Source organism: Balaenoptera borealis (genome assembly GCF_965194805.1).
Source record: "Balaenoptera borealis genome assembly, contig: HAP1_SCAFFOLD_754, whole genome shotgun sequence".
NCBI lineage: Eukaryota > Metazoa > Chordata > Mammalia > Artiodactyla > Balaenopteridae > Balaenoptera > Balaenoptera borealis.
This window is the reverse complement of record NW_028123447.1, coordinates 31,383-156,163: the sequence shown is the minus strand read 5'-3', so window position 1 is coordinate 156,163 and position 124,781 is coordinate 31,383. Positions and strand designations below refer to the sequence as shown.

The window sequence follows — 124,781 nt, the reverse complement described above, 5'->3', positions numbered from 1 at the left end:
TTTTGGGTGGGGGGGCGGTTAAAAATTGTTTTATATGGGAAAAGTGCGTCTTACAAAAGGGCTGCTGAAAAAGACAGAGACCCCTGCAAGAATTACTTGTTTTTGCTTAACGTGAAAGTATGAGTGGTATCCAAGGAATCAAAGCAGTAGATGGACAAATCAGGGGCATCTCCAAGTCACTTTCAGGAAATAGAGCAACAAAACGCAAATTTATATTTTCTGATCAAGGAATTCTTCTAACAATTTAACTTTAGCTTATCTCGTGGATTACCACCCCTCCGTCCCCTTTTAGTGGAAAAACATGACTTACTACTGCAAGCCAATTACTCCACTACAGGAAACACCTTAGAACATAGTTTTGAATCACACCTGTCTAGCTGCAAAGCTCAGGGATGGAATGAGGCAAATACCCACACAAACGGACCCAAGAACCCGACAACAAAACCCCTCAAATGAGGACAAAGGTTTGTCAAAAAGTGCCTGGACTAGAAAGTCTAGGAGATCATAAAACATTAAATACAACTGTGTAACTGAGACCCAGTTTGTGTTAATCCATGAGATAACCAGATAGTTGAACCTCTATGGCTAAGCCCATTTCCCTATTTATATAGACAGAGCTAGCCCTGCTCTATTAACAGCTACCAATATACTGCTTTGTCCTTTAAGATCTATTTGCCACACGAGGCTGAAACCAGTAAACTTGAGTTTTTCCACCAAGGCTACAGACACTGCATCTATGCAGGGAAGAGAAGCTTGTTACACACTCACACGTACCAAGTCTATCAGCCCTTGGGAGTCAACTTCCAACTCTGCATTTCTTTTATTCCGCTATATCTTTATATGTGTTCTTTCACCATTTTCCTATCAGGCTAAACACAGTAAAAATCTCAACACAGTCGCACCTGGTTCTGGTTACCCAGCAGTAGTACTTGTGTGCAATTAAACAAGAGACGAAAACCACAGAACGAGTGCACAGGGTGGGGATTCCAGGGCAGGGGACAGATATAGAAACACAGATGTGCAGAATTCACCAGAAACCTCAAGCATCCGCCTAAGTCTATAGCAGAAGGCTACACGCCACAGTTCAGATCCTTCACCTATCACCCCAATTCTTGGACCCAAAAGCAGGGCCAATGCTGTTACTTTTGAACCTGGGGTCCTCAAAAATGAGTACTGGAAATCCAGAAATGCTACCCTTGAACCGTGTGAATCTGGCTGAAAACAGATGACGCAGCAAACCTACACGCTGTCTGACCGTTAAATTCATGTTACAAGAAAACTAACTTTAAGATTCATTTTTGTAACTTTTTTAAACAGAGAAAACAACACACTCCTTGGGGAAAGGTGAGGGATTGAGAAGACAGGCCCTGGGTAAAAATTATTACGACAGCACCTGGAGTTGAGAGGCCTGCCTAGAAGAGAACCACGGGCACTGCTGCCACCAGTGGGGAGGGCTGCCGTCTGAGGCTCAGCAGACCAGTTCACACGCCCAGCAAAGCTGCTATAGATCCAAGTCATAAAAATCTTCCAGCTCATCGTGAAACAAGTCCCACTCGTCTTCAGAGTCTGTCAGGTCGTCGTCCCCACCTGCAGCCAAAAGCACAAGCAACATCTCGCCCAGCTTAAAGGTGACAACCTCTTCTTCGTCGTTGTCAAAGGGGTTGCCTTTCCCTCTCTCCTCAATGATCTCCCAGAAGTGGTTCGTTCGTTGGGCCCGGTATGTGCTTGATGTTCCCACTTTCTGTCTCTGTGGCTCCTCTCTATGGCATCAGGGTACGCATGCTTGTAAACGCAGTTCCCTCCAAATGGGCAGCTCCCACGTCCTTCGTCAAAATACCTGCACACCTTGTTGCTCATTGCCTCCTTGTATTTCTGAATGAGTTTCTGCTTCTCTTCTTTCTCCTCCACCCAGTACTCACTTGGAATGACAATGTTAGATGTGATCCGGCATTCTGGGCAGTACTTTATGATCTTGCTCTCAAATTGCTTAGCACTCCTCCACTTGCGAATACATTTGAGACAGTAGGTGTGGTTGCAGTTGGAGAGGATTCCGAAGCGGCGCTCGCGGGGGTTGGCTTTCTCATAGACCACCTCCATGCAGATCCCACACACCATGTCCTTGCGGTGCTGCACAGCAAACGAGAGCTCCATGTCCTTCTCATGGGCCTCGATGCAAGATTTGATGTGTTGTGATCTTTGGGCAGCATCCACTGGATGGAGGACCTGCAGCCCACACATATCACACGCGTCTCCATGGAGATACACACAGTTCTCCCCATATCGGCACTCTCCCACTGCAGCATAGGGGCAGATCTGCTTCTTTGTTTCCACTGCAATTTGCTCCTTCTCTGATTCTTCCTTGGTCACTGAGCCCTGCAGGGGTGCTTCAGTGGAGGAAGAGGCAGTACGGCCACAGTAGGGCTGCCCAGGAACAAACTCAATGGCGTTCACCCAGTCTTCTGAACCAGCTCCTACAGTTGAAAAGTTTGAATTTCTTGACTCAGCTTCGCCCATATGCATTTCACCAATCTGTCCAACTACTGATGAGAGACTTGAGGAAGCAGCAAGGGGTGACTTTGCAGTTAGAGCTGTAGCAGTTGCAATGGCTTGCTGTGTTCATATTTGCAGCGGTCTCCGTAAATACAGTACTCTCGCTGAAAATACTTGTACACTACACCATATGGACTCTCAGAGAGGTCACGTGAGTATCGACAGTTATCTCCTTCCTTACAAACCCCATGCATGAAATACCTGCAGGTGACCTGTTTGGTCCAGCCGCCGCCGCTGCCGTCGCTGCCAAATCCCGTGCCCGCAGGGACGGGGAGGTAACTGTGGGGATAGGGGTGGGGGAGGCCGCTGCCACCGCCGCCCCTGCCGCTCCTGCTCTTGATGTTTTGGCTGTTGTTCCCGGAGCTGCAGCCTCCGCCATTACTGTTTATCCCACACAGCAGTGGCGCCGGAACTTCCGGGATCACATAATTCCGGTCCGGCTGAGGGGGGAGAAGGCGGCGAGGCGAAGGGTGGGAAGGGGGAGGACACTGAGGCGCCCGCTCACTCCCCTCTGGCCCGCGTCGTGTCTCTGAGTGCTCTCGCCGCTCGAACTGTGGGCCGGAGCCCGAGCACCCCCTTCTCATTACTTCTTGTTCGTATTTTTAAGTAAATTTTTATTTTTTATCACAGCAAATTTGATTACAAGATTTTGTTTGCTCTAGGTGTGCAAGATGTGGTTCTTTCACACATATACATATATCTCTTCTTCTTCGTATCCTTTTCCCATGTAGGTTATGACACAATGTTGAGTAGTCTTCTCTTGGTATTCTGTAGGTCTTTGGTGATTCTGTATTTCACATGTGTTTGTATATCTCTGTTAACCCCAATATCGTAATGTATCCAATCCTCACACCTTTCCATTTAGTGAACCATCAGTTTGTTTAATGAATCTGTGATTGCCTTTCTCTGTGGAAATATCTTCATTGGTATCAATTTTTTGGTAACACCTACAAGTGATAGGATAGGATATGTGTCTTTCGTTTTCTCACTTACTACAAGTTGCGTGATTCCTTCTAGACGCATCTATGGTGCTGCAAATGGCATTGTTTCATTTTTTCGCTAGCTAATATTCCATCTCTACATGTAGCAGTTCTTCTTTGTCCCCCCATCTGTTGGTGGACTTTTTGGTTACTTCCATATCTTGGCTATTGTAATACTGTGCAGTGCAGTTTTGCCTGCCTGTGTCTTTCCAGTTCTGTCTTCGGAGGTTATAGGTCCAGGAAGGGGCCTGCTGGATCATATGGTAGCTCAATATTTCCCTTTTAAAGGCACCTCCATTCAGTTCTCATTAGTGGCTCTTTCCAAGTTACGTCCCTCTTAAAGTTGAGCGTATGCATTTCTCCACAACACCTTCAGCATTTATTGTTTATAGTTTTCTTGCTGATGGTTATTCTGACTGGTTTGAGATAATACCTCTTTGTGGTTGAATTTGCATGTGTCTCATAATCCGCTGAAATTGAGCTTTAAGGCACGTGCTTTTATTTTTCAATCTGTGATTACAGCTTAGTTCTTCAAAGTGTTTTCTTAAAGTATGTGTCACATTTTGAAATGCTTTGGCCATTTACCTCCCTCTAAACATTTTGAGGGCAGGTTTCATTTACAGCCCTGCCATACTTGTTCATATGAAGTGAGCATTAGCACAGGTTTTAAAGCTGCTTTTGCAGGTAACGGCCAGAGGATGGCAGCCTTTCTACGTTCCCCACTCTGGTAACTAGGGAAACAGCTCTCCCGGCCAGTGGTGTTCCTCGGTTATAAATTAGAGTGGAATGTGCCCGGATAAACCCACAAAAGCGGATGTCTCCTTACTTTTGTTTGTTTTTTAAATTTAATTTATAGTTTTTATTGGAGTAATATTCCATTGTGTACATAGACCACTTCTTCTTGGTGCATTCCTGTATTGATGGATATTTTCGTTGCTTCCAAGTGTTGGCTATGGTAAATATTGCTGGAGTGCAGGATTGCCAGCCTGTGACTTTTTGATTCTCATTTCTCAGGGGTTACGCCCAGCACTGGGTGTGAATGATTGACCTGTAGCTCAATGTTCAAAGCACCTCCATTGTGTTTTCATTAGTGGCTCTTACCACGTCCCCCATAGAAGAGAGGGTAAGCATCTCTCCACAATCACTTCAGCATTTATTGTTTGCAGCATTTTTGCTAATGGCCATTCTGACTGCTGTGAGCTGATCGGTTTTTGTAATTTGGGTTTGCATGTCTTTAAAAATTCCTGAAATTCATCATTTTTCCTCGCCTTTTTGTTTTCTGTTAAAAAAAATGTGAGTACAGTATACCTCTTGAAATTGTCATCTTGAAAGGTTGCCCTCTTTTGAAATTTTGGTCGATTTTCGACCCCAGGAACTTTTGGAGGGCAGGTGTCATTTAAATAAATGCAAGTTTGGTGAATATTTAGTGACCTTTAGCAATGTGTTTAAAGCTGCTGTTGTGGGAAATGGCCACAAGGAGGCATCATTTCTCCGTTCCCAAATCTGGGTACCAAGGCAGCAGAGCCTTCCAGGAAGTCGTGTTCCTAGGTTTTAAATTAGAATGGAATGTGCCAGGAGAAACCCCCATAAGTTTATGTCTCATTACTTCTTCTTGTTTTTTTTTTTTACTTTTTTTAATCGGGGTAAATTTTAGAATATTGTTTGTCCTAGGTGTACAGAATCTGGTTCATTTGTACATTATATATGTCTACACTTGTACAGATCCTCTTCCCATGTAAAATATTACAGCGTTTTCTGTAGACCTCCCTTGCTATATGGTCGGTCTTTTTGATAAATGTATATAATATGTATTTGTATACGTATAGTAACACTAATCTTAATTTATCCATTCCCCCCACCTTTCCTTTTACATGAGCATAGTTTGTTTTCTAATTCTGTGAGCGTCTTTCTCTGTGGAAATATGTTCATTTGTGTCAGTTATTAGCTAACCCCTGTAAGTGATATCATAGGATATAGGTCTTTTGCTTTCCGACTTACATCATGTTTGGTGATTATCCCCAGGTTCACCTGTGGTGCCTCAAAGAGCAGTGTTTCATTGTTTTCCATGGCTAATATTCCATTGTGTACATGGACCACTTCTTCTTTATCCATTCACCTGTTGAAGAACATTTTGGTTGCTTCACTGTCTTGGCTATTGTGAATAAGGCTGCAGTGCAGCTTTTGCAGCCTATGTCTTCTCGATTCTGGTCTTCTCAGGTGAGAGGCCCAGTGGCGTGCCTGCTGGATTAAATGGTACCTCAATTTTTACTTTTTAATGCAGCTCCTTTCTGTTCTCATTGTTGGCTGTTACGACTTTACGTCTCACCAGCAGGTAGAGGGTACACAGTTCTCTAAAGCCCCTTCAGCATTTATTGTTTGTAGACTTTTTGCTGATGGTCAGTCGACTGGTGTGCGTTGAAACCTTTTTGTAGATTAGATTGCATGAGTCTAATACTTCCTGAGGTTGAGCTTTTATCCATTTTCCTTTTTTTTTTAAAGAGAGGGAGTAAAACTTCACTCTTCATACTATCTTCTTGAAAAATTCCCTGTTTTGAATTGTTTTGTCCATTCCTTACCTCAGCACAATTTTTGAGGGCAGGTGTCCTTTACGGCCCCGAGTCCTTCTGAATGTTAATGACCATTAGCTGTGGGTGTAAAGCCGCTCTTGTGGGAAACGGCCACAAGGCGGCAGCATTTCTCCTTTACCAAATCTGGTTACTAATGCAACAGAGCCTTAATGGAAGTGGTGTTCTAGGTTGTAAACTAGAATGGAATGTGCCAGGAAAAAGCCCTTTAAGTTTATGTCTCATTACTTCTCTTTTTGGGTGGGGGGGCGGTTAAAAATTGTTTTATATGGGAAAAGTGCGTCTTACAAAAGGGCTGCTGAAAAAGACAGAGACCCCTGCAAGAATTACTTGTTTTTGCTTAACGTGAAAGTATGAGTGGTATCCAAGGAATCAAAGCAGTAGATGGACAAATCAGGGGCATCTCCAAGTCACTTTCAGGAAATAGAGCAACAAAACGCAAATTTATATTTTCTGATCAAGGAATTCTTCTAACAATTTAACTTTAGCTTATCTCGTGGATTACCACCCCTCCGTCCCCTTTTAGTGGAAAAACATGACTTACTACTGCAAGCCAATTACTCCACTACAGGAAACACCTTAGAACATAGTTTTGAATCACACCTGTCTAGCTGCAAAGCTCAGGGATGGAATGAGGCAAATACCCACACAAACGGACCCAAGAACCCGACAACAAAACCCCTCAAATGAGGACAAAGGTTTGTCAAAAAGTGCCTGGACTAGAAAGTCTAGGAGATCATAAAACATTAAATACAACTGTGTAACTGAGACCCAGTTTGTGTTAATCCATGAGATAACCAGATAGTTGAACCTCTATGGCTAAGCCCATTTCCCTATTTATATAGACAGAGCTAGCCCTGCTCTATTAACAGCTACCAATATACTGCTTTGTCCTTTAAGATCTATTTGCCACACGAGGCTGAAACCAGTAAACTTGAGTTTTTCCACCAAGGCTACAGACACTGCATCTATGCAGGGAAGAGAAGCTTGTTACACACTCACACGTACCAAGTCTATCAGCCCTTGGGAGTCAACTTCCAACTCTGCATTTCTTTTATTCCGCTATATCTTTATATGTGTTCTTTCACCATTTTCCTATCAGGCTAAACACAGTAAAAATCTCAACACAGTCGCACCTGGTTCTGGTTACCCAGCAGTAGTACTTGTGTGCAATTAAACAAGAGACGAAAACCACAGAACGAGTGCACAGGGTGGGGATTCCAGGGCAGGGGACAGATATAGAAACACAGATGTGCAGAATTCACCAGAAACCTCAAGCATCCGCCTAAGTCTATAGCAGAAGGCTACACGCCACAGTTCAGATCCTTCACCTATCACCCCAATTCTTGGACCCAAAAGCAGGGCCAATGCTGTTACTTTTGAACCTGGGGTCCTCAAAAATGAGTACTGGAAATCCAGAAATGCTACCCTTGAACCGTGTGAATCTGGCTGAAAACAGATGACGCAGCAAACCTACACGCTGTCTGACCGTTAAATTCATGTTACAAGAAAACTAACTTTAAGATTCATTTTTGTAACTTTTTTAAACAGAGAAAACAACACACTCCTTGGGGAAAGGTGAGGGATTGAGAAGACAGGCCCTGGGTAAAAATTATTACGACAGCACCTGGAGTTGAGAGGCCTGCCTAGAAGAGAACCACGGGCACTGCTGCCACCAGTGGGGAGGGCTGCCGTCTGAGGCTCAGCAGACCAGTTCACACGCCCAGCAAAGCTGCTATAGATCCAAGTCATAAAAATCTTCCAGCTCATCGTGAAACAAGTCCCACTCGTCTTCAGAGTCTGTCAGGTCGTCGTCCCCACCTGCAGCCAAAAGCACAAGCAACATCTCGCCCAGCTTAAAGGTGACAACCTCTTCTTCGTCGTTGTCAAAGGGGTTGCCTTTCCCTCTCTCCTCAATGATCTCCCAGAAGTGGTTCGTTCGTTGGGCCCGGTATGTGCTTGATGTTCCCACTTTCTGTCTCTGTGGCTCCTCTCTATGGCATCAGGGTACGCATGCTTGTAAACGCAGTTCCCTCCAAATGGGCAGCTCCCACGTCCTTCGTCAAAATACCTGCACACCTTGTTGCTCATTGCCTCCTTGTATTTCTGAATGAGTTTCTGCTTCTCTTCTTTCTCCTCCACCCAGTACTCACTTGGAATGACAATGTTAGATGTGATCCGGCATTCTGGGCAGTACTTTATGATCTTGCTCTCAAATTGCTTAGCACTCCTCCACTTGCGAATACATTTGAGACAGTAGGTGTGGTTGCAGTTGGAGAGGATTCTGAAGCGGCGCTCGCGGGGGTTGGCTTTCTCATAGACCACCTCCATGCAGATCCCACACACCATGTCCTTGCGGTGCTGCACAGCAAACGAGAGCTCCATGTCCTTCTCATGGGCCTCGATGCAAGATTTGATGTGTTGTGATCTTTGGGCAGCATCCACTGGATGGAGGACCTGCAGCCCACACATATCACACGCGTCTCCATGGAGATACACACAGTTCTCCCCATATCGGCACTCTCCCACTGCAGCATAGGGGCAGATCTGCTTCTTTGTTTCCACTGCAATTTGCTCCTTCTCTGATTCTTCCTTGGTCACTGAGCCCTGCAGGGGTGCTTCAGTGGAGGAAGAGGCAGTACGGCCACAGTAGGGCTGCCCAGGAACAAACTCAATGGCGTTCACCCAGTCTTCTGAACCAGCTCCTACAGTTGAAAAGTTTGAATTTCTTGACTCAGCTTCGCCCATATGCATTTCACCAATCTGTCCAACTACTGATGAGAGACTTGAGGAAGCAGCAAGGGGTGACTTTGCAGTTAGAGCTGTAGCAGTTGCAATGGCTTGCTGTGTTCATATTTGCAGCGGTCTCCGTAAATACAGTACTCTCGCTGAAAATACTTGTACACTACACCATATGGACTCTCAGAGAGGTCACGTGAGTATCGACAGTTATCTCCTTCCTTACAAACCCCATGCATGAAATACCTGCAGGTGACCTGTTTGGTCCAGCCGCCGCCGCTGCCGTCGCTGCCAAATCCCGTGCCCGCAGGGACGGGGAGGTAACTGTGGGGATAGGGGTGGGGGAGGCCGCTGCCACCGCCGCCCCTGCCGCTCCTGCTCTTGATGTTTTGGCTGTTGTTCCCGGAGCTGCAGCCTCCGCCATTACTGTTTATCCCACACAGCAGTGGCGCCGGAACTTCCGGGATCACATAATTCCGGTCCGGCTGAGGGGGGAGAAGGCGGCGAGGCGAAGGGTGGGAAGGGGGAGGACACTGAGGCGCCCGCTCACTCCCCTCTGGCCCGCGTCGTGTCTCTGAGTGCTCTCGCCGCTCGAACTGTGGGCCGGAGCCCGAGCACCCCCTTCTCATTACTTCTTGTTCGTATTTTTAAGTAAATTTTTATTTTTTATCACAGCAAATTTGATTACAAGATTTTGTTTGCTCTAGGTGTGCAAGATGTGGTTCTTTCACACATATACATATATCTCTTCTTCTTCGTATCCTTTTCCCATGTAGGTTATGACACAATGTTGAGTAGTCTTCTCTTGGTATTCTGTAGGTCTTTGGTGATTCTGTATTTCACATGTGTTTGTATATCTCTGTTAACCCCAATATCGTAATGTATCCAATCCTCACACCTTTCCATTTAGTGAACCATCAGTTTGTTTAATGAATCTGTGATTGCCTTTCTCTGTGGAAATATCTTCATTGGTATCAATTTTTTGGTAACACCTACAAGTGATAGGATAGGATATGTGTCTTTCGTTTTCTCACTTACTACAAGTTGCGTGATTCCTTCTAGACGCATCTATGGTGCTGCAAATGGCATTGTTTCATTTTTTCGCTAGCTAATATTCCATCTCTACATGTAGCAGTTCTTCTTTGTCCCCCCATCTGTTGGTGGACTTTTTGGTTACTTCCATATCTTGGCTATTGTAATACTGTGCAGTGCAGTTTTGCCTGCCTGTGTCTTTCCAGTTCTGTCTTCGGAGGTTATAGGTCCAGGAAGGGGCCTGCTGGATCATATGGTAGCTCAATATTTCCCTTTTAAAGGCACCTCCATTCAGTTCTCATTAGTGGCTCTTTCCAAGTTACGTCCCTCTTAAAGTTGAGCGTATGCATTTCTCCACAACACCTTCAGCATTTATTGTTTATAGTTTTCTTGCTGATGGTTATTCTGACTGGTTTGAGATAATACCTCTTTGTGGTTGAATTTGCATGTGTCTCATAATCCGCTGAAATTGAGCTTTAAGGCACGTGCTTTTATTTTTCAATCTGTGATTACAGCTTAGTTCTTCAAAGTGTTTTCTTAAAGTATGTGTCACATTTTGAAATGCTTTGGCCATTTACCTCCCTCTAAACATTTTGAGGGCAGGTTTCATTTACAGCCCTGCCATACTTGTTCATATGAAGTGAGCATTAGCACAGGTTTTAAAGCTGCTTTTGCAGGTAACGGCCAGAGGATGGCAGCCTTTCTACGTTCCCCACTCTGGTAACTAGGGAAACAGCTCTCCCGGCCAGTGGTGTTCCTCGGTTATAAATTAGAGTGGAATGTGCCCGGATAAACCCACAAAAGCGGATGTCTCCTTACTTTTGTTTGTTTTTTAAATTTAATTTATAGTTTTTATTGGAGTAATATTCCATTGTGTACATAGACCACTTCTTCTTGGTGCATTCCTGTATTGATGGATATTTTCGTTGCTTCCAAGTGTTGGCTATGGTAAATATTGCTGGAGTGCAGGATTGCCAGCCTGTGACTTTTTGATTCTCATTTCTCAGGGGTTACGCCCAGCACTGGGTGTGAATGATTGACCTGTAGCTCAATGTTCAAAGCACCTCCATTGTGTTTTCATTAGTGGCTCTTACCACGTCCCCCATAGAAGAGAGGGTAAGCATCTCTCCACAATCACTTCAGCATTTATTGTTTGCAGCATTTTTGCTAATGGCCATTCTGACTGCTGTGAGCTGATCGGTTTTTGTAATTTGGGTTTGCATGTCTTTAAAAATTCCTGAAATTCATCATTTTTCCTCGCCTTTTTGTTTTCTGTTAAAAAAAATGTGAGTACAGTATACCTCTTGAAATTGTCATCTTGAAAGGTTGCCCTCTTTTGAAATTTTGGTCGATTTTCGACCCCAGGAACTTTTGGAGGGCAGGTGTCATTTAAATAAATGCAAGTTTGGTGAATATTTAGTGACCTTTAGCAATGTGTTTAAAGCTGCTGTTGTGGGAAATGGCCACAAGGAGGCATCATTTCTCCGTTCCCAAATCTGGGTACCAAGGCAGCAGAGCCTTCCAGGAAGTCGTGTTCCTAGGTTTTAAATTAGAATGGAATGTGCCAGGAGAAACCCCCATAAGTTTATGTCTCATTACTTCTTCTTGTTTTTTTTTTTTACTTTTTTTAATCGGGGTAAATTTTAGAATATTGTTTGTCCTAGGTGTACAGAATCTGGTTCATTTGTACATTATATATGTCTACACTTGTACAGATCCTCTTCCCATGTAAAATATTACAGCGTTTTCTGTAGACCTCCCTTGCTATATGGTCGGTCTTTTTGATAAATGTATATAATATGTATTTGTATACGTATAGTAACACTAATCTTAATTTATCCATTCCCCCCACCTTTCCTTTTACATGAGCATAGTTTGTTTTCTAATTCTGTGAGCGTCTTTCTCTGTGGAAATATGTTCATTTGTGTCAGTTATTAGCTAACCCCTGTAAGTGATATCATAGGATATAGGTCTTTTGCTTTCCGACTTACATCATGTTTGGTGATTATCCCCAGGTTCACCTGTGGTGCCTCAAAGAGCAGTGTTTCATTGTTTTCCATGGCTAATATTCCATTGTGTACATGGACCACTTCTTCTTTATCCATTCACCTGTTGAAGAACATTTTGGTTGCTTCACTGTCTTGGCTATTGTGAATAAGGCTGCAGTGCAGCTTTTGCAGCCTATGTCTTCTCGATTCTGGTCTTCTCAGGTGAGAGGCCCAGTGGCGTGCCTGCTGGATTAAATGGTACCTCAATTTTTACTTTTTAATGCAGCTCCTTTCTGTTCTCATTGTTGGCTGTTACGACTTTACGTCTCACCAGCAGGTAGAGGGTACAGAGTTCTCTAAAGCCCCTTCAGCATTTATTGTTTGTAGACTTTTTGCTGATGGTCAGTCGACTGGTGTGCGTTGAAACCTTTTTGTAGATTAGATTGCATGAGTCTAATACTTCCTGAGGTTGAGCTTTTATCCATTTTCCTTTTTTTTTTTAAAGAGAGGGAGTAAAACTTCACTCTTCATACTATCTTCTTGAAAAATTGGCCTGTTTTGAATTGTTTTGTCCATTCCTTACCTCAGCACAATTTTTGAGGGCAGGTGTCCTTTACGGCCCCGAGTCCTTCTGAATGTTAATGACCATTAGCTGTGGGTGTAAAGCCGCTCTTGTGGGAAACGGCCACAAGGCGGCAGCATTTCTCCTTTACCAAATCTGGTTACTAATGCAACAGAGCCTTAATGGAAGTGGTGTTCTAGGTTGTAAACTAGAATGGAATGTGCCAGGAAAAAGCCCTTTAAGTTTATGTCTCATTACTTCTCTTTTTGGGTGGGGGGGCGGTTAAAAATTGTTTTATATGGGAAAAGTGCGTCTTACAAAAGGGCTGCTGAAAAAGACAGAGACCCCTGCAAGAATTACTTGTTTTTGCTTAACGTGAAAGTATGAGTGGTATCCAAGGAATCAAAGCAGTAGATGGACAAATCAGGGGCATCTCCAAGTCACTTTCAGGAAATAGAGCAACAAAACGCAAATTTATATTTTCTGATCAAGGAATTCTTCTAACAATTTAACTTTAGCTTATCTCGTGGATTACCACCCCTCCGTCCCCTTTTAGTGGAAAAACATGACTTACTACTGCAAGCCAATTACTCCACTACAGGAAACACCTTAGAACATAGTTTTGAATCACACCTGTCTAGCTGCAAAGCTCAGGGATGGAATGAGGCAAATACCCACACAAACGGACCCAAGAACCCGACAACAAAACCCCTCAAATGAGGACAAAGGTTTGTCAAAAAGTGCCTGGACTAGAAAGTCTAGGAGATCATAAAACATTAAATACAACTGTGTAACTGAGACCCAGTTTGTGTTAATCCATGAGATAACCAGATAGTTGAACCTCTATGGCTAAGCCCATTTCCCTATTTATATAGACAGAGCTAGCCCTGCTCTATTAACAGCTACCAATATACTGCTTTGTCCTTTAAGATCTATTTGCCACACGAGGCTGAAACCAGTAAACTTGAGTTTTTCCACCAAGGCTACAGACACTGCATCTATGCAGGGAAGAGAAGCTTGTTACACACTCACACGTACCAAGTCTATCAGCCCTTGGGAGTCAACTTCCAACTCTGCATTTCTTTTATTCCGCTATATCTTTATATGTGTTCTTTCACCATTTTCCTATCAGGCTAAACACAGTAAAAATCTCAACACAGTCGCACCTGGTTCTGGTTACCCAGCAGTAGTACTTGTGTGCAATTAAACAAGAGACGAAAACCACAGAACGAGTGCACAGGGTGGGGATTCCAGGGCAGGGGACAGATATAGAAACACAGATGTGCAGAATTCACCAGAAACCTCAAGCATCCGCCTAAGTCTATAGCAGAAGGCTACACGCCACAGTTCAGATCCTTCACCTATCACCCCAATTCTTGGACCCAAAAGCAGGGCCAATGCTGTTACTTTTGAACCTGGGGTCCTCAAAAATGAGTACTGGAAATCCAGAAATGCTACCCTTGAACCGTGTGAATCTGGCTGAAAACAGATGACGCAGCAAACCTACACGCTGTCTGACCGTTAAATTCATGTTACAAGAAAACTAACTTTAAGATTCATTTTTGTAACTTTTTTAAACAGAGAAAACAACACACTCCTTGGGGAAAGGTGAGGGATTGAGAAGACAGGCCCTGGGTAAAAATTATCACGACAGCACCTGGAGTTGAGAGGCCTGCCTAGAAGAGAACCACGGGCACTGCTGCCAGCAGTGGGGAGGGCTGCCGTCTGAGGCTCAGCAGACCAGTTCACACGCCCAGCAAAGCTGCTATAGATCCAAGTCATAAAAATCTTCCAGCTCATCGTGAAACAAGTCCCACTCGTCTTCAGAGTCTGTCAGGTCGTCGTCCCCACCTGCAGCCAAAAGCACAAGCAACATCTCGCCCAGCTTAAAGGTGACAACCTCTTCTTCGTCGTTGTCAAAGGGGTTGCCTTTCCCTCTCTCCTCAATGATCTCCCAGAAGTGGTTCGTTCGTTGGGCCCGGTATGTGCTTGATGTTCCCACTTTCTGTCTCTGTGGCTCCTCTCTATGGCATCAGGGTACGCATGCTTGTAAACGCAGTTCCCTCCAAATGGGCAGCTCCCACGTCCTTCGTCAAAATACCTGCACACCTTGTTGCTCATTGCCTCCTTGTATTTCTGAATGAGTTTCTGCTTCTCTTCTTTCTCCTCCACCCAGTACTCACTTGGAATGACAATGTTAGATGTGATCCGGCATTCTGGGCAGTACTTTATGATCTTGCTCTCAAATTGCTTAGCACTCCTCCACTTGCGAATACATTTGAGACAGTAGGTGTGGTTGCAGTTGGAGAGGATTCCGAAGCGGCGCTCGCGGGGGTTGGCTTTCTCATAGACCACCTCCATGCAGATCCCACACACCATGTCCTTGCGGTGCTGCACAGCAAACGAGAGCTCCATGTCCTTCTCATGGGCCTCGATGCAAGATTTGATGTGTTGTGATCTTTGGGCAGCATCCACTGGATGGAGGACCTGCAGCCCACACATATCACACGCGTCTCCATGGAGATACACACAGTTCTCCCCATATCGGCACTCTCCCACTGCAGCATAGGGGCAGATCTGCTTCTTTGTTTCCACTGCAATTTGCTCCTTCTCTGATTCTTCCTTGGTCACTGAGCCCTGCAGGGGTGCTTCAGTGGAGGAAGAGGCAGTACGGCCACAGTAGGGCTGCCCAGGAACAAACTCAATGGCGTTCACCCAGTCTTCTGAACCAGCTCCTACAGTTGAAAAGTTTGAATTTCTTGACTCAGCTTCGCCCATATGCATTTCACCAATCTGTCCAACTACTGATGAGAGACTTGAGGAAGCAGCAAGGGGTGACTTTGCAGTTAGAGCTGTAGCAGTTGCAATGGCTTGCTGTGTTCATATTTGCAGCGGTCTCCGTAAATACAGTACTCTCGCTGAAAATACTTGTACACTACACCATATGGACTCTCAGAGAGGTCACGTGAGTATCGACAGTTATCTCCTTCCTTACAAACCCCATGCATGAAATACCTGCAGGTGACCTGTTTGGTCCAGCCGCCGCCGCTGCCGTCGCTGCCAAATCCCGTGCCCGCAGGGACGGGGAGGTAACTGTGGGGATAGGGGTGGGGGAGGCCGCTGCCACCGCCGCCCCTGCCGCTCCTGCTCTTGATGTTTTGGCTGTTGTTCCCGGAGCTGCAGCCTCCGCCATTACTGTTTATCCCACACAGCAGTGGCGCCGGAACTTCCGGGATCACATAATTCCGGTCCGGCTGAGGGGGGAGAAGGCGGCGAGGCGAAGGGTGGGAAGGGGGAGGACACTGAGGCGCCCGCTCACTCCCCTCTGGCCCGCGTCGTGTCTCTGAGTGCTCTCGCCGCTCGAACTGTGGGCCGGAGCCCGAGCACCCCCTTCTCATTACTTCTTGTTCGTATTTTTAAGTAAATTTTTATTTTTTATCACAGCAAATTTGATTACAAGATTTTGTTTGCTCTAGGTGTGCAAGATGTGGTTCTTTCACACATATACATATATCTCTTCTTCTTCGTATCCTTTTCCCATGTAGGTTATGACACAATGTTGAGTAGTCTTCTCTTGGTATTCTGTAGGTCTTTGGTGATTCTGTATTTCACATGTGTTTGTATATCTCTGTTAACCCCAATATCGTAATGTATCCAATCCTCACACCTTTCCATTTAGTGAACCATCAGTTTGTTTAATGAATCTGTGATTGCCTTTCTCTGTGGAAATATCTTCATTGGTATCAATTTTTTGGTAACACCTACAAGTGATAGGATAGGATATGTGTCTTTCGTTTTCTCACTTACTACAAGTTGCGTGATTCCTTCTAGACTCATCTATGGTGCTGCAAATGGCATTGTTTCATTTTTTCGCTAGCTAATATTCCATCTCTACATGTAGCAGTTCTTCTTTGTCCCCCCATCTGTTGGTGGACTTTTTGGTTACTTCCATATCTTGGCTATTGTAATACTGTGCAGTGCAGTTTTGCCTGCCTGTGTCTTTCCAGTTCTGTCTTCGGAGGTTATAGGTCCAGGAAGGGGCCTGCTGGATCATATGGTAGCTCAATATTTCCCTTTTAAAGGCACCTCCATTCAGTTCTCATTAGTGGCTCTTTCCAAGTTACGTCCCTCTTAAAGTTGAGCGTATGCATTTCTCCACAACACCTTCAGCATTTATTGTTTATAGTTTTCTTGCTGATGGTTATTCTGACTGGTTTGAGATAATACCTCTTTGTGGTTGAATTTGCATGTGTCTCATAATCCGCTGAAATTGAGCTTTAAGGCACGTGCTTTTATTTTTCAATCTGTGATTACAGCTTAGTTCTTCAAAGTGTTTTCTTAAAGTATGTGTCACATTTTGAAATGCTTTGGCCATTTACCTCCCTCTAAACATTTTGAGGGCAGGTTTCATTTACAGCCCTGCCATACTTGTTCATATGAAGTGAGCATTAGCACAGGTTTTAAAGCTGCTTTTGCAGGTAACGGCCAGAGGATGGCAGCCTTTCTACGTTCCCCACTCTGGTAACTAGGGAAACAGCTCTCCCGGCCAGTGGTGTTCCTCGGTTATAAATTAGAGTGGAATGTGCCCGGATAAACCCACAAAAGCGGATGTCTCCTTACTTTTGTTTGTTTTTTAAATTTAATTTATAGTTTTTATTGGAGTAATATTCCATTGTGTACATAGACCACTTCTTCTTGGTGCATTCCTGTATTGATGGATATTTTCGTTGCTTCCAAGTGTTGGCTATGGTAAATATTGCTGGAGTGCAGGATTGCCAGCCTGTGACTTTTTGATTCTCATTTCTCAGGGGTTACGCCCAGCACTGGGTGTGAATGATTGACCTGTAGCTCAATGTTCAAAGCACCTCCATTGTGTTTTCATTAGTGGCTCTTACCACGTCCCCCATAGAAGAGAGGGTAAGCATCTCTCCACAATCACTTCAGCATTTATTGTTTGCAGCATTTTTGCTAATGGCCATTCTGACTGCTGTGAGCTGATCGGTTTTTGTAATTTGGGTTTGCATGTCTTTAAAAATTCCTGAAATTCATCATTTTTCCTCGCCTTTTTGTTTTCTGTTAAAAAAAATGTGAGTACAGTATACCTCTTGAAATTGTCATCTTGAAAGGTTGCCCTCTTTTGAAATTTTGGTCGATTTTCGACCCCAGGAACTTTTGGAGGGCAGGTGTCATTTAAATAAATGCAAGTTTGGTGAATATTTAGTGACCTTTAGCAATGTGTTTAAAGCTGCTGTTGTGGGAAATGGCCACAAGGAGGCATCATTTCTCCGTTCCCAAATCTGGGTACCAAGGCAGCAGAGCCTTCCAGGAAGTCGTGTTCCTAGGTTTTAAATTAGAATGGAATGTGCCAGGAGAAACCCCCATAAGTTTATGTCTCATTACTTCTTCTTGTTTTTTTTTTTTACTTTTTTTAATCGGGGTAAATTTTAGAATATTGTTTGTCCTAGGTGTACAGAATCTGGTTCATTTGTACATTATATATGTCTACACTTGTACAGATCCTCTTCCCATGTAAAATATTACAGCGTTTTCTGTAGACCTCCCTTGCTATATGGTCGGTCTTTTTGATAAATGTATATAATATGTATTTGTATACGTATAGTAACACTAATCTTAATTTATCCATTCCCCCCACCTTTCCTTTTACATGAGCATAGTTTGTTTTCTAATTCTGTGAGCGTCTTTCTCTGTGGAAATATGTTCATTTGTGTCAGTTATTAGCTAACCCCTGTAAGTGATATCATAGGATATAGGTCTTTTGCTTTCCGACTTACATCATGTTTGGTGATTATCCCCAGGTTCACCTGTGGTGCCTCAAAGAGCAGTGTTTCATTGTTTTCCATGGCTAATATTCCATTGTGTACATGGACCACTTCTTCTTTATCCATTCACCTGTTGAAGAACATTTTGGTTGCTTCACTGTCTTGGCTATTGTGAATAAGGCTGCAGTGCAGCTTTTGCAGCCTATGTCTTCTCGATTCTGGTCTTCTCAGGTGAGAGGCCCAGTGGCGTGCCTGCTGGATTAAATGGTACCTCAATTTTTACTTTTTAATGCAGCTCCTTTCTGTTCTCATTGTTGGCTGTTACGACTTTACGTCTCACCAGCAGGTAGAGGGTACAGAGTTCTCTAAAGCCCCTTCAGCATTTATTGTTTGTAGACTTTTTGCTGATGGTCAGTCGACTGGTGTGCGTTGAAACCTTTTTGTAGATTAGATTGCATGAGTCTAATACTTCCTGAGGTTGAGCTTTTATCCATTTTCCTTTTTTTTTTTAAAGAGAGGGAGTAAAACTTCACTCTTCATACTATCTTCTTGAAAAATTGGCCTGTTTTGAATTGTTTTGTCCATTCCTTACCTCAGCACAATTTTTGAGGGCAGGTGTCCTTTACGGCCCCGAGTCCTTCTGAATGTTAATGACCATTAGCTGTGGGTGTAAAGCCGCTCTTGTGGGAAACGGCCACAAGGCGGCAGCATTTCTCCTTTACCAAATCTGGTTACTAATGCAACAGAGCCTTAATGGAAGTGGTGTTCTAGGTTGTAAACTAGAATGGAATGTGCCAGGAAAAAGCCCTTTAAGTTTATGTCTCATTACTTCTCTTTTTGGGTGGGGGGGCGGTTAAAAATTGTTTTATATGGGAAAAGTGCGTCTTACAAAAGGGCTGCTGAAAAAGACAGAGACCCCTGCAAGAATTACTTGTTTTTGCTTAACGTGAAAGTATGAGTGGTATCCAAGGAATCAAAGCAGTAGATGGACAAATCAGGGGCATCTCCAAGTCACTTTCAGGAAATAGAGCAACAAAACGCAAATTTATATTTTCTGATCAAGGAATTCTTCTAACAATTTAACTTTAGCTTATCTCGTGGATTACCACCCCTCCGTCCCCTTTTAGTGGAAAAACATGACTTACTACTGCAAGCCAATTACTCCACTACAGGAAACACCTTAGAACATAGTTTTGAATCACACCTGTCTAGCTGCAAAGCTCAGGGATGGAATGAGGCAAATACCCACACAAACGGACCCAAGAACCCGACAACAAAACCCCTCAAATGAGGACAAAGGTTTGTCAAAAAGTGCCTGGACTAGAAAGTCTAGGAGATCATAAAACATTAAATACAACTGTGTAACTGAGACCCAGTTTGTGTTAATCCATGAGATAACCAGATAGTTGAATCTCTATGGCTAAGCCCATTTCCCTATTTATATAGACAGAGCTAGCCCTGCTCTATTAACAGCTACCAATATACTGCTTTGTCCTTTAAGATCTATTTGCCACACGAGGCTGAAACCAGTAAACTTGAGTTTTTCCACTAAGGCTACAGACACTGCATCTATGCAGGGAAGAGAAGCTTGTTACACACTCACACGTACCAAGTCTATCAGCCCTTGGGAGTCAACTTCCAACTCTGCATTTATTTTATTCCGCTATATCTTTATATGTGTTCTTTCACCATTTTCCTATCAGGCTAAACACAGTAAAAATCTCAACACAGTCGCACCTGGTTCTGGTTACCCAGCAGTAGTACTTGTGTGCAATTAAACAAGAGACGAAAACCACAGAACGAGTGCACAGGGTGGGGATTCCAGGGCAGGGGACAGATATAGAAACACAGATGTGCAGAATTCACCAGAAACCTCAAGCATCCGCCTAAGTCTATAGCAGAAGGCTACACGCCACAGTTCAGATCCTTCACCTATCACCCCAATTCTTGGACCCAAAAGCAGGGCCAATGCTGTTACTTTTGAACCTGGGGTCCTCAAAAATGAGTACTGGAAATCCAGAAATGCTACCCTTGAACCGTGTGAATCTGGCTGAAAACAGATGACGCAGCAAACCTACACGCTGTCTGACCGTTAAATTCATGTTACAAGAAAACTAACTTTAAGATTCATTTTTGTAACTTTTTTAAACAGAGAAAACAACACACTCCTTGGGGAAAGGTGAGGGATTGAGAAGACAGGCCCTGGGTAAAAATTATCACGACAGCACCTGGAGTTGAGAGGCCTGCCTAGAAGAGAACCACGGGCACTGCTGCCAGCAGTGGGGAGGGCTGCCGTCTGAGGCTCAGCAGACCAGTTCACACGCCCAGCAAAGCTGCTATAGATCCAAGTCATAAAAATCTTCCAGCTCATCGTGAAACAAGTCCCACTCGTCTTCAGAGTCTGTCAGGTCGTCGTCCCCACCTGCAGCCAAAAGCACAAGCAACATCTCGCCCAGCTTAAAGGTGACAACCTCTTCTTCGTCGTTGTCAAAGGGGTTGCCTTTCCCTCTCTCCTCAATGATCTCCCAGAAGTGGTTCGTTCGTTGGGCCCGGTATGTGCTTGATGTTCCCACTTTCTGTCTCTGTGGCTCCTCTCTATGGCATCAGGGTACGCATGCTTGTAAACGCAGTTCCCTCCAAATGGGCAGCTCCCACGTCCTTCGTCAAAATACCTGCACACCTTGTTGCTCATTGCCTCCTTGTATTTCTGAATGAGTTTCTGCTTCTCTTCTTTCTCCTCCACCCAGTACTCACTTGGAATGACAATGTTAGATGTGATCCGGCATTCTGGGCAGTACTTTATGATCTTGCTCTCAAATTGCTTAGCACTCCTCCACTTGCGAATACATTTGAGACAGTAGGTGTGGTTGCAGTTGGAGAGGATTCCGAAGCGGCGCTCGCGGGGGTTGGCTTTCTCATAGACCACCTCCATGCAGATCCCACACACCATGTCCTTGCGGTGCTGCACAGCAAACGAGAGCTCCATGTCCTTCTCATGGGCCTCGATGCAAGATTTGATGTGTTGTGATCTTTGGGCAGCATCCACTGGATGGAGGACCTGCAGCCCACACATATCACACGCGTCTCCATGGAGATACACACAGTTCTCCCCATATCGGCACTCTCCCACTGCAGCATAGGGGCAGATCTGCTTCTTTGTTTCCACTGCAATTTGCTCCTTCTCTGATTCTTCCTTGGTCACTGAGCCCTGCAGGGGTGCTTCAGTGGAGGAAGAGGCAGTACGGCCACAGTAGGGCTGCCCAGGAACAAACTCAATGGCGTTCACCCAGTCTTCTGAACCAGCTCCTACAGTTGAAAAGTTTGAATTTCTTGACTCAGCTTCGCCCATATGCATTTCACCAATCTGTCCAACTACTGATGAGAGACTTGAGGAAGCAGCAAGGGGTGACTTTGCAGTTAGAGCTGTAGCAGTTGCAATGGCTTGCTGTGTTCATATTTGCAGCGGTCTCCGTAAATACAGTACTCTCGCTGAAAATACTTGTACACTACACCATATGGACTCTCAGAGAGGTCACGTGAGTATCGACAGTTATCTCCTTCCTTACAAACCCCATGCATGAAATACCTGCAGGTGACCTGTTTGGTCCAGCCGCCGCCGCTGCCGTCGCTGCCAAATCCCGTGCCCGCAGGGACGGGGAGGTAACTGTGGGGATAGGGGTGGGGGAGGCCGCTGCCACCGCCGCCCCTGCCGCTCCTGCTCTTGATGTTTTGGCTGTTGTTCCCGGAGCTGCAGCCTCCGCCATTACTGTTTATCCCACACAGCAGTGGCGCCGGAACTTCCGGGATCACATAATTCCGGTCCGGCTGAGGGGGGAGAAGGCGGCGAGGCGAAGGGTGGGAAGGGGGAGGACACTGAGGCGCCCGCTCACTCCCCTCTGGCCCGCGTCGTGTCTCTGAGTGCTCTCGCCGCTCGAACTGTGGGCCGGAGCCCGAGCACCCCCTTCTCATTACTTCTTGTTCGTATTTTTAAGTAAATTTTTATTTTTTATCACAGCAAATTTGATTACAAGATTTTGTTTGCTCTAGGTGTGCAAGATGTGGTTCTTTCACACATATACATATATCTCTTCTTCTTCGTATCCTTTTCCCATGTAGGTTATGACACAATGTTGAGTAGTCTTCTCTTGGTATTCTGTAGGTCTTTGGTGATTCTGTATTTCACATGTGTTTGTATATCTCTGTTAACCCCAATATCGTAATGTATCCAATCCTCACACCTTTCCATTTAGTGAACCATCAGTTTGTTTAATGAATCTGTGATTGCCTTTCTCTGTGGAAATATCTTCATTGGTATCAATTTTTTGGTAACACCTACAAGTGATAGGATAGGATATGTGTCTTTCGTTTTCTCACTTACTACAAGTTGCGTGATTCCTTCTAGACTCATCTATGGTGCTGCAAATGGCATTGTTTCATTTTTTCGCTAGCTAATATTCCATCTCTACATGTAGCAGTTCTTCTTTGTCCCCCCATCTGTTGGTGGACTTTTTGGTTACTTCCATATCTTGGCTATTGTAATACTGTGCAGTGCAGTTTTGCCTGCCTGTGTCTTTCCAGTTCTGTCTTCGGAGGTTATAGGTCCAGGAAGGGGCCTGCTGGATCATATGGTAGCTCAATATTTCCCTTTTAAAGGCACCTCCATTCAGTTCTCATTAGTGGCTCTTTCCAAGTTACGTCCCTCTTAAAGTTGAGCGTATGCATTTCTCCACAACACCTTCAGCATTTATTGTTTATAGTTTTCTTGCTGATGGTTATTCTGACTGGTTTGAGATAATACCTCTTTGTGGTTGAATTTGCATGTGTCTCATAATCCGCTGAAATTGAGCTTTAAGGCACGTGCTTTTATTTTTCAATCTGTGATTACAGCTTAGTTCTTCAAAGTGTTTTCTTAAAGTATGTGTCACATTTTGAAATGCTTTGGCCATTTACCTCCCTCTAAACATTTTGAGGGCAGGTTTCATTTACAGCCCTGCCATACTTGTTCATATGAAGTGAGCATTAGCACAGGTTTTAAAGCTGCTTTTGCAGGTAACGGCCAGAGGATGGCAGCCTTTCTACGTTCCCCACTCTGGTAACTAGGGAAACAGCTCTCCCGGCCAGTGGTGTTCCTCGGTTATAAATTAGAGTGGAATGTGCCCGGATAAACCCACAAAAGCGGATGTCTCCTTACTTTTGTTTGTTTTTTAAATTTAATTTATAGTTTTTATTGGAGTAATATTCCATTGTGTACATAGACCACTTCTTCTTGGTGCATTCCTGTATTGATGGATATTTTCGTTGCTTCCAAGTGTTGGCTATGGTAAGTATTGCTGGAGTGCAGGATTGCCAGCCTGTGACTTTTTGATTCTCATTTCTCAGGGGTTATGCCCAGCACTGGGTGTGAATGATTGACCTGTAGCTCAATGTTCAAAGCACCTCCATTGTGTTTTCATTAGTGGCTCTTACCACGTCCCCCATAGAAGAGAGGGTAAGCATCTCTCCACAATCACTTCAGCATTTATTGTTTGCAGCATTTTTGCTAATGGCCATTCTGACTGCTGTGAGCTGGTCGGTTTTTGTAATTTGGGTTTGCATGTCTTTAAAAATTCCTAAAATTCATCATTTTTCCTCGCCTTTTTGTTTTCTGTTAAAAAAAAATGTGAGTACAATATACCTCTTGAAATTGTCATCTTGAAAGGTTGCCCTCTTTTGAAATTTTGGTCGATTTTCGACCCCAGGAACTTTTGGAGGGCAGGTGTCATTTAAATAAATGCAAGTTTGGTGAATATTTAGTGACCTTTAGCAATGTGTTTAAAGCTGCTGTTGTGGGAAATGGCCACAAGGAGGCATCATTTCTCCTTTCCCAAATCTGGGTACCAAGGCAGCAGCAGAGCCTTCCAGGAAGTCATGTTCCTAGGTTTTAAATTAGAATGGAATGTGCCAGGAGAAACCCCCATACGTTTATGTCTCATTACTTCTTCTTGGTTTTTTTTTTTACTTTTTTTAATCGGGGTAAATTTTAGAATATTGTTTGTCCTAGGTGTACAGAATCTGGTTCATTTGTACATTATATATGTCTATCCTTGTACAGATCCTCTTCCCATGTAAAATATTACAGAGTGTTCTGTAGACCTCCCTTGCTATATGGTCGGTCTTTTTGATAAATGTATATAATATGTATTTGTATACGTATAGTAACACTAATCTTAATTTATCCATTCCCCCCACCTTTCCTTTTACATGAGCATAGTTTGTTTTCTAATTCTGTGAGCGTCTTTCTCTGTGGAAATATGTTCATTTGTGTCAGTTATTAGCTAACCCCTGTAAGTGATATCATAGGACATAGGTCTTTTGCTTTCCGACTTACATCATGTTTGGTGATTATCCCCAGGTTCACCTGTGGTGCCTCAAAGAGCAGTGTTTCATTGTTTTCCATGGCTAATATTCCATTGTGTACATGGACCACTTCTTCTTTATCCATTCACCTGTTGAAGAACATTTTGGTTGCTTCACTATCTTGGCTATTGTGAATAAGGCTGCTGTGCAGCTTTTGCAGCCTATATCTTCTCGATTCTGGTCTTCTCAGGTGAGAGGCCCAGTGGTGTGCCTGCTGGATTAAATGGTACCTCAATTTTTACTTTTGAATACAGCTCCTTTCTGTTCTCATTGTTGGCTGTTACGACTTTACGTCTCACCAACAGGTAGAGGGTACACAGTTCTCTAAAGCCCCTTCAGCATTTATTGTTTGTAGACTTTTTGCTGATGGTCAGTCGACTGGTGTGCGTTGAAACCTTTTTGTAGATTAGATTGCATGAGTCTAATACTTCCTGAGGTTGAGCTTTTATTCATTTTCCTTTTTTTTTAAAGAGAGGGAGTAAAACTTCACTCTTCATACTATCTTCTTGAAAAATTGGCCTGTTTTGAATTGTTTTGTCCATTCCTTACCTCAGCACAATTTTTGAGGGCAGGTGTCCTTTACGGCCCCGAGTCCTTCTGAATGTTAATGACCATTAGCTGTGGGTGTAAAGCCGCTCTTGCGGGAAACGGCCACAAGGCGGCAGCATTTCTCCTTTACCAAATCTGGTTACTAATGCAACAGAGCCTTAATGGAAGTGGTGTTCTAGGTTGTAAACTAGAATGGAATGTGCCAGGAAAAAGCCCTTTAAGTTTATGTCTCATTACTTCTTTTTTTGGGTGGGGGGGCGGTTAAAAATTGTTTTATATGGGAAAAGTGCGTCTTACAAAAGGGCTGCTGAAAAAGACAGTGACCCCTGCAAGAATTACTTGTTTTTGCTTAACGTGAAAGTATGAGTGGTATCCAAGGAATCAAAGCAGTAGATGGACAAATCAGGGGCATCTCCAAGTTACTTTCAGGAAATAGAGCAACAAAACGCAAATTTATATTTTCTGATCAAGGAATTCTTCTAACAATTTAACTTTAGCGTATCTCGTGGATTACCACCCCTCCGTCCCCTTTTAGTGGAAAAACATGACTTACTACTGCAAACCAATTACTCCACTACAGGAAACACCTTAGAACATAGTTTTGAATCACACCTGTCTAGCTGCAAAGCTCAGGGATGGAATGAGGCAAATACCCACACAAACGGACCCAAGAACCCGACAACAAAACCCCTCAAATGAGGACAAAGGTTTGTCAAAAAGTGCCTGGACTAGAAAGTCTAGGAGATCATAAAACATTAAATACAACTGTGTAACTGAGACCCAGTTTGTGTTAATCCATGAGATAACCAGATAGTTGAACCTCTATGGCTAAGCCCATTTCCCTATTTATATAGACAGAGCTAGCCCTGCTCTATTAACAGCTGCCAATATACTGCTTTGTCCTTTAAGATCTATTTGCCACACGAGGCTGAAACCAGTAAACTTGAGTTTTTCCACTAAGGCTACAGACACTGCATCTATGCAGGGATGAGAAGCTTGTTACACACACACACATACCAAGTCTATCAGCCCTTGGGAGTCAACTTCCAACTCTGCATTTATTTTATTCCGCTATATCTTTTTTTTTTTTAATTAATTAATTAATTAATTAATTAATTTTTATATTTATTTTTGGCTGTGTTGGGTCTTCGTTTCTGTGCGAGGGCTTTCTCTAGTTGTGGCGAGTGGGGGCCACTCTTCATCGCGGTGCGCGGGCCTCTCACTATCGCGGCCTCTCTTGTCGCAGAGCACAGGCTCCAGACGCGCAGGCTCAGTAGTTGTGGCTCACGGGCCCAGTTGCTCCGCGGCATGTGGGATCTTCCCAGACCAGGGCTCGAACCCGTGTCCCCTGCATTGGCAGGCAGATTCTCAACCACTGCGCCACCAGGGAAGCCCCTATTCCGCTATATCTTTATATGTGTTCTTTCACCATTTTCCTATCAGGCTAAACACAGTAAAAATCTCAACACAGTCGCACGTGGTTCTGGTTACCCAGCAGTAGTACTTGTGTGCAATTAAACAAGAGACGAAAACCACAGAACGAGTGCACAGGGTGGGGATTCCAGGGCAGGGGACAGATATAGAAACACAGATGTGCAGAATTCACCAGAAACCTCAAGCATCCGCCTAAGTCTATAGCAGAAGGCTACACGCCACAGTTCAGATCCTTCACCTATCACCCCAATTCTTGGACCCAAAAGCAGGGCCAATGCTGTTACTTTTGAACCTGGGGTCCTCAAAAATGAGTACTGGAAATCCAGAAATGCTACCCTTGAACCGTGTGAATCTGGCTGAAAACAGATGACGCAGCAAACCTACACGCTGTCTGACCGTTAAATTCATGTTACAAGAAAACTAACTTTAAGATTCATTTTTGTAACTTTTTTAAACAGAGAAAACAACACACTCCTTGGGGAAAGGTGAGGGATTGAGAAGACAGGCCCTGGGTAAAAATTATTACGACAGCACCTGGAGTTGAGAGGCCTGCCTAGAAGAGAACCACGGGCACTGCTGCCAGCAGTGGGGAGGGCTGCCGTCTGAGGCTCAGCAGACCAGTTCACACGCCCAGCAAAGCTGCTATAGATCCAAGTCATAAAAATCTTCCAGCTCATCGTGAAACAAGTCCCACTCGTCTTCAGAGTCTGTCAGGTCGTCGTCCCCACCTGCAGCCAAAAGCACAAGCAACATCTCGCCCAGCTTAAAGGTGACAACCTCTTCTTCGTCGTTGTCAAAGGGGTTGCCTTTCCCTCTCTCCTCAATGATCTCCCAGAAGTGGTTCGTTCGTTGGGCCCGGTATGTGCTTGATGTTCTCACTTTCTGTCTCTGTGGCTCCTCTCTATGGCATCAGGGTACGCATGCTTGTAAACGCAGTTCCCTCCAAATGGGCAGCTCCCACGTCCTTCGTCAAAATACCTGCACACCTTGTTGCTCATTGCCTCCTTGTATTTCTGAATGAGTTTCTGCTTCTCTTCTTTCTCCTCCACCCAGTACTCACTTGGAATGACAATGTTAGATGTGATCCGGCATTCTGGGCAGTACTTTATGATCTTGCTCTCAAATTGCTTAGCACTCCTCCACTTGCGAATACATTTGAGACAGTAGGTGTGGTTGCAGTTGGAGAGGATTCCGAAGCGGCGCTCGCGGGGGTTGGCTTTCTCATAGACCACCTCCATGCAGATCCCACACACCATGTCCTTGCTGTGCTGCACAGCAAACGAGAGCTCCATGTCCTTCTCATGGGCCTCGATGCAAGATTTGATGTGTTGTGATCTTTGGGCAGCATCCACTGGATGGAAGACCTGCAGCCCACACATATCACACGCGTCTCCATGGAGATACACACAGTTCTCCCCATATCGGCACTCTCCCACTGCAGCATAGGGGCAGATCTGCTTCTTTGTTTCCACTGCAATTTGCTCCTTTTCTGATTCTTCCTTGGTCACTGAGCCCTGCAGGGGTGCTTCAGTGGAGGAAGAGGCAGTACGGCCACAGTAGGGCTGCCCAGGAACAAACTCAATGGCGTTCACCCAGTCTTCTGAACCAGCTCCTACAGTTGAAAAGTTTGAATTTCTTGACTCAGCTTCGCCCATATGCATTTCACCAATCTGTCCAACTACTGATGAGAGACTTGAGGAAGCAGCAAGGGGTGACTTTGCAGTTAGAGCTGTAGCAGTTGCAATGGCTTGCTGTGTTCATATTTGCAGCGGTCTCCGTAAATACAGTACTCTCGCTGAAAATACTTGTACACTATACCATATGGACTCTCAGAGAGGTCACATGAGTATCGACAGTTATCTCCTTCCTTACAAACCCCATGCATGAAATACCTGCAGGTGACCTGTTTGGTCCAGCCGCCGCCGCTGCCGTCGCTGCCAAATCCTGTGCCCGCAGGGATGGGGAGGTAACTGTGGGGATAGGGGTGGGGGAGGCCGCTGCCACCGCCGCCCCTGCCGCTCCTGCTCTTGATGTTTTGGCTGTTGTTCCCGGAGCTGCAGCCTCCGCCATTACTGTTTATCCCACACAGCAGTGGCGCCGGAACTTCCGGGATCACATAATTCCGGTCCGGCTGAGGGGGGAGAAGGCGGCGAGGCGAAGGGTGGGAAGGGGGAGGACACTGAGGCGCCCGCTCACTCCCCTCTGGCCCGCGTCGTGTCTCTGAGTGCTCTCGCCGCTCGAACTGTGGGCCGGAGCCCGAGCACCCCCTTCTCATTACTTCTTGTTCGTATTTTTAAGTAAATTTTTATTTTTTATCACAGCAAATTTGATTACAAGATTTTGTTTGCTCTAGGTGTGCAAGATGTGGTTCTTTCACACATATACATATATCTCTTCTTCTTCGTATCCTTTTCCCATGTAGGTTATGACACAATGTTGAGTAGTCTTCTCTTGGTATTCTGTAGGTCTTTGGTGATTCTGTATTTCACATGTGTTTGTATATCTCTGTTAACCCCAATATCGTAATGTATCCAATCCTCACACCTTTCCATTTAGTGAACCATCAGTTTGTTTAATGAATCTGTGATTGCCTTTCTCTGTGGAAATATCTTCATTGGTATCAATTTTTTGGTAACACCTACAAGTGATAGGATAGGATATGTGTCTTTCGTTTTCTCACTTACTACAAGTTGCGTGATTCCTTCTAGACTCATCTATGGTGCTGCAAATGGCATTGTTTCATTTTTTCGCTAGCTAATATTCCATCTCTACATGTAGCAGTTCTTCTTTGTCCCCCCATCTGTTGGTGGACTTTTTGGTTACTTCCATATCTTGGCTATTGTAATACTGTGCAGTGCAGTTTTGCCTGCCTGTGTCTTTCCAGTTCTGTCTTCGGAGGTTATAGGTCCAGGAAGGGGCCTGCTGGATCATATGGTAGCTCAATATTTCCCTTTTAAAGGCACCTCCATTCAGTTCTCATTAGTGGCTCTTTCCAAGTTACGTCCCTCTTAAAGTTGAGCGTATGCATTTCTCCACAACACCTTCAGCATTTATTGTTTATAGTTTTCTTGCTGATGGTTATTCTGACTGGTTTGAGATAATACCTCTTTGTGGTTGAATTTGCATGTGTCTCATAATCCGCTGAAATTGAGCTTTAAGGCACGTGCTTTTATTTTTCAATCTGTGATTACAGCTTAGTTCTTCAAAGTGTTTTCTTAAAGTATGTGTCACATTTTGAAATGCTTTGGCCATTTACCTCCCTCTAAACATTTTGAGGGCAGGTTTCATTTACAGCCCTGCCATACTTGTTCATATGAAGTGAGCATTAGCACAGGTTTTAAAGCTGCTTTTGCAGGTAACGGCCAGAGGATGGCAGCCTTTCTACGTTCCCCACTCTGGTAACTAGGGAAACAGCTCTCCCGGCCAGTGGTGTTCCTCGGTTATAAATTAGAGTGGAATGTGCCCGGATAAACCCACAAAAGCGGATGTCTCCTTACTTTTGTTTGTTTTTTAAATTTAATTTATAGTTTTTATTGGAGTAATATTCCATTGTGTACATAGACCACTTCTTCTTGGTGCATTCCTGTATTGATGGATATTTTCGTTGCTTCCAAGTGTTGGCTATGGTAAATATTGCTGGAGTGCAGGATTGCCAGCCTGTGACTTTTTGATTCTCATTTCTCAGGGGTTACGCCCAGCACTGGGTGTGAATGATTGACCTGTAGCTCAATGTTCAAAGCACCTCCATTGTGTTTTCATTAGTGGCTCTTACCACGTCCCCCATAGAAGAGAGGGTAAGCATCTCTCCACAATCACTTCAGCATTTATTGTTTGCAGCATTTTTGCTAATGGCCATTCTGACTGCTGTGAGCTGGTCGGTTTTTGTAATTTGGGTTTGCATGTCTTTAAAAATTCCTGAAATTCATCATTTTTCCTCGCCTTTTTGTTTTCTGTTAAAAAAAATGTGAGTACAGTATACCTCTTGAAATTGTCATCTTGAAAGGTTGCCCTCTTTTGAAATTTTGGTCGATTTTCGACCCCAGGAACTTTTGGAGGGCAGGTGTCATTTAAATAAATGCAAGTTTGGTGAATATTTAGTGACCTTTAGCAATGTGTTTAAAGCTGCTGTTGTGGGAAATGGCCACAAGGAGGCATCATTTCTCCGTTCCCAAATCTGGGTACCAAGGCAGCAGAGCCTTCCAGGAAGTCGTGTTCCTAGGTTTTAAATTAGAATGGAATGTGCCAGGAGAAACCCCCATAAGTTTATGTCTCATTACTTCTTCTTGTTTTTTTTTTTTACTTTTTTTAATCGGGGTAAATTTTAGAATATTGTTTGTCCTAGGTGTACAGAATCTGGTTCATTTGTACATTATATATGTCTACACTTGTACAGATCCTCTTCCCATGTAAAATATTACAGCGTTTTCTGTAGACCTCCCTTGCTATATGGTCGGTCTTTTTGATAAATGTATATAATATGTATTTGTATACGTATAGTAACACTAATCTTAATTTATCCATTCCCCCCACCTTTCCTTTTACATGAGCATAGTTTGTTTTCTAATTCTGTGAGCGTCTTTCTCTGTGGAAATATGTTCATTTGTGTCAGTTATTAGCTAACCCCTGTAAGTGATATCATAGGATATAGGTCTTTTGCTTTCCGACTTACATCATGTTTGGTGATTATCCCCAGGTTCACCTGTGGTGCCTCAAAGAGCAGTGTTTCATTGTTTTCCATGGCTAATATTCCATTGTGTACATGGACCACTTCTTCTTTATCCATTCACCTGTTGAAGAACATTTTGGTTGCTTCACTGTCTTGGCTATTGTGAATAAGGCTGCAGTGCAGCTTTTGCAGCCTATGTCTTCTCGATTCTGGTCTTCTCAGGTGAGAGGCCCAGTGGCGTGCCTGCTGGATTAAATGGTACCTCAATTTTTACTTTTTAATGCAGCTCCTTTCTGTTCTCATTGTTGGCTGTTACGACTTTACGTCTCACCAGCAGGTAGAGGGTACAGAGTTCTCTAAAGCCCCTTCAGCATTTATTGTTTGTAGACTTTTTGCTGATGGTCAGTCGACTGGTGTGCGTTGAAACCTTTTTGTAGATTAGATTGCATGAGTCTAATACTTCCTGAGGTTGAGCTTTTATCCATTTTCCTTTTTTTTTTTAAAGAGAGGGAGTAAAACTTCACTCTTCATACTATCTTCTTGAAAAATTGGCCTGTTTTGAATTGTTTTGTCCATTCCTTACCTCAGCACAATTTTTGAGGGCAGGTGTCCTTTACGGCCCCGAGTCCTTCTGAATGTTAATGACCATTAGCTGTGGGTGTAAAGCCGCTCTTGTGGGAAACGGCCACAAGGCGGCAGCATTTCTCCTTTACCAAATCTGGTTACTAATGCAACAGAGCCTTAATGGAAGTGGTGTTCTAGGTTGTAAACTAGAATGGAATGTGCCAGGAAAAAGCCCTTTAAGTTTATGTCTCATTACTTCTCTTTTTGGGTGGGGGGGCGGTTAAAAATTGTTTTATATGGGAAAAGTGCGTCTTACAAAAGGGCTGCTGAAAAAGACAGAGACCCCTGCAAGAATTACTTGTTTTTGCTTAACGTGAAAGTATGAGTGGTATCCAAGGAATCAAAGCAGTAGATGGACAAATCAGGGGCATCTCCAAGTCACTTTCAGGAAATAGAGCAACAAAACGCAAATTTATATTTTCTGATCAAGGAATTCTTCTAACAATTTAACTTTAGCTTATCTCGTGGATTACCACCCCTCCGTCCCCTTTTAGTGGAAAAACATGACTTACTACTGCAAGCCAATTACTCCACTACAGGAAACACCTTAGAACATAGTTTTGAATCACACCTGTCTAGCTGCAAAGCTCAGGGATGGAATGAGGCAAATACCCACACAAACGGACCCAAGAACCCGACAACAAAACCCCTCAAATGAGGACAAAGGTTTGTCAAAAAGTGCCTGGACTAGAAAGTCTAGGAGATCATAAAACATTAAATACAACTGTGTAACTGAGACCCAGTTTGTGTTAATCCATGAGATAACCAGATAGTTGAACCTCTATGGCTAAGCCCATTTCCCTATTTATATAGACAGAGCTAGCCCTGCTCTATTAACAGCTACCAATATACTGCTTTGTCCTTTAAGATCTATTTGCCACACGAGGCTGAAACCAGTAAACTTGAGTTTTTCCACTAAGGCTACAGACACTGCATCTATGCAGGGAAGAGAAGCTTGTTACACACTCACACGTACCAAGTCTATCAGCCCTTGGGAGTCAACTTCCAACTCTGCATTTATTTTATTCCGCTATATCTTTATATGTGTTCTTTCACCATTTTCCTATCAGGCTAAACACAGTAAAAATCTCAACACAGTCGCACCTGGTTCTGGTTACCCAGCAGTAGTACTTGTGTGCAATTAAACAAGAGACGAAAACCACAGAACGAGTGCACAGGGTGGGGATTCCAGGGCAGGGGACAGATATAGAAACACAGATGTGCAGAATTCACCAGAAACCTCAAGCATCCGCCTAAGTCTATAGCAGAAGGCTACACGCCACAGTTCAGATCCTTCACCTATCACCCCAATTCTTGGACCCAAAAGCAGGGCCAATGCTGTTACTTTTGAACCTGGGGTCCTCAAAAATGAGTACTGGAAATCCAGAAATGCTACCCTTGAACCGTGTGAATCTGGCTGAAAACAGATGACGCAGCAAACCTACACGCTGTCTGACCGTTAAATTCATGTTACAAGAAAACTAACTTTAAGATTCATTTTTGTAACTTTTTTAAACAGAGAAAACAACACACTCCTTGGGGAAAGGTGAGGGATTGAGAAGACAGGCCCTGGGTAAAAATTATTACGACAGCACCTGGAGTTGAGAGGCCTGCCTAGAAGAGAACCACGGGCACTGCTGCCAGCAGTGGGGAGGGCTGCCGTCTGAGGCTCAGCAGACCAGTTCACACGCCCAGCAAAGCTGCTATAGATCCAAGTCATAAAAATCTTCCAGCTCATCGTGAAACAAGTCCCACTCGTCTTCAGAGTCTGTCAGGTCGTCGTCCCCACCTGCAGCCAAAAGCACAAGCAACATCTCGCCCAGCTTAAAGGTGACAACCTCTTCTTCGTCGTTGTCAAAGGGGTTGCCTTTCCCTCTCTCCTCAATGATCTCCCAGAAGTGGTTCGTTCGTTGGGCCCGGTATGTGCTTGATGTTCCCACTTTCTGTCTCTGTGGCTCCTCTCTATGGCATCAGGGTACGCATGCTTGTAAACGCAGTTCCCTCCAAATGGGCAGCTCCCACGTCCTTCGTCAAAATACCTGCACACCTTGTTGCTCATTGCCTCCTTGTATTTCTGAATGAGTTTCTGCTTCTCTTCTTTCTCCTCCACCCAGTACTCACTTGGAATGACAATGTTAGATGTGATCCGGCATTCTGGGCAGTACTTTATGATCTTGCTCTCAAATTGCTTAGCACTCCTCCACTTGCGAATACATTTGAGACAGTAGGTGTGGTTGCAGTTGGAGAGGATTCCGAAGCGGCGCTCGCGGGGGTTGGCTTTCTCATAGACCACCTCCATGCAGATCCCACACACCATGTCCTTGCGGTGCTGCACAGCAAACGAGAGCTCCATGTCCTTCTCATGGGCCTCGATGCAAGATTTGATGTGTTGTGATCTTTGGGCAGCATCCACTGGATGGAGGACCTGCAGCCCACACATATCACACGCGTCTCCATGGAGATACACACAGTTCTCCCCATATCGGCACTCTCCCACTGCAGCATAGGGGCAGATCTGCTTCTTTGTTTCCACTGCAATTTGCTCCTTCTCTGATTCTTCCTTGGTCACTGAGCCCTGCAGGGGTGCTTCAGTGGAGGAAGAGGCAGTACGGCCACAGTAGGGCTGCCCAGGAACAAACTCAATGGCGTTCACCCAGTCTTCTGAACCAGCTCCTACAGTTGAAAAGTTTGAATTTCTTGACTCAGCTTCGCCCATATGCATTTCACCAATCTGTCCAACTACTGATGAGAGACTTGAGGAAGCAGCAAGGGGTGACTTTGCAGTTAGAGCTGTAGCAGTTGCAATGGCTTGCTGTGTTCATATTTGCAGCGGTCTCCGTAAATACAGTACTCTCGCTGAAAATACTTGTACACTACACCATATGGACTCTCAGAGAGGTCACGTGAGTATCGACAGTTATCTCCTTCCTTACAAACCCCATGCATGAAATACCTGCAGGTGACCTGTTTGGTCCAGCCGCCGCCGCTGCCGTCGCTGCCAAATCCCGTGCCCGCAGGGACGGGGAGGTAACTGTGGGGATAGGGGTGGGGGAGGCCGCTGCCACCGCCGCCCCTGCCGCTCCTGCTCTTGATGTTTTGGCTGTTGTTCCCGGAGCTGCAGCCTCCGCCATTACTGTTTATCCCACACAGCAGTGGCGCCGGAACTTCCGGGATCACATAATTCCGGTCCGGCTGAGGGGGGAGAAGGCGGCGAGGCGAAGGGTGGGAAGGGGGAGGACACTGAGGCGCCCGCTCACTCCCCTCTGGCCCGCGTCGTGTCTCTGAGTGCTCTCGCCGCTCGAACTGTGGGCCGGAGCCCGAGCACCCCCTTCTCATTACTTCTTGTTCGTATTTTTAAGTAAATTTTTATTTTTTATCACAGCAAATTTGATTACAAGATTTTGTTTGCTCTAGGTGTGCAAGATGTGGTTCTTTCACACATATACATATATCTCTTCTTCTTCGTATCCTTTTCCCATGTAGGTTATGACACAATGTTGAGTAGTCTTCTCTTGGTATTCTGTAGGTCTTTGGTGATTCTGTATTTCACATGTGTTTGTATATCTCTGTTAACCCCAATATCGTAATGTATCCAATCCTCACACCTTTCCATTTAGTGAACCATCAGTTTGTTTAATGAATCTGTGATTGCCTTTCTCTGTGGAAATATCTTCATTGGTATCAATTTTTTGGTAACACCTACAAGTGATAGGATAGGATATGTGTCTTTCGTTTTCTCACTTACTACAAGTTGCGTGATTCCTTCTAGACTCATCTATGGTGCTGCAAATGGCATTGTTTCATTTTTTCGCTAGCTAATATTCCATCTCTACATGTAGCAGTTCTTCTTTGTCCCCCCATCTGTTGGTGGACTTTTTGGTTACTTCCATATCTTGGCTATTGTAATACTGTGCAGTGCAGTTTTGCCTGCCTGTGTCTTTCCAGTTCTGTCTTCGGAGGTTATAGGTCCAGGAAGGGGCCTGCTGGATCATATGGTAGCTCAATATTTCCCTTTTAAAGGCACCTCCATTCAGTTCTCATTAGTGGCTCTTTCCAAGTTACGTCCCTCTTAAAGTTGAGCGTATGCATTTCTCCACAACACCTTCAGCATTTATTGTTTATAGTTTTCTTGCTGATGGTTATTCTGACTGGTTTGAGATAATACCTCTTTGTGGTTGAATTTGCATGTGTCTCATAATCCGCTGAAATTGAGCTTTAAGGCACGTGCTTTTATTTTTCAATCTGTGATTACAGCTTAGTTCTTCAAAGTGTTTTCTTAAAGTATGTGTCACATTTTGAAATGCTTTGGCCATTTACCTCCCTCTAAACATTTTGAGGGCAGGTTTCATTTACAGCCCTGCCATACTTGTTCATATGAAGTGAGCATTAGCACAGGTTTTAAAGCTGCTTTTGCAGGTAACGGCCAGAGGATGGCAGCCTTTCTACGTTCCCCACTCTGGTAACTAGGGAAACAGCTCTCCCGGCCAGTGGTGTTCCTCGGTTATAAATTAGAGTGGAATGTGCCCGGATAAACCCACAAAAGCGGATGTCTCCTTACTTTTGTTTGTTTTTTAAATTTAATTTATAGTTTTTATTGGAGTAATATTCCATTGTGTACATAGACCACTTCTTCTTGGTGCATTCCTGTATTGATGGATATTTTCGTTGCTTCCAAGTGTTGGCTATGGTAAATATTGCTGGAGTGCAGGATTGCCAGCCTGTGACTTTTTGATTCTCATTTCTCAGGGGTTACGCCCAGCACTGGGTGTGAATGATTGACCTGTAGCTCAATGTTCAAAGCACCTCCATTGTGTTTTCATTAGTGGCTCTTACCACGTCCCCCATAGAAGAGAGGGTAAGCATCTCTCCACAATCACTTCAGCATTTATTGTTTGCAGCATTTTTGCTAATGGCCATTCTGACTGCTGTGAGCTGATCGGTTTTTGTAATTTGGGTTTGCATGTCTTTAAAAATTCCTGAAATTCATCATTTTTCCACGCCTTTTTGTTTTCTGTTAAAAAAAATGTGAGTACAGTATACCTCTTGAAATTGTCATCTTGAAAGGTTGCCCTCTTTTGAAATTTTGGTCGATTTTCGACCCCAGGAACTTTTGGAGGGCAGGTGTCATTTAAATAAATGCAAGTTTGGTGAATATTTAGTGACCTTTAGCAATGTGTTTAAAGCTGCTGTTGTGGGAAATGGCCACAAGGAGGCATCATTTCTCCGTTCCCAAATCTGGGTACCAAGGCAGCAGAGCCTTCCAGGAAGTCGTGTTCCTAGGTTTTAAATTAGAATGGAATGTGCCAGGAGAAACCCCCATAAGTTTATGTCTCATTACTTCTTCTTGTTTTTTTTTTTTACTTTTTTTAATCGGGGTAAATTTTAGAATATTGTTTGTCCTAGGTGTACAGAATCTGGTTCATTTGTACATTATATATGTCTACACTTGTACAGATCCTCTTCCCATGTAAAATATTACAGCGTTTTCTGTAGACCTCCCTTGCTATATGGTCGGTCTTTTTGATAAATGTATATAATATGTATTTGTATACGTATAGTAACACTAATCTTAATTTATCCATTCCCCCCACCTTTCCTTTTACATGAGCATAGTTTGTTTTCTAATTCTGTGAGCGTCTTTCTCTGTGGAAATATGTTCATTTGTGTCAGTTATTAGCTAACCCCTGTAAGTGATATCATAGGATATAGGTCTTTTGCTTTCCGACTTACATCATGTTTGGTGATTATCCCCAGGTTCACCTGTGGTGCCTCAAAGAGCAGTGTTTCATTGTTTTCCATGGCTAATATTCCATTGTGTACATGGACCACTTCTTCTTTATCCATTCACCTGTTGAAGAACATTTTGGTTGCTTCACTGTCTTGGCTATTGTGAATAAGGCTGCAGTGCAGCTTTTGCAGCCTATGTCTTCTCGATTCTGGTCTTCTCAGGTGAGAGGCCCAGTGGCGTGCCTGCTGGATTAAATGGTACCTCAATTTTTACTTTTTAATGCAGCTCCTTTCTGTTCTCATTGTTGGCTGTTACGACTTTACGTCTCACCAGCAGGTAGAGGGTACAGAGTTCTCTAAAGCCCCTTCAGCATTTATTGTTTGTAGACTTTTTGCTGATGGTCAGTCGACTGGTGTGCGTTGAAACCTTTTTGTAGATTAGATTGCATGAGTCTAATACTTCCTGAGGTTGAGCTTTTATCCATTTTCCTTTTTTTTTTAAAGAGAGGGAGTAAAACTTCACTCTTCATACTATCTTCTTGAAAAATTGGCCTGTTTTGAATTGTTTTGTCCATTCCTTACCTCAGCACAATTTTTGAGGGCAGGTGTCCTTTACGGCCCCGAGTCCTTCTGAATGTTAATGACCATTAGCTGTGGGTGTAAAGCCGCTCTTGTGGGAAACGGCCACAAGGCATCAGCATTTCTCCTTTACCAAATCTGGTTACTAATGCAACAGAGCCTTAATGGAAGTGGTGTTCTAGGTTGTAAACTAGAATGGAATGTGCCAGGAAAAAGCCCTTTAAGTTTATGTCTCATTACTTCTCTTTTTGGGTGGGGGGGCGGTTAAAAATTGTTTTATATGGGAAAAGTGCGTCTTACAAAAGGGCTGCTGAAAAAGACAGAGACCCCTGCAAGAATTACTTGTTTTTGCTTAACGTGAAAGTATGAGTGGTATCCAAGGAATCAAAGCAGTAGATGGACAAATCAGGGGCATCTCCAAGTCACTTTCAGGAAATAGAGCAACAAAACGCAAATTTATATTTTCTGATCAAGGAATTCTTCTAACAATTTAACTTTAGCTTATCTCGTGGATTACCACCCCTCCGTCCCCTTTTAGTGGAAAAACATGACTGACTACTGCAAGCCAATTACTCCACTACAGGAAACACCTTAGAACATAGTTTTGAATCACACCTGTCTAGCTGCAAAGCTCAGGGATGGAATGAGGCAAATACCCACACAAACGGACCCAAGAACCCGACAACAAAACCCCTCAAATGAGGACAAAGGTTTGTCAAAAAGTGCCTGGACTAGAAAGTCTAGGAGATCATAAAACATTAAATACAACTGTGTAACTGAGACCCAGTTTGTGTTAATCCATGAGATAACCAGATAGTTGAACCTCTATGGCTAAGCCCATTTCCCTATTTATATAGACAGAGCTAGCCCTGCTCTATTAACAGCTACCAATATACTGCTTTGTCCTTTAAGATCTATTTGCCACACGAGGCTGAAACCAGTAAACTTGAGTTTTTCCACTAAGGCTACAGACACTGCATCTATGCAGGGAAGAGAAGCTTGTTACACACTCACACGTACCAAGTCTATCAGCCCTTGGGAGTCAACTTCCAACTCTGCATTTATTTTATTCCGCTATATCTTTATATGTGTTCTGTCACCATTTTCCTATCAGGCTAAACACAGTAAAAATCTCAACACAGTCGCACCTGGTTCTGGTTACCCAGCAGTAGTACTTGTGTGCAATTAAACAAGAGACGAAAACCACAGAACGAGTGCACAGGGTGGGGATTCCAGGGCAGGGGACAGATATAGAAACACAGATGTGCAGAATTCACCAGAAACCTCAAGCATCCGCCTAAGTCTATAGCAGAAGGCTACACGCCACAGTTCAGATCCTTCACCTATCACCCCAATTCTTGGACCCAAAAGCAGGGCCAATGCTGTTACTTTTGAACCTGGGGTCCTCAAAAATGAGTACTGGAAATCCAGAAATGCTACCCTTGAACCGTGTGAATCTGGCTGAAAACAGATGACGCAGCAAACCTACACGCTGTCTGACCGTTAAATTCATGTTACAAGAAAACTAACTTTAAGATTCATTTTTGTAACTTTTTTAAACAGAGAAAACAACACACTCCTTGGGGAAAGGTGAGGGATTGAGAAGACAGGCCCTGGGTAAAAATTATTACGACAGCACCTGGAGTTGAGAGGCCTGCCTAGAAGAGAACCACGGGCACTGCTGCCACCAGTGGGGAGGGCTGCCGTCTGAGGCTCAGCAGACCAGTTCACACGCCCAGCAAAGCTGCTATAGATCCAAGTCATAAAAATCTTCCAGCTCATCGTGAAACAAGTCCCACTCGTCTTCAGAGTCTGTCAGGTCGTCGTCCCCACCTGCAGCCAAAAGCACAAGCAACATCTCGCCCAGCTTAAAGGTGACAACCTCTTCTTCGTCGTTGTCAAAGGGGTTGCCTTTCCCTCTCTCCTCAATGATCTCCCAGAAGTGGTTCGTTCGTTGGGCCCGGTATGTGCTTGATGTTCCCACTTTCTGTCTCTGTGGCTCCTCTCTATGGCATCAGGGTACGCATGCTTGTAAACGCAGTTCCCTCCAAATGGGCAGCTCCCACGTCCTTCGTCAAAATACCTGCACACCTTGTTGCTCATTGCCTCCTTGTATTTCTGAATGAGTTTCTGCTTCTCTTCTTTCTCCTCCACCCAGTACTCACTTGGAATGACAATGTTAGATGTGATCCGGCATTCTGGGCAGTACTTTATGATCTTGCTCTCAAATTGCTTAGCACTCCTCCACTTGCGAATACATTTGAGACAGTAGGTGTGGTTGCAGTTGGAGAGGATTCCGAAGCGGCGCTCGCGGGGGTTGGCTTTCTCATAGACCACCTCCATGCAGATCCCACACACCATGTCCTTGCGGTGCTGCACAGCAAACGAGAGCTCCATGTCCTTCTCATGGGCCTCGATGCAAGATTTGATGTGTTGTGATCTTTGGGCAGCATCCACTGGATGGAGGACCTGCAGCCCACACATATCACACGCGTCTCCATGGAGATACACACAGTTCTCCCCATATCGGCACTCTCCCACTGCAGCATAGGGGCAGATCTGCTTCTTTGTTTCCACTGCAATTTGCTCCTTCTCTGATTCTTCCTTGGTCACTGAGCCCTGCAGGGGTGCTTCAGTGGAGGAAGAGGCAGTACGGCCACAGTAGGGCTGCCCAGGAACAAACTCAATGGCGTTCACCCAGTCTTCTGAACCAGCTCCTACAGTTGAAAAGTTTGAATTTCTTGACTCAGCTTCGCCCATATGCATTTCACCAATCTGTCCAACTACTGATGAGAGACTTGAGGAAGCAGCAAGGGGTGACTTTGCAGTTAGAGCTGTAGCAGTTGCAATGGCTTGCTGTGTTCATATTTGCAGCGGTCTCCGTAAATACAGTACTCTCGCTGAAAATACTTGTACACTACACCATATGGACTCTCAGAGAGGTCACGTGAGTATCGACAGTTATCTCCTTCCTTACAAACCCCATGCATGAAATACCTGCAGGTGACCTGTTTGGTCCAGCCGCCGCCGCTGCCGTCGCTGCCAAATCCCGTGCCCGCAGGGACGGGGAGGTAACTGTGGGGATAGGGGTGGGGGAGGCCGCTGCCACCGCCGCCCCTGCCGCTCCTGCTCTTGATGTTTTGGCTGTTGTTCCCGGAGCTGCAGCCTCCGCCATTACTGTTTATCCCACACAGCAGTGGCGCCGGAACTTCCGGGATCACATAATTCCGGTCCGGCTGAGGGGGGAGAAGGCGGCGAGGCGAAGGGTGGGAAGGGGGAGGACACTGAGGCGCCCGCTCACTCCCCTCTGGCCCGCGTCGTGTCTCTGAGTGCTCTCGCCGCTCGAACTGTGGGCCGGAGCCCGAGCACCCCCTTCTCATTACTTCTTGTTCGTATTTTTAAGTAAATTTTTATTTTTTATCACAGCAAATTTGATTACAAGATTTTGTTTGCTCTAGGTGTGCAAGATGTGGTTCTTTCACACATATACATATATCTCTTCTTCTTCGTATCCTTTTCCCATGTAGGTTATGACACAATGTTGAGTAGTCTTCTCTTGGTATTCTGTAGGTCTTTGGTGATTCTGTATTTCACATGTGTTTGTATATCTCTGTTAACCCCAATATCGTAATGTATCCAATCCTCACACCTTTCCATTTAGTGAACCATCAGTTTGTTTAATGAATCTGTGATTGCCTTTCTCTGTGGAAATATCTTCATTGGTATCAATTTTTTGGTAACACCTACAAGTGATAGGATAGGATATGTGTCTTTCGTTTTCTCACTTACTACAAGTTGCGTGATTCCTTCTAGACTCATCTATGGTGCTGCAAATGGCATTGTTTCATTTTTTCGCTAGCTAATATTCCATCTCTACATGTAGCAGTTCTTCTTTGTCCCCCCATCTGTTGGTGGACTTTTTGGTTACTTCCATATCTTGGCTATTGTAATACTGTGCAGTGCAGTTTTGCCTGCCTGTGTCTTTCCAGTTCTGTCTTCGGAGGTTATAGGTCCAGGAAGGGGCCTGCTGGATCATATGGTAGCTCAATATTTCCCTTTTAAAGGCACCTCCATTCAGTTCTCATTAGTGGCTCTTTCCAAGTTACGTCCCTCTTAAAGTTGAGCGTATGCATTTCTCCACAACACCTTCAGCATTTATTGTTTATAGTTTTCTTGCTGATGGTTATTCTGACTGGTTTGAGATAATACCTCTTTGTGGTTGAATTTGCATGTGTCTCATAATCCGCTGAAATTGAGCTTTAAGGCACGTGCTTTTATTTTTCAATCTGTGATTACAGCTTAGTTCTTCAAAGTGTTTTCTTAAAGTATGTGTCACATTTTGAAATGCTTTGGCCATTTACCTCCCTCTAAACATTTTGAGGGCAGGTTTCATTTACAGCCCTGCCATACTTGTTCATATGAAGTGAGCATTAGCACAGGTTTTAAAGCTGCTTTTGCAGGTAACGGCCAGAGGATGGCAGCCTTTCTACGTTCCCCACTCTGGTAACTAGGGAAACAGCTCTCCCGGCCAGTGGTGTTCCTCGGTTATAAATTAGAGTGGAATGTGCCCGGATAAACCCACAAAAGCGGATGTCTCCTTACTTTTGTTTGTTTTTTAAATTTAATTTATAGTTTTTATTGGAGTAATATTCCATTGTGTACATAGACCACTTCTTCTTGGTGCATTCCTGTATTGATGGATATTTTCGTTGCTTCCAAGTGTTGGCTATGGTAAATATTGCTGGAGTGCAGGATTGCCAGCCTGTGACTTTTTGATTCTCATTTCTCAGGGGTTACGCCCAGCACTGGGTGTGAATGATTGACCTGTAGCTCAATGTTCAAAGCACCTCCATTGTGTTTTCATTAGTGGCTCTTACCACGTCCCCCATAGAAGAGAGGGTAAGCATCTCTCCACAATCACTTCAGCATTTATTGTTTGCAGCATTTTTGCTAATGGCCATTCTGACTGCTGTGAGCTGATCGGTTTTTGTAATTTGGGTTTGCATGTCTTTAAAAATTCCTGAAATTCATCATTTTTCCTCGCCTTTTTGTTTTCTGTTAAAAAAAATGTGAGTACAGTATACCTCTTGAAATTGTCATCTTGAAAGGTTGCCCTCTTTTGAAATTTTGGTCGATTTTCGACCCCAGGAACTTTTGGAGGGCAGGTGTCATTTAAATAAATGCAAGTTTGGTGAATATTTAGTGACCTTTAGCAATGTGTTTAAAGCTGCTGTTGTGGGAAATGGCCACAAGGAGGCATCATTTCTCCGTTCCCAAATCTGGGTACCAAGGCAGCAGAGCCTTCCAGGAAGTCGTGTTCCTAGGTTTTAAATTAGAATGGAATGTGCCAGGAGAAACCCCCATAAGTTTATGTCTCATTACTTCTTCTTGTTTTTTTTTTTTACTTTTTTTAATCGGGGTAAATTTTAGAATATTGTTTGTCCTAGGTGTACAGAATCTGGTTCATTTGTACATTATATATGTCTACACTTGTACAGATCCTCTTCCCATGTAAAATATTACAGCGTTTTCTGTAGACCTCCCTTGCTATATGGTCGGTCTTTTTGATAAATGTATATAATATGTATTTGTATACGTATAGTAACACTAATCTTAATTTATCCATTCCCCCCACCTTTCCTTTTACATGAGCATAGTTTGTTTTCTAATTCTGTGAGCGTCTTTCTCTGTGGAAATATGTTCATTTGTGTCAGTTATTAGCTAACCCCTGTAAGTGATATCATAGGATATAGGTCTTTTGCTTTCCGACTTACATCATGTTTGGTGATTATCCCCAGGTTCACCTGTGGTGCCTCAAAGAGCAGTGTTTCATTGTTTTCCATGGCTAATATTCCATTGTGTACATGGACCACTTCTTCTTTATCCATTCACCTGTTGAAGAACATTTTGGTTGCTTCACTGTCTTGGCTATTGTGAATAAGGCTGCAGTGCAGCTTTTGCAGCCTATGTCTTCTCGATTCTGGTCTTCTCAGGTGAGAGGCCCAGTGGCGTGCCTGCTGGATTAAATGGTACCTCAATTTTTACTTTTTAATGCAGCTCCTTTCTGTTCTCATTGTTGGCTGTTACGACTTTACGTCTCACCAGCAGGTAGAGGGTACAGAGTTCTCTAAAGCCCCTTCAGCATTTATTGTTTGTAGACTTTTTGCTGATGGTCAGTCGACTGGTGTGCGTTGAAACCTTTTTGTAGATTAGATTGCATGAGTCTAATACTTCCTGAGGTTGAGCTTTTATCCATTTTCCTTTTTTTTTTTAAAGAGAGGGAGTAAAACTTCACTCTTCATACTATCTTCTTGAAAAATTGGCCTGTTTTGAATTGTTTTGTCCATTCCTTACCTCAGCACAATTTTTGAGGGCAGGTGTCCTTTACGGCCCCGAGTCCTTCTGAATGTTAATGACCATTAGCTGTGGGTGTAAAGCCGCTCTTGTGGGAAACGGCCACAAGGCGGCAGCATTTCTCCTTTACCAAATCTGGTTACTAATGCAACAGAGCCTTAATGGAAGTGGTGTTCTAGGTTGTAAACTAGAATGGAATGTGCCAGGAAAAAGCCCTTTAAGTTTATGTCTCATTACTTCTCTTTTTGGGTGGGGGGGCGGTTAAAAATTGTTTTATATGGGAAAAGTGCGTCTTACAAAAGGGCTGCTGAAAAAGACAGAGACCCCTGCAAGAATTACTTGTTTTTGCTTAACGTGAAAGTATGAGTGGTATCCAAGGAATCAAAGCAGTAGATGGACAAATCAGGGGCATCTCCAAGTCACTTTCAGGAAATAGAGCAACAAAACGCAAATTTATATTTTCTGATCAAGGAATTCTTCTAACAATTTAACTTTAGCTTATCTCGTGGATTACCACCCCTCCGTCCCCTTTTAGTGGAAAAACATGACTTACTACTGCAAGCCAATTACTCCACTACAGGAAACACCTTAGAACATAGTTTTGAATCACACCTGTCTAGCTGCAAAGCTCAGGGATGGAATGAGGCAAATACCCACACAAACGGACCCAAGAACCCGACAACAAAACCCCTCAAATGAGGACAAAGGTTTGTCAAAAAGTGCCTGGACTAGAAAGTCTAGGAGATCATAAAACATTAAATACAACTGTGTAACTGAGACCCAGTTTGTGTTAATCCATGAGATAACCAGATAGTTGAACCTCTATGGCTAAGCCCATTTCCCTATTTATATAGACAGAGCTAGCCCTGCTCTATTAACAGCTACCAATATACTGCTTTGTCCTTTAAGATCTATTTGCCACACGAGGCTGAAACCAGTAAACTTGAGTTTTTCCACTAAGGCTACAGACACTGCATCTATGCAGGGAAGAGAAGCTTGTTACACACTCACACGTACCAAGTCTATCAGCCCTTGGGAGTCAACTTCCAACTCTGCATTTATTTTATTCCGCTATATCTTTATATGTGTTCTTTCACCATTTTCCTATCAGGCTAAACACAGTAAAAATCTCAACACAGTCGCACCTGGTTCTGGTTACCCAGCAGTAGTACTTGTGTGCAATTAAACAAGAGACGAAAACCACAGAACGAGTGCACAGGGTGGGGATTCCAGGGCAGGGGACAGATATAGAAACACAGATGTGCAGAATTCACCAGAAACCTCAAGCATCCGCCTAAGTCTATAGCAGAAGGCTACACGCCACAGTTCAGATCCTTCACCTATCACCCCAATTCTTGGACCCAAAAGCAGGGCCAATGCTGTTACTTTTGAACCTGGGGTCCTCAAAAATGAGTACTGGAAATCCAGAAATGCTACCCTTGAACCGTGTGAATCTGGCTGAAAACAGATGACGCAGCAAACCTACACGCTGTCTGACCGTTAAATTCATGTTACAAGAAAACTAACTTTAAGATTCATTTTTGTAACTTTTTTAAACAGAGAAAACAACACACTCCTTGGGGAAAGGTGAGGGATTGAGAAGACAGGCCCTGGGTAAAAATTATTACGACAGCACCTGGAGTTGAGAGGCCTGCCTAGAAGAGAACCACGGGCACTGCTGCCAGCAGTGGGGAGGGCTGCCGTCTGAGGCTCAGCAGACCAGTTCACACGCCCAGCAAAGCTGCTATAGATCCAAGTCATAAAAATCTTCCAGCTCATCGTGAAACAAGTCCCACTCGTCTTCAGAGTCTGTCAGGTCGTCGTCCCCACCTGCAGCCAAAAGCACAAGCAACATCTCGCCCAGCTTAAAGGTGACAACCTCTTCTTCGTCGTTGTCAAAGGGGTTGCCTTTCCCTCTCTCCTCAATGATCTCCCAGAAGTGGTTCGTTCGTTGGGCCCGGTATGTGCTTGATGTTCCCACTTTCTGTCTCTGTGGCTCCTCTCTATGGCATCAGGGTACGCATGCTTGTAAACGCAGTTCCCTCCAAATGGGCAGCTCCCACGTCCTTCGTCAAAATACCTGCACACCTTGTTGCTCATTGCCTCCTTGTATTTCTGAATGAGTTTCTGCTTCTCTTCTTTCTCCTCCACCCAGTACTCACTTGGAATGACAATGTTAGATGTGATCCGGCATTCTGGGCAGTACTTTATGATCTTGCTCTCAAATTGCTTAGCACTCCTCCACTTGCGAATACATTTGAGACAGTAGGTGTGGTTGCAGTTGGAGAGGATTCCGAAGCGGCGCTCGCGGGGGTTGGCTTTCTCATAGACCACCTCCATGCAGATCCCACACACCATGTCCTTGCGGTGCTGCACAGCAAACGAGAGCTCCATGTCCTTCTCATGGGCCTCGATGCAAGATTTGATGTGTTGTGATCTTTGGGCAGCATCCACTGGATGGAGGACCTGCAGCCCACACATATCACACGCGTCTCCATGGAGATACACACAGTTCTCCCCATATCGGCACTCTCCCACTGCAGCATAGGGGCAGATCTGCTTCTTTGTTTCCACTGCAATTTGCTCCTTCTCTGATTCTTCCTTGGTCACTGAGCCCTGCAGGGGTGCTTCAGTGGAGGAAGAGGCAGTACGGCCACAGTAGGGCTGCCCAGGAACAAACTCAATGGCGTTCACCCAGTCTTCTGAACCAGCTCCTACAGTTGAAAAGTTTGAATTTCTTGACTCAGCTTCGCCCATATGCATTTCACCAATCTGTCCAACTACTGATGAGAGACTTGAGGAAGCAGCAAGGGGTGACTTTGCAGTTAGAGCTGTAGCAGTTGCAATGGCTTGCTGTGTTCATATTTGCAGCGGTCTCCGTAAATACAGTACTCTCGCTGAAAATACTTGTACACTACACCATATGGACTCTCAGAGAGGTCACGTGAGTATCGACAGTTATCTCCTTCCTTACAAACCCCATGCATGAAATACCTGCAGGTGACCTGTTTGGTCCAGCCGCCGCCGCTGCCGTCGCTGCCAAATCCCGTGCCCGCAGGGACGGGGAGGTAACTGTGGGGATAGGGGTGGGGGAGGCCGCTGCCACCGCCGCCCCTGCCGCTCCTGCTCTTGATGTTTTGGCTGTTGTTCCCGGAGCTGCAGCCTCCGCCATTACTGTTTATCCCACACAGCAGTGGCGCCGGAACTTCCGGGATCACATAATTCCGGTCCGGCTGAGGGGGGAGAAGGCGGCGAGGCGAAGGGTGGGAAGGGGGAGGACACTGAGGCGCCCGCTCACTCCCCTCTGGCCCGCGTCGTGTCTCTGAGTGCTCTCGCCGCTCGAACTGTGGGCCGGAGCCCGAGCACCCCCTTCTCATTACTTCTTGTTCGTATTTTTAAGTAAATTTTTATTTTTTATCACAGCAAATTTGATTACAAGATTTTGTTTGCTCTAGGTGTGCAAGATGTGGTTCTTTCACACATATACATATATCTCTTCTTCTTCGTATCCTTTTCCCATGTAGGTTATGACACAATGTTGAGTAGTCTTCTCTTGGTATTCTGTAGGTCTTTGGTGATTCTGTATTTCACATGTGTTTGTATATCTCTGTTAACCCCAATATCGTAATGTATCCAATCCTCACACCTTTCCATTTAGTGAACCATCAGTTTGTTTAATGAATCTGTGATTGCCTTTCTCTGTGGAAATATCTTCATTGGTATCAATTTTTTGGTAACACCTACAAGTGATAGGATAGGATATGTGTCTTTCGTTTTCTCACTTACTACAAGTTGCGTGATTCCTTCTAGACTCATCTATGGTGCTGCAAATGGCATTGTTTCATTTTTTCGCTAGCTAATATTCCATCTCTACATGTAGCAGTTCTTCTTTGTCCCCCCATCTGTTGGTGGACTTTTTGGTTACTTCCATATCTTGGCTATTGTAATACTGTGCAGTGCAGTTTTGCCTGCCTGTGTCTTTCCAGTTCTGTCTTCGGAGGTTATAGGTCCAGGAAGGGGCCTGCTGGATCATATGGTAGCTCAATATTTCCCTTTTAAAGGCACCTCCATTCAGTTCTCATTAGTGGCTCTTTCCAAGTTACGTCCCTCTTAAAGTTGAGCGTATGCATTTCTCCACAACACCTTCAGCATTTATTGTTTATAGTTTTCTTGCTGATGGTTATTCTGACTGGTTTGAGATAATACCTCTTTGTGGTTGAATTTGCATGTGTCTCATAATCCGCTGAAATTGAGCTTTAAGGCACGTGCTTTTATTTTTCAATCTGTGATTACAGCTTAGTTCTTCAAAGTGTTTTCTTAAAGTATGTGTCACATTTTGAAATGCTTTGGCCATTTACCTCCCTCTAAACATTTTGAGGGCAGGTTTCATTTACAGCCCTGCCATACTTGTTCATATGAAGTGAGCATTAGCACAGGTTTTAAAGCTGCTTTTGCAGGTAACGGCCAGAGGATGGCAGCCTTTCTACGTTCCCCACTCTGGTAACTAGGGAAACAGCTCTCCCGGCCAGTGGTGTTCCTCGGTTATAAATTAGAGTGGAATGTGCCCGGATAAACCCACAAAAGCGGATGTCTCCTTACTTTTGTTTGTTTTTTAAATTTAATTTATAGTTTTTATTGGAGTAATATTCCATTGTGTACATAGACCACTTCTTCTTGGTGCATTCCTGTATTGATGGATATTTTCGTTGCTTCCAAGTGTTGGCTATGGTAAATATTGCTGGAGTGCAGGATTGCCAGCCTGTGACTTTTTGATTCTCATTTCTCAGGGGTTACGCCCAGCACTGGGTGTGAATGATTGACCTGTAGCTCAATGTTCAAAGCACCTCCATTGTGTTTTCATTAGTGGCTCTTACCACGTCCCCCATAGAAGAGAGGGTAAGCATCTCTCCACAATCACTTCAGCATTTATTGTTTGCAGCATTTTTGCTAATGGCCATTCTGACTGCTGTGAGCTGATCGGTTTTTGTAATTTGGGTTTGCATGTCTTTAAAAATTCCTGAAATTCATCATTTTTCCACGCCTTTTTGTTTTCTGTTAAAAAAAATGTGAGTACAGTATACCTCTTGAAATTGTCATCTTGAAAGGTTGCCCTCTTTTGAAATTTTGGTCGATTTTCGACCCCAGGAACTTTTGGAGGGCAGGTGTCATTTAAATAAATGCAAGTTTGGTGAATATTTAGTGACCTTTAGCAATGTGTTTAAAGCTGCTGTTGTGGGAAATGGCCACAAGGAGGCATCATTTCTCCGTTCCCAAATCTGGGTACCAAGGCAGCAGAGCCTTCCAGGAAGTCGTGTTCCTAGGTTTTAAATTAGAATGGAATGTGCCAGGAGAAACCCCCATAAGTTTATGTCTCATTACTTCTTCTTGTTTTTTTTTTTTACTTTTTTTAATCGGGGTAAATTTTAGAATATTGTTTGTCCTAGGTGTACAGAATCTGGTTCATTTGTACATTATATATGTCTACACTTGTACAGATCCTCTTCCCATGTAAAATATTACAGCGTTTTCTGTAGACCTCCCTTGCTATATGGTCGGTCTTTTTGATAAATGTATATAATATGTATTTGTATACGTATAGTAACACTAATCTTAATTTATCCATTCCCCCCACCTTTCCTTTTACATGAGCATAGTTTGTTTTCTAATTCTGTGAGCGTCTTTCTCTGTGGAAATATGTTCATTTGTGTCAGTTATTAGCTAACCCCTGTAAGTGATATCATAGGATATAGGTCTTTTGCTTTCCGACTTACATCATGTTTGGTGATTATCCCCAGGTTCACCTGTGGTGCCTCAAAGAGCAGTGTTTCATTGTTTTCCATGGCTAATATTCCATTGTGTACATGGACCACTTCTTCTTTATCCATTCACCTGTTGAAGAACATTTTGGTTGCTTCACTGTCTTGGCTATTGTGAATAAGGCTGCAGTGCAGCTTTTGCAGCCTATGTCTTCTCGATTCTGGTCTTCTCAGGTGAGAGGCCCAGTGGCGTGCCTGCTGGATTAAATGGTACCTCAATTTTTACTTTTTAATGCAGCTCCTTTCTGTTCTCATTGTTGGCTGTTACGACTTTACGTCTCACCAGCAGGTAGAGGGTACAGAGTTCTCTAAAGCCCCTTCAGCATTTATTGTTTGTAGACTTTTTGCTGATGGTCAGTCGACTGGTGTGCGTTGAAACCTTTTTGTAGATTAGATTGCATGAGTCTAATACTTCCTGAGGTTGAGCTTTTATCCATTTTCCTTTTTTTTTTAAAGAGAGGGAGTAAAACTTCACTCTTCATACTATCTTCTTGAAAAATTGGCCTGTTTTGAATTGTTTTGTCCATTCCTTACCTCAGCACAATTTTTGAGGGCAGGTGTCCTTTACGGCCCCGAGTCCTTCTGAATGTTAATGACCATTAGCTGTGGGTGTAAAGCCGCTCTTGTGGGAAACGGCCACAAGGCATCAGCATTTCTCCTTTACCAAATCTGGTTACTAATGCAACAGAGCCTTAATGGAAGTGGTGTTCTAGGTTGTAAACTAGAATGGAATGTGCCAGGAAAAAGCCCTTTAAGTTTATGTCTCATTACTTCTCTTTTTGGGTGGGGGGGCGGTTAAAAATTGTTTTATATGGGAAAAGTGCGTCTTACAAAAGGGCTGCTGAAAAAGACAGAGACCCCTGCAAGAATTACTTGTTTTTGCTTAACGTGAAAGTATGAGTGGTATCCAAGGAATCAAAGCAGTAGATGGACAAATCAGGGGCATCTCCAAGTCACTTTCAGGAAATAGAGCAACAAAACGCAAATTTATATTTTCTGATCAAGGAATTCTTCTAACAATTTAACTTTAGCTTATCTCGTGGATTACCACCCCTCCGTCCCCTTTTAGTGGAAAAACATGACTGACTACTGCAAGCCAATTACTCCACTACAGGAAACACCTTAGAACATAGTTTTGAATCACACCTGTCTAGCTGCAAAGCTCAGGGATGGAATGAGGCAAATACCCACACAAACGGACCCAAGAACCCGACAACAAAACCCCTCAAATGAGGACAAAGGTTTGTCAAAAAGTGCCTGGACTAGAAAGTCTAGGAGATCATAAAACATTAAATACAACTGTGTAACTGAGACCCAGTTTGTGTTAATCCATGAGATAACCAGATAGTTGAACCTCTATGGCTAAGCCCATTTCCCTATTTATATAGACAGAGCTAGCCCTGCTCTATTAACAGCTACCAATATACTGCTTTGTCCTTTAAGATCTATTTGCCACACGAGGCTGAAACCAGTAAACTTGAGTTTTTCCACTAAGGCTACAGACACTGCATCTATGCAGGGAAGAGAAGCTTGTTACACACTCACACGTACCAAGTCTATCAGCCCTTGGGAGTCAACTTCCAACTCTGCATTTATTTTATTCCGCTATATCTTTATATGTGTTCTGTCACCATTTTCCTATCAGGCTAAACACAGTAAAAATCTCAACACAGTCGCACCTGGTTCTGGTTACCCAGCAGTAGTACTTGTGTGCAATTAAACAAGAGACGAAAACCACAGAACGAGTGCACAGGGTGGGGATTCCAGGGCAGGGGACAGATATAGAAACACAGATGTGCAGAATTCACCAGAAACCTCAAGCATCCGCCTAAGTCTATAGCAGAAGGCTACACGCCACAGTTCAGATCCTTCACCTATCACCCCAATTCTTGGACCCAAAAGCAGGGCCAATGCTGTTACTTTTGAACCTGGGGTCCTCAAAAATGAGTACTGGAAATCCAGAAATGCTACCCTTGAACCGTGTGAATCTGGCTGAAAACAGATGACGCAGCAAACCTACACGCTGTCTGACCGTTAAATTCATGTTACAAGAAAACTAACTTTAAGATTCATTTTTGTAACTTTTTTAAACAGAGAAAACAACACACTCCTTGGGGAAAGGTGAGGGATTGAGAAGACAGGCCCTGGGTAAAAATTATTACGACAGCACCTGGAGTTGAGAGGCCTGCCTAGAAGAGAACCACGGGCACTGCTGCCACCAGTGGGGAGGGCTGCCGTCTGAGGCTCAGCAGACCAGTTCACACGCCCAGCAAAGCTGCTATAGATCCAAGTCATAAAAATCTTCCAGCTCATCGTGAAACAAGTCCCACTCGTCTTCAGAGTCTGTCAGGTCGTCGTCCCCACCTGCAGCCAAAAGCACAAGCAACATCTCGCCCAGCTTAAAGGTGACAACCTCTTCTTCGTCGTTGTCAAAGGGGTTGCCTTTCCCTCTCTCCTCAATGATCTCCCAGAAGTGGTTCGTTCGTTGGGCCCGGTATGTGCTTGATGTTCCCACTTTCTGTCTCTGTGGCTCCTCTCTATGGCATCAGGGTACGCATGCTTGTAAACGCAGTTCCCTCCAAATGGGCAGCTCCCACGTCCTTCGTCAAAATACCTGCACACCTTGTTGCTCATTGCCTCCTTGTATTTCTGAATGAGTTTCTGCTTCTCTTCTTTCTCCTCCACCCAGTACTCACTTGGAATGACAATGTTAGATGTGATCCGGCATTCTGGGCAGTACTTTATGATCTTGCTCTCAAATTGCTTAGCACTCCTCCACTTGCGAATACATTTGAGACAGTAGGTGTGGTTGCAGTTGGAGAGGATTCCGAAGCGGCGCTCGCGGGGGTTGGCTTTCTCATAGACCACCTCCATGCAGATCCCACACACCATGTCCTTGCGGTGCTGCACAGCAAACGAGAGCTCCATGTCCTTCTCATGGGCCTCGATGCAAGATTTGATGTGTTGTGATCTTTGGGCAGCATCCACTGGATGGAGGACCTGCAGCCCACACATATCACACGCGTCTCCATGGAGATACACACAGTTCTCCCCATATCGGCACTCTCCCACTGCAGCATAGGGGCAGATCTGCTTCTTTGTTTCCACTGCAATTTGCTCCTTCTCTGATTCTTCCTTGGTCACTGAGCCCTGCAGGGGTGCTTCAGTGGAGGAAGAGGCAGTACGGCCACAGTAGGGCTGCCCAGGAACAAACTCAATGGCGTTCACCCAGTCTTCTGAACCAGCTCCTACAGTTGAAAAGTTTGAATTTCTTGACTCAGCTTCACCCATATGCATTTCACCAATCTGTCCAACTACTGATGAGAGACTTGAGGAAGCAGCAAGGGGTGACTTTGCAGTTAGAGCTGTAGCAGTTGCAATGGCTTGCTGTGTTCATATTTGCAGCGGTCTCCGTAAATACAGTACTCTCGCTGAAAATACTTGTACACTACACCATATGGACTCTCAGAGAGGTCACGTGAGTATCGACAGTTATCTCCTTCCTTACAAACCCCATGCATGAAATACCTGCAGGTGACCTGTTTGGTCCAGCCGCCGCCGCTGCCGTCGCTGCCAAATCCCGTGCCCGCAGGGACGGGGAGGTAACTGTGGGGATAGGGGTGGGGGAGGCCGCTGCCACCGCCGCCCCTGCCGCTCCTGCTCTTGATGTTTTGGCTGTTGTTCCCGGAGCTGCAGCCTCCGCCATTACTGTTTATCCCACACAGCAGTGGCGCCGGAACTTCCGGGATCACATAATTCCCGTCCGGCTGAGGGGGGAGAAGGCGGCGAGGCGAAGGGTGGGAAGGGGGAGGACACTGAGGCGCCCGCTCACTCCCCTCTGGCCCGCGTCGTGTCTCTGAGTGCTCTCGCCGCTCGAACTGTGGGCCGGAGCCCGAGCACCCCCTTCTCATTACTTCTTGTTCGTATTTTTAAGTAAATTTTTATTTTTTATCACAGCAAATTTGATTACAAGATTTTGTTTGCTCTAGGTGTGCAAGATGTGGTTCTTTCACACATATACATATATCTCTTCTTCTTCGTATCCTTTTCCCATGTAGGTTATGACACAATGTTGAGTAGTCTTCTCTTGGTATTCTGTAGGTCTTTGGTGATTCTGTATTTCACATGTGTTTGTATATCTCTGTTAACCCCAATATCGTAATGTATCCAATCCTCACACCTTTCCATTTAGTGAACCATCAGTTTGTTTAATGAATCTGTGATTGCCTTTCTCTGTGGAAATATCTTCATTGGTATCAATTTTTTGGTAACACCTACAAGTGATAGGATAGGATATGTGTCTTTCGTTTTCTCACTTACTACAAGTTGCGTGATTCCTTCTAGACGCATCTATGGTGCTGCAAATGGCATTGTTTCATTTTTTCGCTAGCTAATATTCCATCTCTACATGTAGCAGTTCTTCTTTGTCCCCCCATCTGTTGGTGGACTTTTTGGTTACTTCCATATCTTGGCTATTGTAATACTGTGCAGTGCAGTTTTGCCTGCCTGTGTCTTTCCAGTTCTGTCTTCGGAGGTTATAGGTCCAGGAAGGGGCCTGCTGGATCATATGGTAGCTCAATATTTCCCTTTTAAAGGCACCTCCATTCAGTTCTCATTAGTGGCTCTTTCCAAGTTACGTCCCTCTTAAAGTTGAGCGTATGCATTTCTCCACAACACCTTCAGCATTTATTGTTTATAGTTTTCTTGCTGATGGTTATTCTGACTGGTTTGAGATAATACCTCTTTGTGGTTGAATTTGCATGTGTCTCATAATCCGCTGAAATTGAGCTTTAAGGCACGTGCTTTTATTTTTCAATCTGTGATTACAGCTTAGTTCTTCAAAGTGTTTTCTTAAAGTATGTGTCACATTTTGAAATGCTTTGGCCATTTACCTCCCTCTAAACATTTTGAGGGCAGGTTTCATTTACAGCCCTGCCATACTTGTTCATATGAAGTGAGCATTAGCACAGGTTTTAAAGCTGCTTTTGCAGGTAACGGCCAGAGGATGGCAGCCTTTCTACGTTCCCCACTCTGGTAACTAGGGAAACAGCTCTCCCGGCCAGTGGTGTTCCTCGGTTATAAATTAGAGTGGAATGTGCCCGGATAAACCCACAAAAGCGGATGTCTCCTTACTTTTGTTTGTTTTTTAAATTTAATTTATAGTTTTTATTGGAGTAATATTCCATTGTGTACATAGACCACTTCTTCTTGGTGCATTCCTGTATTGATGGATATTTTCGTTGCTTCCAAGTGTTGGCTATGGTAAATATTGCTGGAGTGCAGGATTGCCAGCCTGTGACTTTTTGATTCTCATTTCTCAGGGGTTACGCCCAGCACTGGGTGTGAATGATTGACCTGTAGCTCAATGTTCAAAGCACCTCCATTGTGTTTTCATTAGTGGCTCTTACCACGTCCCCCATAGAAGAGAGGGTAAGCATCTCTCCACAATCACTTCAGCATTTATTGTTTGCAGCATTTTTGCTAATGGCCATTCTGACTGCTGTGAGCTGGTCGGTTTTTGTAATTTGGGTTTGCATGTCTTTAAAAATTCCTGAAATTCATCATTTTTCCTCGCCTTTTTGTTTTCTGTTAAAAAAAATGTGAGTACAGTATACCTCTTGAAATTGTCATCTTGAAAGGTTGCCCTCTTTTGAAATTTTGGTCGATTTTCGACCCCAGGAACTTTTGGAGGGCAGGTGTCATTTAAATAAATGCAAGTTTGGTGAATATTTAGTGACCTTTAGCAATGTGTTTAAAGCTGCTGTTGTGGGAAATGGCCACAAGGAGGCATCATTTCTCCGTTCCCAAATCTGGGTACCAAGGCAGCAGAGCCTTCCAGGAAGTCGTGTTCCTAGGTTTTAAATTAGAATGGAATGTGCCAGGAGAAACCCCCATAAGTTTATGTCTCATTACTTCTTCTTGTTTTTTTTTTTTACTTTTTTTAATCGGGGTAAATTTTAGAATATTGTTTGTCCTAGGTGTACAGAATCTGGTTCATTTGTACATTATATATGTCTACACTTGTACAGATCCTCTTCCCATGTAAAATATTACAGCGTTTTCTGTAGACCTCCCTTGCTATATGGTCGGTCTTTTTGATAAATGTATATAATATGTATTTGTATACGTATAGTAACACTAATCTTAATTTATCCATTCCCCCCACCTTTCCTTTTACATGAGCATAGTTTGTTTTCTAATTCTGTGAGCGTCTTTCTCTGTGGAAATATGTTCATTTGTGTCAGTTATTAGCTAACCCCTGTAAGTGATATCATAGGATATAGGTCTTTTGCTTTCCGACTTACATCATGTTTGGTGATTATCCCCAGGTTCACCTGTGGTGCCTCAAAGAGCAGTGTTTCATTGTTTTCCATGGCTAATATTCCATTGTGTACATGGACCACTTCTTCTTTATCCATTCACCTGTTGAAGAACATTTTGGTTGCTTCACTGTCTTGGCTATTGTGAATAAGGCTGCAGTGCAGCTTTTGCAGCCTATGTCTTCTCGATTCTGGTCTTCTCAGGTGAGAGGCCCAGTGGCGTGCCTGCTGGATTAAATGGTACCTCAATTTTTACTTTTTAATGCAGCTCCTTTCTGTTCTCATTGTTGGCTGTTACGACTTTACGTCTCACCAGCAGGTAGAGGGTACACAGTTCTCTAAAGCCCCTTCAGCATTTATTGTTTGTAGACTTTTTGCTGATGGTCAGTCGACTGGTGTGCGTTGAAACCTTTTTGTAGATTAGATTGCATGAGTCTAATACTTCCTGAGGTTGAGCTTTTATTCATTTTCCTTTTTTTTTAAAGAGAGGGAGTAAAACTTCACTCTTCATACTATCTTCTTGAAAACTTCCCTGTTTTGAATTGTTTTGTCCATTCCTTACCTCAGCACAATTTTTGAGGGCAGGTGTCCTTTACGGCCCCGAGTCCTTCTGAATGTTAATGACCATTAGCTGTGGGTGTAAAGCCGCTCTTGTGGGAAACGGCCACAAGGCGGCAGCATTTCTCCTTTACCAAATCTGGTTACTAATGCAACAGAGCCTTAATGGAAGTGGTGTTCTAGGTTGTAAACTAGAATGGAATGTGCCAGGAAAAAGCCCTTTAAGTTTATGTCTCATTACTTCTCTTTTTGGGTGGGGGGGCGGTTAAAAATTGTTTTATATGGGAAAAGTGCGTCTTACAAAAGGGCTGCTGAAAAAGACAGAGACCCCTGCAAGAATTACTTGTTTTTGCTTAACGTGAAAGTATGAGTGGTATCCAAGGAATCAAAGCAGTAGATGGACAAATCAGGGGCATCTCCAAGTCACTTTCAGGAAATAGAGCAACAAAACGCAAATTTATATTTTCTGATCAAGGAATTCTTCTAACAATTTAACTTTAGCTTATCTCGTGGATTACCACCCCTCCGTCCCCTTTTAGTGGAAAAACATGACTTACTACTGCAAACCAATTACTCCACTACAGGAAACACCTTAGAACATAGTTTTGAATCACACCTGTCTAGCTGCAAAGCTCAGGGATGGAATGAGGCAAATACCCACACAAACGGACCCAAGAACCCGACAACAAAACCCCTCAAATGAGGACAAAGGTTTGTCAAAAAGTGCCTGGACTAGAAAGTCTAGGAGATCATAAAACATTAAATACAACTGTGTAACTGAGACCCAGTTTGTGTTAATCCATGAGATAACCAGATAGTTGAACCTCTATGGCTAAGCCCATTTCCCTATTTATATAGACAGAGCTAGCCCTGCTCTATTAACAGCTACCAATATACTGCTTTGTCCTTTAAGATCTATTTGCCACACGAGGCTGAAACCAGTAAACTTGAGTTTTTCCACCAAGGCTACAGACACTGCATCTATGCAGGGAAGAGAAGCTTGTTACACACTCACACGTACCAAGTCTATCAGCCCTTGGGAGTCAACTTCCAACTCTGCATTTATTTTATTCCGCTATATCTTTATATGTGTTCTTTCACCATTTTCCTATCAGGCTAAACACAGTAAAAATCTCAACACAGTCGCACCTGGTTCTGGTTACCCAGCAGTAGTACTTGTGTGCAATTAAACAAGAGACGAAAACCACAGAACGAGTGCACAGGGTGGGGATTCCAGGGCAGGGGACAGATATAGAAACACAGATGTGCAGAATTCACCAGAAACCTCAAGCATCCGCCTAAGTCTATAGCAGAAGGCTACACGCCACAGTTCAGATCCTTCACCTATCACCCCAATTCTTGGACCCAAAAGCAGGGCCAATGCTGTTACTTTTGAACCTGGGGTCCTCAAAAATGAGTACTGGAAATCCAGAAATGCTACCCTTGAACCGTGTGAATCTGGCTGAAAACAGATGACGCAGCAAACCTACACGCTGTCTGACCGTTAAATTCATGTTACAAGAAAACTAACTTTAAGATTCATTTTTGTAACTTTTTTAAACAGAGAAAACAACACACTCCTTGGGGAAAGGTGAGGGATTGAGAAGACAGGCCCTGGGTAAAAATTATTACGACAGCACCTGGAGTTGAGAGGCCTGCCTAGAAGAGAACCACGGGCACTGCTGCCACCAGTGGGGAGGGCTGCCGTCTGAGGCTCAGCAGACCAGTTCACACGCCCAGCAAAGCTGCTATAGATCCAAGTCATAAAAATCTTCCAGCTCATCGTGAAACAAGTCCCACTCGTCTTCAGAGTCTGTCAGGTCGTCGTCCCCACCTGCAGCCAAAAGCACAAGCAACATCTCGCCCAGCTTAAAGGTGACAACCTCTTCTTCGTCGTTGTCAAAGGGGTTGCCTTTCCCTCTCTCCTCAATGATCTCCCAGAAGTGGTTCGTTCGTTGGGCCCGGTATGTGCTTGATGTTCCCACTTTCTGTCTCTGTGGCTCCTCTCTATGGCATCAGGGTACGCATGCTTGTAAACGCAGTTCCCTCCAAATGGGCAGCTCCCACGTCCTTCGTCAAAATACCTGCACACCTTGTTGCTCATTGCCTCCTTGTATTTCTGAATGAGTTTCTGCTTCTCTTCTTTCTCCTCCACCCAGTACTCACTTGGAATGACAATGTTAGATGTGATCCGGCATTCTGGGCAGTACTTTATGATCTTGCTCTCAAATTGCTTAGCACTCCTCCACTTGCGAATACATTTGAGACAGTAGGTGTGGTTGCAGTTGGAGAGGATTCCGAAGCGGCGCTCGCGGGGGTTGGCTTTCTCATAGACCACCTCCATGCAGATCCCACACACCATGTCCTTGCGGTGCTGCACAGCAAACGAGAGCTCCATGTCCTTCTCATGGGCCTCGATGCAAGATTTGATGTGTTGTGATCTTTGGGCAGCATCCACTGGATGGAGGACCTGCAGCCCACACATATCACACGCGTCTCCATGGAGATACACACAGTTCTCCCCATATCGGCACTCTCCCACTGCAGCATAGGGGCAGATCTGCTTCTTTGTTTCCACTGCAATTTGCTCCTTCTCTGATTCTTCCTTGGTCACTGAGCCCTGCAGGGGTGCTTCAGTGGAGGAAGAGGCAGTACGGCCACAGTAGGGCTGCCCAGGAACAAACTCAATGGCGTTCACCCAGTCTTCTGAACCAGCTCCTACAGTTGAAAAGTTTGAATTTCTTGACTCAGCTTCACCCATATGCATTTCACCAATCTGTCCAACTACTGATGAGAGACTTGAGGAAGCAGCAAGGGGTGACTTTGCAGTTAGAGCTGTAGCAGTTGCAATGGCTTGCTGTGTTCATATTTGCAGCGGTCTCCGTAAATACAGTACTCTCGCTGAAAATACTTGTACACTACACCATATGGACTCTCAGAGAGGTCACGTGAGTATCGACAGTTATCTCCTTCCTTACAAACCCCATGCATGAAATACCTGCAGGTGACCTGTTTGGTCCAGCCGCCGCCGCTGCCGTCGCTGCCAAATCCCGTGCCCGCAGGGACGGGGAGGTAACTGTGGGGATGGGGTGGGGGAGGCCGCTGCCACCGCCGCCCCTGCCGCTCCTGCTCTTGATGTTTTGGCTGTTGTTCCCGGAGCTGCAGCCTCCGCCATTACTGTTTATCCCACACAGCAGTGGCGCCGGAACTTCCGGGATCACATAATTCCGGTCCGGCTGAGGGGGGAGAAGGCGGCGAGGCGAAGGGTGGGAAGGGGGAGGACACTGAGGCGCCCGCTCACTCCCCTCTGGCCCGCGTCGTGTCTCTGAGTGCTCTTGCCGCTCGAACTGTGGGCCGGAGCCCGAGCACCCCCTTCTCATTACTTCTTGTTCGTATTTTTAAGTAAATTTTTATTTTTTATCACAGCAAATTTGATTACAAGATTTTGTTTGCTCTAGGTGTGCAAGATATGGTTCTTTCACACATATACATATATCTCTTCTTCTTCGTATCCTTTTCCCATGTAGGTTATGACACAATGTTGAGTAGTCTTCTCTTGGTATTCTGTAGGTCTTTGGTGATTCTGTATTTCACATGTGTTTGTATATCTCTGTTAACCCCAATATCGTAATGTATCCAATCCTCACACCTTTCCATTTAGTGAACCATCAGTTTGTTTAATGAATCTGTGATTGCCTTTCTCTGTGGAAATATCTTCATTGGTATCAATTTTTTGGTAACACCTACAAGTGATAGGATAGGATATGTGTCTTTCGTTTTCTCACTTACTACAAGTTGCGTGATTCCTTCTAGACGCATCTATGGTGCTGCAAATGGCATTGTTTCATTTTTTCGCTAGCTAATATTCCATCTCTACATGTAGCAGTTCTTCTTTGTCCCCCCATCTGTTGGTGGACTTTTTGGTTACTTCCATATCTTGGCTATTGTAATACTGTGCAGTGCAGTTTTGCCTGCCTGTGTCTTTCCAGTTCTGTCTTCGGAGGTTATAGGTCCAGGAAGGGGCCTGCTGGATCATATGGTAGCTCAATATTTCCCTTTTAAAGGCACCTCCATTCAGTTCTCATTAGTGGCTCTTTCCAAGTTACGTCCCTCTTAAAGTTGAGCGTATGCATTTCTCCACAACACCTTCAGCATTTATTGTTTATAGTTTTCTTGCTGATGGTTATTCTGACTGGTTTGAGATAATACCTCTTTGTGGTTGAATTTGCATGTGTCTCATAATCCGCTGAAATTGAGCTTTAAGGCACGTGCTTTTATTTTTCAATCTGTGATTACAGCTTAGTTCTTCAAAGTGTTTTCTTAAAGTATGTGTCACATTTTGAAATGCTTTGGCCATTTACCTCCCTCTAAACATTTTGAGGGCAGGTTTCATTTACAGCCCTGCCATACTTGTTCATATGAAGTGAGCATTAGCACAGGTTTTAAAGCTGCTTTTGCAGGTAATGGCCAGAGGATGGCAGCCTTTCTACGTTCCCCACTCTGGTAACTAGGGAAACAGCTCTCCCGGCCAGTGGTGTTCCTCGGTTATAAATTAGAGTGGAATGTGCCCGGATAAACCCACAAAAGCGGATGTCTCCTTACTTTTGTTTGTTTTTTAAATTTAATTTATAGTTTTTATTGGAGTAATATTCCATTGTGTACATAGACCACTTCTTCTTGGTGCATTCCTGTATTGATGGATATTTTCGTTGCTTCCAAGTGTTGGCTATGGTAAATATTGCTGGAGTGCAGGATTGCCAGCCTGTGACTTTTTGATTCTCATTTCTCAGGGGTTACGCCCAGCACTGGGTGTGAATGATTGACCTGTAGCTCAATGTTCAAAGCACCTCCATTGTGTTTTCATTAGTGGCTCTTACCACGTCCCCCATAGAAGAGAGGGTAAGCATCTCTCCACAATCACTTCAGCATTTATTGTTTGCAGCATTTTTGCTAATGGCCATTCTGACTGCTGTGAGCTGATCGGTTTTTGTAATTTGGGTTTGCATGTCTTTAAAAATTCCTGAAATTCATCATTTTTCCTCGCCTTTTTGTTTTCTGTTAAAAAAAATGTGAGTACAGTATACCTCTTGAAATTGTCATCTTGAAAGGTTGCCCTCTTTTGAAATTTTGGTCGATTTTCGACCCCAGGAACTTTTGGAGGGCAGGTGTCATTTAAATAAATGCAAGTTTGGTGAATATTTAGTGACCTTTAGCAATGTGTTTAAAGCTGCTGTTGTGGGAAATGGCCACAAGGAGGCATCATTTCTCCGTTCCCAAATCTGGGTACCAAGGCAGCAGAGCCTTCCAGGAAGTCGTGTTCCTAGGTTTTAAATTAGAATGGAATGTGCCAGGAGAAACCCCCATAAGTTTATGTCTCATTACTTCTTCTTGTTTTTTTTTTTTACTTTTTTTAATCGGGGTAAATTTTAGAATATTGTTTGTCCTAGGTGTACAGAATCTGGTTCATTTGTACATTATATATGTCTACACTTGTACAGATCCTCTTCCCATGTAAAATATTACAGCGTTTTCTGTAGACCTCCCTTGCTATATGGTCGGTCTTTTTGATAAATGTATATAATATGTATTTGTATACGTATAGTAACACTAATCTTAATTTATCCATTCCCCCCACCTTTCCTTTTACATGAGCATAGTTTGTTTTCTAATTCTGTGAGCGTCTTTCTCTGTGGAAATATGTTCATTTGTGTCAGTTATTAGCTAACCCCTGTAAGTGATATCATAGGATATAGGTCTTTTGCTTTCCGACTTACATCATGTTTGGTGATTATCCCCAGGTTCACCTGTGGTGCCTCAAAGAGCAGTGTTTCATTGTTTTCCATGGCTAATATTCCATTGTGTACATGGACCACTTCTTCTTTATCCATTCACCTGTTGAAGAACATTTTGGTTGCTTCACTGTCTTGGCTATTGTGAATAAGGCTGCAGTGCAGCTTTTGCAGCCTATGTCTTCTCGATTCTGGTCTTCTCAGGTGAGAGGCCCAGTGGCGTGCCTGCTGGATTAAATGGTACCTCAATTTTTACTTTTTAATGCAGCTCCTTTCTGTTCTCATTGTTGGCTGTTACGACTTTACGTCTCACCAGCAGGTAGAGGGTACAGAGTTCTCTAAAGCCCCTTCAGCATTTATTGTTTGTAGACTTTTTGCTGATGGTCAGTCGACTGGTGTGCGTTGAAACCTTTTTGTAGATTAGATTGCATGAGTCTAATACTTCCTGAGGTTGAGCTTTTATCCATTTTCCTTTTTTTTTTTAAAGAGAGGGAGTAAAACTTCACTCTTCATACTATCTTCTTGAAAAATTGGCCTGTTTTGAATTGTTTTGTCCATTCCTTACCTCAGCACAATTTTTGAGGGCAGGTGTCCTTTACGGCCCCGAGTCCTTCTGAATGTTAATGACCATTAGCTGTGGGTGTAAAGCCGCTCTTGTGGGAAACGGCCACAAGGCATCAGCATTTCTCCTTTACCAAATCTGGTTACTAATGCAACAGAGCCTTAATGGAAGTGGTGTTCTAGGTTGTAAACTAGAATGGAATGTGCCAGGAAAAAGCCCTTTAAGTTTATGTCTCATTACTTCTCTTTTTGGGTGGGGGGGCGGTTAAAAATTGTTTTATATGGGAAAAGTGCGTCTTACAAAAGGGCTGCTGAAAAAGACAGAGACCCCTGCAAGAATTACTTGTTTTTGCTTAACGTGAAAGTATGAGTGGTATCCAAGGAATCAAAGCAGTAGATGGACAAATCAGGGGCATCTCCAAGTCACTTTCAGGAAATAGAGCAACAAAACGCAAATTTATATTTTCTGATCAAGGAATTCTTCTAACAATTTAACTTTAGCTTATCTCGTGGATTACCACCCCTCCGTCCCCTTTTAGTGGAAAAACATGACTTACTACTGCAAGCCAATTACTCCACTACAGGAAACACCTTAGAACATAGTTTTGAATCACACCTGTCTAGCTGCAAAGCTCAGGGATGGAATGAGGCAAATACCCACACAAACGGACCCAAGAACCCGACAACAAAACCCCTCAAATGAGGACAAAGGTTTGTCAAAAAGTGCCTGGACTAGAAAGTCTAGGAGATCATAAAACATTAAATACAACTGTGTAACTGAGACCCAGTTTGTGTTAATCCATGAGATAACCAGATAGTTGAACCTCTATGGCTAAGCCCATTTCCCTATTTATATAGACAGAGCTAGCCCTGCTCTATTAACAGCTACCAATATACTGCTTTGTCCTTTAAGATCTATTTGCCACACGAGGCTGAAACCAGTAAACTTGAGTTTTTCCACTAAGGCTACAGACACTGCATCTATGCAGGGAAGAGAAGCTTGTTACACACTCACACGTACCAAGTCTATCAGCCCTTGGTAGTCAACTTCCAACTCTGCATTTATTTTATTCCGCTATATCTTTATATGTGTTCTGTCACCATTTTCCTATCAGGCTAAACACAGTAAAAATCTCAACACAGTCGCACCTGGTTCTGGTTACCCAGCAGTAGTACTTGTGTGCAATTAAACAAGAGACGAAAACCACAGAACGAGTGCACAGGGTGGGGATTCCAGGGCAGGGGACAGATATAGAAACACAGATGTGCAGAATTCACCAGAAACCTCAAGCATCCGCCTAAGTCTATAGCAGAAGGCTACACGCCACAGTTCAGATCCTTCACCTATCACCCCAATTCTTGGACCCAAAAGCAGGGCCAATGCTGTTACTTTTGAACCTGGGGTCCTCAAAAATGAGTACTGGAAATCCAGAAATGCTACCCTTGAACCGTGTGAATCTGGCTGAAAACAGATGACGCAGCAAACCTACACGCTGTCTGACCGTTAAATTCATGTTACAAGAAAACTAACTTTAAGATTCATTTTTGTAACTTTTTTAAACAGAGAAAACAACACACTCCTTGGGGAAAGGTGAGGGATTGAGAAGACAGGCCCTGGGTAAAAATTATTACGACAGCACCTGGAGTTGAGAGGCCTGCCTAGAAGAGAACCACGGGCACTGCTGCCAGCAGTGGGGAGGGCTGCCGTCTGAGGCTCAGCAGACCAGTTCACACGCCCAGCAAAGCTGCTATAGATCCAAGTCATAAAAATCTTCCAGCTCATCGTGAAACAAGTCCCACTCGTCTTCAGAGTCTGTCAGGTCGTCGTCCCCACCTGCAGCCAAAAGCACAAGCAACATCTCGCCCAGCTTAAAGGTGACAACCTCTTCTTCGTCGTTGTCAAAGGGGTTGCCTTTCCCTCTCTCCTCAATGATCTCCCAGAAGTGGTTCGTTCGTTGGGCCCGGTATGTGCTTGATGTTCCCACTTTCTGTCTCTGTGGCTCCTCTCTATGGCATCAGGGTACGCATGCTTGTAAACGCAGTTCCCTCCAAATGGGCAGCTCCCACGTCCTTCGTCAAAATACCTGCACACCTTGTTGCTCATTGCCTCCTTGTATTTCTGAATGAGTTTCTGCTTCTCTTCTTTCTCCTCCACCCAGTACTCACTTGGAATGACAATGTTAGATGTGATCCGGCATTCTGGGCAGTACTTTATGATCTTGCTCTCAAATTGCTTAGCACTCCTCCACTTGCGAATACATTTGAGACAGTAGGTGTGGTTGCAGTTGGAGAGGATTCCGAAGCGGCGCTCGCGGGGGTTGGCTTTCTCATAGACCACCTCCATGCAGATCCCACACACCATGTCCTTGCGGTGCTGCACAGCAAACGAGAGCTCCATGTCCTTCTCATGGGCCTCGATGCAAGATTTGATGTGTTGTGATCTTTGGGCAGCATCCACTGGATGGAGGACCTGCAGCCCACACATATCACACGCGTCTCCATGGAGATACACACAGTTCTCCCCATATCGGCACTCTCCCACTGCAGCATAGGGGCAGATCTGCTTCTTTGTTTCCACTGCAATTTGCTCCTTCTCTGATTCTTCCTTGGTCACTGAGCCCTGCAGGGGTGCTTCAGTGGAGGAAGAGGCAGTACGGCCACAGTAGGGCTGCCCAGGAACAAACTCAATGGCGTTCACCCAGTCTTCTGAACCAGCTCCTACAGTTGAAAAGTTTGAATTTCTTGACTCAGCTTCGCCCATATGCATTTCACCAATCTGTCCAACTACTGATGAGAGACTTGAGGAAGCAGCAAGGGGCGACTTTGCAGTTAGAGCTGTAGCAGTTGCAATGGCTTGCTGTGTTCATATTTGCAGCGGTCTCCGTAAATACAGTACTCTCGCTGAAAATACTTGTACACTACACCATATGGACTCTCAGAGAGGTCACGTGAGTATCGACAGTTATCTCCTTCCTTACAAACCCCATGCATGAAATACCTGCAGGTGACCTGTTTGGTCCAGCCGCCGCCGCTGCCGTCGCTGCCAAATCCCGTGCCCGCAGGGACGGGGAGGTAACTGTGGGGATAGGGGTGGGGGAGGCCGCTGCCACCGCCGCCCCTGCCGCTCCTGCTCTTGATGTTTTGGCTGTTGTTCCCGGAGCTGCAGCCTCCGCCATTACTGTTTATCCCACACAGCAGTGGCGCCGGAACTTCCGGGATCACATAATTCCCGTCCGGCTGAGGGGGGAGAAGGCGGCGAGGCGAAGGGTGGGAAGGGGGAGGACACTGAGGCGCCCGCTCACTCCCCTCTGGCCCGCGTCGTGTCTCTGAGTGCTCTCGCCGCTCGAACTGCGGGCCGGAGCCCGAGCACCCCCTTCTCATTACTTCTTGTTCGTATTTTTAAGTAAATTTTTATTTTTTATCACAGCAAATTTGATTACAAGATTTTGTTTGCTCTAGGTGTGCAAGATGTGGTTCTTTCACACATATACATATATCTCTTCTTCTTCGTATCCTTTTCCCATGTAGGTTATGACACAATGTTGAGTAGTCTTCTCTTGGTATTCTGTAGGTCTTTGGTGATTCTGTATTTCACATGTGTTTGTATATCTCTGTTAACCCCAATATCGTAATGTATCCAATCCTCACACCTTTCCATTTAGTGAACCATCAGTTTGTTTAATGAATCTGTGATTGCCTTTCTCTGTGGAAATATCTTCATTGGTATCAATTTTTTGGTAACACCTACAAGTGATACGATAGGATATGTGTCTTTCGCTTTCTCACTTACTACAAGTTGCGTGATTCCTTCTAGACTCATCTATGGTGCTGCAAATGGCATTGTTTCATTTTTTCGCTAGCTAAGATTCCATCTCTACATGTAGCAGTTCTTCTTTGTCCCCCCATCTGTTGGTGGACTTTTTGGTTACTTCCATATCTTGGCTATTGTAATACTGTGCAGTGCAGTTTTGCCTGCCTGTGTCTTTCCAGTTCTGTCTTCAGAGGTTATAGGTCCAGGAAGGGGCCTGCTGGATCATATGGTAGCTCAATATTTCCCTTTTAAAGGCACCTCCATTCAGTTCTCATTAGTGGCTCTTTCCAAGTTACGTCCCTCTTAAAGTTGAGCGTATGCATTTCTCCACAACACCTTCAGCATTTATTGTTTATAGTTTTCTTGCTGATGGTTATTCTGACTGGTTTGAGATAATACCTCTTTGTGGTTGAATTTGCATGTGTCTCATAATCCGTTGAAATTGAGCTTTAAGGCACGTGCTTTTATTTTTCAATCTGTGATTACAGCTTAGTTCTTCAAAGTGTTTTCTTAAAGTATGTGTCACATTTTGAAATGCTTTGGCCATTTACCTCCCTCTAAACATTTTGAGGGCAGGTTTCATTTACAGCCCTGCCGTACTTGTTCATATGAAGTGAGCATTAGCACAGGTTTTAAAGCTGCTTTTGCAGGTAATGGCCAGAGGACGGCAGCCTTTCTACGTTCCCCACTCTGGTAACTAGGGAAACAGCCCTCCCGGCCAGTGGTGTTCCTCGGTTATAAATTAGAGTGGAATGTGCCCGGATAAACCCACAAAAGCGGATGTCTCCTTACTTTTGTTTGTTTTTTAAATTTAATTTATAGTTTTTATTGGAGTAATATTCCATTGTGTACATAGACCACTTCTTCTTGGTGCATTCCTGTATTGATGGATATTTTCGTTGCTTCCAAGTGTTGGCTATGGTAAATATTGCTGGAGTGCAGGATTGCCAGCCTGTGACTTTTTGATTCTCATTTCTCAGGGGTTACGCCCAGCACTGGGTGTGAATGATTGACCTGTAGCTCAATGTTCAAAGCACCTCCATTGTGTTTTCATTAGTGGCTCTTACCACGTCCCCCATAGAAGAGAGGGTAAGCATCTCTCCACAATCACTTCAGCATTTATTGTTTGCAGCATTTTTGCTAATGGCCATTCTGACTGCTGTGAGCTGGTCGGTTTTTGTAATTTGGGTTTGCATGTCTTTAAAAATTCCTAAAATTCATCATTTTTCCTCGCCTTTTTGTTTTCTGTTAAAAAAAATGTGAGTACAGTATACCTCTTGAAATTGTCATCTTGAAAGGTTGCCCTCTTTTGAAATTTTGGTCGATTTTCGACCCCAGGAACTTTTGGAGGGCAGGTGTCATTTAAATAAATGCAAGTTTGGTGAATATTTAGTGACCTTTAGCAATGTGTTTAAAGCTGCTGTTGTGGGAAATGGCCACAAGGAGGCATCATTTCTCCGTTCCCAAATCTGGGTACCAAGGCAGCAGCAGAGCCTTCCAGGAAGTCATGTTCCTAGGTTTTAAATTAGAATGGAATGTGCCAGGAGAAACCCCCATACGTTTATGTCTCATTACTTCTTCTTGGTTTTTTTTTTACTTTTTTTAATCGGGGTAAATTTTAGAATATTGTTTGTCCTAGGTGTACAGAATCTGGTTCATTTGTACATTATATATGTCTATCCTTGTACAGATCCTCTTCCCATGTAAAATATTACAGAGTGTTCTGTAGACCTCCCTTGCTATATGGTCGGTCTTTTTGATAAATGTATATAATATGTATTTGTATACGTATAGTAACACTAATCTTAATTTATCCATTCCCCCCACCTTTCCTTTTACATGAGCATAGTTTGTTTTCTAATTCTGTGAGCGTCTTTCTCTGTGGAAATATGTTCATTTGTGTCAGTTATTAGCTAACCCCTGTAAGTGATATCATAGGACATAGGTCTTTTGCTTTCCGACTTACATCATGTTTGGTGATTATCCCCAGGTTCACCTGTGGTGCCTCAAAGAGCAGTGTTTCATTGTTTTCCATGGCTAATATTCCATTGTGTACATGGACCACTTCTTCTTTATCCATTCACCTGTTGAAGAACATTTTGGTTGCTTCACTATCTTGGCTATTGTGAATAAGGCTGCTGTGCAGCTTTTGCAGCCTATGTCTTCTCGATTCTGGTCTTCTCAGGTGAGAGGCCCAGTGGTGTGCCTGCTGGATTAAATGGTACCTCAATTTTTACTTTTGAATACAGCTCCTTTCTGTTCTCATTGTTGGCTGTTACGACTTTACGTCTCACCAACAGGTAGAGGGTACACAGTTCTCTAAAGCCCCTTCAGCATTTATTGTTTGTAGACTTTTTGCTGATGGTCAGTCGACTGGTGTGCGTTGAAACCTTTTTGTAGATTAGATTGCATGAGTCTAATACTTCCTGAGGTTGAGCTTTTATTCATTTTCCTTTTTTTTTTAAAGAGAGGGAGTAAAACTTCACTCTTCATACTATCTTCTTGAAAAATTGGCCTGTTTTGAATTGTTTTGTCCATTCCTTACCTCAGCACAATTTTTGAGGGCAGGTGTCCTTTACGGCCCCGAGTCCTTCTGAATGTTAATGACCATTAGCTGTGGGTGTAAAGCCGCTCTTGCGGGAAACGGCCACAAGGCGGCAGCATTTCTCCTTTACCAAATCTGGTTACTAATGCAACAGAGCCTTAATGGAAGTGGTGTTCTAGGTTGTAAACTAGAATGGAATGTGCCAGGAAAAAGCCCTTTAAGTTTATGTCTCATTACTTCTTTTTTTGGGTGGGGGGGCGGTTAAAAATTGTTTTATATGGGAAAAGTGCGTCTTACAAAAGGGCTGCTGAAAAAGACAGTGACCCCTGCAAGAATTACTTGTTTTTGCTTAACGTGAAAGTATGAGTGGTATCCAAGGAATCAAAGCAGTAGATGGACAAATCAGGGGCATCTCCAAGTTACTTTCAGGAAATAGAGCAACAAAACGCAAATTTATATTTTCTGATCAAGGAATTCTTCTAACAATTTAACTTTAGCGTATCTCGTGGATTACCACCCCTCCGTCCCCTTTTAGTGGAAAAACATGACTTACTACTGCAAACCAATTACTCCACTACAGGAAACACCTTAGAACATACTTTTGAATCACACCTGTCTAGCTGCAAAGCTCAGGGATGGAATGAGGCAAATACCCACACAAACGGACCCAAGAACCCGACAACAAAACCCCTCAAATGAGGACAAAGGTTTGTCAAAAAGTGCCTGGACTAGAAAGTCTAGGAGATCATAAAACATTAAATACAACTGTGTAACTGAGACCCAGTTTGTATTAATACATGAGATAACCAGATAGTTGAACCTCTATGGCTAAGCCCATTTCCCTATTTATATAGACAGAGCTAGCCCTGCTCTATTAACAGCTGCCAATATACTGCTTTGTCCTTTAAGATCTATTTGCCACACGAGGCTGAAACCAGTAAACTTGAGTTTTTCCACTAAGGCTACAGACACTGCATCTATGCAGGGATGAGAAGCTTGTTACACACACACACATACCAAGTCTATCAGCCCTTGGGAGTCAACTTCCAACTCTGCATTTATTTTATTCCGCTATATCTTTTTTTTTTTTTAATTAATTAATTAATTAATTTATTTATTTTTATATTTATTTTTGGCTGTGTTGGGTCTTCGTTTCTGTGCGAGGGCTTTCTCTAGTTGTGGCGAGTGGGGGCCACTCTTCATCGCGGTGCGCGGGCCTCTCACTATCGCGGCCTCTCTTGTCGCAGAGCACAGGCTCCAGACGCACAGGCTCAGTAGTTGTGGCTCACGGGCCCAGTTGCTCCGCGGCATGTGGGATCTTCCCAGACCAGGGCTCGAACCCGTGTCCCCTGCATTGGCAGGCAGATTCTCAACCACTGCGCCACCAGGGAAGCCCCTATTCCGCTATATCTTTATATGTGTTCTTTCACCATTTTCCTATCAGGCTAAACACAGTAAAAATCTCAACACAGTCGCACCTGGTTCTGGTTACCCAGCAGTAGTACTTGTGTGCAATTAAACAAGAGACGAAAACCACAGAACGAGTGCACAGGGTGGGGATTCCAGGGCAGGGAACAGATATAAAAACACAGATGTGCAGAATTCACCAGAAACCTCAAGCATCCGCCTAAGTCTATAGCAGAAGGCTACATGCCACAGTTCAGATCCTTCACCTATCACCCCAAATCTTGGACCCAAAAGCAGGGCCAATGCTGTTACTTTTGAACCTGGGGTCCTCAAAAATGAGTACTGGAAATCCAGAAATGCTACCCTTGAACTGTGTAAATCTGGCTGAAAACAGATGACGCAGCAAACCTACACTCTGTCTGACCGTTAAATTCATGTTACAAGAAAACTAACTTTAAGATTCACCTTTGTAACTTATTTAAACAGAGAAAACAACATACTCCTCGGGGAAAGGTGAGGGATTGAGAAGACAGGCCCTGGGTAAAAATTATCACGACAGCACCTGGAGTTGAGAGGCCTGCCTAGAAGAGAACCACGGGCACTGCTGCCACCAGCGGGGAGGGCTGCCGTCTGAGGCTCAGCAGACCAGTTCACACGCCCAGCAAAGCTGCTATAGATCCAAGTCATAAAAATCTTCCAGCTCATCGTGAAACAAGTCCCACTCGTCTTCAGAGTCTGTCAGGTCGTCGTCCCCACCTGCAGCCAAAAGCACAAGCAACATCTCGCCCAGCTTAAAGGTGACAACCTCTTCTTCGTCGTTGTCAAAGGGGTTGCCTTTCCCTCTCTCCTCAATGATCTCCCAGAAGTGGTTCGTTCGTTGGGCCCGGTATGTGCTTGATGTTCCCACTTTCTGTCTCTGTGGCTCCTCTCTATGGCATCAGGGTACGCATGCTTGTAAACGCAGTTCCCTCCAAATGGGCAGCTCCCACGTCCTTCGTCAAAATACCTGCACACCTTGTTGCTCATTGCCTCCTTGTATTTCTGAATGAGTTTCTGCTTCTCTTCTTTCTCCTCCACCCAGTACTCACTTGGAATGACAATGTTAGATGTGATCCGGCATTCTGGGCAGTACTTTATGATCTTGCTCTCAAATTGCTTAGCACTCCTCCACTTGCGAATACATTTGAGACAGTAGGTGTGGTTGCAGTTGGAGAGGATTCCGAAGCGGCGCTCGCGGGGGTTGGCTTTCTCATAGACCACCTCCATGCAGATCCCACACACCATGTCCTTGCGGTGCTGCACAGCAAACGAGAGCTCCATGTCCTTCTCATGGGCCTCGATGCAAGATTTGATGTGTTGTGATCTTTGGGCAGCATCCACTGGATGGAGGACCTGCAGCCCACACATATCACACGCGTCTCCATGGAGATACACACAGTTCTCCCCATATCGGCACTCTCCCACTGCAGCATAGGGGCAGATCTGCTTCTTTGTTTCCACTGCAATTTGCTCCTTCTCTGATTCTTCCTTGGTCACTGAGCCCTGCAGGGGTGCTTCAGTGGAGGAAGAGGCAGTACGGCCACAGTAGGGCTGCCCAGGAACAAACTCAATGGCGTTCACCCAGTCTTCTGAACCAGCTCCTACAGTTGAAAAGTTTGAATTTCTTGACTCAGCTTCGCCCATATGCATTTCACCAATCTGTCCAACTACTGATGAGAGACTTGAGGAAGCAGCAAGGGGTGACTTTGCAGTTAGAGCTGTAGCAGTTGCAATGGCTTGCTGTGTTCATATTTGCAGCGGTCTCCGTAAATACAGTACTCTCGCTGAAAATACTTGTACACTACACCATATGGACTCTCAGAGAGGTCACGTGAGTATCGACAGTTATCTCCTTCCTTACAAACCCCATGCATGAAATACCTGCAGGTGACCTGTTTGGTCCAGCCGCCGCCGCTGCCGTCGCTGCCAAATCCCGTGCCCGCAGGGACGGGGAGGTAACTGTGGGGATAGGGGTGGGGGAGGCCGCTGCCACCGCCGCCCCTGCCGCTCCTGCTCTTGATGTTTTGGCTGTTGTTCCCGGAGCTGCAGCCTCCGCCATTACTGTTTATCCCACACAGCAGTGGCGCCGGAACTTCCGGGATCACATAATTCCCGTCCGGCTGAGGGGGGAGAAGGCGGCGAGGCGAAGGGTGGGAAGGGGGAGGACACTGAGGCGCCCGCTCACTCCCCTCTGGCCCGCGTCGTGTCTCTGAGTGCTCTCGCCGCTCGAACTGCGGGCCGGAGCCCGAGCACCCCCTTCTCATTACTTCTTGTTCGTATTTTTAAGTAAATTTTTATTTTTTATCACAGCAAATTTGATTACAAGATTTTGTTTGCTCTAGGTGTGCAAGATGTGGTTCTTTCACACATATACATATATCTCTTCTTCTTCGTATCCTTTTCCCATGTAGGTTATGACACAATGTTGAGTAGTCTTCTCTTGGTATTCTGTAGGTCTTTGGTGATTCTGTATTTCACATGTGTTTGTATATCTCTGTTAACCCCAATATCGTAATGTATCCAATCCTCACACCTTTCCATTTAGTGAACCATCAGTTTGTTTAATGAATCTGTGATTGCCTTTCTCTGTGGAAATATCTTCATTGGTATCAATTTTTTGGTAACACCTACAAGTGATACGATAGGATATGTGTCTTTCGCTTTCTCACTTACTACAAGTTGCGTGATTCCTTCTAGACTCATCTATGGTGCTGCAAATGGCATTGTTTCATTTTTTCGCTAGCTAAGATTCCATCTCTACATGTAGCAGTTCTTCTTTGTCCCCCCATCTGTTGGTGGACTTTTTGGTTACTTCCATATCTTGGCTATTGTAATACTGTGCAGTGCAGTTTTGCCTGCCTGTGTCTTTCCAGTTCTGTCTTCAGAGGTTATAGGTCCAGGAAGGGGCCTGCTGGATCATATGGTAGCTCAATATTTCCCTTTTAAAGGCACCTCCATTCAGTTCTCATTAGTGGCTCTTTCCAAGTTACGTCCCTCTTAAAGTTGAGCGTATGCATTTCTCCACAACACCTTCAGCATTTATTGTTTATAGTTTTCTTGCTGATGGTTATTCTGACTGGTTTGAGATAATACCTCTTTGTGGTTGAATTTGCATGTGTCTCATAATCCGTTGAAATTGAGCTTTAAGGCACGTGCTTTTATTTTTCAATCTGTGATTACAGCTTAGTTCTTCAAAGTGTTTTCTTAAAGTATGTGTCACATTTTGAAATGCTTTGGCCATTTACCTCCCTCTAAACATTTTGAGGGCAGGTTTCATTTACAGCCCTGCCGTACTTGTTCATATGAAGTGAGCATTAGCACAGGTTTTAAAGCTGCTTTTGCAGGTAATGGCCAGAGGACGGCAGCCTTTCTACGTTCCCCACTCTGGTAACTAGGGAAACAGCCCTCCCGGCCAGTGGTGTTCCTCGGTTATAAATTAGAGTGGAATGTGCCCGGATAAACCCACAAAAGCGGATGTCTCCTTACTTTTGTTTGTTTTTTAAATTTAATTTATAGTTTTTATTGGAGTAATATTCCATTGTGTACATAGACCACTTCTTCTTGGTGCATTCCTGTATTGATGGATATTTTCGTTGCTTCCAAGTGTTGGCTATGGTAAATATTGCTGGAGTGCAGGATTGCCAGCCTGTGACTTTTTGATTCTCATTTCTCAGGGGTTACGCCCAGCACTGGGTGTGAATGATTGACCTGTAGCTCAATGTTCAAAGCACCTCCATTGTGTTTTCATTAGTGGCTCTTACCACGTCCCCCATAGAAGAGAGGGTAAGCATCTCTCCACAATCACTTCAGCATTTATTGTTTGCAGCATTTTTGCTAATGGCCATTCTGACTGCTGTGAGCTGGTCGGTTTTTGTAATTTGGGTTTGCATGTCTTTAAAAATTCCTAAAATTCATCATTTTTCCTCGCCTTTTTGTTTTCTGTTAAAAAAAATGTGAGTACAGTATACCTCTTGAAATTGTCATCTTGAAAGGTTGCCCTCTTTTGAAATTTTGGTCGATTTTCGACCCCAGGAACTTTTGGAGGGCAGGTGTCATTTAAATAAATGCAAGTTTGGTGAATATTTAGTGACCTTTAGCAATGTGTTTAAAGCTGCTGTTGTGGGAAATGGCCACAAGGAGGCATCATTTCTCCGTTCCCAAATCTGGGTACCAAGGCAGCAGAAGAGCCTTCCAGGAAGTCATGTTCCTAGGTTTTAAATTAGAATGGAATGTGCCAGGAGAAACCCCCATACGTTTATGTCTCATTACTTCTTCTTGGTTTTTTTTTTACTTTTTTTAATCGGGGTAAATTTTAGAATATTGTTTGTCCTAGGTGTACAGAATCTGGTTCATTTGTACATTATATATGTCTATCCTTGTACAGATCCTCTTCCCATGTAAAATATTACAGAGTGTTCTGTAGACCTCCCTTGCTATATGGTCGGTCTTTTTGATAAATGTATATAATATGTATTTGTATACGTATAGTAACACTAATCTTAATTTATCCATTCCCCCCACCTTTCCTTTTACATGAGCATAGTTTGTTTTCTAATTCTGTGAGCGTCTTTCTCTGTGGAAATATGTTCATTTGTGTCAGTTATTAGCTAACCCCTGTAAGTGATATCATAGGACATAGGTCTTTTGCTTTCCGACTTACATCATGTTTGGTGATTATCCCCAGGTTCACCTGTGGTGCCTCAAAGAGCAGTGTTTCATTGTTTTCCATGGCTAATATTCCATTGTGTACATGGACCACTTCTTCTTTATCCATTCACCTGTTGAAGAACATTTTGGTTGCTTCACTATCTTGGCTATTGTGAATAAGGCTGCTGTGCAGCTTTTGCAGCCTATATCTTCTCGATTCTGGTCTTCTCAGGTGAGAGGCCCAGTGGTGTGCCTGCTGGATTAAATGGTACCTCAATTTTTACTTTTGAATACAGCTCCTTTCTGTTCTCATTGTTGGCTGTTACGACTTTACGTCTCACCAACAGGTAGAGGGTACACAGTTCTCTAAAGCCCCTTCAGCATTTATTGTTTGTAGACTTTTTGCTGATGGTCAGTCGACTGGTGTGCGTTGAAACCTTTTTGTAGATTAGATTGCATGAGTCTAATACTTCCTGAGGTTGAGCTTTTATTCATTTTCCTTTTTTTTTTAAAGAGAGGGAGTAAAACTTCACTCTTCATACTATCTTCTTGAAAAATTGGCCTGTTTTGAATTGTTTTGTCCATTCCTTACCTCAGCACAATTTTTGAGGGCAGGTGTCCTTTACGGCCCCGAGTCCTTCTGAATGTTAATGACCATTAGCTGTGGGTGTAAAGCCGCTCTTGTGGGAAACGGCCACAAGGCGGCAGCATTTCTCCTTTACCAAATCTGGTTACTAATGCAACAGAGCCTTAATGGAAGTGGTGTTCTAGGTTGTAAACTAGAATGGAATGTGCCAGGAAAAAGCCCTTTAAGTTTATGTCTCATTACTTCTCTTTTTGGGTGGGGGGGCGGTTAAAAATTGTTTTATATGGGAAAAGTGCGTCTTACAAAAGGGCTGCTGAAAAAGACAGAGACCCCTGCAAGAATTACTTGTTTTTGCTTAACGTGAAAGTATGAGTGGTATCCAAGGAATCAAAGCAGTAGATGGACAAATCAGGGGCATCTCCAAGTCACTTTCAGGAAATAGAGCAACAAAACGCAAATTTATATTTTCTGATCAAGGAATTCTTCTAACAATTTAACTTTAGCTTATCTCGTGGATTACCACCCCTCCGTCCCCTTTTAGTGGAAAAACATGACTTACTACTGCAAGCCAATTACTCCACTACAGGAAACACCTTAGAACATAGTTTTGAATCACACCTGTCTAGCTGCAAAGCTCAGGGATGGAATGAGGCAAATACCCACACAAACGGACCCAAGAACCCGACAACAAAACCCCTCAAATGAGGACAAAGGTTTGTCAAAAAGTGCCTGGACTAGAAAGTCTAGGAGATCATAAAACATTAAATACAACTGTGTAACTGAGACCCAGTTTGTGTTAATCCATGAGATAACCAGATAGTTGAACCTCTATGGCTAAGCCCATTTCCCTATTTATATAGACAGAGCTAGCCCTGCTCTATTAACAGCTACCAATATACTGCTTTGTCCTTTAAGATCTATTTGCCACACGAGGCTGAAACCAGTAAACTTGAGTTTTTCCACTAAGGCTACAGACACTGCATCTATGCAGGGAAGAGAAGCTTGTTACACACTCACACGTACCAAGTCTATCAGCCCTTGGGAGTCAACTTCCAACTCTGCATTTATTTTATTCCGCTATATCTTTATATGTGTTCTTTCACCATTTTCCTATCAGGCTAAACACAGTAAAAATCTCAACACAGTCGCACCTGGTTCTGGTTACCCAGCAGTAGTACTTGTGTGCAATTAAACAAGAGACGAAAACCACAGAACGAGTGCACAGGGTGGGGATTCCAGGGCAGGGGACAGATATAGAAACACAGATGTGCAGAATTCACCAGAAACCTCAAGCATCCGCCTAAGTCTATAGCAGAAGGCTACACGCCACAGTTCAGATCCTTCACCTATCACCCCAATTCTTGGACCCAAAAGCAGGGCCAATGCTGTTACTTTTGAACCTGGGGTCCTCAAAAATGAGTACTGGAAATCCAGAAATGCTACCCTTGAACCGTGTGAATCTGGCTGAAAACAGATGACGCAGCAAACCTACACGCTGTCTGACCGTTAAATTCATGTTACAAGAAAACTAACTTTAAGATTCATTTTTGTAACTTTTTTAAACAGAGAAAACAACACACTCCTTGGGGAAAGGTGAGGGATTGAGAAGACAGGCCCTGGGTAAAAATTATTACGACAGCACCTGGAGTTGAGAGGCCTGCCTAGAAGAGAACCACGGGCACTGCTGCCACCAGTGGGGAGGGCTGCCGTCTGAGGCTCAGCAGACCAGTTCACACGCCCAGCAAAGCTGCTATAGATCCAAGTCATAAAAATCTTCCAGCTCATCGTGAAACAAGTCCCACTCGTCTTCAGAGTCTGTCAGGTCGTCGTCCCCACCTGCAGCCAAAAGCACAAGCAACATCTCGCCCAGCTTAAAGGTGACAACCTCTTCTTCGTCGTTGTCAAAGGGGTTGCCTTTCCCTCTCTCCTCAATGATCTCCCAGAAGTGGTTCGTTCGTTGGGCCCGGTATGTGCTTGATGTTCCCACTTTCTGTCTCTGTGGCTCCTCTCTATGGCATCAGGGTACGCATGCTTGTAAACGCAGTTCCCTCCAAATGGGCAGCTCCCACGTCCTTCGTCAAAATACCTGCACACCTTGTTGCTCATTGCCTCCTTGTATTTCTGAATGAGTTTCTGCTTCTCTTCTTTCTCCTCCACCCAGTACTCACTTGGAATGACAATGTTAGATGTGATCCGGCATTCTGGGCAGTACTTTATGATCTTGCTCTCAAATTGCTTAGCACTCCTCCACTTGCGAATACATTTGAGACAGTAGGTGTGGTTGCAGTTGGAGAGGATTCCGAAGCGGTGCTCGCGGGGGTTGGCTTTCTCATAGACCACCTCCATGCAGATCCCACACACCATGTCCTTGCGGTGCTGCACAGCAAACGAGAGCTCCATGTCCTTCTCATGGGCCTCGATGCAAGATTTGATGTGTTGTGATCTTTGGGCAGCATCCACTGGATGGAGGACCTGCAGCCCACACATATCACACGCGTCTCCATGGAGATACACACAGTTCTCCCCATATCGGCACTCTCCCACTGCAGCATAGGGGCAGATCTGCTTCTTTGTTTCCACTGCAATTTGCTCCTTCTCTGATTCTTCCTTGGTCACTGAGCCCTGCAGGGGTGCTTCAGTGGAGGAAGAGGCAGTACGGCCACAGTAGGGCTGCCCAGGAACAAACTCAATGGCGTTCACCCAGTCTTCTGAACCAGCTCCTACAGTTGAAAAGTTTGAATTTCTTGACTCAGCTTCGCCCATATGCATTTCACCAATCTGTCCAACTACTGATGAGAGACTTGAGGAAGCAGCAAGGGGTGACTTTGCAGTTAGAGCTGTAGCAGTTGCAATGGCTTGCTGTGTTCATATTTGCAGCGGTCTCCGTAAATACAGTACTCTCGCTGAAAATACTTGTACACTACACCATATGGACTCTCAGAGAGGTCACGTGAGTATCGACAGTTATCTCCTTCCTTACAAACCCCATGCATGAAATACCTGCAGGTGACCTGTTTGGTCCAGCCGCCGCCACTGCCGTCGCTGCCAAATCCCGTGCCCGCAGGGACGGGGAGGTAACTGTGGGGATAGGGGTGGGGGAGGCCGCTGCCACCGCCGCCCCTGCCGCTCCTGCTCTTGATGTTTTGGCTGTTGTTCCCGGAGCTGCAGCCTCCGCCATTACTGTTTATCCCACACAGCAGTGGCGCCGGAACTTCCGGGATCACATAATTCCGGTCCGGCTGAGGGGGGAGAAGGCGGCGAGGCGAAGGGTGGGAAAGGGGAGGACACTGAGGCGCCCGCTCACTCCCCTCTGGCCCGCGTCGTGTCTCTGAGTGCTCTCGCCGCTCGAACTGTGGGCCGGAGCCCGAGCACCCCCTTCTCATTACTTCTTGTTCGTATTTTTAAGTAAATTTTTATTTTTTATCACAGCAAATTTGATTACAAGATTTTGTTTGCTCTAGGTGTGCAAGATGTGGTTCTTTCACACATATACATATATCTCTTCTTCTTCGTATCCTTTTCCCATGTAGGTTATGACACAATGTTGAGTAGTCTTCTCTTGGTATTCTGTAGGTCTTTGGTGATTCTGTATTTCACATGTGTTTGTATATCTCTGTTAACCCCAATATCGTAATGTATCCAATCCTCACACCTTTCCATTTAGTGAACCATCAGTTTGTTTAATGAATCTGTGATTGCCTTTCTCTGTGGAAATATCTTCATTGGTATCAATTTTTTGGTAACACCTACAAGTGATAGGATAGGATATGTGTCTTTCGTTTTCTCACTTACTACAAGTTGCGTGATTCCTTCTAGACTCATCTATGGTGCTGCAAATGGCATTGTTTCATTTTTTCGCTAGCTAATATTCCATCTCTACATGTAGCAGTTCTTCTTTGTCCCCCCATCTGTTGGTGGACTTTTTGGTTACTTCCATATCTTGGCTATTGTAATACTGTGCAGTGCAGTTTTGCCTGCCTGTGTCTTTCCAGTTCTGTCTTCGGAGGTTATAGGTCCAGGAAGGGGCCTGCTGGATCATATGGTAGCTCAATATTTCCCTTTTAAAGGCACCTCCATTCAGTTCTCATTAGTGGCTCTTTCCAAGTTACGTCCCTCTTAAAGTTGAGCGTATGCATTTCTCCACAACACCTTCAGCATTTATTGTTTATAGTTTTCTTGCTGATGGTTATTCTGACTGGTTTGAGATAATACCTCTTTGTGGTTGAATTTGCATGTGTCTCATAATCCGCTGAAATTGAGCTTTAAGGCACGTGCTTTTATTTTTCAATCTGTGATTACAGCTTAGTTCTTCAAAGTGTTTTCTTAAAGTATGTGTCACATTTTGAAATGCTTTGGCCATTTACCTCCCTCTAAACATTTTGAGGGCAGGTTTCATTTACAGCCCTGCCATACTTGTTCATATGAAGTGAGCATTAGCACAGGTTTTAAAGCTGCTTTTGCAGGTAACGGCCAGAGGATGGCAGCCTTTCTACGTTCCCCACTCTGGTAACTAGGGAAACAGCTCTCCCGGCCAGTGGTGTTCCTCGGTTATAAATTAGAGTGGAATGTGCCCGGATAAACCCACAAAAGCGGATGTCTCCTTACTTTTGTTTGTTTTTTAAATTTAATTTATAGTTTTTATTGGAGTAATATTCCATTGTGTACATAGACCACTTCTTCTTGGTGCATTCCTGTATTGATGGATATTTTCGTTGCTTCCAAGTGTTGGCTATGGTAAATATTGCTGGAGTGCAGGATTGCCAGCCTGTGACTTTTTGATTCTCATTTCTCAGGGGTTACGCCCAGCACTGGGTGTGAATGATTGACCTGTAGCTCAATGTTCAAAGCACCTCCATTGTGTTTTCATTAGTGGCTCTTACCATGTCCCCCATAGAAGAGAGGGTAAGCATCTCTCCACAATCACTTCAGCATTTATTGTTTGCAGCATTTTTGCTAATGGCCATTCTGACTGCTGTGAGCTGATCGGTTTTTGTAATTTGGGTTTGCATGTCTTTAAAAATTCCTGAAATTCATCATTTTTCCTCGCCTTTTTGTTTTCTGTTAAAAAAAATGTGAGTACAGTATACCTCTTGAAATTGTCATCTTGAAAGGTTGCCCTCTTTTGAAATTTTGGTCGATTTTCGACCCCAGGAACTTTTGGAGGGCAGGTGTCATTTAAATAAATGCAAGTTTGGTGAATATTTAGTGACCTTTAGCAATGTGTTTAAAGCTGCTGTTGTGGGAAATGGCCACAAGGAGGCATCATTTCTCCGTTCCCAAATCTGGGTACCAAGGCAGCAGAGCCTTCCAGGAAGTCGTGTTCCTAGGTTTTAAATTAGAATGGAATGTGCCAGGAGAAACCCCCATAAGTTTATGTCTCATTACTTCTTCTTGTTTTTTTTTTTTACTTTTTTTAATCGGGGTAAATTTTAGAATATTGTTTGTCCTAGGTGTACAGAATCTGGTTCATTTGTACATTATATATGTCTACACTTGTACAGATCCTCTTCCCATGTAAAATATTACAGCGTTTTCTGTAGACCTCCCTTGCTATATGGTCGGTCTTTTTGATAAATGTATATAATATGTATTTGTATACGTATAGTAACACTAATCTTAATTTATCCATTCCCCCCACCTTTCCTTTTACATGAGCATAGTTTGTTTTCTAATTCTGTGAGCGTCTTTCTCTGTGGAAATATGTTCATTTGTGTCAGTTATTAGCTAACCCCTGTAAGTGATATCATAGGATATAGGTCTTTTGCTTTCCGACTTACATCATGTTTGGTGATTATCCCCAGGTTCACCTGTGGTGCCTCAAAGAGCAGTGTTTCATTGTTTTCCATGGCTAATATTCCATTGTGTACATGGACCACTTCTTCTTTATCCATTCACCTGTTGAAGAACATTTTGGTTGCTTCACTGTCTTGGCTATTGTGAATAAGGCTGCAGTGCAGCTTTTGCAGCCTATGTCTTCTCGATTCTGGTCTTCTCAGGTGAGAGGCCCAGTGGCGTGCCTGCTGGATTAAATGGTACCTCAATTTTTACTTTTTAATGCAGCTCCTTTCTGTTCTCATTGTTGGCTGTTACGACTTTACGTCTCACCAGCAGGTAGAGGGTACACAGTTCTCTAAAGCCCCTTCAGCATTTATTGTTTGTAGACTTTTTGCTGATGGTCAGTCGACTGGTGTGCGTTGAAACCTTTTTGTAGATTAGATTGCATGAGTCTAATACTTCCTGAGGTTGAGCTTTTATCCATTTTCCTTTTTTTTTTTTAAAGAGAGGGAGTAAAACTTCACTCTTCATACTATCTTCTTGAAAAATTGGCCTGTTTTGAATTGTTTTGTCCATTCCTTACCTCAGCACAATTTTTGAGGGCAGGTGTCCTTTACGGCCCCGAGTCCTTCTGAATGTTAATGACCATTAGCTGTGGGTGTAAAGCCGCTCTTGTGGGAAACGGCCACAAGGCATCAGCATTTCTCCTTTACCAAATCTGGTTACTAATGCAACAGAGCCTTAATGGAAGTGGTGTTCTAGGTTGTAAACTAGAATGGAATGTGCCAGGAAAAAGCCCTTTAAGTTTATGTCTCATTACTTCTCTTTTTGGGTGGGGGGGCGGTTAAAAATTGTTTTATATGGGAAAAGTGCGTCTTACAAAAGGGCTGCTGAAAAAGACAGAGACCCCTGCAAGAATTACTTGTTTTTGCTTAACGTGAAAGTATGAGTGGTATCCAAGGAATCAAAGCAGTAGATGGACAAATCAGGGGCATCTCCAAGTCACTTTCAGGAAATAGAGCAACAAAACGCAAATTTATATTTTCTGATCAAGGAATTCTTCTAACAATTTAACTTTAGCTTATCTCGTGGATTACCACCCCTCCGTCCCCTTTTAGTGGAAAAACATGACTTACTACTGCAAACCAATTACTCCACTACAGGAAACACCTTAGAACATAGTTTTGAATCACACCTGTCTAGCTGCAAAGCTCAGGGATGGAATGAGGCAAATACCCACACAAACGGACCCAAGAACCCGACAACAAAACCCCTCAAATGAGGACAAAGGTTTGTCAAAAAGTGCCTGGACTAGAAAGTCTAGGAGATCATAAAACATTAAATACAACTGTGTAACTGAGACCCAGTTTGTGTTAATCCATGAGATAACCAGATAGTTGAACCTCTATGGCTAAGCCCATTTCCCTATTTATATAGACAGAGCTAGCCCTGCTCTATTAACAGCTACCAATATACTGCTTTGTCCTTTAAGATCTATTTGCCACACGAGGCTGAAACCAGTAAACTTGAGTTTTTCCACTAAGGCTACAGACACTGCATCTATGCAGGGAAGAGAAGCTTGTTACACACTCACACGTACCAAGTCTATCAGCCCTTGGTAGTCAACTTCCAACTCTGCATTTATTTTATTCCGCTATATCTTTATATGTGTTCTGTCACCATTTTCCTATCAGGCTAAACACAGTAAAAATCTCAACACAGTCGCACCTGGTTCTGGTTACCCAGCAGTAGTACTTGTGTGCAATTAAACAAGAGACGAAAACCACAGAACGAGTGCACAGGGTGGGGATTCCAGGGCAGGGGACAGATATAGAAACACAGATGTGCAGAATTCACCAGAAACCTCAAGCATCCGCCTAAGTCTATAGCAGAAGGCTACACGCCACAGTTCAGATCCTTCACCTATCACCCCAATTCTTGGACCCAAAAGCAGGGCCAATGCTGTTACTTTTGAACCTGGGGTCCTCAAAAATGAGTACTGGAAATCCAGAAATGCTACCCTTGAACCGTGTGAATCTGGCTGAAAACAGATGACGCAGCAAACCTACACGCTGTCTGACCGTTAAATTCATGTTACAAGAAAACTAACTTTAAGATTCATTTTTGTAACTTTTTTAAACAGAGAAAACAACACACTCCTTGGGGAAAGGTGAGGGATTGAGAAGACAGGCCCTGGGTAAAAATTATTACGACAGCACCTGGAGTTGAGAGGCCTGCCTAGAAGAGAACCACGGGCACTGCTGCCACCAGTGGGGAGGGCTGCCGTCTGAGGCTCAGCAGACCAGTTCACACGCCCAGCAAAGCTGCTATAGATCCAAGTCATAAAAATCTTCCAGCTCATCGTGAAACAAGTCCCACTCGTCTTCAGAGTCTGTCAGGTCGTCGTCCCCACCTGCAGCCAAAAGCACAAGCAACATCTCGCCCAGCTTAAAGGTGACAACCTCTTCTTCGTCGTTGTCAAAGGGGTTGCCTTTCCCTCTCTCCTCAATGATCTCCCAGAAGTGGTTCGTTCGTTGGGCCCGGTATGTGCTTGATGTTCCCACTTTCTGTCTCTGTGGCTCCTCTCTATGGCATCAGGGTACGCATGCTTGTAAACGCAGTTCCCTCCAAATGGGCAGCTCCCACGTCCTTCGTCAAAATACCTGCACACCTTGTTGCTCATTGCCTCCTTGTATTTCTGAATGAGTTTCTGCTTCTCTTCTTTCTCCTCCACCCAGTACTCACTTGGAATGACAATGTTAGATGTGATCCGGCATTCTGGGCAGTACTTTATGATCTTGCTCTCAAATTGCTTAGCACTCCTCCACTTGCGAATACATTTGAGACAGTAGGTGTGGTTGCAGTTGGAGAGGATTCCGAAGCGGCGCTCGCGGGGGTTGGCTTTCTCATAGACCACCTCCATGCAGATCCCACACACCATGTCCTTGCGGTGCTGCACAGCAAACGAGAGCTCCATGTCCTTCTCATGGGCCTCGATGCAAGATTTGATGTGTTGTGATCTTTGGGCAGCATCCACTGGATGGAGGACCTGCAGCCCACACATATCACACGCGTCTCCATGGAGATACACACAGTTCTCCCCATATCGGCACTCTCCCACTGCAGCATAGGGGCAGATCTGCTTCTTTGTTTCCACTGCAATTTGCTCCTTCTCTGATTCTTCCTTGGTCACTGAGCCCTGCAGGGGTGCTTCAGTGGAGGAAGAGGCAGTACGGCCACAGTAGGGCTGCCCAGGAACAAACTCAATGGCGTTCACCCAGTCTTCTGAACCAGCTCCTACAGTTGAAAAGTTTGAATTTCTTGACTCAGCTTCGCCCATATGCATTTCACCAATCTGTCCAACTACTGATGAGAGACTTGAGGAAGCAGCAAGGGGTGACTTTGCAGTTAGAGCTGTAGCAGTTGCAATGGCTTGCTGTGTTCATATTTGCAGCGGTCTCCGTAAATACAGTACTCTCGCTGAAAATACTTGTACACTACACCATATGGACTCTCAGAGAGGTCACGTGAGTATCGACAGTTATCTCCTTCCTTACAAACCCCATGCATGAAATACCTGCAGGTGACCTGTTTGGTCCAGCCGCCGCCGCTGCCGTCGCTGCCAAATCCCGTGCCCGCAGGGACGGGGAGGTAACTGTGGGGATAGGGGTGGGGGAGGCCGCTGCCACCGCCGCCCCTGCCGCTCCTGCTCTTGATGTTTTGGCTGTTGTTCCCGGAGCTGCAGCCTCCGCCATTACTGTTTATCCCACACAGCAGTGGCGCCGGAACTTCCGGGATCACATAATTCCCGTCCGGCTGAGGGGGGAGAAGGCGGCGAGGCGAAGGGTGGGAAGGGGGAGGACACTGAGGCGCCCGCTCACTCCCCTCTGGCCCGCGTCGTGTCTCTGAGTGCTCTCGCCGCTCGAACTGCGGGCCGGAGCCCGAGCACCCCCTTCTCATTACTTCTTGTTCGTATTTTTAAGTAAATTTTTATTTTTTATCACAGCAAATTTGATTACAAGATTTTGTTTGCTCTAGGTGTGCAAGATGTGGTTCTTTCACACATATACATATATCTCTTCTTCTTCGTATCCTTTTCCCATGTAGGTTATGACACAATGTTGAGTAGTCTTCTCTTGGTATTCTGTAGGTCTTTGGTGATTCTGTATTTCACATGTGTTTGTATATCTCTGTTAACCCCAATATCGTAATGTATCCAATCCTCACACCTTTCCATTTAGTGAACCATCAGTTTGTTTAATGAATCTGTGATTGCCTTTCTCTGTGGAAATATCTTCATTGGTATCAATTTTTTGGTAACACCTACAAGTGATACGATAGGATATGTGTCTTTCGCTTTCTCACTTACTACAAGTTGCGTGATTCCTTCTAGACTCATCTATGGTGCTGCAAATGGCATTGTTTCATTTTTTCGCTAGCTAAGATTCCATCTCTACATGTAGCAGTTCTTCTTTGTCCCCCCATCTGTTGGTGGACTTTTTGGTTACTTCCATATCTTGGCTATTGTAATACTGTGCAGTGCAGTTTTGCCTGCCTGTGTCTTTCCAGTTCTGTCTTCAGAGGTTATAGGTCCAGGAAGGGGCCTGCTGGATCATATGGTAGCTCAATATTTCCCTTTTAAAGGCACCTCCATTCAGTTCTCATTAGTGGCTCTTTCCAAGTTACGTCCCTCTTAAAGTTGAGCGTATGCATTTCTCCACAACACCTTCAGCATTTATTGTTTATAGTTTTCTTGCTGATGGTTATTCTGACTGGTTTGAGATAATACCTCTTTGTGGTTGAATTTGCATGTGTCTCATAATCCGCTGAAATTGAGCTTTAAGGCACGTGCTTTTATTTTTCAATCTGTGATTACAGCTTAGTTCTTCAAAGTGTTTTCTTAAAGTATGTGTCACATTTTGAAATGCTTTGGCCATTTACCTCCCTCTAAACATTTTGAGGGCAGGTTTCATTTACAGCCCTGCCGTACTTGTTCATATGAAGTGAGCATTAGCACAGGTTTTAAAGCTGCTTTTGCAGGTAATGGCCAGAGGACGGCAGCCTTTCTACGTTCCCCACTCTGGTAACTAGGGAAACAGCCCTCCCGGCCAGTGGTGTTCCTCGGTTATAAATTAGAGTGGAATGTGCCCGGATAAACCCACAAAAGCGGATGTCTCCTTACTTTTGTTTGTTTTTTAAATTTAATTTATAGTTTTTATTGGAGTAATATTCCATTGTGTACATAGACCACTTCTTCTTGGTGCATTCCTGTATTGATGGATATTTTCGTTGCTTCCAAGTGTTGGCTATGGTAAATATTGCTGGAGTGCAGGATTGCCAGCCTGTGACTTTTTGATTCTCATTTCTCAGGGGTTACGCCCAGCACTGGGTGTGAATGATTGACCTGTAGCTCAATGTTCAAAGCACCTCCATTGTGTTTTCATTAGTGGCTCTTACCACGTCCCCCATAGAAGAGAGGGTAAGCATCTCTCCACAATCACTTCAGCATTTATTGTTTGCAGCATTTTTGCTAATGGCCATTCTGACTGCTGTGAGCTGGTCGGTTTTTGTAATTTGGGTTTGCATGTCTTTAAAAATTCCTAAAATTCATCATTTTTCCTCGCCTTTTTGTTTTCTGTTAAAAAAAATGTGAGTACAATATACCTCTTGAAATTGTCATCTTGAAAGGTTGCCCTCTTTTGAAATTTTGGTCGATTTTCGACCCCAGGAACTTTTGGAGGGCAGGTGTCATTTAAATAAATGCAAGTTTGGTGAATATTTAGTGACCTTTAGCAATGTGTTTAAAGCTGCTGTTGTGGGAAATGGCCACAAGGAGGCATCATTTCTCCGTTCCCAAATCTGGGTACCAAGGCAGCAGCAGAGCCTTCCAGGAAGTCATGTTCCTAGGTTTTAAATTAGAATGGAATGTGCCAGGAGAAACCCCCATACGTTTATGTCTCATTACTTCTTCTTGGTTTTTTTTTTACTTTTTTTAATCGGGGTAAATTTTAGAATATTGTTTGTCCTAGGTGTACAGAATCTGGTTCATTTGTACATTATATATGTCTATCCTTGTACAGATCCTCTTCCCATGTAAAATATTACAGAGTGTTCTGTAGACCTCCCTTGCTATATGGTCGGTCTTTTTGATAAATGTATATAATATGTATTTGTATACGTATAGTAACACTAATCTTAATTTATCCATTCCCCCCACCTTTCCTTTTACATGAGCATAGTTTGTTTTCTAATTCTGTGAGCGTCTTTCTCTGTGGAAATATGTTCATTTGTGTCAGTTATTAGCTAACCCCTGTAAGTGATATCATAGGACATAGGTCTTTTGCTTTCCGACTTACATCATGTTTGGTGATTATCCCCAGGTTCACCTGTGGTGCCTCAAAGAGCAGTGTTTCATTGTTTTCCATGGCTAATATTCCATTGTGTACATGGACCACTTCTTCTTTATCCATTCACCTGTTGAAGAACATTTTGGTTGCTTCACTATCTTGGCTATTGTGAATAAGGCTGCTGTGCAGCTTTTGCAGCCTATATCTTCTCGATTCTGGTCTTCTCAGGTGAGAGGCCCAGTGGTGTGCCTGCTGGATTAAATGGTACCTCAATTTTTACTTTTGAATACAGCTCCTTTCTGTTCTCATTGTTGGCTGTTACGACTTTACGTCTCACCAACAGGTAGAGGGTACACAGTTCTCTAAAGCCCCTTCAGCATTTATTGTTTGTAGACTTTTTGCTGATGGTCAGTCGACTGGTGTGCGTTGAAACCTTTTTGTAGATTAGATTGCATGAGTCTAATACTTCCTGAGGTTGAGCTTTTATTCATTTTCCTTTTTTTTTTAAAGAGAGGGAGTAAAACTTCACTCTTCATACTATCTTCTTGAAAAATTGGCCTGTTTTGAATTGTTTTGTCCATTCCTTACCTCAGCACAATTTTTGAGGGCAGGTGTCCTTTACGGCCCCGAGTCCTTCTGAATGTTAATGACCATTAGCTGTGGGTGTAAAGCCGCTCTTGTGGGAAACGGCCACAAGGCGGCAGCATTTCTCCTTTACCAAATCTGGTTACTAATGCAACAGAGCCTTAATGGAAGTGGTGTTCTAGGTTGTAAACTAGAATGGAATGTGCCAGGAAAAAGCCCTTTAAGTTTATGTCTCATTACTTCTCTTTTTGGGTGGGGGGGCGGTTAAAAATTGTTTTATATGGGAAAAGTGCGTCTTACAAAAGGGCTGCTGAAAAAGACAGAGACCCCTGCAAGAATTACTTGTTTTTGCTTAACGTGAAAGTATGAGTGGTATCCAAGGAATCAAAGCAGTAGATGGACAAATCAGGGGCATCTCCAAGTCACTTTCAGGAAATAGAGCAACAAAACGCAAATTTATATTTTCTGATCAAGGAATTCTTCTAACAATTTAACTTTAGCTTATCTCGTGGATTACCACCCCTCCGTCCCCTTTTAGTGGAAAAACATGACTTACTACTGCAAGCCAATTACTCCACTACAGGAAACACCTTAGAACATAGTTTTGAATCACACCTGTCTAGCTGCAAAGCTCAGGGATGGAATGAGGCAAATACCCACACAAACGGACCCAAGAACCCGACAACAAAACCCCTCAAATGAGGACAAAGGTTTGTCAAAAAGTGCCTGGACTAGAAAGTCTAGGAGATCATAAAACATTAAATACAACTGTGTAACTGAGACCCAGTTTGTATTAATACATGAGATAACCAGATAGTTGAACCTCTATGGCTAAGCCCATTTCCCTATTTATATAGACAGAGCTAGCCCTGCTCTATTAACAGCTGCCAATATACTGCTTTGTCCTTTAAGATCTATTTGCCACACGAGGCTGAAACCAGTAAACTTGAGTTTTTCCACTAAGGCTACAGACACTGCATCTATGCAGGGATGAGAAGCTTGTTACACACACACACATACCAAGTCTATCAGCCCTTGGGAGTCAACTTCCAACTCTGCATTTATTTTATTCCGCTATATCTTTTTTTTTTTAATTAATTAATTAATTTATTTATTTATTTTTATATTTATTTTTGGCTGTGTTGGGTCTTCGTTTCTGTGCGAGGGCTTTCTCTAGTTGTGGTGAGTGGGGGCCACTCTTCATCGCGGTGCGCGGGCCTCTCACTATCGCGGCCTCTCTTGTCGCAGAGCACAGGCTCCAGACGCACAGGCTCAGTAGTTGTGGCTCACGGGCCCAGTTGCTCCGCGGCATGTGGGATCTTCCCAGACCAGGGCTCGAACCCGTGTCCCCTGCATTGGCAGGCAGATTCTCAACCACTGCGCCACCAGGGAAGCCCCTATTCCGCTATATCTTTATATGTGTTCTTTCACCATTTTCCTATCAGGCTAAACACAGTAAAAATCTCAACACAGTCGCACCTGGTTCTGGTTACCCAGCAGTAGTACTTGTGTGCAATTAAACAAGAGACGAAAACCACAGAACGAGTGCACAGGGTGGGGATTCCAGGGCAGGGAACAGATATAAAAACACAGATGTGCAGAATTCACCAGAAACCTCAAGCATCCGCCTAAGTCTATAGCAGAAGGCTACATGCCACAGTTCAGATCCTTCACCTATCACCCCAATTCTTGGACCCAAAAGCAGGGCCAATGCTGTTACTTTTGAACCTGGGGTCCTCAAAAATGAGTACTGGAAATCCAGAAATGCTACCCTTGAACTGTGTAAATCTGGCTGAAAACAGATGACGCAGCAAACCTACACTCTGTCTGACCGTTAAATTCATGTTACAAGAAAACTAACTTTAAGATTCACCTTTGTAACTTATTTAAACAGAGAAAACAACATACTCCTCGGGGAAAGGTGAGGGATTGAGAAGACAGGCCCTGGGTAAAAATTATCACGACAGCACCTGGAGTTGAGAGGCCTGCCTAGAAGAGAACCACGGGCACTGCTGCCACCAGCGGGGAGGGCTGCCGTCTGAGGCTCAGCAGACCAGTTCACACGCCCAGCAAAGCTGCTATAGATCCAAGTCATAAAAATCTTCCAGCTCATCGTGAAACAAGTCCCACTCGTCTTCAGAGTCTGTCAGGTCGTCGTCCCCACCTGCAGCCAAAAGCACAAGCAACATCTCGCCCAGCTTAAAGGTGACAACCTCTTCTTCGTCGTTGTCAAAGGGGTTGCCGTTCTCTCTCTCCTCAATGAGCTCCCAGAAGTGGTTCCTTCGTTGGGCCCGGTATGTGCTTGATGTTCCCACTTTCTGTCTCTGTGGCTCCTCTCTATGGCATCAGGGTACACATGCTTGTAAACGCAGTTCCCTCCAAATGGGCAGCTCCCACGTCCTTCGTCAAAATACCTGCACACCTTGTTGCTCATTGCCTCCTTGTATTTCTGAATGAGTTTCTGCTTCTCTTCTTTCTCCTCCACCCAGTACTCACTTGGAAGGACAATGTTAGATGTGATCCGGCATTCTGGGCAGTACTTTATGATCTTGCTCTCAAATTGCTTAGCACTCCTCCACTTGCGAATACACTTGAGACAGTAGGTGTGGTTGCAGTTGGAGAGGATTCCGAAGCGGTGCTCGCGGGGGTTGGCTTTCTCATAGACCACCTCCATGCAGATCCCACACACCATGTCCTTGCTGTGCTGCACAGCAAACGAGAGCTCCATGTCCTTCTCATGGGCCTCGATGCAAGATTTGATGTGTTGTGATCTTTGGGCAGCATCCACTGGATGGAAGACCTGCAGCCCACACATATCACACGCGTTTCCATGGAGATACACACAGTTCTCCCCATATCGGCACTCTCCCACTGCAGCATAGGGGCAGATCTGCTTCTTTGTTTCCACTGCAATTTGCTCCTTCTCTGATTCTTCCTTGGTCACTGAGCCCTGCAGGGGTGCTTCAGTGGAGGAAGGGGCAGTACGGCCACAGTAGGGCTGCCCAGGAACAAACTCAATGGCGTTCACCCAGTCTTCTGAACCCGCTCCTACAGTTGAAAAGTTTGAATTTCTTGACTCAGCTTCGCCCATATGCATTTCAACAATCTGTCCAACTACTGATGAGAGACTTGAGGAAGCAGCAAGGGGTGACTTTGCAGTTAGAGCTGTAGCAGTTGCAATGGCTTGCTGTGTTCATATTTGCAGCGGTCTCCGTAAATACAGTACTCTCGCTGAAAATACTTGTACACTACACCATATGGACTCTCAGAGAGGTCACGTGAGTATCGACAGTTATCTCCTTCCTTACAAACCCCATGCATGAAATACCTGCAGGTGACCTGTTTGATCCAGCCGCCGCCGCTGCCGTCGCTGCCAAATCCCGTGCCTGCAGGGACGGGGAGGTGACTGTGGGGATAGGGGTGGGGGAGGCCGCTGCCACCGCCGCCCCTGCCGCTCCTGCTCTTGATGTTTTGGCTGTTGTTCCCGGACCTGCAGCCTCCGCCATTACTGTTTATCCCACACAGCAGTGGCGCCGGAACTTCCGGGATCACATAATTCCGGTCCGGCTGAGGGGGGAGAAGGCGGCGAGGCGAAGGGTGGGAAGGGGGAGGACACTGAGGCGCCCGCTCACTCCCCTCTGGCCCGCGTCGTGTCTCTGAGTGCTCTCGCCGCTCGAACTGTGGGCCGGAGCCCGAGCACCCCCTTCTCATTACTTCTTGTTCGTATTTTTAAGTAAATTTTTATTTTTTATCACAGCAAATTTGATTACAAGATTTTGTTTGCTCTAGGTGTGCAAGATGTGGTTCTTTCACACATATACATATATCTCTTCTTCTTCGTATCCTTTTCCCATGTAGGTTATGACACAATGTTGAGTAGTCTTCTCTTGGTATTCTGTAGGTCTTTGGTGATTCTGTATTTCACATGTGTTTGTATATCTCTGTTAACCCCAATATCGTAATGTATCCAATCCTCACACCTTTCCATTTAGTGAACCATCAGTTTGTTTAATGAATCTGTGATTGCCTTTCTCTGTGGAAATATCTTCATTGGTATCAATTTTTTGGTAACACCTACAAGTGATACGATAGGATATGTGTCTTTCGCTTTCTCACTTACTACAAGTTGCGTGATTCCTTCTAGACTCATCTATGGTGCTGCAAATGGCATTGTTTCATTTTTTCGCTAGCTAAGATTCCATCTCTACATGTAGCAGTTCTTCTTTGTCCCCCCATCTGTTGGTGGACTTTTTGGTTACTTCCATATCTTGGCTATTGTAATACTGTGCAGTGCAGTTTTGCCTGCCTGTGTCTTTCCAGTTCTGTCTTCAGAGGTTATAGGTCCAGGAAGGGGCCTGCTGGATCATATGGTAGCTCAATATTTCCCTTTTAAAGGCACCTCCATTCAGTTCTCATTAGTGGCTCTTTCCAAGTTACGTCCCTCTTAAAGTTGAGCGTATGCATTTCTCCACAACACCTTCAGCATTTATTGTTTATAGTTTTCTTGCTGATGGTTATTCTGACTGGTTTGAGATAATACCTCTTTGTGGTTGAATTTGCATGTGTCTCATAATCCGTTGAAATTGAGCTTTAAGGCACGTGCTTTTATTTTTCAATCTGTGATTACAGCTTAGTTCTTCAAAGTGTTTTCTTAAAGTATGTGTCACATTTTGAAATGCTTTGGCCATTTACCTCCCTCTAAACATTTTGAGGGCAGGTTTCATTTACAGCCCTGCCGTACTTGTTCATATGAAGTGAGCATTAGCACAGGTTTTAAAGCTGCTTTTGCAGGTAATGGCCAGAGGACGGCAGCCTTTCTACGTTCCCCACTCTGGTAACTAGGGAAACAGCCCTCCCGGCCAGTGGTGTTCCTCGGTTATAAATTAGAGTGGAATGTGCCCGGATAAACCCACAAAAGCGGATGTCTCCTTACTTTTGTTTGTTTTTTAAATTTAATTTATAGTTTTTATTGGAGTAATATTCCATTGTGTACATAGACCACTTCTTCTTGGTGCATTCCTGTATTGATGGATATTTTCGTTGCTTCCAAGTGTTGGCTATGGTAAATATTGCTGGAGTGCAGGATTGCCAGCCTGTGACTTTTTGATTCTCATTTCTCAGGGGTTACGCCCAGCACTGGGTGTGAATGATTGACCTGTAGCTCAATGTTCAAAGCACCTCCATTGTGTTTTCATTAGTGGCTCTTACCACGTCCCCCATAGAAGAGAGGGTAAGCATCTCTCCACAATCACTTCAGCATTTATTGTTTGCAGCATTTTTGCTAATGGCCATTCTGACTGCTGTGAGCTGGTCGGTTTTTGTAATTTGGGTTTGCATGTCTTTAAAAATTCCTAAAATTCATCATTTTTCCTCGCCTTTTTGTTTTCTGTTAAAAAAAATGTGAGTACAATATACCTCTTGAAATTGTCATCTTGAAAGGTTGCCCTCTTTTGAAATTTTGGTCGATTTTCGACCCCAGGAACTTTTGGAGGGCAGGTGTCATTTAAATAAATGCAAGTTTGGTGAATATTTAGTGACCTTTAGCAATGTGTTTAAAGCTGCTGTTGTGGGAAATGGCCACAAGGAGGCATCATTTCTCCGTTCCCAAATCTGGGTACCAAGGCAGCAGCAGAGCCTTCCAGGAAGTCATGTTCCTAGGTTTTAAATTAGAATGGAATGTGCCAGGAGAAACCCCCATACGTTTATGTCTCATTACTTCTTCTTGGTTTTTTTTTTACTTTTTTTAATCGGGGTAAATTTTAGAATATTGTTTGTCCTAGGTGTACAGAATCTGGTTCATTTGTACATTATATATGTCTATCCTTGTACAGATCCTCTTCCCATGTAAAATATTACAGAGTGTTCTGTAGACCTCCCTTGCTATATGGTCGGTCTTTTTGATAAATGTATATAATATGTATTTGTATACGTATAGTAACACTAATCTTAATTTATCCATTCCCCCCACCTTTCCTTTTACATGAGCATAGTTTGTTTTCTAATTCTGTGAGCGTCTTTCTCTGTGGAAATATGTTCATTTGTGTCAGTTATTAGCTAACCCCTGTAAGTGATATCATAGGACATAGGTCTTTTGCTTTCCGACTTACATCATGTTTGGTGATTATCCCCAGGTTCACCTGTGGTGCCTCAAAGAGCAGTGTTTCATTGTTTTCCATGGCTAATATTCCATTGTGTACATGGACCACTTCTTCTTTATCCATTCACCTGTTGAAGAACATTTTGGTTGCTTCACTATCTTGGCTATTGTGAATAAGGCTGCTGTGCAGCTTTTGCAGCCTATATCTTCTCGATTCTGGTCTTCTCAGGTGAGAGGCCCAGTGGTGTGCCTGCTGGATTAAATGGTACCTCAATTTTTACTTTTGAATACAGCTCCTTTCTGTTCTCATTGTTGGCTGTTACGACTTTACGTCTCACCAACAGGTAGAGGGTACACAGTTCTCTAAAGCCCCTTCAGCATTTATTGTTTGTAGACTTTTTGCTGATGGTCAGTCGACTGGTGTGCGTTGAAACCTTTTTGTAGATTAGATTGCATGAGTCTAATACTTCCTGAGGTTGAGCTTTTATTCATTTTCCTTTTTTTTTAAAGAGAGGGAGTAAAACTTCACTCTTCATACTATCTTCTTGAAAAATTGGCCTGTTTTGAATTGTTTTGTCCATTCCTTACCTCAGCACAATTTTTGAGGGCAGGTGTCCTTTACGGCCCCGAGTCCTTCTGAATGTTAATGACCATTAGCTGTGGGTGTAAAGCCGCTCTTGCGGGAAACGGCCACAAGGCGGCAGCATTTCTCCTTTACCAAATCTGGTTACTAATGCAACAGAGCCTTAATGGAAGTGGTGTTCTAGGTTGTAAACTAGAATGGAATGTGCCAGGAAAAAGCCCTTTAAGTTTATGTCTCATTACTTCTTTTTTTGGGTGGGGGGGCGGTTAAAAATTGTTTTATATGGGAAAAGTGCGTCTTACAAAAGGGCTGCTGAAAAAGACAGTGACCCCTGCAAGAATTACTTGTTTTTGCTTAACGTGAAAGTATGAGTGGTATCCAAGGAATCAAAGCAGTAGATGGACAAATCAGGGGCATCTCCAAGTTACTTTCAGGAAATAGAGCAACAAAACGCAAATTTATATTTTCTGATCAAGGAATTCTTCTAACAATTTAACTTTAGCGTATCTCGTGGATTACCACCCCTCCGTCCCCTTTTAGTGGAAAAACATGACTTACTACTGCAAACCAATTACTCCACTACAGGAAACACCTTAGAACATAGTTTTGAATCACACCTGTCTAGCTGCAAAGCTCAGGGATGGAATGAGGCAAATACCCACACAAACGGACCCAAGAACCCGACAACAAAACCCCTCAAATGAGGACAAAGGTTTGTCAAAAAGTGCCTGGACTAGAAAGTCTAGGAGATCATAAAACATTAAATACAACTGTGTAACTGAGACCCAGTTTGTGTTAATCCATGAGATAACCAGATAGTTGAACCTCTATGGCTAAGCCCATTTCCCTATTTATATAGACAGAGCTAGCCCTGCTCTATTAACAGCTGCCAATATACTGCTTTGTCCTTTAAGATCTATTTGCCACACGAGGCTGAAACCAGTAAACTTGAGTTTTTCCACTAAGGCTACAGACACTGCATCTATGCAGGGATGAGAAGCTTGTTACACACACACACATACCAAGTCTATCAGCCCTTGGGAGTCAACTTCCAACTCTGCATTTATTTTATTCCGCTATATCTTTTTTTTTTTTAATTAATTAATTAATTTATTTATTTATTTTTATATTTATTTTTGGCTGTGTTGGGTCTTCGTTTCTGTGCGAGGGCTTTCTCTAGTTGTGGTGAGTGGGGGCCACTCTTCATCGCGGTGCGCGGGCCTCTCACTATCGCGGCCTCTCTTGTCGCAGAGCACAGGCTCCAGACGCACAGGCTCAGTAGTTGTGGCTCACGGGCCCAGTTGCTCCGCGGCATGTGGGATCTTCCCAGACCAGGGCTCGAACCCGTGTCCCCTGCATTGGCAGGCAGATTCTCAACCACTGCGCCACCAGGGAAGCCCCTATTCCGCTATATCTTTATATGTGTTCTTTCACCATTTTCCTATCAGGCTAAACACAGTAAAAATCTCAACACAGTCGCACCTGGTTCTGGTTACCCAGCAGTAGTACTTGTGTGCAATTAAACAAGAGACGAAAACCACAGAACGAGTGCACAGGGTGGGGATTCCAGGGCAGGGGACAGATATAGAAACACAGATGTGCAGAATTCACCAGAAACCTCAAGCATCCGCCTAAGTCTATAGCAGAAGGCTACACGCCACAGTTCAGATCCTTCACCTATTACCCCAATTCTTGGACCCAAAAGCAGGGCCAATGCTGTTACTTTTGAACCTGGGGTCCTCAAAAATGAGTACTGGAAATCCAGAAATGCTACCCTTGAACCGTGTGAATCTGGCTGAAAACAGATGACGCAGCAAACCTACACGCTGTCTGACCGTTAAATTCATGTTACAAGAAAACTAACTTTAAGATTCATTTTTGTAACTTTTTTAAACAGAGAAAACAACACACTCCTTGGGGAAAGGTGAGGGATTGAGAAGACAGGCCCTGGGTAAAAATTATTACGACAGCACCTGGAGTTGAGAGGCCTGCCTAGAAGAGAACCATGGGCACTGCTGCCAGCAGTGGGGAGGGCTGCCGTCTGAGGCTCAGCAGACCAGTTCACACGCCCAGCAAAGCTGCTATAGATCCAAGTCATAAAAATCTTCCAGCTCATCGTGAAACAAGTCCCACTCGTCTTCAGAGTCTGTCAGGTCGTCGTCCCCACCTGCAGCCAAAAGCACAAGCAACATCTCGCCCAGCTTAAAGGTGACAACCTCTTCTTCGTCGTTGTCAAAGGGGTTGCCTTTCCCTCTCTCCTCAATGATCTCCCAGAAGTGGTTCGTTCGTTGGGCCCGGTATGTGCTTGATGTTCCCACTTTCTGTCTCTGTGGCTCCTCTCTATGGCATCAGGGTACGCATGCTTGTAAACGCAGTTCCCTCCAAATGGGCAGCTCCCACGTCCTTCGTCAAAATACCTGCACACCTTGTTGCTCATTGCCTCCTTGTATTTCTGAATGAGTTTCTGCTTCTCTTCTTTCTCCTCCACCCAGTACTCACTTGGAATGACAATGTTAGATGTGATCCGGCATTCTGGGCAGTACTTTATGATCTTGCTCTCAAATTGCTTAGCACTCCTCCACTTGCGAATACATTTGAGACAGTAGGTGTGGTTGCAGTTGGAGAGGATTCCGAAGCGGCGCTCGCGGGGGTTGGCTTTCTCATAGACCACCTCCATGCAGATCCCACACACCATGTCCTTGCGGTGCTGCACAGCAAACGAGAGCTCCATGTCCTTCTCATGGGCCTCGATGCAAGATTTGATGTGTTGTGATCTTTGGGCAGCATCCACTGGATGGAGGACCTGCAGCCCACACATATCACACGCGTCTCCATGGAGATACACACAGTTCTCCCCATATCGGCACTCTCCCACTGCAGCATAGGGGCAGATCTGCTTCTTTGTTTCCACTGCAATTTGCTCCTTCTCTGATTCTTCCTTGGTCACTGAGCCCTGCAGGGGTGCTTCAGTGGAGGAAGAGGCAGTACGGCCACAGTAGGGCTGCCCAGGAACAAACTCAATGGCGTTCACCCAGTCTTCTGAACCAGCTCCTACAGTTGAAAAGTTTGAATTTCTTGACTCAGCTTCGCCCATATGCATTTCACCAATCTGTCCAACTACTGATGAGAGACTTGAGGAAGCAGCAAGGGGTGACTTTGCAGTTAGAGCTGTAGCAGTTGCAATGGCTTGCTGTGTTCATATTTGCAGCGGTCTCCGTAAATACAGTACTCTCGCTGAAAATACTTGTACACTACACCATATGGACTCTCAGAGAGGTCACGTGAGTATCGACAGTTATCTCCTTCCTTACAAACCCCATGCATGAAATACCTGCAGGTGACCTGTTTGGTCCAGCCGCCGCCGCTGCCGTCGCTGCCAAATCCCGTGCCCGCAGGGACGGGGAGGTAACTGTGGGGATAGGGGTGGGGGAGGCCGCTGCCACCGCCGCCCCTGCCGCTCCTGCTCTTGATGTTTTGGCTGTTGTTCCCGGAGCTGCAGCCTCCGCCATTACTGTTTATCCCACACAGCAGTGGCGCCGGAACTTCCGGGATCACATAATTCCGGTCCGGCTGAGGGGGGAGAAGGCGGCGAGGCGAAGGGTGGGAAGGGGGAGGACACTGAGGCGCCCGCTCACTCCCCTCTGGCCTGCGTCGTGTCTCTGAGTGCTCTCGCCGCTCGAACTGTGGGCCGGAGCCCGAGCACCCCCTTCTCATTACTTCTTGTTCGTATTTTTAAGTAAATTTTTATTTTTTATCACAGCAAATTTGATTACAAGATTTTGTTTGCTCTAGGTGTGCAAGATGTGGTTCTTTCACACATATACATATATCTCTTCTTCTTCGTATCCTTTTCCCATGTAGGTTATGACACAATGTTGAGTAGTCTTCTCTTGGTATTCTGTAGGTCTTTGGTGATTCTGTATTTCACATGTGTTTGTATATCTCTGTTAACCCCAATATCGTAATGTATCCAATCCTCACACCTTTCCATTTAGTGAACCATCAGTTTGTTTAATGAATCTGTGATTGCCTTTCTCTGTGGAAATATCTTCATTGGTATCAATTTTTTGGTAACACCTACAAGTGATAGGATAGGATATGTGTCTTTCGTTTTCTCACTTACTACAAGTTGCGTGATTCCTTCTAGACGCATCTATGGTGCTGCAAATGGCATTGTTTCATTTTTTCGCTAGCTAATATTCCATCTCTACATGTAGCAGTTCTTCTTTGTCCCCCCATCTGTTGGTGGACTTTTTGGTTACTTCCATATCTTGGCTATTGTAATACTGTGCAGTGCAGTTTTGCCTGCCTGTGTCTTTCCAGTTCTGTCTTCGGAGGTTATAGGTCCAGGAAGGGGCCTGCTGGATCATATGGTAGCTCAATATTTCCCTTTTAAAGGCACCTCCATTCAGTTCTCATTAGTGGCTCTTTCCAAGTTACGTCCCTCTTAAAGTTGAGCGTATGCATTTCTCCACAACACCTTCAGCATTTATTGTTTATAGTTTTCTTGCTGATGGTTATTCTGACTGGTTTGAGATAATACCTCTTTGTGGTTGAATTTGCATGTGTCTCATAATCCGCTGAAATTGAGCTTTAAGGCACGTGCTTTTATTTTTCAATCTGTGATTACAGCTTAGTTCTTCAAAGTGTTTTCTTAAAGTATGTGTCACATTTTGAAATGCTTTGGCCATTTACCTCCCTCTAAACATTTTGAGGGCAGGTTTCATTTACAGCCCTGCCATACTTGTTCATATGAAGTGAGCATTAGCACAGGTTTTAAAGCTGCTTTTGCAGGTAACGGCCAGAGGATGGCAGCCTTTCTACGTTCCCCACTCTGGTAACTAGGGAAACAGCTCTCCCGGCCAGTGGTGTTCCTCGGTTATAAATTAGAGTGGAATGTGCCCGGATAAACCCACAAAAGCGGATGTCTCCTTACTTTTGTTTGTTTTTTAAATTTAATTTATAGTTTTTATTGGAGTAATATTCCATTGTGTACATAGACCACTTCTTCTTGGTGCATTCCTGTATTGATGGATATTTTCGTTGCTTCCAAGTGTTGGCTATGGTAAATATTGCTGGAGTGCAGGATTGCCAGCCTGTGACTTTTTGATTCTCATTTCTCAGGGGTTACGCCCAGCACTGGGTGTGAATGATTGACCTGTAGCTCAATGTTCAAAGCACCTCCATTGTGTTTTCATTAGTGGCTCTTACCACGTCCCCCATAGAAGAGAGGGTAAGCATCTCTCCACAATCACTTCAGCATTTATTGTTTGCAGCATTTTTGCTAATGGCCATTCTGACTGCTGTGAGCTGATCGGTTTTTGTAATTTGGGTTTGCATGTCTTTAAAGATTCCTGAAATTCATCATTTTTCCTCGCCTTTTTGTTTTCTGTTAAAAAAAAATGTGAGTACAGTATACCTCTTGAAATTGTCATCTTGAAAGGTTGCCCTCTTTTGAAATTTTGGTCGATTTTCGACCCCAGGAACTTTTGGAGGGCAGGTGTCATTTAAATAAATGCAAGTTTGGTGAATATTTAGTGACCTTTAGCAATGTGTTTAAAGCTGCTGTTGTGGGAAATGGCCACAAGGAGGCATCATTTCTCCGTTCCCAAATCTGGGTACCAAGGCAGCAGAGCCTTCCAGGAAGTCGTGTTCCTAGGTTTTAAATTAGAATGGAATGTGCCAGGAGAAACCCCCATAAGTTTATGTCTCATTACTTCTTCTTGTTTTTTTTTTTTTACTTTTTTTAATCGGGGTAAATTTTAGAATATTGTTTGTCCTAGGTGTACAGAATCTGGTTCATTTGTACATTATATATGTCTACACTTGTACAGATCCTCTTCCCATGTAAAATATTACAGCGTTTTCTGTAGACCTCCCTTGCTATATGGTCGGTCTTTTTGATAAATGTATATAATATGTATTTGTATACGTATAGTAACACTAATCTTAATTTATCCATTCCCCCCACCTTTCCTTTTACATGAGCATAGTTTGTTTTCTAATTCTGTGAGCGTCTTTCTCTGTGGAAATATGTTCATTTGTGTCAGTTATTAGCTAACCCCTGTAAGTGATATCATAGGATATAGGTCTTTTGCTTTCCGACTTACATCATGTTTGGTGATTATCCCCAGGTTCACCTGTGGTGCCTCAAAGAGCAGTGTTTCATTGTTTTCCATGGCTAATATTCCATTGTGTACATGGACCACTTCTTCTTTATCCATTCACCTGTTGAAGAACATTTTGGTTGCTTCACTGTCTTGGCTATTGTGAATAAGGCTGCAGTGCAGCTTTTGCAGCCTATGTCTTCTCGATTCTGGTCTTCTCAGGTGAGAGGCCCAGTGGCGTGCCTGCTGGATTAAATGGTACCTCAATTTTTACTTTTTAATGCAGCTCCTTTCTGTTCTCATTGTTGGCTGTTACGACTTTACGTCTCACCAGCAGGTAGAGGGTACAGAGTTCTCTAAAGCCCCTTCAGCATTTATTGTTTGTAGACTTTTTGCTGATGGTCAGTCGACTGGTGTGCGTTGAAACCTTTTTGTAGATTAGATTGCATGAGTCTAATACTTCCTGAGGTTGAGCTTTTATCCATTTTCCTTTTTTTTTTAAAGAGAGGGAGTAAAACTTCACTCTTCATACTATCTTCTTGAAAAATTGGCCTGTTTTGAATTGTTTTGTCCATTCCTTACCTCAGCACAATTTTTGAGGGCAGGTGTCCTTTACGGCCCCGAGTCCTTCTGAATGTTAATGACCATTAGCTGTGGGTGTAAAGCCGCTCTTGTGGGAAACGGCCACAAGGCGGCAGCATTTCTCCTTTACCAAATCTGGTTACTAATGCAACAGAGCCTTAATGGAAGTGGTGTTCTAGGTTGTAAACTAGAATGGAATGTGCCAGGAAAAAGCCCTTTAAGTTTATGTCTCATTACTTCTCTTTTTGGGTGGGGGGGCGGTTAAAAATTGTTTTATATGGGAAAAGTGCGTCTTACAAAAGGGCTGCTGAAAAAGACAGTGACCCCTGCAAGAATTACTTGTTTTTGCTTAACGTGAAAGTATGAGTGGTATCCAAGGAATCAAAGCAGTAGATGGACAAATCAGGGGCATCTCCAAGTCACTTTCAGGAAATAGAGCAACAAAACGCAAATTTATATTTTCTGATCAAGGAATTCTTCTAACAATTTAACTTTAGCTTATCTCGTGGATTACCACCCCTCCGTCCCCTTTTAGTGGAAAAACATGACTTACTACTGCAAGCCAATTACTCCACTACAGGAAACACCTTAGAACATAGTTTTGAATCACACCTGTCTAGCTGCAAAGCTCAGGGATGGAATGAGGCAAATACCCACACAAACGGACCCAAGAACCCGACAACAAAACCCCTCAAATGAGGACAAAGGTTTGTCAAAAAGTGCCTGGACTAGAAAGTCTAGGAGATCATAAAACATTAAATACAACTGTGTAACTGAGACCCAGTTTGTGTTAATCCATGAGATAACCAGATAGTTGAACCTCTATGGCTAAGCCCATTTCCCTATTTATATAGACAGAGCTAGCCCTGCTCTATTAACAGCTACCAATATACTGCTTTGTCCTTTAAGATCTATTTGCCACACGAGGCTGAAACCAGTAAACTTGAGTTTTTCCACCAAGGCTACAGACACTGCATCTATGCAGGGAAGAGAAGCTTGTTACACACTCACACGTACCAAGTCTATCAGCCCTTGGGAGTCAACTTCCAACTCTGCATTTATTTTATTCCGCTATATCTTTATATGTGTTCTTTCACCATTTTCCTATCAGGCTAAACACAGTAAAAATCTCAACACAGTCGCACCTGGTTCTGGTTACCCAGCAGTAGTACTTGTGTGCAATTAAACAAGAGACGAAAACCACAGAACGAGTGCACAGGGTGGGGATTCCAGGGCAGGGGACAGATATAGAAACACAGATGTGCAGAATTCACCAGAAACCTCAAGCATCCGCCTAAGTCTATAGCAGAAGGCTACACGCCACAGTTCAGATCCTTCACCTATCACCCCAATTCTTGGACCCAAAAGCAGGGCCAATGCTGTTACTTTTGAACCTGGGGTCCTCAAAAATGAGTACTGGAAATCCAGAAATGCTACCCTTGAACCGTGTGAATCTGGCTGAAAACAGATGACGCAGCAAACCTACACGCTGTCTGACCGTTAAATTCATGTTACAAGAAAACTAACTTTAAGATTCATTTTTGTAACTTTTTTAAACAGAGAAAACAACACACTCCTTGGGGAAAGGTGAGGGATTGAGAAGACAGGCCCTGGGTAAAAATTATTACGACAGCACCTGGAGTTGAGAGGCCTGCCTAGAAGAGAACCACGGGCACTGCTGCCACCAGTGGGGAGGGCTGCCGTCTGAGGCTCAGCAGACCAGTTCACACGCCCAGCAAAGCTGCTATAGATCCAAGTCATAAAAATCTTCCAGCTCATCGTGAAACAAGTCCCACTCGTCTTCAGAGTCTGTCAGGTCGTCGTCCTCACCTGCAGCCAAAAGCACAAGCAACATCTCGCCCAGCTTAAAGGTGACAACCTCTTCTTCGTCGTTGTCAAAGGGGTTGCCTTTCCCTCTCTCCTCAATGATCTCCCAGAAGTGGTTCGTTCGTTGGGCCCGGTATGTGCTTGATGTTCCCACTTTCTGTCTCTGTGGCTCCTCTCTATGGCATCAGGGTACGCATGCTTGTAAACGCAGTTCCCTCCAAATGGGCAGCTCCCACGTCCTTCGTCAAAATACCTGCACACCTTGTTGCTCATTGCCTCCTTGTATTTCTGAATGAGTTTCTGCTTCTCTTCTTTCTCCTCCACCCAATACTCACTTGGAATGACAATGTTAGATGTGATCCGGCATTCTGGGCAGTACTTTATGATCTTGCTCTCAAATTGCTTAGCACTCCTCCACTTGCGAATACATTTGAGACAGTAGGTGTGGTTGCAGTTGGAGAGGATTCCGAAGCGGCGCTCGCGGGGGTTGGCTTTCTCATAGACCACCTCCATGCAGATCCCACACACCATGTCCTTGCGGTGCTGCACAGCAAACGAGAGCTCCATGTCCTTCTCATGGGCCTCGATGCAAGATTTGATGTGTTGTGATCTTTGGGCAGCATCCACTGGATGGAGGACCTGCAGCCCACACATATCACACGCGTCTCCATGGAGATACACACAGTTCTCCCCATATCGGCACTCTCCCACTGCAGCATAGGGGCAGATCTGCTTCTTTGTTTCCACTGCAATTTGCTCCTTCTCTGATTCTTCCTTGGTCACTGAGCCCTGCAGGGGTGCTTCAGTGGAGGAAGAGGCAGTACGGCCACAGTAGGGCTGCCCAGGAACAAACTCAATGGCGTTCACCCAGTCTTCTGAACCAGCTCCTACAGTTGAAAAGTTTGAATTTCTTGACTCAGCTTCGCCCATATGCATTTCACCAATCTGTCCAACTACTGATGAGAGACTTGAGGAAGCAGCAAGGGGTGACTTTGCAGTTAGAGCTGTAGCAGTTGCAATGGCTTGCTGTGTTCATATTTGCAGCGGTCTCCGTAAATACAGTACTCTCGCTGAAAATACTTGTACACTACACCATATGGACTCTCAGAGAGGTCACGTGAGTATCGACAGTTATCTCCTTCCTTACAAACCCCATGCATGAAATACCTGCAGGTGACCTGTTTGGTCCAGCCGCCGCCGCTGCCGTCGCTGCCAAATCCCGTGCCCGCAGGGACGGGGAGGTAACTGTGGGGATAGGGGTGGGGGAGGCCGCTGCCACCGCCGCCCCTGCCGCTCCTGCTCTTGATGTTTTGGCTGTTGTTCCCGGAGCTGCAGCCTCCGCCATTACTGTTTATCCCACACAGCAGTGGCGCCGGAACTTCCGGGATCACATAATTCCGGTCCGGCTGAGGGGGGAGAAGGCGGCGAGGCGAAGGGTGGGAAGGGGGAGGACACTGAGGCGCCCGCTCACTCCCCTCTGGCCCGCGTCGTGTCTCTGAGTGCTCTCGCCGCTCGAACTGTGGGCCGGAGCCCGAGCACCCCCTTCTCATTACTTCTTGTTCGTATTTTTAAGTAAATTTTTATTTTTTATCACAGCAAATTTGATTACAAGATTTTGTTTGCTCTAGGTGTGCAAGATGTGGTTCTTTCACACATATACATATATCTCTTCTTCTTCGTATCCTTTTCCCATGTAGGTTATGACACAATGTTGAGTAGTCTTCTCTTGGTATTCTGTAGGTCTTTGGTGATTCTGTATTTCACATGTGTTTGTATATCTCTGTTAACCCCAATATCGTAATGTATCCAATCCTCACACCTTTCCATTTAGTGAACCATCAGTTTGTTTAATGAATCTGTGATTGCCTTTCTCTGTGGAAATATCTTCATTGGTATCAATTTTTTGGTAACACCTACAAGTGATAGGATAGGATATGTGTCTTTCGTTTTCTCACTTACTACAAGTTGCGTGATTCCTTCTAGACTCATCTATGGTGCTGCAAATGGCATTGTTTCATTTTTTCGCTAGCTAATATTCCATCTCTACATGTAGCAGTTCTTCTTTGTCCCCCCATCTGTTGGTGGACTTTTTGGTTACTTCCATATCTTGGCTATTGTAATACTGTGCAGTGCAGTTTTGCCTGCCTGTGTCTTTCCAGTTCTGTCTTCGGAGGTTATAGGTCCAGGAAGGGGCCTGCTGGATCATATGGTAGCTCAATATTTCCCTTTTAAAGGCACCTCCATTCAGTTCTCATTAGTGGCTCTTTCCAAGTTACGTCCCTCTTAAAGTTGAGCGTATGCATTTCTCCACAACACCTTCAGCATTTATTGTTTATAGTTTTCTTGCTGATGGTTATTCTGACTGGTTTGAGATAATACCTCTTTGTGGTTGAATTTGCATGTGTCTCATAATCCGCTGAAATTGAGCTTTAAGGCACGTGCTTTTATTTTTCAATCTGTGATTACAGCTTAGTTCTTCAAAGTGTTTTCTTAAAGTATGTGTCACATTTTGAAATGCTTTGGCCATTTACCTCCCTCTAAACATTTTGAGGGCAGGTTTCATTTACAGCCCTGCCATACTTGTTCATATGAAGTGAGCATTAGCACAGGTTTTAAAGCTGCTTTTGCAGGTAACGGCCAGAGGATGGCAGCCTTTCTACGTTCCCCACTCTGGTAACTAGGGAAACAGCTCTCCCGGCCAGTGGTGTTCCTCGGTTATAAATTAGAGTGGAATGTGCCCGGATAAACCCACAAAAGCGGATGTCTCCTTACTTTTGTTTGTTTTTTAAATTTAATTTATAGTTTTTATTGGAGTAATATTCCATTGTGTACATAGACCACTTCTTCTTGGTGCATTCCTGTATTGATGGATATTTTCGTTGCTTCCAAGTGTTGGCTATGGTAAATATTGCTGGAGTGCAGGATTGCCAGCCTGTGACTTTTTGATTCTCATTTCTCAGGGGTTACGCCCAGCACTGGGTGTGAATGATTGACCTGTAGCTCAATGTTCAAAGCACCTCCATTGTGTTTTCATTAGTGGCTCTTACCACGTCCCCCATAGAAGAGAGGGTAAGCATCTCTCCACAATCACTTCAGCATTTATTGTTTGCAGCATTTTTGCTAATGGCCATTCTGACTGCTGTGAGCTGATCGGTTTTTGTAATTTGGGTTTGCATGTCTTTAAAAATTCCTGAAATTCATCATTTTTCCTCGCCTTTTTGTTTTCTGTTAAAAAAAATGTGAGTACAGTATACCTCTTGAAATTGTCATCTTGAAAGGTTGCCCTCTTTTGAAATTTTGGTCGATTTTCGACCCCAGGAACTTTTGGAGGGCAGGTGTCATTTAAATAAATGCAAGTTTGGTGAATATTTAGTGACCTTTAGCAATGTGTTTAAAGCTGCTGTTGTGGGAAATGGCCACAAGGAGGCATCATTTCTCCGTTCCCAAATCTGGGTACCAAGGCAGCAGAGCCTTCCAGGAAGTCGTGTTCCTAGGTTTTAAATTAGAATGGAATGTGCCAGGAGAAACCCCCATAAGTTTATGTCTCATTACTTCTTCTTGTTTTTTTTTTTTACTTTTTTTAATCGGGGTAAATTTTAGAATATTGTTTGTCCTAGGTGTACAGAATCTGGTTCATTTGTACATTATATATGTCTATCCTTGTACAGATCCTCTTCCCATGTAAAATATTACAGCGTTTTCTGTAGACCTCCCTTGCTATATGGTCGGTCTTTTTGATAAATGTATATAATATGTATTTGTATACGTATAGTAACACTAATCTTAATTTATCCATTCCCCCCACCTTTCCTTTTACATGAGCATAGTTTGTTTTCTAATTCTGTGAGCGTCTTTCTCTGTGGAAATATGTTCATTTGTGTCAGTTATTAGCTAACCCCTGTAAGTGATATCATAGGATATAGGTCTTTTGCTTTCCGACTTACATCATGTTTGGTGATTATCCCCAGGTTCACCTGTGGTGCCTCAAAGAGCAGTGTTTCATTGTTTTCCATGGCTAATATTCCATTGTGTACATGGACCACTTCTTCTTTATCCATTCACCTGTTGAAGAACATTTTGGTTGCTTCACTGTCTTGGCTATTGTGAATAAGGCTGCAGTGCAGCTTTTGCAGCCTATGTCTTCTCGATTCTGGTCTTCTCAGGTGAGAGGCCCAGTGGCGTGCCTGCTGGATTAAATGGTACCTCAATTTTTACTTTTTAATGCAGCTCCTTTCTGTTCTCATTGTTGGCTGTTACGACTTTACGTCTCACCAGCAGGTAGAGGGTACACAGTTCTCTAAAGCCCCTTCAGCATTTATTGTTTGTAGACTTTTTGCTGATGGTCAGTCGACTGGTGTGCGTTGAAACCTTTTTGTAGATTAGATTGCATGAGTCTAATACTTCCTGAGGTTGAGCTTTTATCCATTTTCCTTTTTTTTTTTAAAGAGAGGGAGTAAAACTTCACTCTTCATACTATCTTCTTGAAAAATTGGCCTGTTTTGAATTGTTTTGTCCATTCCTTACCTCAGCACAATTTTTGAGGGCAGGTGTCCTTTACGGCCCCGAGTCCTTCTGAATGTTAATGACCATTAGCTGTGGGTGTAAAGCCGCTCTTGTGGGAAACGGCCACAAGGCGGCAGCATTTCTCCTTTACCAAATCTGGTTACTAATGCAACAGAGCCTTAATGGAAGTGGTGTTCTAGGTTGTAAACTAGAATGGAATGTGCCAGGAAATAGCCCTTTAAGTTTATGTCTCATTACTTCTCTTTTTGGGTGGGGGGGCGGTTAAAAATTGTTTTATATGGGAAAAGTGCGTCTTACAAAAGGGCTGCTGAAAAAGACAGAGACCCCTGCAAGAATTACTTGTTTTTGCTTAACGTGAAAGTATGAGTGGTATCCAAGGAATCAAAGCAGTAGATGGACAAATCAGGGGCATCTCCAAGTCACTTTCAGGAAATAGAGCAACAAAACGCAAATTTATATTTTCTGATCAAGGAATTCTTCTAACAATTTAACTTTAGCTTATCTCGTGGATTACCACCCCTCCGTCCCCTTTTAGTGGAAAAACATGACTGACTACTGCAAACCAATTACTCCACTACAGGAAACACCTTAGAACATAGTTTTGAATCACACCTGTCTAGCTGCAAAGCTCAGGGATGGAATGAGGCAAATACCCACACAAACGGACCCAAGAACCCGACAACAAAACCCCTCAAATGAGGACAAAGGTTTGTCAAAAAGTGCCTGGACTAGAAAGTCTAGGAGATCATAAAACATTAAATACAACTGTGTAACTGAGACCCAGTTTGTGTTAATCCATGAGATAACCAGATAGTTGAACCTCTATGGCTAAGCCCATTTCCCTATTTATATAGACAGAGCTAGCCCTGCTCTATTAACAGCTACCAATATACTGCTTTGTCCTTTAAGATCTATTTGCCACACGAGGCTGAAACCAGTAAACTTGAGTTTTTCCACTAAGGCTACAGACACTGCATCTATGCAGGGAAGAGAAGCTTGTTACACACTCACACGTACCAAGTCTATCAGCCCTTGGGAGTCAACTTCCAACTCTGCATTTATTTTATTCCGCTATATCTTTATATGTGTTCTGTCACCATTTTCCTATCAGGCTAAACACAGTAAAAATCTCAACACAGTCGCACCTGGTTCTGGTTACCCAGCAGTAGTACTTGTGTGCAATTAAACAAGAGACGAAAACCACAGAACGAGTGCACAGGGTGGGGATTCCAGGGCAGGGGACAGATATAGAAACACAGATGTGCAGAATTCACCAGAAACCTCAAGCATCCGCCTAAGTCTATAGCAGAAGGCTACACGCCACAGTTCAGATCCTTCACCTATCACCCCAATTCTTGGACCCAAAAGCAGGGCCAATGCTGTTACTTTTGAACCTGGGGTCCTCAAAAATGAGTACTGGAAATCCAGAAATGCTACCCTTGAACCGTGTGAATCTGGCTGAAAACAGATGACGCAGCAAACCTACACGCTGTCTGACCGTTAAATTCATGTTACAAGAAAACTAACTTTAAGATTCATTTTTGTAACTTTTTTAAACAGAGAAAACAACACACTCCTTGGGGAAAGGTGAGGGATTGAGAAGACAGGCCCTGGGTAAAAATTATTACGACAGCACCTGGAGTTGAGAGGCCTGCCTAGAAGAGAACCACGGGCACTGCTGCCACCAGTGGGGAGGGCTGCCGTCTGAGGCTCAGCAGACCAGTTCACACGCCCAGCAAAGCTGCTATAGATCCAAGTCATAAAAATCTTCCAGCTCATCGTGAAACAAGTCCCACTCGTCTTCAGAGTCTGTCAGGTCGTCGTCCCCACCTGCAGCCAAAAGCACAAGCAACATCTCGCCCAGCTTAAAGGTGACAACCTCTTCTTCGTCGTTGTCAAAGGGGTTGCCTTTCCCTCTCTCCTCAATGATCTCCCAGAAGTGGTTCGTTCGTTGGGCCCGGTATGTGCTTGATGTTCCCACTTTCTGTCTCTGTGGCTCCTCTCTATGGCATCAGGGTACGCATGCTTGTAAACGCAGTTCCCTCCAAATGGGCAGCTCCCACGTCCTTCGTCAAAATACCTGCACACCTTGTTGCTCATTGCCTCCTTGTATTTCTGAATGAGTTTCTGCTTCTCTTCTTTCTCCTCCACCCAGTACTCACTTGGAATGACAATGTTAGATGTGATCCGGCATTCTGGGCAGTACTTTATGATCTTGCTCTCAAATTGCTTAGCACTCCTCCACTTGCGAATACATTTGAGACAGTAGGTGTGGTTGCAGTTGGAGAGGATTCCGAAGCGGCGCTCGCGGGGGTTGGCTTTCTCATAGACCACCTCCATGCAGATCCCACACACCATGTCCTTGCGGTGCTGCACAGCAAACGAGAGCTCCATGTCCTTCTCATGGGCCTCGATGCAAGATTTGATGTGTTGTGATCTTTGGGCAGCATCCACTGGATGGAGGACCTGCAGCCCACACATATCACACGCGTCTCCATGGAGATACACACAGTTCTCCCCATATCGGCACTCTCCCACTGCAGCATAGGGGCAGATCTGCTTCTTTGTTTCCACTGCAATTTGCTCCTTCTCTGATTCTTCCTTGGTCACTGAGCCCTGCAGGGGTGCTTCAGTGGAGGAAGAGGCAGTACGGCCACAGTAGGGCTGCCCAGGAACAAACTCAATGGCGTTCACCCAGTCTTCTGAACCAGCTCCTACAGTTGAAAAGTTTGAATTTCTTGACTCAGCTTCGCCCATATGCATTTCACCAATCTGTCCAACTACTGATGAGAGACTTGAGGAAGCAGCAAGGGGTGACTTTGCAGTTAGAGCTGTAGCAGTTGCAATGGCTTGCTGTGTTCATATTTGCAGCGGTCTCCGTAAATACAGTACTCTCGCTGAAAATACTTGTACACTACACCATATGGACTCTCAGAGAGGTCACGTGAGTATCGACAGTTATCTCCTTCCTTACAAACCCCATGCATGAAATACCTGCAGGTGACCTGTTTGGTCCAGCCGCCGCCGCTGCCGTCGCTGCCAAATCCCGTGCCCGCAGGGACGGGGAGGTAACTGTGGGGATAGGGGTGGGGGAGGCCGCTGCCACCGCCGCCCCTGCCGCTCCTGCTCTTGATGTTTTGGCTGTTGTTCCCGGAGCTGCAGCCTCCGCCATTACTGTTTATCCCACACAGCAGTGGCGCCGGAACTTCCGGGATCACATAATTCCGGTCCGGCTGAGGGGGGAGAAGGCGGCGAGGTGAAGGGTGGGAAGGGGGAGGACACTGAGGCGCCCGCTCACTCCCCTCTGGCCCGCGTCGTGTCTCTGAGTGCTCTCGCCGCTCGAACTGTGGGCCGGAGCCCGAGCACCCCCTTCTCATTACTTCTTGTTCGTATTTTTAAGTAAATTTTTATTTTTTATCACAGCAAATTTGATTACAAGATTTTGTTTGCTCTAGGTGTGCAAGATGTGGTTCTTTCACACATATACATATATCTCTTCTTCTTCGTATCCTTTTCCCATGTAGGTTATGACACAATGTTGAGTAGTCTTCTCTTGGTATTCTGTAGGTCTTTGGTGATTCTGTATTTCACATGTGTTTGTATATCTCTGTTAACCCCAATATCGTAATGTATCCAATCCTCACACCTTTCCATTTAGTGAACCATCAGTTTGTTTAATGAATCTGTGATTGCCTTTCTCTGTGGAAATATCTTCATTGGTATCAATTTTTTGGTAACACCTACAAGTGATAGGATAGGATATGTGTCTTTCGTTTTCTCACTTACTACAAGTTGCGTGATTCCTTCTAGACGCATCTATGGTGCTGCAAATGGCATTGTTTCATTTTTTCGCTAGCTAATATTCCATCTCTACATGTAGCAGTTCTTCTTTGTCCCCCCATCTGTTGGTGGACTTTTTGGTTACTTCCATATCTTGGCTATTGTAATACTGTGCAGTGCAGTTTTGCCTGCCTGTGTCTTTCCAGTTCTGTCTTCGGAGGTTATAGGTCCAGGAAGGGGCCTGCTGGATCATATGGTAGCTCAATATTTCCCTTTTAAAGGCACCTCCATTCAGTTCTCATTAGTGGCTCTTTCCAAGTTACGTCCCTCTTAAAGTTGAGCGTATGCATTTCTCCACAACACCTTCAGCATTTATTGTTTATAGTTTTCTTGCTGATGGTTATTCTGACTGGTTTGAGATAATACCTCTTTGTGGTTGAATTTGCATGTGTCTCATAATCCGCTGAAATTGAGCTTTAAGGCACGTGCTTTTATTTTTCAATCTGTGATTACAGCTTAGTTCTTCAAAGTGTTTTCTTAAAGTATGTGTCACATTTTGAAATGCTTTGGCCATTTACCTCCCTCTAAACATTTTGAGGGCAGGTTTCATTTACAGCCCTGCCATACTTGTTCATATGAAGTGAGCATTAGCACAGGTTTTAAAGCTGCTTTTGCAGGTAACGGCCAGAGGATGGCAGCCTTTCTACGTTCCCCACTCTGGTAACTAGGGAAACAGCTCTCCCGGCCAGTGGTGTTCCTCGGTTATAAATTAGAGTGGAATGTGCCCGGATAAACCCACAAAAGCGGATGTCTCCTTACTTTTGTTTGTTTTTTAAATTTAATTTATAGTTTTTATTGGAGTAATATTCCATTGTGTACATAGACCACTTCTTCTTGGTGCATTCCTGTATTGATGGATATTTTCGTTGCTTCCAAGTGTTGGCTATGGTAAATATTGCTGGAGTGCAGGATTGCCAGCCTGTGACTTTTTGATTCTCATTTCTCAGGGGTTACGCCCAGCACTGGGTGTGAATGATTGACCTGTAGCTCAATGTTCAAAGCACCTCCATTGTGTTTTCATTAGTGGCTCTTACCACGTCCCCCATAGAAGAGAGGGTAAGCATCTCTCCACAATCACTTCAGCATTTATTGTTTGCAGCATTTTTGCTAATGGCCATTCTGACTGCTGTGAGCTGATCGGTTTTTGTAATTTGGGTTTGCATGTCTTTAAAAATTCCTGAAATTCATCATTTTTCCTCGCCTTTTTGTTTTCTGTTAAAAAAAAATGTGAGTACAGTATACCTCTTGAAATTGTCATCTTGAAAGGTTGCCCTCTTTTGAAATTTTGGTCGATTTTCGACCCCAGGAACTTTTGGAGGGCAGGTGTCATTTAAATAAATGCAAGTTTGGTGAATATTTAGTGACCTTTAGCAATGTGTTTAAAGCTGCTGTTGTGGGAAATGGCCACAAGGAGGCATCATTTCTCCGTTCCCAAATCTGGGTACCAAGGCAGCAGAGCCTTCCAGGAAGTCGTGTTCCTAGGTTTTAAATTAGAATGGAATGTGCCAGGAGAAACCCCCATAAGTTTATGTCTCATTACTTCTTCTTGTTTTTTTTTTTTTACTTTTTTTAATCGGGGTAAATTTTAGAATATTGTTTGTCCTAGGTGTACAGAATCTGGTTCATTTGTACATTATATATGTCTACACTTGTACAGATCCTCTTCCCATGTAAAATATTACAGCGTTTTCTGTAGACCTCCCTTGCTATATGGTCGGTCTTTTTGATAAATGTATATAATATGTATTTGTATACGTATAGTAACACTAATCTTAATTTATCCATTCCCCCCACCTTTCCTTTTACATGAGCATAGTTTGTTTTCTAATTCTGTGAGCGTCTTTCTCTGTGGAAATATGTTCATTTGTGTCAGTTATTAGCTAACCCCTGTAAGTGATATCATAGGATATAGGTCTTTTGCTTTCCGACTTACATCATGTTTGGTGATTATCCCCAGGTTCACCTGTGGTGCCTCAAAGAGCAGTGTTTCATTGTTTTCCATGGCTAATATTCCATTGTGTACATGGACCACTTCTTCTTTATCCATTCACCTGTTGAAGAACATTTTGGTTGCTTCACTGTCTTGGCTATTGTGAATAAGGCTGCAGTGCAGCTTTTGCAGCCTATGTCTTCTCGATTCTGGTCTTCTCAGGTGAGAGGCCCAGTGGCGTGCCTGCTGGATTAAATGGTACCTCAATTTTTACTTTTTAATGCAGCTCCTTTCTGTTCTCATTGTTGGCTGTTACGACTTTACGTCTCACCAGCAGGTAGAGGGTACAGAGTTCTCTAAAGCCCCTTCAGCATTTATTGTTTGTAGACTTTTTGCTGATGGTCAGTCGACTGGTGTGCGTTGAAACCTTTTTGTAGATTAGATTGCATGAGTCTAATACTTCCTGAGGTTGAGCTTTTATCCATTTTCCTTTTTTTTTTAAAGAGAGGGAGTAAAACTTCACTCTTCATACTATCTTCTTGAAAAATTGGCCTGTTTTGAATTGTTTTGTCCATTCCTTACCTCAGCACAATTTTTGAGGGCAGGTGTCCTTTACGGCCCCGAGTCCTTCTGAATGTTAATGACCATTAGCTGTGGGTGTAAAGCCGCTCTTGTGGGAAACGGCCACAAGGCGGCAGCATTTCTCCTTTACCAAATCTGGTTACTAATGCAACAGAGCCTTAATGGAAGTGGTGTTCTAGGTTGTAAACTAGAATGGAATGTGCCAGGAAAAAGCCCTTTAAGTTTATGTCTCATTACTTCTCTTTTTGGGTGGGGGGGCGGTTAAAAATTGTTTTATATGGGAAAAGTGCGTCTTACAAAAGGGCTGCTGAAAAAGACAGTGACCCCTGCAAGAATTACTTGTTTTTGCTTAACGTGAAAGTATGAGTGGTATCCAAGGAATCAAAGCAGTAGATGGACAAATCAGGGGCATCTCCAAGTCACTTTCAGGAAATAGAGCAACAAAACGCAAATTTATATTTTCTGATCAAGGAATTCTTCTAACAATTTAACTTTAGCTTATCTCGTGGATTACCACCCCTCCGTCCCCTTTTAGTGGAAAAACATGACTGACTACTGCAAGCCAATTACTCCACTACAGGAAACACCTTAGAACATAGTTTTGAATCACACCTGTCTAGCTGCAAAGCTCAGGGATGGAATGAGGCAAATACCCACACAAACGGACCCAAGAACCCGACAACAAAACCCCTCAAATGAGGACAAAGGTTTGTCAAAAAGTGCCTGGACTAGAAAGTCTAGGAGATCATAAAACATTAAATACAACTGTGTAACTGAGACCCAGTTTGTGTTAATCCATGAGATAACCAGATAGTTGAACCTCTATGGCTAAGCCCATTTCCCTATTTATATAGACAGAGCTAGCCCTGCTCTATTAACAGCTACCAATATACTGCTTTGTCCTTTAAGATCTATTTGCCACACGAGGCTGAAACCAGTAAACTTGAGTTTTTCCACTAAGGCTACAGACACTGCATCTATGCAGGGAAGAGAAGCTTGTTACACACTCACACGTACCAAGTCTATCAGCCCTTGGGAGTCAACTTCCAACTCTGCATTTATTTTATTCCGCTATATCTTTATATGTGTTCTGTCACCATTTTCCTATCAGGCTAAACACAGTAAAAATCTCAACACAGTCGCACCTGGTTCTGGTTACCCAGCAGTAGTACTTGTGTGCAATTAAACAAGAGACGAAAACCACAGAACGAGTGCACAGGGTGGGGATTCCAGGGCAGGGGACAGATATAGAAACACAGATGTGCAGAATTCACCAGAAACCTCAAGCATCCACCTAAGTCTATAGCAGAAGGCTACACGCCACAGTTCAGATCCTTCACCTATCACCCCAATTCTTGGACCCAAAAGCAGGGCCAATGCTGTTACTTTTGAACCTGGGGTCCTCAAAAATGAGTACTGGAAATCCAGAAATGCTACCCTTGAACCGTGTGAATCTGGCTGAAAACAGATGACGCAGCAAACCTACACGCTGTCTGACCGTTAAATTCATGTTACAAGAAAACTAACTTTAAGATTCATTTTTGTAACTTTTTTAAACAGAGAAAACAACACACTCCTTGGGGAAAGGTGAGGGATTGAGAAGACAGGCCCTGGGTAAAAATTATTACGACAGCACCTGGAGTTGAGAGGCCTGCCTAGAAGAGAACCACGGGCACTGCTGCCACCAGTGGGGAGGGCTGCCGTCTGAGGCTCAGCAGACCAGTTCACACGCCCAGCAAAGCTGCTATAGATCCAAGTCATAAAAATCTTCCAGCTCATCGTGAAACAAGTCCCACTCGTCTTCAGAGTCTGTCAGGTCGTCGTCCCCACCTGCAGCCAAAAGCACAAGCAACATCTCGCCCAGCTTAAAGGTGACAACCTCTTCTTCGTCGTTGTCAAAGGGGTTGCCTTTCCCTCTCTCCTCAATGATCTCCCAGAAGTGGTTCGTTCGTTGGGCCCGGTATGTGCTTGATGTTCTCACTTTCTGTCTCTGTGGCTCCTCTCTATGGCATCAGGGTACGCATGCTTGTAAACGCAGTTCCCTCCAAATGGGCAGCTCCCACGTCCTTCGTCAAAATACCTGCACACCTTGTTGCTCATTGCCTCCTTGTATTTCTGAATGAGTTTCTGCTTCTCTTCTTTCTCCTCCACCCAGTACTCACTTGGAATGACAATGTTAGATGTGATCCGGCATTCTGGGCAGTACTTTATGATCTTGCTCTCAAATTGCTTAGCACTCCTCCACTTGCGAATACATTTGAGACAGTAGGTGTGGTTGCAGTTGGAGAGGATTCCGAAGCGGCGCTCGCGGGGGTTGGCTTTCTCATAGACCACCTCCATGCAGATCCCACACACCATGTCCTTGCGGTGCTGCACAGCAAACGAGAGCTCCATGTCCTTCTCATGGGCCTCGATGCAAGATTTGATGTGTTGTGATCTTTGGGCAGCATCCACTGGATGGAGGACCTGCAGCCCACACATATCACACGCGTCTCCATGGAGATACACACAGTTCTCCCCATATCGGCACTCTCCCACTGCAGCATAGGGGCAGATCTGCTTCTTTGTTTCCACTGCAATTTGCTCCTTCTCTGATTCTTCCTTGGTCACTGAGCCCTGCAGGGGTGCTTCAGTGGAGGAAGAGGCAGTACGGCCACAGTAGGGCTGCCCAGGAACAAACTCAATGGCGTTCACCCAGTCTTCTGAACCAGCTCCTACAGTTGAAAAGTTTGAATTTCTTGACTCAGCTTCGCCCATATGCATTTCACCAATCTGTCCAACTACTGATGAGAGACTTGAGGAAGCAGCAAGGGGTGACTTTGCAGTTAGAGCTGTAGCAGTTGCAATGGCTTGCTGTGTTCATATTTGCAGCGGTCTCCGTAAATACAGTACTCTCGCTGAAAATACTTGTACACTACACCATATGGACTCTCAGAGAGGTCACGTGAGTATCGACAGTTATCTCCTTCCTTACAAACCCCATGCATGAAATACCTGCAGGTGACCTGTTTGGTCCAGCCGCCGCCGCTGCCGTCGCTGCCAAATCCCGTGCCCGCAGGGACGGGGAGGTAACTGTGGGGATAGGGGTGGGGGAGGCCGCTGCCACCGCCGCCCCTGCCGCTCCTGCTCTTGATGTTTTGGCTGTTGTTCCCGGAGCTGCAGCCTCCGCCATTACTGTTTATCCCACACAGCAGTGGCGCCGGAACTTCCGGGATCACATAATTCCGGTCCGGCTGAGGGGGGAGAAGGCGGCGAGGCGAAGGGTGGGAAGGGGGAGGACACTGAGGCGCCCGCTCACTCCCCTCTGGCCCGCGTCGTGTCTCTGAGTGCTCTCGCCGCTCGAACTGTGGGCCGGAGCCCGAGCACCCCCTTCTCATTACTTCTTGTTCGTATTTTTAAGTAAATTTTTATTTTTTATCACAGCAAATTTGATTACAAGATTTTGTTTGCTCTAGGTGTGCAAGATGTGGTTCTTTCACACATATACATATATCTCTTCTTCTTCGTATCCTTTTCCCATGTAGGTTATGACACAATGTTGAGTAGTCTTCTCTTGGTATTCTGTAGGTCTTTGGTGATTCTGTATTTCACATGTGTTTGTATATCTCTGTTAACCCCAATATCGTAATGTATCCAATCCTCACACCTTTCCATTTAGTGAACCATCAGTTTGTTTAATGAATCTGTGATTGCCTTTCTCTGTGGAAATATCTTCATTGGTATCAATTTTTTGGTAACACCTACAAGTGATAGGATAGGATATGTGTCTTTCGTTTTCTCACTTACTACAAGTTGCGTGATTCCTTCTAGACTCATCTATGGTGCTGCAAATGGCATTGTTTCATTTTTTCGCTAGCTAATATTCCATCTCTACATGTAGCAGTTCTTCTTTGTCCCCCCATCTGTTGGTGGACTTTTTGGTTACTTCCATATCTTGGCTATTGTAATACTGTGCAGTGCAGTTTTGCCTGCCTGTGTCTTTCCAGTTCTGTCTTCGGAGGTTATAGGTCCAGGAAGGGGCCTGCTGGATCATATGGTAGCTCAATATTTCCCTTTTAAAGGCACCTCCATTCAGTTCTCATTAGTGGCTCTTTCCAAGTTACGTCCCTCTTAAAGTTGAGCGTATGCATTTCTCCACAACACCTTCAGCACTTATTGTTTATAGTTTTCTTGCTGATGGTTATTCTGACTGGTTTGAGATAATACCTCTTTGTGGTTGAATTTGCATGTGTCTCATAATCCGTTGAAATTGAGCTTTAAGGCACGTGCTTTTATTTTTCAATCTGTGATTACAGCTTAGTTCTTCAAAGTGTTTTCTTAAAGTATGTGTCACATTTTGAAATGCTTTGGCCATTTACCTCCCTCTAAACATTTTGAGGGCAGGTTTCATTTACAGCCCTGCCATACTTGTTCATATGAAGTGAGCATTAGCACAGGTTTTAAAGCTGCTTTTGCAGGTAACGGCCAGAGGATGGCAGCCTTTCTACGTTCCCCACTCTGGTAACTAGGGAAACAGCTCTCCTGGCCAGTGGTGTTCCTCGGTTATAAATTAGAGTGGAATGTGCCCGGATAAACCCACAAAAGCGGATGTCTCCTTACTTTTGTTTGTTTTTTAAATTTAATTTATAGTTTTTATTGGAGTAATATTCCATTGTGTACATAGACCACTTCTTCTTGGTGCATTCCTGTATTGATGGATATTTTCGTTGCTTCCAAGTGTTGGCTATGGTAAATATTGCTGGAGTGCAGGATTGCCAGCCTGTGACTTTTTGATTCTCATTTCTCAGGGGTTACGCCCAGCACTGGGTGTGAATGATTGACCTGTAGCTCAATGTTCAAAGCACCTCCATTGTGTTTTCATTAGTGGCTCTTACCACGTCCCCCATAGAAGAGAGGGTAAGCATCTCTCCACAATCACTTCAGCATTTATTGTTTGCAGCATTTTTGCTAATGGCCATTCTGACTGCTGTGAGCTGATCGGTTTTTGTAATTTGGGTTTGCATGTCTTTAAAAATTCCTGAAATTCATCATTTTTCCTCGCCTTTTTGTTTTCTGTTAAAAAAAATGTGAGTACAGTATACCTCTTGAAATTGTCATCTTGAAAGGTTGCCCTCTTTTGAAATTTTGGTCGATTTTCGACCCCAGGAACTTTTGGAGGGCAGGTGTCATTTAAATAAATGCAAGTTTGGTGAATATTTAGTGACCTTTAGCAATGTGTTTAAAGCTGCTGTTGTGGGAAATGGCCACAAGGAGGCATCATTTCTCCGTTCCCAAATCTGGGTACCAAGGCAGCAGAGCCTTCCAGGAAGTCGTGTTCCTAGGTTTTAAATTAGAATGGAATGTGCCAGGAGAAACCCCCATAAGTTTATGTCTCATTACTTCTTCTTGTTTTTTTTTTTTTACTTTTTTTAATCGGGGTAAATTTTAGAATATTGTTTGTCCTAGGTGTACAGAATCTGGTTCATTTGTACATTATATATGTCTATCCTTGTACAGATCCTCTTCCCATGTAAAATATTACAGCGTTTTCTGTAGACCTCCCTTGCTATATGGTCGGTCTTTTTGATAAATGTATATAATATGTATTTGTATACGTATAGTAACACTAATCTTAATTTATCCATTCCCCCCACCTTTCCTTTTACATGAGCATAGTTTGTTTTCTAATTCTGTGAGCGTCTTTCTCTGTGGAAATATGTTCATTTGTGTCAGTTATTAGCTAACCCCTGTAAGTGATATCATAGGATATAGGTCTTTTGCTTTCCGACTTACATCATGTTTGGTGATTATCCCCAGGTTCACCTGTGGTGCCTCAAAGAGCAGTGTTTCATTGTTTTCCATGGCTAATATTCCATTGTGTACATGGACCACTTCTTCTTTATCCATTCACCTGTTGAAGAACATTTTGGTTGCTTCACTGTCTTGGCTATTGTGAATAAGGCTGCAGTGCAGCTTTTGCAGCCTATGTCTTCTCGATTCTGGTCTTCTCAGGTGAGAGGCCCAGTGGCGTGCCTGCTGGATTAAATGGTACCTCAATTTTTACTTTTTAATGCAGCTCCTTTCTGTTCTCATTGTTGGCTGTTACGACTTTACGTCTCACCAGCAGGTAGAGGGTACAGAGTTCTCTAAAGCCCCTTCAGCATTTATTGTTTGTAGACTTTTTGCTGATGGTCAGTCGACTGGTGTGCGTTGAAACCTTTTTGTAGATTAGATTGCATGAGTCTAATACTTCCTGAGGTTGAGCTTTTATCCATTTTCCTTTTTTTTTTAAAGAGAGGGAGTAAAACTTCACTCTTCATACTATCTTCTTGAAAAATTGGCCTGTTTTGAATTGTTTTGTCCATTCCTTACCTCAGCACAATTTTTGAGGGCAGGTGTCCTTTACGGCCCCGAGTCCTTCTGAATGTTAATGACCATTAGCTGTGGGTGTAAAGCCGCTCTTGTGGGAAACGGCCACAAGGCGGCAGCATTTCTCCTTTACCAAATCTGGTTACTAATGCAACAGAGCCTTAATGGAAGTGGTGTTCTAGGTTGTAAACTAGAATGGAATGTGCCAGGAAAAAGCCCTTTAAGTTTATGTCTCATTACTTCTCTTTTTGGGTGGGGGGGCGGTTAAAAATTGTTTTATATGGGAAAAGTGCGTCTTACAAAAGGGCTGCTGAAAAAGACAGAGACCCCTGCAAGAATTACTTGTTTTTTTTTTTTTTTTTAAAGAGAAGACACATATGTAGTGACCAGTAGCTCCTGTTATTTAATTTTTATTTATTTATTTATTTATTTTTGGGTGTGTTGGGTCTTCGTTTCTGTGCGAGGGCTTTCTCTAGTTGCGGCAAGTGGGGCAACTCTTCATGGCGGTGCGCGGGCCTCTCACTGTCACGGCCTCTTGTTGCGGAGCACAGGCTCCAGACGCGCAGGCTCAGCAGTTGTGGCTCACGGGCCCATTTGCTCGTGGCATGTGGGATCTTCCCAGACCAGGGCTCGAACCCATGTCCCCTGCATTGGCAGGCAGACTCTCAACCACTGCGCCACCAGGGAAGCCCGAATTACTTGTTTTTGCTTAACGTGAAAGTATGAGTGGTATCCAAGGAATCAAAGCAGTAGATGGACAAATCAGGGGCATCTCCAAGTCACTTTCAGGAAATAGAGCAACAAAACGCAAATTTATATTTTCTGATCAAGGAATTCTTCTAACAATTTAACTTTAGCTTATCTCGTGGATTACCACCCCTCCGTCCCCTTTTAGTGGAAAAACATGACTTACTACTGCAAGCCAATTACTCCACTACAGGAAACACCTTAGAACATAGTTTTGAATCACACCTGTCTAGCTGCAAAGCTCAGGGATGGAATGAGGCAAATACCCACACAAACGGACCCAAGAACCCGACAACAAAACCCCTCAAATGAGGACAAAGGTTTGTCAAAAAGTGCCTGGACTAGAAAGTCTAGGAGATCATAAAACATTAAATACAACTGTGTAACTGAGACCCAGTTTGTGTTAATCCATGAGATAACCAGATAGTTGAACCTCTATGGCTAAGCCCATTTCCCTATTTATATAGACAGAGCTAGCCCTGCTCTATTAACAGCTACCAATATACTGCTTTGTCCTTTAAGATCTATTTGCCACACGAGGCTGAAACCAGTAAACTTGAGTTTTTCCACTAAGGCTACAGACACTGCATCTATGCAGGGAAGAGAAGCTTGTTACACACTCACACGTACCAAGTCTATCAGCCCTTGGGAGTCAACTTCCAACTCTGCATTTATTTTATTCCGCTATATCTTTATATGTGTTCTTTCACCATTTTCCTATCAGGCTAAACACAGTAAAAATCTCAACACAGTCGCACCTGGTTCTGGTTACCCAGCAGTAGTACTTGTGTGCAATTAAACAAGAGACGAAAACCACAGAACGAGTGCACAGGGTGGGGATTCCAGGGCAGGGGACAGATATAGAAACACAGATGTGCAGAATTCACCAGAAACCTCAAGCATCCGCCTAAGTCTATAGCAGAAGGCTACACGCCACAGTTCAGATCCTTCACCTATCACCCCAATTCTTGGACCCAAAAGCAGGGCCAATGCTGTTACTTTTGAACCTGGGGTCCTCAAAAATGAGTACTGGAAATCCAGAAATGCTACCCTTGAACCGTGTGAATCTGGCTGAAAACAGATGACGCAGCAAACCTACACGCTGTCTGACCGTTAAATTCATGTTACAAGAAAACTAACTTTAAGATTCATTTTTGTAACTTTTTTAAACAGAGAAAACAACACACTCCTTGGGGAAAGGTGAGGGATTGAGAAGACAGGCCCTGGGTAAAAATTATTACGACAGCACCTGGAGTTGAGAGGCCTGCCTAGAAGAGAACCACGGGCACTGCTGCCAGCAGTGGGGAGGGCTGCCGTCTGAGGCTCAGCAGACCAGTTCACACGCCCAGCAAAGCTGCTATAGATCCAAGTCATAAAAATCTTCCAGCTCATCGTGAAACAAGTCCCACTCGTCTTCAGAGTCTGTCAGGTCGTCGTCCCCACCTGCAGCCAAAAGCACAAGCAACATCTCGCCCAGCTCAAAGGTGACAACCTCTTCTTCGTCGTTGTCAAAGGGGTTGCCTTTCCCTCTCTCCTCAATGATCTCCCAGAAGTGGTTCGTTCGTTGGGCCCGGTATGTGCTTGATGTTCCCACTTTCTGTCTCTGTGGCTCCTCTCTATGGCATCAGGGTACGCATGCTTGTAAACGCAGTTCCCTCCAAATGGGCAGCTCCCACGTCCTTCGTCAAAATACCTGCACACCTTGTTGCTCATTGCCTCCTTGTATTTCTGAATGAGTTTCTGCTTCTCTTCTTTCTCCTCCACCCAGTACTCACTTGGAATGACAATGTTAGATGTGATCCGGCATTCTGGGCAGTACTTTATGATCTTGCTCTCAAATTGCTTAGCACTCCTCCACTTGCGAATACATTTGAGACAGTAGGTGTGGTTGCAGTTGGAGAGGATTCCGAAGCGGCGCTCGCGGGGGTTGGCTTTCTCATAGACCACCTCCATGCAGATCCCACACACCATGTCCTTGCGGTGCTGCACAGCAAACGAGAGCTCCATGTCCTTCTCATGGGCCTCGATGCAAGATTTGATGTGTTGTGATCTTTGGGCAGCATCCACTGGATGGAGGACCTGCAGCCCACACATATCACACGCGTCTCCATGGAGATACACACAGTTCTCCCCATATCGGCACTCTCCCACTGCAGCATAGGGGCAGATCTGCTTCTTTGTTTCCACTGCAATTTGCTCCTTCTCTGATTCTTCCTTGGTCACTGAGCCCTGCAGGGGTGCTTCAGTGGAGGAAGAGGCAGTACGGCCACAGTAGGGCTGCCC

General features: G+C 44.2%; 19 pseudogenes across 19 annotated transcripts in view; all 19 read right to left on the bottom strand.

Annotated features, from left to right (window-relative positions):
• Window positions 1–1,501: 1,501 nt before the first annotated feature.
• LOC309621618 (E3 ubiquitin-protein ligase makorin-1 pseudogene) lies at window positions 1,502–2,929 on the bottom strand (annotated as a pseudogene). The gene has a single exon. The product of its transcript is annotated as an E3 ubiquitin-protein ligase makorin-1 pseudogene (transcript).
• Window positions 2,930–7,850: 4,921 nt separating this feature from the next.
• On the bottom strand, window positions 7,851–9,278 carry LOC309621608 (E3 ubiquitin-protein ligase makorin-1 pseudogene; annotated as a pseudogene). The gene has a single exon. The product of its transcript is annotated as an E3 ubiquitin-protein ligase makorin-1 pseudogene (transcript).
• A 4,923-nt stretch (window positions 9,279–14,201) lies between these two features.
• Window positions 14,202–15,629, bottom strand: LOC309621623 (E3 ubiquitin-protein ligase makorin-1 pseudogene; annotated as a pseudogene). The gene has a single exon. The product of its transcript is annotated as an E3 ubiquitin-protein ligase makorin-1 pseudogene (transcript).
• A 4,923-nt stretch (window positions 15,630–20,552) lies between these two features.
• Window positions 20,553–21,980, bottom strand: LOC309621607 (E3 ubiquitin-protein ligase makorin-1 pseudogene; annotated as a pseudogene). The gene has a single exon. The product of its transcript is annotated as an E3 ubiquitin-protein ligase makorin-1 pseudogene (transcript).
• A 5,257-nt stretch (window positions 21,981–27,237) lies between these two features.
• Window positions 27,238–28,665, bottom strand: LOC309621601 (E3 ubiquitin-protein ligase makorin-1 pseudogene; annotated as a pseudogene). Its single transcript has one exon. The product of its transcript is annotated as an E3 ubiquitin-protein ligase makorin-1 pseudogene (transcript).
• A 4,923-nt stretch (window positions 28,666–33,588) lies between these two features.
• On the bottom strand, window positions 33,589–35,016 carry LOC309621595 (E3 ubiquitin-protein ligase makorin-1 pseudogene; annotated as a pseudogene). Its single transcript has one exon. The product of its transcript is annotated as an E3 ubiquitin-protein ligase makorin-1 pseudogene (transcript).
• A 4,922-nt stretch (window positions 35,017–39,938) lies between these two features.
• LOC309621600 (E3 ubiquitin-protein ligase makorin-1 pseudogene) lies at window positions 39,939–41,366 on the bottom strand (annotated as a pseudogene). The gene has a single exon. The product of its transcript is annotated as an E3 ubiquitin-protein ligase makorin-1 pseudogene (transcript).
• A 4,923-nt stretch (window positions 41,367–46,289) lies between these two features.
• Window positions 46,290–47,717, bottom strand: LOC309621630 (E3 ubiquitin-protein ligase makorin-1 pseudogene; annotated as a pseudogene). Its single transcript has one exon. The product of its transcript is annotated as an E3 ubiquitin-protein ligase makorin-1 pseudogene (transcript).
• A 4,922-nt stretch (window positions 47,718–52,639) lies between these two features.
• On the bottom strand, window positions 52,640–54,067 carry LOC309621611 (E3 ubiquitin-protein ligase makorin-1 pseudogene; annotated as a pseudogene). Its single transcript has one exon. The product of its transcript is annotated as an E3 ubiquitin-protein ligase makorin-1 pseudogene (transcript).
• Window positions 54,068–58,987: 4,920 nt separating this feature from the next.
• On the bottom strand, window positions 58,988–60,414 carry LOC309621628 (E3 ubiquitin-protein ligase makorin-1 pseudogene; annotated as a pseudogene). Its single transcript has one exon. The product of its transcript is annotated as an E3 ubiquitin-protein ligase makorin-1 pseudogene (transcript).
• Window positions 60,415–65,337: 4,923 nt separating this feature from the next.
• On the bottom strand, window positions 65,338–66,765 carry LOC309621606 (E3 ubiquitin-protein ligase makorin-1 pseudogene; annotated as a pseudogene). The gene has a single exon. The product of its transcript is annotated as an E3 ubiquitin-protein ligase makorin-1 pseudogene (transcript).
• Window positions 66,766–72,022: 5,257 nt separating this feature from the next.
• Window positions 72,023–73,450, bottom strand: LOC309621615 (E3 ubiquitin-protein ligase makorin-1 pseudogene; annotated as a pseudogene). Its single transcript has one exon. The product of its transcript is annotated as an E3 ubiquitin-protein ligase makorin-1 pseudogene (transcript).
• Window positions 73,451–78,374: 4,924 nt separating this feature from the next.
• Window positions 78,375–79,802, bottom strand: LOC309621629 (E3 ubiquitin-protein ligase makorin-1 pseudogene; annotated as a pseudogene). The gene has a single exon. The product of its transcript is annotated as an E3 ubiquitin-protein ligase makorin-1 pseudogene (transcript).
• Window positions 79,803–84,726: 4,924 nt separating this feature from the next.
• LOC309621610 (E3 ubiquitin-protein ligase makorin-1 pseudogene) lies at window positions 84,727–86,154 on the bottom strand (annotated as a pseudogene). The gene has a single exon. The product of its transcript is annotated as an E3 ubiquitin-protein ligase makorin-1 pseudogene (transcript).
• A 5,255-nt stretch (window positions 86,155–91,409) lies between these two features.
• LOC309621627 (E3 ubiquitin-protein ligase makorin-1 pseudogene) lies at window positions 91,410–92,652 on the bottom strand (annotated as a pseudogene). The gene has a single exon. The product of its transcript is annotated as an E3 ubiquitin-protein ligase makorin-1 pseudogene (transcript).
• Window positions 92,653–98,092: 5,440 nt separating this feature from the next.
• On the bottom strand, window positions 98,093–99,520 carry LOC309621625 (E3 ubiquitin-protein ligase makorin-1 pseudogene; annotated as a pseudogene). Its single transcript has one exon. The product of its transcript is annotated as an E3 ubiquitin-protein ligase makorin-1 pseudogene (transcript).
• Window positions 99,521–104,444: 4,924 nt separating this feature from the next.
• Window positions 104,445–105,872, bottom strand: LOC309621626 (E3 ubiquitin-protein ligase makorin-1 pseudogene; annotated as a pseudogene). Its single transcript has one exon. The product of its transcript is annotated as an E3 ubiquitin-protein ligase makorin-1 pseudogene (transcript).
• Window positions 105,873–110,795: 4,923 nt separating this feature from the next.
• On the bottom strand, window positions 110,796–118,575 carry LOC309621617 (annotated as a pseudogene). Its single transcript has 2 exons — window positions 117,234–118,575; window positions 110,796–112,225 (listed from the first exon to the last, which is right to left on the bottom strand). The product of its transcript is annotated as an uncharacterized misc_RNA (transcript).
• A 5,280-nt stretch (window positions 118,576–123,855) lies between these two features.
• Window positions 123,856–124,781, bottom strand: part of LOC309621605 (E3 ubiquitin-protein ligase makorin-1 pseudogene) — a 1,428-nt pseudogene continuing 502 nt past the window's right edge. Inside the window, exon 1 of the transcript in view lies at window positions 123,856–124,781. This exon is cut by the window's right edge and continues 502 nt beyond it. The product of the transcript in view is annotated as an E3 ubiquitin-protein ligase makorin-1 pseudogene (transcript).